The sequence below is a fragment of the Triturus cristatus genome, chromosome 1_1, assembly GCF_964204655.1.
Source record: "Triturus cristatus chromosome 1_1, aTriCri1.1, whole genome shotgun sequence".
Lineage (NCBI taxonomy): Eukaryota > Metazoa > Chordata > Amphibia > Caudata > Salamandridae > Triturus > Triturus cristatus.
The window spans coordinates 794232974-794377152 of NC_140579.1; positions in this window are offsets into that span (position 1 = coordinate 794232974).

Consider the following 144179-nt stretch of genomic DNA (forward strand, 5'->3'; position numbering starts at 1 on the left):
CTGATTTGCATATGGCTATGTCTGAACTGGGGTGGCAGAGTTGGCTAAAGAACGGTGATGGATCAAACTCGGATCTGTTGACTGGGTGTGAGTGTTTGATTGTTTCTGATGCTCCGTCCATCACCACCCACTTTTGTACTGCTTTGTTTGCCATAAGATGGCAGGGTATGCTCAGACGTGAGTCCCTTGCTCATTTTGCCACTGGATTCAAGCAAGCCTGGCTGAAGACGGCTGAAATGCCAGAATCCGGTCCTAGGAAGCTTGTTTCCGGTCCAGGGAAGGCATGGCTTGGCAGTTTGGGCTGGACTGTTCCCATGAGGCACAGGGTCATACTGATTTGCATATGGCCATGTCTGAACTGGGGTGGCAGAGTGGGCCAAAGAACGGTGATGGATCAAACTCCGATCTGTTGACTGGGTGTGAGTGTTTGATTGGTTCTGATGCTCCGTCCATCACCACCCCCTTTTGTACCGCTTTGTTCGCTATAAGTTGGCAGGGTATGCTCAGACGTGAGTCCCTTGCTCACTTTTCCACTGGATTCATGCAAGCCTGGCTGAAGATGGCTGAAATGCCAGAAACCGGTCCTAGGAAGCTTGTTTCCGGTCCAGGGAAGGCATGGCTTGGCAGTTCGGGCTGGACTGTTCCATCAGGCACAGGGTCAGTCTGATTTGCGTATGGCCATGTCTGAACTGGGGTGGCAGAGTGAGCTAAAGAATGTTGATGGATCAAACTCGGATCTGTTGACTGGGTGTGAGTGTTTGATTGGTTCTGATGCTCGGTCCATAACCACCCCCTTTTGTACCTGTTTGTTCGCCATAAGTTGGCAGGGTATGCTCAGACATGAGACCCTTGCTCACTTTGCCACTGGATTCAAGCAAGCCGGGCTGAAGACAGCTGAAATGCCAGAAACCGGTCCTAGGAAGCTTCTTTCCGGACCAGGGAAGGTATGGCTTGGCAGTTCGGGCTGGACTGTTCCCATGAGGCACAGGGTCAGACTGATTTGCATATGGCCATGTCTGAACTGGGGTGGCAGAGTGGGCCAAAGAACGGTGATGGATCAAACTCGGATCTGTTGACTGGTTGTGAGTGTTTGATTGGTTCTGATGCTCCGTCCATCACCACCCCCTTTTGTACCGCTTTGTTCGCCATAAGTTGGCAGGGTATGCTCAGACGTGAGTTCTTGCTCACTTTGCCACTGGATTCAAGCAAGCCTGCCTGAAGACGGCTGAAATGCCAGAAACCGGTCCTAGGAAGCTTGTTTGCGGTCCAGGGAAGGCATGGCTTGGCAGTTCGGGCTGGACTGTTCCCATGAGGCACAGGGTCAGACTGATTTGCATATGGCCATGTCTGAACTGGGGTGGCAGAGTGGGCTAAAGAATGGTGATGGATCAAACTTGGATCTGTTGACAGGGTGTGAGTGTTTGATTGGTTCTGATGCTCCGTCCATCACCACCCCCTTTTGTACTGCTTTGTTCGCCATAAGTTGGCAGTGTATGCTCAGACGTGAGTCCCTTGCTCACTTTGCCACTGGATTCAAGCAAGCCTGGCTGAAGACGGCTGAAATGCCAGAAACCGGTCTTAGGAAGCTTGTTTCCGGTCCAGGGAAGGCATGGCTTGGCAGTTCGGGCTGGACTGTTCCCATGAGGCACAGGGTCAGACTGATTTGCATATGGCCATGTGTAAACTGGGGTGGCAGAGTGGGCTAAAAACTGGTGATGGATCAAGCTCGGATCTGTTGACTGGGTGTGAGTGTTTGATTGGTTCTGATGCTCCGTCCATCACCACCCCCTTTTGTACCGCTTTGTTCACCATAAGTTGGCAGGGTATGCTCAGACGTGAGTCCCTTGCTCACTTTGCCACTGGATTCAAACAAGCCTGGCCGAAGACGGCTGAAACGCCAGAAACCGGTCCTAGGAAGCTTCTTTCCGGTCCAGGGATGGTATGGCTTGGCAGTTCGGGCTGGACTGTTCCCATGAGGCACAGGGTCAGACTGATTTGCATATGGCCATGTCTGAACTGGGGTGGCAGAGTGGGCCAAAGAACGGTGATGGATCAAACTCGGATCTGTTGACTGGGTGTGAGTGTTTGATTGGTTCTGATGCTCCGTCCATCACCACCCCCTTTTGTACCGCTTTGTTCGCCATAAGTTGGCAGGGTATGCTCAGACGTGAGTTCTTGCTCACTTTGCCACTGGATTCAAGCAAGCCTGGCTGAAGACGGCTGAAATGCCAGAAACCGGTCCTAGGAAGCTTGTTTCCAGTCCAGGGAAGGCATGGCTTGGCAGTTCGGGCTGGACTGTTCCCATGAGGCACAGGGTCAGACTGATTTGCATATGGCCATATCTGAACTGGGGTGGCAGAGTGGGCTAAAGAATGGTGATGGATCAAACTCGGATCTGTTGACTGGGTGTGAGTGTTTGATTCGTTCTGATGCTCCGTCCAACACCACCCCCTTTTGTACTGCTTTGTTCGCCATAAGTTGGCAGTGTATGCTCAGACGTGAGTCCCTTGCTCACTTTGCCACTGGATTCAAGCAGGCCTGGCTGAAGACGGCTGAAATGCCAGAAACCGGTCCTAGGAAGCTTGTTTCCGGTCCAGGGAAGGCATGGCTTGGCAGTTCGGGCTGGACTGTTCCCATGAGGCACAGGATCAGACTGATTTGCATATGGCCATGTGTGAACTGGGGTGGCATAGTGGGCTAAACACTGGTGATGGATCAAGCTCGGATCTGTTGACTGGGTGTGAGTGTTTGATTGGTTCTGATGCTCCGTCCATCACCACCCCCTTTTGTACCGCTTTGTTCGCCACAAGTTGGCAAGGTATGCTCAGACGTGAGTCCCTTGCTCACTTTGCCACTGGATTCAAGCAAGCCTGGCTGAAGACGGCTGAAATGCCAGAAACCGGTCCTAGGAAGCTTGTTTCCGGTCCAGGGAAGTCATGGCTTGGAAGTTCGGGCTGGACTGTTCCCATGAGGCACAGGGTCAGACTGATTTGCATATGGCCATGTCTGAACTGCGGTGGCAGAGTGGGTTAAAGAACGGTGATGGATCAAACTTGGATCTGTTGACTGGGTGTGAGTGTTTTATTGGTTCTGATGCTCCGTCCATCACCACCCCCTTTTGTACCGCTTTGTTCGCCATAAGTTGGCAGGGTATGCTCAGACGTGAGTCCCTTGCTCACTTTGCCACTGGATTCAAGCAAGCCTGGCTGAAGACGGCTGAAATGCCAGAAACCGGTCCTAGGAAGCTTGTTTGCGGTCCAGGGAAGGCATGGCTTGGCAGTTCGGGCTGGACTGTTCCCATGAGGCACAGGGTCAGACTGATTTGCATATGGACATGTCTGAACTGGGGTGGCAGAGTGGGCTAAAGCACGGTGATGGATCAAACTCGGATCTGTTGACTGGGTGTGAGTGTTTGATTGGTTCTGATGCTCCGTCCATCACCACCCCCTTTTGTACTGCTTTGTTCGCCATAAGTTGGCAGGGTATGCTCAGACGTGAGTCCCTTGCTCACTTTACCACTGGATTCAAGCCAGCCTGGCTGAAGACGGCTGAAATGCCAGAAACCGGTCCTAGGAAGCTTGTTTCCGGTCAAGGGAAGGCATGGCTTGGCAGTTCGGGCTGGACTGTTCCCATGAGGCACAGGGTCAGACTGATTTGCATATGGCCAGGTCTGAAATGGGGTGGCAGAGAGGGCTAAAGAACGGTGATGGATCAAACTCGGATCTGTTGACTGGGTGTGAGTGTTTGATTGGTTCTGATGCTCCGTCCATCACCACCCCCTTTTGTACCTCTTTGTTCGCCATAAGTAGGCAGGGTATGCTCAGACGTGAGTCCTTTGCTCACTTTGCCACTGGATTCAAGCAGGCCTGGCTGAAGACGGCTGAAACGCCAGAAACCGGTCCTCGGAAGCTTGTTTCCGGTCCAGGGAAGGCATGGCTTGGCAGTTCGGGCTGGACTGTTCCCATGAGGCGCAGGGTCAGCATGATTTGCATATGGTCATGTCTGAACTGGGGTGGCAGAGTGGGCTAAAGAACGGTGATGGATCAAACTCGGATCTGTTGACTGGGTGTGAGTATTTGATTGGTTCTGATGCTCCGTCCATCACCACCCCCTTTTGAACCGCTTTGTTCGCCATAAGTTGGCAGGGTATGCTCAGACATGAGTCCCTTGCTCACATTGCCACTGGATTCAAGCAAGCCTGGCTGAAGACGGCTGAAATGCCAGAAACCGGTCCTAGGAAGCTTGTTTCCGGTCCAGGGAACCTATGGCTTGGCAGTTCGGGCTGTACTGTTCCCATGAGGCACAGGGTCAGACTGATTTGCATATGGCCATGTCTGATCTGGGGTGGCAGAGTGGGCTAAAGAACGGTGCTGGATCAAACTCAGATCTGTTGACTGGGTGTGAGTGTTTGGTTGGTTCTGATGCTCCGTCCATCACCACCCCCTTTTGTACCGCTTTGTTCGCCATAAGTTGGCAGGGTATGCTCAGACGTGAGTCCCTTGCTCACATTGCCACTGGATTCAAGCAAGCCTGGCTGAAGACGGCTGAAATGCCAGAAAGCGGTCCTAGGAAGCTTGTTTCCGGTCCAGGGAAGGCATGGCTTGGCAGTTCAGTCTGGACTGTTCCCATGAGGCACAGGGTCAGACTGATTTGCATATGGCCATGTCTGAACTGGGGTGGCAGAGTGGGCTAAAGAACGGTGATGGATCAAACTCGGATCTGATGACTTGGTGCGAGTGTTTGATTGGTTCTGATGCTCCGTCCATCACCACCCCCTTTTGTACCGCTTTGTTCACCATAAGTTGGCAGTTTATGCTCAGACGTGAGTCCCTTGCTCACTTTGCCACTGGATTCAAGCAAGCCTGGCTGAAGGCGGCTGAAATGCCAGAAACCGGTCCTAGGAAGCTTGTTTCCGGTCCAGGGAAGGCATGGCTTGGCAGTTTGGGCTGAACTGTTCCCATGAGGCACAGGGTCAGACTGATTTGCATATGGCCATGTCTGAACTGGGGCGGCAGAGTGGGCCAAAGAACGGTGATGGATCAAACTCGGATCTGATGATTGGGTGTGAGTGTTTCATTGGTTCTGATGCTCCGTCCATCACCACCCCCTTTTGTACCGCTTTGTTTGCCATAAGTTGGCAGTTTATGCTCAGACGTGAGTCCCTTGCTCACTTTGCCACTGGATTCAAGCAAGCCTGGCTGAAGGCGGGTGAAATGCCAGAAACCGGTCCTAGGAAGCTTGTTTCCGGTCCAGGGAAGGCATGGCTTGGCAGTTTGGGCTGAACTGTTCCCATGAGGCACAGGGTCAGACTGATTTGCATATGGCCATGTCTGAACTGGGGTGGCAGAGTGGGCCAAAGAACGTTGATGGATCAAACTCGGATCTGTAGACTGGGTGTGAGTGTTTTATTGGTTCTGATGCTCCGTCCATCACCACCCCTTTTTGTACCGCTTTGTTCGCCATAAGTTGGCAGGGTATGCTCAGACGTGAGTCCCTTGCTCACTTTGCCACTGGATTCAAGCAAGCCTGGCTGAAGACGGCTGAAATGCCAGAAACCGGTCCTAGGAAGCTTGTTTGCGGTCCAGGGAAGGTATGGCTTGACAGTTCAGGCTGGACTGTTCCCATGAGGCACAGAGTCAGACTGATTTGCATATGGCCATGTCTGAACTGGGGTGGCAGAGTGGGCTAAAGCACGGTGATGGATCAAACTCGGATCTGTTGACTGGGTGTGAGTTTTGATTGGTTCTGATGCTCCGTCCATCACCACCCCCTTTTGTACTGCTTTGTTCGCCATAAGTTGGCAGGGTATGCTCAGACGTGAGTCCTTTGCTCACTTTGCCACTGGATTCAAGCAGGCCTGGCTGAAGACGGCTGAAACGCCAGAAACTGGTCCTCGGAAGCTTGTTTCTGGTCCAGGGAAGGCATGGCTTGGCAGTTCGGGCTGGACTGTTCCCATGAGGCACAGGGTCAGCATGATTTGCATATGGTCATGTCTGAACTGGGGTGGCAGAGTGGGCTAAAGAACGGTGATGGATCAAACTCGGATCTGTAGACTGGGTGTGAGTGTTTTATTGGTTCTGATGCTCCGTCCATCACCACCCCTTTTTGTACCGCTTTGTTCACCATAAGTTGGCAGTTTATGCTCAGACGTGAGTCCCTTGCTCACTTTGCCGCTGGATTCAAGCAAGCCTGGCTGAAGACGGCTGAAATGCCAGAAACCAGTCCTAGGAAGCTTGTTTCCGGTCCAGGGAAGGCATGGCTTGGCAGTTCGGGCTGGACTGTTCCCATTAGGCACAGGGTCAGATTGATTTGCATATGGCCATGTATGAACTGGGGTGGCAGAGTGGGCTAAAGCACGGTGATGGATCAAACTCGGATCTGTTGACTGGGTGTGAGTGTTTGATTGGTTCTGATGCTCCGTCCATCCCCACCCCCTTTTGTACTGCTTTGTTCGCCATAAGTTGGCAGGGTATGCTCAGACGTGAGTCCCTTGCTCACTTTGCCACTGGATTCAAGCCAGCCTGGCTGAAGACGGCTGAAATGCCAGAAACCGGTCCTAGGAAGCTTGTTTCCGGTCCAGGGAAGGCATGGCTTGACAGTTCGGGCTGGACTGTTCCCATGAGGCACAGGGTAAGACTGATTTGCATATGGCCAGGTCTGAAATGGGGTGGCAGAGAGGGCTAAAGAACGGTGATGGATCAAACTCGGATCTGTTGACTGGGTGTGAGTGTTTGATTGGTTCTGATGATCCGTCCATCACCACCCCCTTTTGTACCTCTTTGTTTGCCATAAGTAGGCAGGGTATGCTCAGACGTGAGTCCTTTGCTCACTTTGCCACTGGATTCAAGCAGGCCTGGCTGAAGACGGCTGAAACTCCAGAAACCGGTCCTCGGAAGCTTGTTTCTGGTCCAGGGAAGGCATGGCTTGGCAGTTCGGGCTGGACTGTTCCCATGAGGCACAGGGTCAGCATGATTTGCATATGGTCATGTCTGAACTGGGGTGGCAGAGTGGGCTAAAGAACGGTGATGGATCAAACTCGGATCTGTTGACTGGGTGTGAGTATTTGATTGGTCCTAATGCTCCGTCCATCACCACCCCCTTTTGTACCGCTTTGTTCGCCATAGGTTGGCAGGGTATGCTCAGACATGAGTCCCTTGCTCACATTGCCACTGGATTCAAGCAAGCCTGGCTGAAGACGGCTGAAATGCCAGAAACCGGTCCTAGGAAGCTTGTTTCCGGTCCAGGGAAGGTATGGCTTGGCAGTTCGGGCTGTACTGTTCCCATGAGGCACAGGGTCAGACTGATTTGCATATGGCCATGTCTGATCTGGGGTGGCAGAGTGGGCTAAAGAACGGTGATGGATCAAACTCACATCTGTTGACTGGGTGTGAGTGTTTGGTTGGTTCTGATGCTCCGTCCATCACCACCCCCTTTTGTACCGCTTTGTTCGCCATAAGTTGGCAGGGTATGCTCAGACGTGAGTCCCTTGCTCACATTGCCACTGGATTCAAGCAAGCCTGGCTGAAGATGGCTGAAATGCCAGAAACCGGTCCTAGGAAGCTTGTTTCCGGTCCAGGGAAGGCATGGCTTGGCAGTTCTGTCTAGACTGTTCCCATGAGGCACAGGGTCAGACTGATTTGCATATGGCCATGTCTGAACTGGGGTGGCAGAGTGGGCTAAAGAACGGTGATGGATCAAACTCGGATCTGATGACTGGGTGCGAGTGTTTGATTGGTTCTGATGCTCCGTCCATCACCACCCCCTTTTGTACCGCTTTGTTCACCATAAGTTGGCAGTTTATGCTCAGACGTGAGTCCCTTGCTCACTTTGCCGCTGGATTCAAGCAAGCCTGGCTGAAGACGGCTGTAATGCCAGAAACCAGTCCTAGGAAGCTTGTTTCCGGTCCAGGGAAGGCATGGCTTGGCAGTTCGGGCTGGACTGTTCCCATTAGGCACAGGGTCAGACTGATTTGCATATGGCCATGTATGAACTGGGGTGGCAGAGTGGGCTAAAGCACGGTGATGGATCAAAATCGGATCTGTTGACTGGGTGTGAGTGTTTGATTGGTTCTGATGTTCCGTCCATCACCACCCCCTTTTGTACCGCTTTGTTCGCCATAAGTTGGCAGGGTATGCTCAGATGTGAGTCCCTTGCTCACTTTGAAAAATGCACTAATTTAATCGAGTAGTGTCCCCCTAAGCACAGCCAAATGGCAACGAAGTTGCAGGATGAGCAATATTCCAACTCAAAAGTAAATTAACAATAAGTTCTTCGTTGTTGTATTCCTCGTTTTATTCACAGGAAATGTAGATTGTAGAAGTAGACGAAACAAGGACTCTTAAGTGTACTCAATGCATTTCGGGTTATAAGCAACCCTTCATCAGGAGTAGTCTTATAAAAATACACAAAAAGGAGAGGTGTATCGGCCTGTATTATCATACAAGCAATTAAATTAGTACCTAGTGGATTGTGAACGAGATAAAATAACGGTAAAAAACCTAAAATAACGGAAGTGGTAAGGAAGATAATGGAGTGAAAAGACGGTATATCGTCGAGTGATTGTTACTGTGAAGCGATAGAACATGTTTAAAGCCAACGGTACCCCAAGGGCCAAGTGGAAAGAGTTGATCAGGACAAGGGTATATAAATTAAATAAATGTTTACACCTTATACCACTATGGCAAAAAACGCGCTACCCCCAGTGCGTTATGATAAACCAAGATAGCGTGCGATGTGGCGCGACATACCTGGTTAGTTTGAAAGATGAAAATGACTGAAGTATCAACGCGTGCAGAAAACAGTCAACGTGTAATCGTGCAGTACAACTCCAACGAGTGAAGCGATAAACGAAAAGTAAGGAGAAACCTACTGATGTCCAAAACGGGATGGTAGAAAGTGAAAAAGGGCCGGATTATAACAAAGAGTCTATACGGCAGCCATGTTGTAATGGTGTTCACAAAATAACGATGGTGATATTTATGCAGTAACTAATGGATAATGATAAATAAGACAAATAAAACAAATAAAAATGATAAAAAAGATTAGAATGACTGAAGGATACAGATAGGAAAAGACACAAGAAAAGACCATGTTAGAAACGTGTAAGTCGTTGTGTAGGCGAAAAAAAAGTTGACAGAGTTAAAACGAAATAAAGTTAGATGAAATTCAACGTATTGAGAGAAAAAATAAGTGAATGATAAAGAGCAGAAGAAAAAGATGAATGGAGATAGGTGAGCCTTAATGGTTGAAATGATGTAAGCAATTATGTGAATAACAGTAAAGGTAATCAAAGGAAAAAAGTAAAGAAGGAAGCTCAAAGAGATAGGATGCACAGAGCAATGGTTACAAGAAGCAACTCAGTTCAACGCGGTCATTGAGTCCTTGTGGTGCCAAGGCATTCATTTTGTAAATCCATACAGTTTCTCTCTGAAGAAGGTATTTGCGATTGTCTCTGTGTTCTTTAATCGGTACCATTTCACAAACCAAAAATCTCAATTGGCTGATGTTGTGGCCTTTAGCAAGAAAGTGCGTTGCTACTGTTGATTTAGTGTTCTTATTGCGGATGTTGCTTTTATGTTCTGTTAAGCGAACCTTTATTTTTCTCTCAGTCTTGCCTATGTATACAAGGCCACATGGGCATTTAAGCATGTATACAAGATTCTTGGAGTCACATGTCGCCGTGACATGCAGCTTAATGTTGAAACCTTGTGTTGGATGTTGGGTTGAGTTACCTTTGATAATGCTTTTGCAATGCCCACAGTTCTGACACGGTTTGGTACCTTTGTAAGGAAAAGCCGAATCACTGACGGGTTGAGAACGTAAAAGTTCCATCAAATTCTTGCTCCTTTCATATGCGAAAAGAGGTTTATCCAGAAATATATCCTTGAAATCTGGTTCGATCTGTAGCATTGTCCAGTGTTTCAAAATGATTTTCTTGATACTAAAACTCTCTGTAGAGAATTTGGTAACTATAACTGATCGTGACGTGGGCTTCTTGATGTTACTGGTCTTCAGCAGTTGTGATCTGGATTTGATTTGAACCCTTTCCAAAGAAGTAAGCAGAGCTTCTATGGGATATCCTCGATCAATTAACCGTTTTTCCATGCTTAAATTCTCTTTTATCAATTGCATAGGTTCAGAAATGATTCTTTTGACTCTCAAGAATTGAGAGTACGGTAGGTGCTGCTTCAAAGAGGGCTGATGGAAGCTGGAGAAATGTAGTAGATTGTTCCTGTCTGTACTCTTTCTGTATAAAGTGGTCTCAATCTGATTGTCCTTAATGTACAACAGTACATCCAAATAATTGATTGTATCGCTGTGAATGTTGTAAGTAAACTTCAAACGGTCATTGATCCCATTGAGAACCTCAATCGCTGTTTTGAGTGGTTGTTCAGAACCTTTCCAAATTAAAAAAATATCATCAATGTAACGTAGGAATAATAACAAGTGTGGTTTCCAATCTATGTTATTGAGAATGTAGTCAAGCTCAAATTTGTGCATGAACAGTTGTGCGTAGCTGGGAGCTGCACAATTGCCCATCGATGTACCGTTTGATTGGTTCTGATGCTCCATCCATCACCACCCCCTTTTGTACCGCTTTGTTCGCCATAAGTTGGCAGGGTATGCTCAGACGTGAGTCCCTTGCTCACTTTGCCACTGGATTCAAGCAAGCCTGGCTGAAGACGGCTGAAATGCCAGAAACCGGTCCTAGGAAGCTTGTTTCCGGTCCAGGGAAGCCATGGCTTGGCAGTTCGGGCTGGACTGTTCCCATGAGGCACAGGGTCAGACTGATTTGCATATTGCCATGTCTGAACTGGGGTGGCAGAGTGGGCTAAAGAATGGTGATGGATCAAACTCGGATCTGTTGACTGGGTGTGAGTGTTTGATTGGTTCTGATGCTCCGTCCATCACCACCCCCTTTTGTACCGCTTTGTTCACCATAAGTTGGCAGGGTATGCTCAGACGTGAGTCCCTTGCTCACTTTGCCACTGGATTCAAACAAGCCTGGCCGAAGACGGCTGAAATGCCAGAAACCGGTCCTAGAAAGCTTGTTTCCGGTCCAGGGAAGGCATGGCTTGGCAGTTCGGGCTGGACTGTTCCCATGAGGCACAGGGTCAGACTGATTTGCATATGGCCATGTCTGAAATGGGGTGGCAGAGTGGGCTAAAGAACGGTGATGGATCAAACTCGGATCTGTTGACTGGGTGTGAGTGTTTGATTGGTTCTGATGCTCCATCCATCACCACCCCCTTTTGTACCGCTTTGTTCGCCATAAGTTGGCAGGGTATGCTCAGACGTGAGTCCCTTGCTCACTTTGCCACTGGATTCAAGCAAGCCTGGCTGAAGACGGCTGAAATGCCAGAAACCGGTCCTAGGAAGCTTGTTTCCGGTCCAGGGAAGCCATGGCTTGGCAGTTCGGGCTGGACTGTTCCCATGAGGCACAGGGTCAGACTGATTTGCATATGGCCATGTCTGAACTGGGGTGGCAGAGTGGGCTAACGAACGGTGATGGATCAAACTTGGATCTGTTGACTGGGTGTGAGTGTTTTATTGGTTCTGATGCTCCGTCCATCACCACCCCCTTTTGTACCGCTTTGTTCGCCATAAGTTGGCAGGGTATGCTCAGACGTGAGTCCCTTGCTCACTTTGCCACTGGATTCAAGCAAGCCTGGCTGAAGACGGCTGAAATGCCAGAAACCGGTCCTAGGAAGCTTGTTTGCGGTCCAGGGAAGGCATGGCTTGGCAGTTCGGGCTGGACTGTTCCCATGAGGCACAGGGTCAGACTGATTTGCAAATGGCCATGTCTGAACTGGGGTGGCAGAGTGGGCTAAAGCACGGTGATGGATCAAACTCGGATCTGTTGACTGGGTGTGAGTATTTGATTGGTTCTGATGCTCCGTCCATCACCACCCCCTTTTGTACCGCTTTGTTCGCCATAAGTTGGCAGGGTATGCTCAGACATGAGTCCCTTGCTCACATTGCCACTGGATTCAAGCAAGCCTGGCTGAAGACGGCTGAAATGCCAGAAACCGGTCCTAGGAAGCTTGTTTCCGGTCCAGGGAAGGTATGGCTTGGCAGTTCGGGCTGTAATGTTCCCATGAGGCACAGGGTCAGACTGATTTGCATATGGCCATGTCTGATCTGGGGTGGCAGAGTGGGCTAAAGAACGGTGATGGATCAAACTCACATCTGTTGACTGGGTGTGAGTGTTTGGTTGGTTCTGATGCTCCGTCCATCACCACCCCCTTTTGTACCGCTTTGTTCGCCATAAGTTGGCAGGGTATGCTCAGACGTGAGTCCCTTGCTCACATTGCCACTGGATTCAAGCAAGCCTGGCTGAAGATGGCTGAAATGCCAGAAACCGGTCCTAGGAAGCTTGTTTCCGGTCCAGGGAAGGCATGGCTTGGCAGTTCTGTCTAGACTGTTCCCATGAGGCACAGGGTCAGACTCATTTGCATATGGCCATGTCTGAACTGGGGTGGCAGAGTGGGCTAAAGAACGGTGATGGATCAAACTCGGATCTGATGACTGGGTGCGAGTGTTTGATTGGTTCTGATGCTCCGTCCATCACCACCCCCTTTTGTACCGCTTTGTTCACCATAAGTTGGCAGTTTATGCTCAGACGTGAGTCCCTTGCTCACTTTGCCACTGGATTCAAGCAAGCCTGGCTGAAGGCGGGTGAAATGCCAGAAACCGGTCCTAGGAAGCTTGTTTCCGGTCCAGGGAAGGCATGGCTTGGCAGTTTGGGCTGAACTGTTCCCATGAGGCACAGGGTCAGACTGATTTGCATATGGCCATGTCTGAACTGGGGCGGCAGAGTGGGCTAAAGAACGGTGATGGATCAAACTCGGATCTGATGACTGGGTGTGAGTGTTTGATTGGTTCTGATGCTCCGTCCATCACCACCCCCTTTTGTACCGCTTTGTTCGCCATAAGTTGGCAGTTTATGATCAGACGTGAGTCCCTTGCTCACTTTGCCACTGGATTCAAGCAAGCCTGGCTGAAGGTGGCTGAAATGCCAAAAACCGGTCCTAGGAAGCTTGTTTCCGGTCCAGGGAAGGCATGGCTTGGCAGTTTGGGCTGAACTGTTCCCATTAGGCACAGGGTCAGACTGATTTGCATATGGCCATGTCTGAACTGGGGTGGCAGAGTGGGCCAAAGAACGGTGATGGATCAAACTCGGATCTGTTGACTGGGTGTGAGTGTTTGATTGGTTCTGATGCTCCCTCCATCACCATCCCCTTTTGTACCGCTTTGTTCGCCATAAGTTGGCAGGGTATGCTCAGACGTGAGTCCTTTGCTCACTTTGAAAAATGCACTAATCGAATCGAGTAGTGTCCCCCTAAGCACAGCCAAATGGCAACGAAGTTGCAGGATGAGCAATATTCCAACTCAAAAGTAAATTAACAATAAGTTCTTCGTTGTTGTATTCCTCGTTTTATTCACGGGAAATGTAGATTGTAGAAGTAGACGAAACAAGGACTCTTAAGTGTACTCAATGCATTTCGGGTTATAAGCAACCCTTCATCAGGAGAAGTCCTATAAAAATAGACAAAAAGGAGAGGTGTATCGGCCTGTATTATCATACAAGCAATTAAATTAGTACCTAGTGGATTGTGAACGAGATAAAATAACGGTAAAAAACCTAAAATAACGGAAGTGGTAAGGAAGATAATGGAGTGAAAAGACGGTATATCGTCGAGTGATTGTTACTGTGAAGCGATAGAACATGTTTAAAGCCAACGGTACCCCAAGGGCCAAGTGGAAAGAGTTGATCAGGACAAGGGTATATAAATTAAATAAATGTTTACACCTTACACCACTATGGCAAAAAACGCGCTACCCCCAGTGCGTTATGATAAACCAAGATAGCGTGCGATGTGGCGCGACATACCTGGTTAGTTTGAAAGATGAAAATGACTGAAGTATCAACGCGTGCAGAAAACAGTCAACGTGTAATCGTGCAGTACAACTCCAACGAGTGAAGCGATAAACGAAAAGTAAGGAGAAACCTACTGATGTCCAAAACGGGATGGTAGAAAGTGAAAAAGGGCCGGATTATAACAAAGAGTCTATACGGCAGCCATATTGTAATGGTGTTCACAAAATAACGATGGTGATATTTATGCAGTAACTAATGTATAATGATAAATAAGACAAATAAAACAAATAAAAATGATAAAAAAGATTAGAATGACTGAAGGATACAGATAGGAAAAGACACAAGAAAAGACCATGTTAGAAACGTGTAAGTCGTTGTGTAGGCGAAAAAAAAGTTGACAGAGTTAAAACGAAATAAAGTTAGATAAAATTCAACGTATTGAGAGAAAAAATAAGTGAATGATAAAGAGCAGAAGAAAAAGATGAATGGAGATAGGTGAGCCTTAATGGTTGAAATGATGTAAGCAATTATGTGAATAACAGTAAAGGTAATCAAAGGAAAAAAGTAAAGAAGGAAGCTCAAAGAGATAGGATGCACAGAGCAATGGTTACAAGAAGCAACTCAGTTCAACGCGGTCATTGAGTCTGTGTGGTGCCAAGGCATTCATTTTGTAAATCCATACAGTTTCTCTCTGAAGAAGGTATTTGCGATTGTCTCTGTGTTCTTTAATCGGTACCATTTCACAAACCAAAAATCTCAATTGGCTGATGTTGTGGCCTTTAGCAAGAAAGTGCGTTGCTACTGTTGATTTAGTGTTCTTATTGCGGATGTTGCTTTTATGTTCTGTTAAGCGAACCTTTATTTTTCTCTCAGTCTTGCCTATGTATACAAGGCCACATGGGCATTTAAGCATGTATACAAGATTCTTGGAGTCACATGTCGCCGTGACATGCAGCTTAATGTTGAAACCTTGTGTTGGATGTTGGGTTGAGTTACCTTTGATAATGCTGTTGCAATGCCCACAGTTCTGACACGGTTTGGTACCTTTGTAAGGAAAAGCCGAATCACTGACGGGTTGAGAACGTAAAAGTTCCATCAAATTCTTGCTCCTTTCATATGCGAAAAGAGGTTTATCCAGAAATATATCCTTGAAATCTGGTTCGATCTGTAGCATTGTCCAGTGTTTCAAAATGATTTTCTTGATACTAAAACTCTCTGTAGAGAATTTGGTAACTATAACTGATCGTGACGTGGGCTTCTTGATGTTACTGGTCTTCAGCAGTTGTGATCTGGATTTGATTTGAACCCTTTCCAAAGAAGTAAGCAGAGCTTCTTTGGGATATCCTCGATCAATGAACCGTTTTTCCATGCTTAAATTCTCTTTTATCAATTGCATAGGTTCAGAAATGATTCTTTTGACTCTCAAGAATTGAGAGTACGGTAGGTGCTGCTTCAAAGAGGGCTGATGGAAGCTGGAGAAATGTAGTAGATTGTTCCTGTCTGTACTCTTTCTGTATAAAGTGGTCTCAATCTGATTGTCCTTAATGTACAACAGTACATCCAAATAATTGATTGTATCGCTGTGAATGTTGTAAGTAAACTTCAAACGGTCATTGATCCCATTGAGAACCTCAATCGCTGTTTTGAGTGGTTGTTCAGAACCTTTCCAAATTAAAAAAATATCATCAATGTAACGTAGGAATAATAACAAGCGTGGTTTCCAATCTATGTTATTGAGAATGTAGTCAAGCTCAAATTTGTGCATGAACAGTTGTGCGTAGCTGGGAGCTGCACAATTGCCCATCGATGTACCGTTTGATTGGTTCTGATGCTCCATCCATCACCACCCCCTTTTGTACCGCTTTGTTCGCCATAGGTTGGCAGGGTATGCTCAGACGTGAGTCCCTTGCTCACTTTGCCACTGGATTCAAGCAAGCCTGGCTGAAGACGGCTGAAATGCCAGAAACCGGTCCTAGGAAGCTTGTTTCCGGTCCAGGGAAGCCATGGCTTGGCAGTTCGGGCTGGACTGTTCCCATGAGGCACAGGGTCAGACTGATTTGCATATTGCCATGTCTGAACTGGGGTGGCAGAGTGGGCTAAAGAATGGTGATGGATCAAACTCGGATCTGTTGACTGGGTGTGAGTGTTTGATTGGTTCTGATGCTCCGTCCATCACCACCCCCTTTTGTACCGCTTTGTTCACCATAAGTTGGCAGGGTATGCTCAGACGTGAGTCCCTTGCTCACTTTGCCACTGGATTCAAACAAGCCTGGCCGAAGACGGCTGAAATGCCAGAAACCGGTCCTAGGAAGCTTGTTTCCGGTCCAGGGAAGGCATGGCTTGGCAGTTCGGGCTGGACTGTTCCCATGAGGCACAGGGTCAGACTGATTTGCATATGGCCATGTCTGAAATGGGGTGGCAGAGTGGGCTAAAGAACGGTGATGGATCAAACTCGGATCTGTTGACTGGGTGTGAGTGTTTGATTGGTTCTGATGCTCCATCCATCACCACCCCCTTTTGTACCGCTTTGTTCGCCATAAGTTGGCAGGGTATGCTCAGACGTGAGTCCCTTGCTCACTTTGCCACTGGATTCAAGCAAGCCTGGCTGAAGACGGCTGAAATGCCAGAAACCGGTCCTAGGAAGCTTGTTTCCGGTCCAGGGAAGCCATGGCTTGGCAGTTCGGGCTGGACTGTTCCCATGAGGCACAGGGTCAGACTGATTTGCATATGGCCATGTCTGAACTGGGGTGGCAGAGTGGGCTAAAGAACGGTGATGGATCAAACTTGGATCTGTTGACTGGGTGTGAGTGTTTTATTGGTTCTGATGCTCCGTCCATCACCACCCCCTTTTGTACCGCTTTGTTCGCCATAAGTTGGCAGGGTATGCTCAGACGTGAGTCCCTTGCTCACTTTGCCACTGGATTCAAGCAAGCCTGGCTGAAGACGGCTGAAATGCCAGAAACCGGTCCTAGGAAGCTTGTTTGCGGTCCAGGGAAGGCATGGCTTGGCAGTTCGGGCTGGACTGTTCCCATGAGGCACAGGGTCAGACTGATTTGCAAATGGCCATGTCTGAACTGGGGTGGCAGAGTGAGCTAAAGCACGGTGATGGATCAAACTCGGATCTGTTGACTGGGTGTGAGTGTTTGATTGGTTCTTATGCTCCGTCCATCACCACCCCCTTTTGTACTGCTTTGTTCGCCATAAGTTGGCAGGGTATGCTCAGACGTGAGTCCCTTGCTCACTTTGCCACTGGATTCAAGCCAGCCTGGCTGAAGACGGCTGAAATGCCAGAAACCGGTCCTAGGAAGCTTGTTTCCGGTCAAGTGAAGGCATGGCTTGGCAGTTCGGGCTGGACTGTTCCCATGAGGCACAGGGTCAGACTGATTTGCATATGGCCAGGTCTGAAATGGGGTTGCAGAGAGGGCTAAAGAACGGTGATGGATCAAACTCGGATCTGTTGACTGGGTGTGAGTGTTTGATTGGTTCTGATGCTCCGTCCATCACCACCCCCTTTTGTACCTCTTTGTTCGCCATAAGTAGGCAGGGTATGCTCAGACGTGAGTCCTTTGCTCACTTTGCCACTGGATTCAAGCAGGCCTGGCTGAAGACGGCTGAAACGCCAGAAACCGGTCCTCGGAAGCTTGTTTCCGGTCCAGGGAAGGCATGGCTTGGCAGTTCGGGCTGGACTGTTCCCATGAGGCACAGGGTCAGCATGATTTGCATATGGTGATGTCTGAACTGGGGTGGCAGAGTGGGCTAAAGAACGGTGATGGATCAAACTCGGATCTGTTGACTGGGTGTGAGTATTTGATTGGTTCTGATGCTCCGTCCATCACCACCCCCTTTTGTACCGCTTTGTTCGCCATCAGTTGGCAGGGTATGCTCAGACATGAGTCCCTTGCTCACATTGCCACTGGATTCAAGCAAGCCTGGCTGAAGACGGCTGAAATGCTAGAAACCGGTCCTAGGAAGCTTGTTTCCGGTCCAGGGAACCTATGGCTTGGCAGTTCGGGCTGTACTGTTCCCATGAGGCACAGGGTCATACTGATTTGCATATGGCCATGTCTGATCTGGGGTGGCAGAGTGGGCTAAAGAACGGTGATGGATCAAACTCAGATCTGTTGACTGGGTGTGAGTGTTTGGTTGGTTCTGATGCTCCGTCCATCACCACCCCCTTTTGTACCGCTTTGTTCGCCATAAGTTGGCAGGGTATGCTCAGACGTGAGTCCCTTGCTCACATTGCCACTGGATTCAAGCAAGCCCGGCTGAAGACGGCTGAAATGCCAGAAACCGGTCCTAGGAAGCTTGTTTGCGGTCCAGGGAAGGCATGGCTTGGCAGTTCGGGCTGGACTGTTCCCATGAGGCACAGGGTCAGACTGATTTGCATATGGCCATGTCTGAACTGGGGTGGCAGAGTGGGCTAAAGCACGGTGATGGATCAAACTCGGATCTGTTGACTGGGTGTGAGTGTTTGATTGGTTCTAATGCTCCGTCCATCACCACCCCCTTTTGTACTGCTTTGTTCGCCATAAGTTGGCAGGGTATGCTCAGACGTGAGTCCCTTGCTCACTTTGCCACTGGATTCAAGCAAGCCTGGCTGAAGACGGATAAAATGCCAGAAACCGGTCCTAGGAAGCTTGTTTCCGGTCCAGGGAACCTATGGCTTGGCAGTTCGGGCTGTACTGTTCCCATGAGGCACAGGGTCCGACTGATTTGCATATGGCCATGTCTGATCTGGGGTGGCAGAGTGGGCTAAAGAACGGTGATGGATCAAACTCAGATCTGTTGACTGGGTGTGAGTGTTTGGTTGGTTCTGATGCTCTGTCCATCACCACCCCCTTTTGTACCGCTTTGTTCACCATAAGTTGGCAGGGTATGTTCAGACGTGAGTCCCTTGCTCACATTGCCACTGGATTCAAGCAAGCCTGGCTGAAGACGGCTGAAATGCCAGAAACCGGTCCTAGGAAGCTTGTTTCCGGTCCAGGGAAGGCATGGCTTGGCAGTTCTGTCTGGACTGTTCACAGGAGGCACAGGGTCAGACTGATTTGCATATGGCCATGTCTGAACTGGGGTGGCAGAGTGGGCTAAAGAACGGTGATGGATCAAACTCGGATCTGATGACTGGGTGCGAGTGTTTGATTGGTTCTGATGCTCCGTCCATCACCACCCCCTTTTGTACCGCTTTGTTCACCATAAGTTGGCAGTTTATGCTCAGACGTGAGTCCCTTGCTCACTTTGCCACTGGATTCAAGCAAGCCTGGCTGAAGGTGGCTGAAATGCCAGAAACCGGTCCTAGGAAGCTTGTTTCCGGTCCAGGGAAGGCATGGCTTGGCAGTTTGGGCTGAACTGTTCCCATGAGGCACAGAGTCAGACTGATTTGCATATGGCCATGTCTGAACTGGGGTGGCAGAGTGGGCTAAAGGCCGTTGATGGATCAAACTCGGATCTGTTGACTGGGTGTGAGTGTTTGATTGGTTCTGATGCTCCGTCTATCACCACCCCCTTTTGTACCGCTTTGTTCGCCATAAGTTTGCAGGGTATGCTCAGACGTGAGTCCCTTGCTCACTTTGATACTGGATTTAAGCAAGCCTGGCTGAAGACGGCTGAAATGCCAGAAACCGGTCCTAGGAAGCTTGTTTCCGGTCCAGGGAAGGCATGGCTTGGCAGTTTGGGCTGGACTGTTCCAATGAGGCACAGGGTCAGACTGATTTGCATATGGCCATGTCTGAACTGGGGTGGCAGAGTGGGCTAAAGAATGGTGATGGATCAAACTCGGATCTGTTGACTGGGTGTGAGTGTTTGATTGGTTCTGATGCTCCGTCCATCACTACCCCCTTTTGTACCGCTTTGTTCGCCATAAGTTGGCAGGGTATGCTCAGACATGAGTCCCTTGCTCACTTTGCCACTGGATTCAAGCAAGCCTGGCTGAAGACGGCTGAAACGCCAGAAACCGGTCCTAGGAAGCTTGTTTCCGGTCCACGGAAGGCATGACTTGGCCGTTCCGTCTGGACTGTTCCCATGAGGCACAGGGTCAGACTGATTTGCATATGGCCATGTCTGAACTGGGGTGGCAGAGTGGGCTAAAGAACGGTGATGGATCAAACTCGGATCTGATGACTGGGTGTGAGTGTTTGATTGGTTCTGATGCTCCGTCCATCACCACCCCCTTTTGTACCGCTTTGTTCACCATAAGTTGGCAGTTTATGCTCAGACGTGAGTCCCTTGCTCACTTTGCCACTGGATTCAAGCAAGCCTGGCTGAAGGCGGCTGAAATGCCAGAAACCGGTCCTAGGAAGCTTGTTTCAGTTCCAGGGAAGGCATGGCTTGGCAGTTTGGGCTGAACTGTTCCCATGAGGCACAGGGTCAGACTGATTTGCATATGGCCATGTCTGAACTGGGGTGGCAGAGTGGGCCAAAGAACGTTGATGGATCAAACTCGGATCTGTTGACTGGGTGTGAGTGTTTGATTGGTTCTGATGCTCCGTCCATCACCACCCCCTTTTGTACCGCTTTGTTCGCCATAAGTTTGCAGGGTATGCTCAGACGTGAGTCCCTTGCTCACTTTGCCACTGGATTCAAGCAAGCCTGGCTGAAGACGGCTGAAATGCCAGAAACCGGTCCTAGGAAGCTTGTTTCCGGTCCAGGGAAGGCATGGCTTGGCAGTTCGGGCTGGACTGTTCCAATGAGGCACAGGGTCAGACTGATTTGCATATGGCCATGTCTGAACTGGGGTGGCAGAGTGGGCTAAAGAATGGTGATGGATCAAACTCGGATCTGTTGACTGGGTGTGAGTGTTTGATTGGTTCTGATGCTCCGTCCATCACCACCCCCTTTTGTACCGCTTTCTTCGCCATAAGTTGGCAGGGTATGCTCAGACATGAGTCCCTTGCTCACTTTGCCACTGGATTCAAGCAAGCCTGGCTGAAGACGGCTGAAACGCCAGAAACCGGTCCTAAGAAGCTTGTTTCTGGTCCACGGAAGGCATGGCTTGGCAGTTCCGTCTGGACTGTTCCCATGAGGCACAGGGTCAGACTGATTTGCATATGGCCATGTCTGAACTGGGGTGGCAGAGTGGGATAAAGAACGGTGATGGATCAAACTCGGATCTGATGACTGGGTGTGAGTGTTTGATTGGTTCTGATGCTCCGTCCATCACCACCCCCTTTTGTACCGCTTTGTTCGCCATAAGTTGGCAGTTTATGCTCAGACGTGAGTCCCTTACTCACTTTGCCACTGGATTCAAGCAAGCCTGGCTGAAGGTGGCTGAAATGCCAAAAACCGGTCCTAGGAAGCTTGTTTCCGGTCCAGGGAAGGCATGGCTTGGCAGTTTGGCCTGAACTGTTCCCATGAGGCACAGGGTCAGACTGATTTGCATATGGCCATGTCTGAACTGGGGTGGCAGAGTGGGCCAAAGAACGGTGATGGATCAAACTCGGATTTGATGACTGGGTGTGAGTGTTTCATTGGTTCTGATGCTCCCTCCATCACCACCCCCTTTTGTACCGCTTTGTTTGCCATAAGTTGGCAGTTTATGCTCAGACGTGAGTCCCTTGCTCACTTTGCCACTGGATTCAAGCAAGCCTTGCTGAAGGCGGCTGAAATGCCAGAAACCGGTCCTAGGAAGCTTGTTTCCGGTCCAGGGAAGGCATGGCTTGGCAGTTTGGGCTGAACTGTTCCCATGAGGCACAGGGTCAGACTGATTTGCATATGGCCATGTCTGAACTGGGGTGGCAGAGTGGGCCAAAGAACGGTGATGGATCAAACTCGGATCTGATGACTGGGTGTGAGTGTTTCATTGGTTCTGATGCTCCGTCCATCACCACCCCCTTTTGTACCGCTTTGTTCGCCATAAGTTGGCAGTTTATGCTCAGACGTGAGTCCCTTGCTCACTTTGCCACTGGATTCAAGCAAGCCTGGCTGAAGGTGGCTGAAATGCCAAATACCGGTCCTAGGAAGCTTGTTTCCGGTCCAGGGAAGGCATGGCTTGGCAGTTTGGGCTGAACTGTTCCCATGAGGCACAGGGTCAGACTGATTTGCATATGGCCATGTCTGAACTGGGGTGGCAGAGTGGGCCAAAGAACGGTGATGGATCAAACTCGGATCTGTTGACTGGGTGTGAGTGTTTGATTGGTTCTGATGCTCCGTCCATCACCATCCCCTTTTGTACCGCTTTGTTCGCCATAAGTTGGCAGGGTATGCTCAGACGTGAGTCCCTTGCTCACTTTGAAAAATGCACTAATCGAATCGAGTAGTGTCCCCCTAAGCACAGCCAAATGGCAACGAAGTTGCAGGATGAGCAATATTCCAACTCAAAAGTAAATTAACAATAAGTTCTTCGTTGTTGTATTCCTCGTTTTATTCACGGGAAATGTAGATTGTAGAAGTAGACGAAACAAGGACTCTTAAGTGTACTCAATGCATTTCGGGTTATAAGCAACCCTTCATCAGGAGTAGTCCTATAAAAATACACAAAAAGGAGAGGTGTATCGGCCTGTATTATCATACAAGCAATTAAATTAGTACCTAGTGGATTGTGAACGAGATAAAATAACGGTAAAAAACCTAAAATAACGGAAGTGGTAAGGAAGATAATGGAGTGAAAAGACGGTATATCGTCGAGTGATTGTTACTGTGAAGCGATAGAACATGTTTAAAGCCAACGGTACACCAAGGGCCAAGTGGAAAGAGTTGATCAGGACAAGGGTATATAAATTAAATAAATGTTTACACCTTGCACCACTATGGCAAAAAACGCGCTACTCCCCAGTGCGTTATGATAAACCAAGATAGCGTGCGATGTGGCGCGACATACCTGGTTAGTTTGAAAGATGAAAATGACTGAAGTATCAACGCGTGCAGAAAACAGTCAACGTGTAATCGTGCAGTACAACTCCAACGAGTAAAGCGATAAACGAAAAGTAAGGAGAAACCTACTGATGTCCAAAACGGGATGGTAGAAAGTGAAAAAGGGCCGGATTATAACAAAGAGTCTATACGGCAGCCATATTGTAATGGTGTTCACAAAATAACGATGGTGATATTTATGCAGTAACTAATGGATAATGATAAATAAGACAAATAAAACAAATAAAAATGATAAAAAAGATTAGAATGACTGAAGGATACAGATAGGAAAAGACACAAGAAAAGACCATGTTAGAAACGTGTAAGTCGTTGTGTAGGCGTAAAAAAAGTTGACATAGTTAAAACGAAATAAAGTTAGATGAAATTCAACGTATTGAGAGAAAAAATAAGTGAATGATAAAGAGCAGAAGAAAAAGATGAATGGAGATAGGTGTGCCTTAATGGTTGAAATGATGTAAGCAATTATGTGAATAACAGTAAAGGTAATCAAAGGAAAAAAGTAAAGAAGGAAGCTCAAAGAGATAGGATGCACAGAGCAATGGTTACAAGAAGCAACTCAGTTCAACGCGGTCATTGAGTCCGTGTGGTGCCAAGGCATTCATTTTGTAAATCCATACAGTTTCTCTCTGAAGAAGGTATTTGCGATTGTCTCTGTGTTCTTTAATCGGTACCATTTCACAAACCAAAAATCTCAATTGGCTGATGTTGTGGCCTTTAGCAAGAAAGTGCGTTGCTACTGTTGATTTAGTGTTCTTATTGTGGATGTTGCTTTTATGTTCTGTTAAGCGAACCTTTATTTTTCTCTCAGTCTTGCCTATGTATACAAGGCCACATGGGCATTTAAGCATGTATACAAGATTCTTGGAGTCACATGTCGCCGTGACATGCAGCTTAATGTTGAAACCTTGTGTTGGATGTTGGGTTGAGTTACCTTTGATAATGCTGTTGCAATGCCCACAGTTATGACACGGTTTGGTACCTTTGTAAGGTAAAGCCGAATCACTGACGGGTTGAGAACGTAAAAGTTCCATCAAATTCTTGCTCCTTTCATATGCGAAAAGAGGTTCATCCAGAAATATATCCTTGAAATCTGGTTCGATCTGTAGCATTGTCCAGTGTTTCAAAATGATTTTCTTGATACTAAAACTCTCTGTAGAGAATTTGGTAACTATAACTGATCGTGACGTGGGCTTCTTGATGTTACTGGTCTTCAGCAGTTGTGATCTGGATTTGATTTGAACCCTTTCCAAAGAAGTAAGCAGAGCTTCTTTGGGATATCCTCGATCAATGAACCGTTTTTCCATGCTTAAATTCTCTTTTATCAATTGCATAGGTTCAGAAATGATTCTTTTGACTCTCAAGAATTGAGAGTACGTTAGGTGCTGCTTCAAAGAGGGCTGATGGAAGCTGGAGAAATGTAGTAGATTGTTCCTGTCTGTACTCTTTCTGTATAAAGTGGTCTCAATCCGATCGTCCTTAATGTACAACAGTACATCCAAATAATTGATTGTATCGCTGTGAATGTTGTAAGTAAACTTCAAACGGTCATTGATCCCATTGAGAACCTCAATCGCTGTTTTGAGTGGTTGTTCAGAACCTTTCCAAATTAAAAAAATATCATCAATGTAACGTAGGAATAATAACAAGTGTGGTTTCCAATCTATGTTATTGAGAATGTAGTCAAGCTCAAATTTGTGCATGAACAGTTGTGCGTAGCTGGGAGCTGCACAATTGCCCATCGATGTACCGTTCAATTGAAGGTAATACCTGTTGTTGAAACAAAAATAACTGTGATAGAGTGTAAAATGCAGTAATTCAAGTAAAAATATTTTGTGGTCTTCAGAAATGGAAGATTGTAACAGAAAAAATTCGATGGCTTCCATGCCTAGATCGTGTGGAATGGAGGTGTATAAAGAGGATACATCGATAGTACAGAAAAAAGTGTTGGTGTCCCATTTAATGTTACTTTCCTGGATGATATTCAAAAAATGAGTAGTGTCTCTTAGAGCAGGGTATGCTCAGACGTGAGTCCCTTGCTCACTTTGCCACTGGATTCAAACAAGCCTGGCCGAAGACGGCTGAAATGCCAGAAACCGGTCCTAGGAAGCTTGTTTCCGGTCCAGGGAAGGCATGGCTTGGCAGTTCGGGCTGGACTGTTCCCATGAGGCACAGGGTCAGACTGATTTGCATATGGCCATGTCTGAAATGGGGTGGCAGAGTGGGCTAAAGAACGGTGATGGATCAAACTCGGATCTGTTGACTGGGTGTGAGTGTTTGATTGGTTCTGATGCTCCATCCATCACCACCCCCTTTTGTACCGCTTTGTTCACCATAAGTTGGCAGGGTATGCTCAGACGTGAGTCCCTTGCTCACTTTGCCACTGGATTCAAGCAAGCCTGGCTGAAGACGGCTGAAATGCCAGAAACCGATCCTAGGAAGCTTGTTTCCGGTCCAGGGAAGCCATGGCTTGGCAGTTCGGGCTGGACTGTTCCCATGAGGCACAGGGTCGGACTGATTTGCATATTGCCATGTCTGAACTGGGGTGGCAGAGTGGGCTAAAGAACGGTGATGGATCAAACTTGGATCTGTTGACTGGGTGTGAGTGTTTTATTGGTTCTGATGCTCCGTCCATCACCACCCCTTTTTGTACCGCTTTGTTCGCCATAAGTTGGCAGGGTATGCTCAGACGTGAGTCCCTTGCTCACTTTGCCACTGGATTCAAGCAAGCCTGGCTGAAGACGGCTGAAATGCCAGAAACCGGTCCTAGGAAGCTTGTTTGCGGTCCAGGGAAGGCATGGCTTGACAGTTCAGGCTGGACTGTTCCCATGAGGCACAGAGTCAGACTGATTTGCATATGGCCATGTCTGAACTGGGGTGGCAGAGTGGGCTAAAGCACGGTGATGGATCAAACTCGGATCTGTTGACTGGGTGTGAGTGTTTGATTGGTTCTGATGCTCCGTCCATCACCACCCCCTTTTGTACTGCTTTGTTCGCCATAAGTTGGCAGGGTATGCTCAGACGTGAGTCCCTTGCTCACTTTGCCACTGGATTCAAGCCAGCCTGGCTGAAGACGGCTGAAATGCCAGAAACCGGTCCTAGGAAGCTTGTTTCCGGTCCAGGGAAGGCATGGCTTGACAGTTCGGGCTGGACTGTTCCCATGAGGCACAGGGTCAGACTGATTTGCATATGGCCAGGTCTGAAATGGGGTGGCAGAGAGGGCTAAAGAACGGTGATGGATCAAACTCGGATCTGTTGACTGGGTGTGAGTGTTTGATTGGTTCTGATGCTCCGTCCATCACCACCCCCTTTTGTACCTCTTTGTTTGCCATAAGTAGGCAGGGTATGCTCAGACGTGAGTCCTTTGCTCACTTTGCCACTGGATTCAAGCAGGCCTGGCTGAAGACGGCTGAAACGCCAGAAACCGGTCCTCGGAAGCTTGTTTCTGGTCCAGGGAAGGCATGGCTTGGCAGTTCGGGCTGGACTGTTCCCATGAGGCACAGGGTCAGCATGATTTGCATATGGTCATGTCTGAACTGGGGTGGCAGAGTGGGCTAAAGAACGGTGATGGATCAAACTCGGATCTGTTGACTGGGTGTGAGTATTTGATTGGTTCTGATGCTCCGTCCATCACCACCCCCTTTTGTACCGCTTTGTTCGCCATAAGTTGGCAGGGTATGCTCAGACATGAGTCCCTTGCTCACATTGCCACTGGATTCAAGCAAGCCTGGCTGAAGACGGCTGAAATGCCAGAAACCGGTCCTAGGAAGCTTGTTTCCGGTCCAGGGAAGGTATGGCTTGGCAGTTCGGGCTGTACTGTTCCCATGAGGCACAGGGTCAGACTGATTTGCATATGGCCATGTCTGATCTGGGGTGGCAGAGTGGGCTAAAGAACGGTGATGGATCAAACTCACATCTCTTGACTGGGTGTGAGTGTTTGGTTGGTTCTGATGCTCCGTCCATCACCACCCCCTTTTGTACCGCTTTGTTCGCCATAAGTTGGCAGGGTATGCTCAGACGTGAGTCCCTTGCTCACATTGCCACTGGATTCAAGCAAGCCTGGCTAAAGATGGCTGAAATGCCAGAAACCGGTCCTAGGAAGCTTGTTTCCGGTCCAGGGAAGGCATGGCTTGGCAGTTCTGTCTAGACTGCTCCCATGAGGCACAGGGTCAGACTGATTTGCATATGGCCATGTCTGAACTGGGGTGGCAGAGTGGGCTAAAGAACGGTGATGGATCAAACTCGGATCTGATGACTGGGTGCGAGTGTTTGATTGGTTCTGATGCTCCGTCCATCACCACCCCCTTTTGTACCGCTTTGTTCACCATAAGTTGGCAGTTTATGCTCAGACGTGAGTCCCTTGCTCACTTTGCCACTGGATTCAAGCAAGCCTGGCTGAAGGCGGGTGAAATTCCAGAAACCGGTCCTAGGAAGCTTGTTTCCGGTCCAGGGAAGGCATGGCTTGGCAGTTTGGGCTGAACTGTTCCCATGAGGCACAGGGTCAGACTGATTTGCATATGGCCATGTCTGAACTGGGGCGGCAGAGTGGGCCAAAGAACGGTGATGAATCAAACTCGGATCTGATGACTGGGTGTGAGTGTTTGATTGGTTCTGATGCTCCGTCCATCACCAACCCCTTTTGTACCGCTTTGTTCGCCATAAGTTGGCAGGGCATGCTCAGACGTGAGTCCCTTGCTCACTTTGCCACTGGATTCAAGCAAGCCTGGCTGAAGACGGCTGAAATGCCAGAATCCGGTCTTAGGAAGTTTGTTTCCGGTCCATGGAAGGCATGGCTTGGCAGTTTGGGCTGAACTGTTCCCATGAGGCACAGGGTCAGACTGATTTGCATATGGCCATGTCTGAACTGGGGCGGCAGAGTGGGCCAAAGAACGGTGATGAATCAAACTCGGATCTGATGACTGGGTGTGAGTGTTTGATTGGTTCTGATGCTCCGTCCATCACCACCCCCTTTTGTACCGCTTTGTTCGCCATAAGTTGGCAGTTTATGATCAGACGTGAGTCCCTTGCTCACTTTGCCACTGGATTCAAGCAAGCCTGGCTGAAGGTGGCTGAAATGCCAAAAACCGGTCCTAGGAAGCTTGTTTCCGGTCCAGGGAAGGCATGGCTTGGCAGTTTGGGCTGAACTGTTCCCATGAGGCACAGGGTCAGACTGATTTGCATATGGCCATGTCTGAACTGGGGTGGCAGAGTGGGCCAAAGAACGGTGATGGATCAAACTCGGATCTGTTGACTGGGTGTGAGTGTTTGATTGGTTCTGATGCTCCGTCCATCACCATCCCCTTTTGTACCGCTTTGTTCACCATAAGTTGGCAGGGTATGCTCAGACGTGAGTCCCTTGCTCACTTTGAAAAATGCACTAATCGAATCGAGTAGTGTCCCCCTAAGCACAGCCAAATGGCAACGAAGTTGCAGGATGAGCAATATTCCAACTCAAAAGTAAATTAACAATAAGTTCTTCGTTGTTGTATTCCTCGTTTTATTCACGGGAAATGTAGATTGTAGAAGTAGACGAAACAAGGACTCTTAAGTGTACTCAATGCATTTCGGGTTATAAGCAACCCTTCATCAGGAGTAGTCCTATAAAAATACACAAAAAGGAGAGGTGTATCGGCCTGTATTATCATACAAGCAATTAAATTAGTACCTAGTGGATTGTGAACGAGATAAAATAACGGTAAAAAACCTAAAATAACGGAAGTGGTAAGGAAGATAATGGAGTGAAAAGACGGTATATCGTCGAGTGATTGTTACTGTGAAGCGATAGAACATGTTTAAAGCCAACGGTACACCAAGGGCCAAGTGGAAAGAGTTGATCAGGACAAGGGTATATAAATTAAATAAATGTTTACACCTTGCACCACTATGGCAAAAAACGCGCTACTCCCCAGTGCGTTATGATAAACCAAGATAGCGTGCGATGTGGCGCGACATACCTGGTTAGTTTGAAAGATGAAAATGACTGAAGTATCAACGCGTGCAGAAAACAGTCAACGTGTAATCGTGCAGTACAACTCCAACGAGTAAAGCGATAAACGAAAAGTAAGGAGAAACCTACTGATGTCCAAAACGGGATGGTAGAAAGTGAAAAAGGGCCGGATTATAACAAAGAGTCTACACGGCAGCCATATTGTAATGGTGTTCACAAAATAACGATGGTGATATTTATGCAGTAAATAATGGATAATGATAAATAAGACAAATAAAACAAATAAAAATGATAAAAAAGATTAGAATGACTGAAGGATACAGATAGGAAAAGACACAAGAAAAGACCATGTTAGAAACGTGTAAGTCGTTGTGTAGGCGAAAAAAAAGTTGACAGAGTTAAAACGAAATAAAGTTAGATGAAATTCAACGCATTGAGAGAAAAAATAAGTGAATGATAAAGAGCAGAAGAAAAAGATGAATGGAGATAGGTGTGCCTTAATGGTTGAAATGATGTAAGCAATTATGTGAATAACAGTAAAGGTAATCAAAGGAAAAAAGTAAAGAAGGAAGCTCAAAGAGATAGGATGCACAGAGCAATGGTTACAAGAAGCAACTCAGTTCAACGCGGTCATTGAGTCCGTGTGGTGCCAAGGCATTCATTTTGTAAATCCATTCAGTTTCTCTCTGAAGAAGGTATTTGCGATTGTCTCTGTGTTCTTTAATCGGTACCATTTCACAAACCAAAAATCTCAATTGGCTGATGTTGTGGCCTTTAGCAAGAAAGTGCGTTGCTACTGTTGATTTAGTGTTCTTATTGTGGATGTTGCTTTTATGTTCTGTTAAGCGAACCTTTATTTTTCTCTCAGTCTTGCCTATGTATACAAGGCCACATGGGCATTTAAGCATGTATACAAGATTCTTGGAGTCACATGTCGCCGTGACATGCAGCTTAATGTTGAAACCTTGTGTTGGATGTTGGGTTGAGTTACCTTTGATAATGCTGTTGCAATGCCCACAGTTATGACACGGTTTGGTACCTTTGTAAGGTAAAGCCGAATCACTGACGGGTTGAGAACGTAAAAGTTCCATCAAATTCTTGCTCCTTTCATATGCGAAAAGAGGTTTATCCAGAAATATATCCTTGAAATCTGGTTCGATCTGTAGCATTGTCCAGTGTTTCAAAATGATTTTCTTGATACTAAAACTCTCTGTAGAGAATTTGGTAACTATAACTGATCGTGACGTGGGCTTCTTGATGTTACTGGTCTTCAGCAGTTGTGATCTGGATTTGATTTGAACCCTTTCCAAAGAAGTAAGCAGAGCTTCTTTGGGATATCCTCGATCAATGAACCGTTTTTCCATGCTTAAATTCTCTTTTATCAATTGCATAGGTTCAGAAATGATTCTTTTGACTCTCAAGAATTGAGAGTACGGTAGGTGCTGCTTCAAAGAGGGCTGATGGAAGCTGGAGAAATGTAGTAGATTGTTCCTGTCTGTACTCTTTCTGTATAAAGTGGTCTCAATCCGATCGTCCTTAATGTACAACAGTACATCCAAATAATTGATTGTATCGCTGTGAATGTTGTAAGTAAACTTCAAACGGTCATTGATCCCATTGAGAACCTCAATCGCTGTTTTGAGTGGTTGTTCAGAACCTTTCCAAATTAAAAAAATATCATCAATGTAACGTAGGAATAATAACAAGTGTGGTTTCCAATCTATGTTATTGAGAATGTAGTCAAGCTCAAATTTGTGCATGAACAGTTGTGCGTAGCTGGGAGCTGCACAATTGCCCATCGATGTACCGTTCAATTGAAGGTAATACCTGTTGTTGAAACAAAAATAACTGTGATAGAGTGTAAAATGCAGTAATTCAAGTAAAAATATTTTGTGGTCTTCAGAAATGGAAGATTGTAACAGAAAAAATTCGATGGCTTCCATGCCTAGATCGTGTGGAATGGAGGTGTATAAAGAGGATACATCGATAGTACAGAAAAAAGTGTTGGTGTCCCATTTAATGTTACTTTCCTGGATGATATTCAAAAAATGAGTAGTGTCTCTTAGAGCAGGGTATGCTCAGACGTGAGTCCCTTGCTCACTTTGCCACTGGATTCAAACAAGCCTGGCCGAAGACGGCTGAAATGCCAGAAACCGGTCCTAGGAAAATTGTTTCCGGTCCAGGGAAGGCATGGCTTGGCAGTTCGGGCTGGACTGTTCCCATGAGGCACAGGGTCAGACTGATTTGCATATGGCCATGTCTGAAATGGGGTGGCAGAGTGGGCTAAAGAACGGTGATGGATCAAACTCGGATCTGTTGACTGGGTGTGAGTGTTTGATTGGTTCTGATGCTCCATCCATCACCACCCCCTTTTGTACCGCTTTGTTCACCATAAGTTGGCAGGGTATGCTCAGACGTGAGTCTCTTGCTCACTTTGCCACTGGATTCAAGCAAGCCTGGCTGAAGACGGCTGAAATGCCAGAAACCGATCCTAGGAAGCTTGTTTCCGGTCCAGGGAAGCCATGGCTTGGCAGTTCGGGCTGGACTGTTCCCATGAGGCACAGGGTCGGACTGATTTGCATATTGCCATGTCTGAACTGGGGTGGCAGAGTGGGCTAAAGAACGGTGAAGGATCAAACTTGGATCTGTTGACTGGGTGTGAGTGTTTTATTGGTTCTGATGCTCCGTCCATCACCACCCCTTTTTGTACCGCTTTGTTCGCCATAAGTTGGCAGGGTATGCTCAGACGTGAGTCCCTTGCTCACTTTGCCACTGGATTCAAGCAAGCCTGGCTGAAGACGGCTGAAATGCCAGAAACCGGTCCTAGGAAGCTTGTTTGCGGTCCAGGGAAGGCATGGCTTGACAGTTCAGGCTGGACTGTTCCCATGAGGCACAGAGTCAGACTGATTTGCATATGGCCATGTCTGAACTGGGGTGGCAGAGTGGGCTAAAGCACGGTGATGGATCAAACTCGGATCTGTTGACTGGGTGTGAGTGTTTGATTGGTTCTGATGCTCCGTCCATCACCACCCCCTTTTGTACTGCTTTTTTCGCCATAAGTTGGCAGGGTATGCTCAGACGTGAGTCCCTTGCTCACTTTGCCACTGGATTCAAGCCAGCCTGGCTGAAGACGGCTGAAATGCCAGAAACCGGTCCTAGGAAGCTTGTTTCCGGTCCAGGGAAGGCATGGCTTGACAGTTCGGGCTGGACTGTTCCCATGAGGCACAGGGTCAGACTGATTTGCATATGGCCAGGTCTGAAATGGGGTGGCAGAGAGGGCTAAAGAACGGTGATGGATCAAACTCGGATCTGTTGACTGGGTGTGAGTGTTTGATTGGTTCTGATGCTCCGTCCATCACCACCCCCTTTTGTACCTCTTTGTTTGCCATAAGTAGGCAGGGTATGCTCAGACGTGAGTCCTTTGCTCACTTTGCCACTGGATTCAAGCAGGCCTGGCTGAAGACGGCTGAAACGCCAGAAACCGGTCCTCGGAAGCTTGTTTCTGGTCCAGGGAAGGCATGGCTTGGCAGTTCGGGCTGGACTGTTCCCATGAGGCACAGGGTCAGCATGATTTGCATATGGTCATGTCTGAACTGGGGTGGCAGAGTGGGCTAAAGAACGGTGATGGATCAAACTCGGATCTGTTGACTGGGTGTGAGTATTTGATTGGTTCTGATGCTCCGTCCATCACCACCCCCTTTTGTACCGCTTTGTTCGCCATAAGTTGGCAGGGTATGCTCAGACATGAGTCCCTTGCTCACATTGCCACTGGATTCAAGCAAGCCTGGCTGAAGACGGCTGAAATGCCAGAAACCGGTCCTAGGAAGCTTGTTTCCGGTCCAGGGAAGGTATGGCTTGGCAGTTCGGGCTGTACTGTTCCCATGAGGCACAGGGTCAGACTGATTTGCATATGGCCATGTCTGATCTGGGGTGGCAGAGTGGGCTAAAGAACGGTGATGGATCAAACTCACATCTGTTGACTGGGTGTGAGTGTTTGGTTGGTTCTGATGCTCCGTCCATCACCACCCCCTTTTGTACCGCTTTGTTCGCCATAAGTTGGCAGGGTATGCTCAGACGTGAGTCCCTTGCTCACATTGCCACTGGATTCAAGCAAGCCTGGCTGAAGATGGCTGAAATGCCAGAAACCGGTCCTAGGAAGCTTGTTTCCGGTCCAGGGAAGGCATGGCTTGGCAGTTCTGTCTAGACTGTTCCCATGAGGCACAGGGTCAGACTGATTTGCATATGGCCATGTCTGAACTGGGGTGGCAGAGTGGGCTAAAGAACGGTGATGGATCAAACTCGGATCTGATGACTGGGTGCGAGTGTTTGATTGGTTCTGATGCTCCGTCCATCACCACCCCCTTTTGTACCGCTTTGTTCACCATAAGTTGGCAGTTTATGCTCAGACGTGAGTCCCTTGCTCACTTTGCCACTGGATTCAAGCAAGCCTGGCTGAAGGCGGGTGAAATGCCAGAAACCGGTCCTAGGAAGCTTGTTTCCGGTCCAGGGAAGGCATGGCTTGGCAGTTTGGGCTGAACTGTTCCCATGAGGCACAGGGTCAGACTGATTTGCATATGGCCATGTCTGAACTGGGGCGGCAGAGTGGGCCAAAGAACGGTGATGGATCAAACTCGGATCTGATGACTGGGTGTGAGTGTTTCATTGGTTCTGATGCTCCGTCCATCACCACCCCCTTTTGTACCGCTTTGTTCGCCATAAATTGGCAGTTTATGCTCAGACGTGAGTCCCTTGCTCACTTTGCCACTGGATTCAAGCAAGCCTGGCTGAAGGCGGCTGAAATGCCAGAAACCGGTCCTAGGAAGCTTGTTTCCGGTCCAGGGAAGGCATGGCTTGGCAGTTTGGGCTGAACTGTTCCCATGAGGCACAGGGTCAGACAGATTTGCATATGGCCATGTCTGAACTGGGTTGGCAGAGTGGGCCAAAGAACGGTGATGGATCAAACTCGGATCTGTTGACTGGGTGTGAGTGTTTGATTGGTTCTGATGCTCCGTCCATCACCACCCCCTTTTGTACTGCTTTGTTCGCCATAAGTTGGCAGGGTATGCTCAGACGTGAGTCCCTTGCTCACTTTGCCACTGGATTCAAGCCAGCCTGGCTGAAGACGGCTGAAATGCCAGAAACCGGTCCTAGGAAGCTTGTTTCCGGTCCAGGGAAGGCATGGCTTGACAGTTCGGGCTGGACTGTTCCCATGAGGCACAGGGTCAGACTGATTTGCATATGGCCAGGTCTGAAATGGGGTGGCAGAGAGGGCTAAAGAACGGTGATGGATCAAACTCGGATCTGATGACTGGGTGCGAGTGTTTGATTGGTTCTGATGCTCCGTCCATCACCACCCCCTTTTGTACCGCTTTGTTCACCATAAGTTGGCAGTTTATGCTCAGACGTGAGTCCCTTGCTCACTTTGCCACTGGATTCAAGCAAGCCTGGCTGAAGGCGGGTGAAATGCCAGAAACCGGTCCTAGGAAGCTTGTTTCCGGTCCAGGGAAGGCATGGCTTGGCAGTTTGGGCTGAACTGTTCCCATGAGGCACAGGGTCAGACTGATTTGCATATGGCCATGTCTGAACTGGGGCGGCAGAGTGGGCCAAAGAACGGTGATGGATCAAACTCAGATCTGATGACTGGGTGTGAGTGTTTCATTGGTTCTGATGCTCCGTCCATCACCACCCCCTTTTGTACCGCTTTGTTCGCCATAAATTGGCAGTTTATGCTCAGACGTGAGTCCCTTGCTCACTTTGCCACTGGATTCAAGCAAGCCTGGCTGAAGGCGGCTGAAATGCCAGAAACCGGTCCTAGGAAGCTTGTTTCCGGTCCAGGGAAGGCATGGCTTGGCAGTTTGGGCTGAACTGTTCCCATGAGGCACAGGGTCAGACAGATTTGCATATGGCCATGTCTGAACTGGGGTGGCAGAGTGGGCCAAAGAACGGTGATGGATCAAACTCGGATCTGTTGACTGGGTGTGAGTGTTTGATTGGTTCTGATGCTCCGTCCATCACCACCCCCTTTTGTACCGCTTTGTTCACCATAAGTTGGCAGGGTATGCTCAGACATGAGTCCCTTGCTCACATTGCCACTGGATTCAAGCAAGCCTGGCTGAAGACAGCTGAAATGCCAGAAACCGGTCCTAGGAAGCTTGTTTCCGGTCCAGGGAAGGTATGGCTTGGCAGTTCGGGCTGTACTGTTCCCATGAGGCACAGGGTCAGACTGATTTGCATATGGCCATGTCTGATCTGGGGTGGCAGAGTGGGCTAAAGAACGGTGATGGATCAAACTCACATCTGTTGACTGGGTGTGAGTGTTTGGTTGGTTCTGATGCTCCGTCCATCACCACCCCCTTTTGTACCGCTTTGTTCGCCATAAGTTGGCAGGGTATGCTCAGACGTGAGTCCCTTGCTCACATTGCCACTGGATTCAAGCAAGCCTGGCTGAAGATGGCTGAAATGCCAGAAACCGGTCCTAGGAAGCTTGTTTCCGGTCCAGGGAAGGCATGGCTTGGCAGTTCTGTCTAGACTGTTCCCATGAGGCACAGGGTCAGACTGATTTGCATATGGCCATGTCTGAACTGGGGTGGCAGAGTGGGCTAAAGAACGGTGATGGATCAAACTCGGATCTGATGACTGGGTGCGAGTGTTTGATTGGTTCTGATGCTCCGTCCATCACCACCCCCTTTTGTACCGCTTTGTTCACCATAAGTTGGCAGTTTATGCTCAGACGTGAGTCCCTTGCTCACTTTGCCACTGGATTCAAGCAAGCCTGGCTGAAGGCGGCTGAAATGCCAGAAACCGGTCCTAGGAAGCTTGTTTCAGGTCCAGGGAAGGCATGGCTTGGCAGTTTGGGCTGAACTGTTCCCATGAGGCACAGGGTCAGACAGATTTGCATATGGCCATGTCTGAACTGGGGTGGCAGAGTGGGCCAAAGAACGGTGATGGATCAAACTCGGATCTGTTGACTGGGTGTGAGTGTTTGATTGGTTCTGATGCTCCGTCCATCACCACCCCCTTTTGTACTGCTTTGTTCGCCATAAGTTGGCAGGGTATGCTCAGACGTGAGTCCCTTGCTCACTTTGCCACTGGATTCAAGCCAGCCTGGCTGAAGACGGCTGAAATGCCAGAAACCGGTCCTAGGAAGCTTGTTTCCGGTCCAGGGAAGGCATGGCTTGACAGTTCGGGCTGGACTATTCCCATGAGGCACAGGGTCAGACTGATTTGCATATGGCCAGGTCTGAAATGGGGTGGCAGAGAGGGCTAAAGAACGGTGATGGATCAAACTCGGATCTGTTGACTGGGTGTGAGTGTTTGATTGGTTCTGATGCTCCGTCCATCACCACCCCCTTTTGTACCTCTTTGTTTGCCATAAGTAGGCAGGGTATGCTCAGACGTGAGTCCTTTGCTCACTTTGCCACTGGATTCAAGCAGGCCTGGCTGAAGACGGCTGAAACGCCAGAAACCGGTCCTCGGAAGCTTGTTTCTGGTCCAGGGAAGGCATGGCTTGGCAGTTCGGGCTGGACTGTTCCCATGAGGCACAGGGTCAGCATGATTTGCATATGGTCATGTCTGAACTGGGGTGGCAGAGTGGGCTAAAGAACGGTGATGGATCAAACTCGGATCTGTTGACTGGGTGTGAGTATTTGATTGGTTCTGATGCTCCGTCCATCACCACCCCCTTTTGTACCGCTTTGTTCGCCATAAGTTGGCAGGGTATGCTCAGACATGAGTCCCTTGCTCACATTGCCACTGGATTCAAGCAAGCCTGGCTGAAGACGGCTGAAATGCCAGAAACCGGTCCTAGGAAGCTTGTTTCCGGTCCAGGGAAGGTATGGCTTGGCAGTTCGGGCTGTACTGTTCCCATGAGGCACAGGGTCAGACTGATTTGCATATGGCCATGTCTGATCTGGGGTGGCAGAGTGGGCTAAAGAACGGTGATGGATCAAACTCACATCTGTTGACTGGGTGTGAGTGTTTGGTTGGTTCTGATGCTCCGTCCATCACCACCCCCTTTTGTACCGCTTTGTTCGCCATAAGTTGGCAGGGTATGCTCAGACGTGAGTCCCTTGCTCACATTGCCACTGGATTCAAGCAAGCCTGGCTGAAGATGGCTGAAATGCCAGAAACCGGTCCTAGGAAGCTTGTTTCCGGTCCAGGGAAGGCATGGCTTGGCAGTTCTGTCTAGACTGTTCCCATGAGGCACAGGGTCAGACTGATTTGCATATGGCCATGTCTGAACTGGGGTGGCAGAGTGGGCTAAAGAACGGTGATGGATCAAACTCGGATCTGATGACTGGGTGCGAGTGTTTGATTGGTTCTGATGCTCCGTCCATCACCACCCCCTTTTGTACCGCTTTGTTCACCATAAGTTGGCAGTTTATGCTCAGACGTGAGTCCCTTGCTCACTTTGCCACTGGATTCAAGCAAGCCTGGCTGAAGGCGGGTGAAATGCCATAAACCGGTCCTAGGAAGCTTGTTTCCGGTCCAGGGAAGGCATGGCTTGTCAGTTTGGGCTGAACTGTTCCCATGAGGCACAGGGTCAGACTGATTTGCATATGGCCATGTCTGAACTGGGGCGGCAGAGTGGGCCAAAGAACGGTGATGGATCAAACTCGGATCTGATGACTGGGTGTGAGTGTTTCATTGGTTCTGATGCTCCGTCCATCACCACCCCCTTTTGTACCGCTTTGTTCGCCATAAATTGGCAGTTTATGCTCAGACGTGAGCACCTTGCTCACTTTGCCACTGGATTCAAGCAAGCCTGGCTGAAGGCGGCTGAAATGCCAGAAACCGGTCCTAGGAAGCTTGTTTCCGGTCCAGGGAAGGCATGGCTTGGCAGTTTGGGCTGAACTGTTCCCATGAGGCACAGGGTCAGACAGATTTGCATATGGCCATGTCTGAACTGGGGTGGCAGAGTGGGCCAAAGAACGGTGATGGATCAAACTCGGATCTGTTGACTGGGTGTGAGTGTTTGATTGGTTCTGATGCTCCGTCCATCACCATCCCCTTTTGTACCGCTTTGTTCGCCATAAGTTGGCAGGGTATGCTCAGACGTGAGTCCCTTGCTCACTTTGAAAAATGCACTAATCGAATCGAGTAGTGGCCCCCTAAGCACAGCCAAATGGCAACGAAGTTGCAGGATGAGCAATATCCCAACTCAAAAGTAAATTAACAATAAGTTCTTCGTTGTTGTATTCCTCGTTTTATTCACGGGAAATGTAGATTGTAGAAGTAGACGAAACAAGGACTCTTAAGTGTACTCAATGCATTTTGGGTTATAAGCAACCCTTCATCAGGAGAAGTCCTATAAAAATACACAAAAAGGAGAGGTGTATCGGCCTGTATTATCATACAAGCAATTAAATTAGTACCTAGTGGATTGTGAACGAGATAAAATAACGGTAAAAAACCTAAAATAACGGAAGTGGTAAGGAAGATAATGGAGTGAAAAGACGGTATATCGTCGAGTGATTGTTACTGTGAAGCGATAGAACATGTTTAAAGCCAACGGTACCCCAAGGGCCAAGTGGAAAGAGTTGATCAGGACAAGGGTATATAAATTAAATAAATGTTTACACCTTACACCACTATGGCAAAAAATGCGCTACTCCCCAGTGCGTTATGATAAAACAAGATAGCGTGCGATGTGGCGCGACATACCTGGTTAGTTTGAAAGATGAAAATGACTGAAGTATCAACGCGTGCAGAAAACAGTCAACGTGTAATCGTGCAGTACAACTCCAACGCGTGAAGCGATAAATGAAAAGTAAGGAGAAACCTACTGATGTCCAAAACGGGATGGTAGAAAGTGAAAAAGGGCCGGATTATAACAAAGAGTCTATACGGCAGCCATATTGTAATGGTGTTCACAAAATAACGATGGTGATATTTATGCAGTAACTAATGGATAATGATAAATAAGACAAATAAAACAAATAAAAATGATAAAAAAGATTAGAATGACTGAAGGATACAGATAGGAAAAGACACAAGAAAAGACCATGTTAGAAACGTGTAAGTCGTTGTGTAGGCGAAAAAAAAGTTGACAGAGTTAAAACGAAATAAAGTTAGATGAAATTCAACGTATTGAGAGAAAAAATAAGTGAATGATAAAGAGCAGAAGAAAAATATGAATGGAGATAGGTGAGCCTTAATGGTTGAAATGATGTAAGCAATTATGTGAATAACCGTAAAGGTAATCAAAGAAAAAAAGTAAAGAAGGAAGATCAAAGAGATAGGATGCACAGAGCAATGGTTACAAGAAGCAACTCAGTTCAACGCGGTCATTGAGTCCGTGTGGTGCCAAGGCATTCATTTTGTAAATCCATACAGTTTCTCTCTGAAGAAGGTATTTGCGATTGTCTCTGTGTTCTTTAATCAGTACCATTTCACAAACCAAAAATCTCAATTGGCTGATGTTGTGGCCTTTAGCAAGAAAGTACGTTGCTACTGTTGATTTAGTGTTCTTATTGCGGATGTTGCTTTTATGTTCTGTTAAGCGAACCTTTATTTTTCTCTCAGTCTTGCCTATGTATACAAGGCCACATGGGCATTTAAGCATGTATACAAGATTCTTGGAGTCACATGTCGCCGTGACATGCAGCTTAATGTTGAAACCTTGTGTTGGATGTTGGGTTGAGTTACCTTTGATAATGCTGTTGCAATGCCCACAGTTATGACACGGTTTGGTACCTTTGTAAGGTAAAGCCGAATCACTGACGGGTTGAGAACGTAAAAGTTCCATCAAATTCTTGCTCCTTTCATATGCGAAAAGAGGTTTATCCAGAAATATATCCTTGAAATCTGGTTCGATCTGTAGCATTGTCCAGTGTTTCAAAATGATTTTCTTGATACTAAAACTCTCTGTAGAGAATTTGGTAACTATAACTGATCGTGACGTGGGCTTCTTGATGTTACTGGTCTTCAGCAGTTGTGATCTGGATTTGATTTGAACCCTTTCCAAAGAAGTAAGCAGAGCTTCTTTGGGATATCCTCGATCAATGAACCGTTTTTCCATGCTTAAATTCTCTTTTATCAATTGCATAGGTTCAGAAATGATTCTTTTGACTCTCAAGAATTGAGAGTACGGTAGGTGCTGCTTCAAAGAGGACTGATGGAAGCTGGAGAAATGTAGTAGATTGTTCCTGTCTGTACTCTTTCTGTATAAAGTGGTCTCAATCCGATCGTCCTTAATGTACAACAGTACATCCAAATAATTGATTGTATCGCTGTGAATGTTGTAAGTAAACTTCAAACGGTCATTGATCCCATTGAGAACCTCAATTGCTGTTTTGAGTGGTTGTTCAGAACCTTTCCAAATTAAAAAAATATCATCAATGTAACGTAGGAATAATAACAAGTGTGGTTTCCAATCTATGTTATTGAGAATGTAGTCAAGCTCAAATTTGTGCATGAACAGTTGTGCGTAGCTGGGAGCTGCACAATTGCCCATCGATGTACCGTTCAATTGAAGGAAATACCTGTTGTTGAAACAAAAATAACTGTGATAGAGTGTAAAATGCAGTAATTCAAGTAAAAATATTTTGTGGTCTTCAGAAATGGAAGATTGTAACAGAAAAAATTTGATGGCTTCCATGCCTAGATCATGTGGGATGGAGGTGTATAAAGAGGATACATCGATAGTACAGAAAAAAGTGTTGGTGTCCCATTTAATGTTACTTTCCTGGATGATATTCAAAAAATGTGTAGTGTCTCTTAGAGCAGGGTATGCTCAGACGTGAGTCCCTTGCTCACTTTGCCACTGGATTCAAACAAGCCTGGCCGAAGACGGCTGAAATGCCAGAAACCGGTCCTAGGAAGCTTGTTTCCGGTCCAGGGAAGGCATGGCTTGGCAGTTCGGGCTGGACTGTTCCCATGAGTCACAGGGTCAGACTGATTTGCATATGGCCATGTCTGAAATGGGGTGGCAGAGTGGGCTAAAGAACGGTGATGGATCAAACTCGGATCTGTTGACTGGGTGTGAGTGTTTGATTGGTTCTGATGCTCCATCCATCACCACCCCCTTTTGTATCGCTTTGTTCGCCATAAGTTGGCAGGGTATGCTCAGACGTGAGTCCCTTGCTCACTTTGCCACTGGATTCAAGCAAGCCTGGCTGAAGACGGCTGAAATGCCAGAAACCGGTCCTAGGAAGCTTGTTTCCGGTCCAGGGAAGCCATGGCTTGGCAGTTCGGGCTGGACTGTTCCCATGAGGCACAGGGTCAGACTGATTTGCATATTGCCATGTCTGAACTGGGGTGGCAGAGTGGGCCAAAGAACGGTGATGGATCAAACTTGGATCTGTTGACTGGGTGTGAGTGTTTTATTGGTTCTGATGCTCCGTCCATCACCATCCCCTTTTGTACTGCTTTGTTCGCATAAGTTGGCAGGGTATGCTCAGACGTGAGTCCATTGCTCACTTTGCCACTGGATTCAAGCCTGCCTGGCTGAAGACGGCTGAAATGCCAGAAACCGGTCCTAGGAAGCTTGTTTCCGGTCCAGGGAAGGCATGGCTTGGCAGTTCGGGCTGGACTGTTCCCATGAGGCACAGGGTCAGACTGATTTGCATATGGCCAGGTCTGAAATGGGGTGGCAGAGAGGGCTAAAGAACGGTGATGGATCAAACTCGGATCTGTTAACTGGGTGTGAGTGTTTGATTGGTTCTGATGCCCCGTCCATCACCACCCCCTTTTGTACCTCTTTGTTCGCCATAAGTAGGCAGGGTATGCTCAGACGTGAGTCCTTTGCTCACTTTGCCACTGGATTCAAGCAGGCCTGGCTGAAGACGGCTGAAACGCCAGAAACCGGTCCTCGGAAGCTTGTTTCTGGTCCAGGAAAGGCATGGCTTGGCAGTTCGGGCTGGACTGTTCCCATGAGGCACAGGGTCAGCATGATTTGCATATGGTCACGTCTGAACTGGGGTGGCAGAGTGGGCTAAAGAACGGTGATTGATCAAACTCAGGTCTGTTGACTGGGTGTGAGTATTTGATTGGTTCTGATGCTCCGTCCATCACCACCCCCTTTTGTACCGCTTTGTTCGCCATAAGTTGGCAGGGTATGCTCAGACATGAGTCCCTTGCTCACATTGCCACTGGATTCAAGCAAGCCTGGCTGAAGACGGCTGAAATGCCAGAAACCGGTCCAAGGAAGCTTGTTTCCGGTCCAGGGAAGGCATGGCTTGGCAGTTTGGGCTGAACTGTTCCCATGAGGCACAGGGTCAGACTGATTTGCATATGGCCATGTCTGAACTGGGGTGGCAGAGTGGGCCAAAGAACGTTGATGGATCAAACTCGGATCTGTTGACTGGGTGTGAGTGTTTGATTGGTTCTGATGCTCCGTCCATCACCACCCCCTTTTGTACCGCTTTTTTCGCCATAAGTTTGCAGGGTATGCTCAGACATGAGTCCCTTGCTCACTTTGCCACTGGATTCAAGCAAGCTTGGCTGAAGACGGCTGAAATTCCAGAAACCGGTCCTAGGAAGCTTGTTTCCGGTCCAGGGAAGGCATGGCTTAGCAGTTCGGGCTGGACTGTTCCAATGAGGCACAGGGTCAGACTGATTTGTATATGGCCATGTCTGAACTGGGGTGGCAGAGTGGGCTAAAGAATGGTGATGGATCAAACTCGGATCTGTTGACTGGGTGTGATTGTTTGATTGGTTCTGATGCTCCGTCCATCACCACCCCCTTTTGTACCGCTTTGTTCGCCATAAGTTGGCAGGGTATGCTCAGACATGAGTCCCTTGCTCACTTTGCCACTGGATTCAAGCAAGCCTGGCTGAAGACGGCTGAAACGCCAGAAACCGGTCCTAGGAAGCTTGTTTCCGGTCCACGGAAGGCATGGCTTGGCAGTTCCGTCTGGACTGTTCCCATGAGGCACAGGGTCAGGCTGATTTGCATATGGCCATGTCTGAACTGGGGGGGCAGAGTGGGCTAAAGAACGGTGATGGATCAAACTCGGATCTGATGACCGGGTGTGAGTGTTTGATTGGTTCTGATGCTCCGTCCATCACCACCCCCTTTTGTACCGCTTTGTTCGCCATAAGTTGGCAGGTTATGCTCAGACGTGAGTCCCTTGCTCACTTTGCCACTGGATTCAAGAAAGCCTGGCTGAAGGTGGCTGAAATGCCAAAAACCGGTCCTAGGAAGCTTGTTTCCGGTCCAGGGAAGGCATGGCTTGGCAGTTCGGGCTGAACTGTTCCCATGAGGCACAGGGTCAGACTGATTTGCATATGGCCATGTCTGAACTGGGGTGGCAGAGTGGGCCAAAGAACGGTGATGGATCAAACTCGGATCTGATGACTGGGTGTGAGTGTTTGATTGGTTCTGATGCTCCGTCCATCACCACCCCCTTTTGTACCGCTTTGTTCGCCATAAGTTGGCAGTTTATGCTCAGACGTGAGTCCCTTGCTCACTTTGCCACGGGATTCAAGCAAGCCTGGCTGAAGGCGGCTAAAATGCCAGAAACCGGTGAAGTACTCCAATTTTTGAGACTCCAGAGGTGCTAGGGGTAGCACCCTATGACTTCGAGTACTTCCTGATGTGGTATTATAAAAGTCTGCATGTCTTGATAATATCACAAAGAACTTGGCAACAGAAGCTGAAATATGAAAAGACATCTTTATTAAACTCAAATGAGTGAGACTACGTCGCACAGAAGCCTTAGCAACTGAATGAGGCAGTCTGCAGAACGAAAACCAGTGTTCTCTTTTATAATGCATATTATGCTCCGGGCAACACCGCCCTTCTCTTGCAGTTGGTCATTCACATATTTTACTTCAAAGAACAAGCAGAGTCGTGATTGCAATCTCACATTTCAGTTCAGCCAGCCCGCAATTATTTACCGAGCAAGGCTCAGATCCCACATCTGACCCTAATAAACATGAGCATCTCCTGTTTAGAGAAACAGGCCATAAAGCAGGAACAAGCAGGTGCGAAAGTGATTAGCCGGAGGCTTGTGTGCGATGAAAGGACTTTATGGTGTGTCAAGCCCTGATGCTAATCACAGGTGGCCGGAGGAAGGGGAGCTCGTGAGACCGGACTGACCTGGGGCAGCGGAGACCAGCTGCCCAGGTCATGGAGAAGTCAAGCAGAAAGTACATGTATTCTAAAGGCCCGTACTTGCTTATGTGTTTGTCTATGTGAGGGCAATTTATTAAGATGGCCACCACTCCAAGATGGGACCCACGGAGTCAATGTAGAATAACGTATACATAGTGCATTTGGCAATGGGACGTTATGCAAAGCGCTTGTAAATACCGCATTAACCATTTGCGGTTTGCTAATACATGAATAAACAGGGGTAGGGCCCTGTCTTCTACGTGGTCCCAAATACCAAAGTACGACAGACCCTCCTTTTGCCCTTACATAGGCAATCACTATACTCATACTGATCTTAGTCTAGGTCTATATTCACCAGATCATCAAGATGTCGCTGATGGAGCAAAATCCTAGTACTTGGACTCTCTCTCTGGACAGGTCTCCTTGAACATGAAGAAGCACAAAGGCCACATATGGCAGGCCAAAATAAGGAATACCTCTATCTAGTGATGTTCACTACTAACTAGTGTCGATGCAGAAGCTGTATAGAGGAGTTGCTTACGAATTCTAATCTTTTAACCTGCTCATGTTCAGGAAAAGAGTGCAAAGAAACAGTAGTGGGAAAAAGACATAGATTGAGAAGCGGGTGCAGAAGTCAATTGGGTAGAGAAAAACAATCCCACCCATAAATGACAACGTCATGTTTAAAACCCACTAGAAAACACATTATTAAGAATATTTAGACAACGGGAGAAAGTAGCGACCACTATTACAAATGAAACAATAATTTTTACGTTCAGGTGGAACAGTGGTGACCCTCATCAATGCTCTGAGGTGAAAAGGGGGCACCTTTCCACAGAAAATGGATTTTATTCTGCTTATGCTAGACAATGCCAGCAAAACAAACAGTCTTCTAACACCCAGTCTATACAATCACACGGAAACCTCTTGTGAAACCACCTATGCCCAGAGTCCATTCAAAAAGCCTCTCTGGCAGGCTTCTATTGTCCATCAAATCTTCTTCTGTTGTTTTCTTTTGCATGGGCCTCTTCATTCAAGCCTTTCATGAAAAAAAAGAAAGTACTGCTCAGTTGGAGTGCCCTCCTGGCAAACACTCACAGCTCACGGTGTCAATGTTTCAAGGCAGTGCACCTGTGTCTTTCCTCTGCTGCAGACACTACAAATAATATGCTCTTCATTGGTCATGGGCACAGATCATCTTGTGCAGACCCGGGACCATTCTCAGTCTCCAACACTCATCATTCGGTGTCAGAGGACGCTCAGGCTGCTCTTTCATGGGCACTGAAATGTAGTGCCTTCTGTCAATCTTGGATCCGCCGGTGCACTGCACTTCCATTGAAGCAAAGGAACAGAGGGGGTATGTGTGGCCAAAAACTCAGGCCAAGGGGCTCAAGGGACTGCACACTGTCAGAGGTTACCAGCACATGACAGGCGCTCTTTTGCACTGAAATTCCGGTTCTGTGGCAAAACCAGCTCCTCCATCTTTTCTGATGTTGAACGCCTTATGACGAAGCAAGCGTGATGCTTTAACCAGTTCGTTGTATAACAAGGGGACTGTAAACAGGTGGCCTGCGGTCCTTCAAGGGAGTGGCCACACGCCATGGGACAATTTTGGCCCAGAATACACTGTCTTTCTTAGGAAGCAACACAAATAAAAGGCAGTAGGCAAAACAGTGCCTCTAAGCTTTTCAATTGGGTTTCCGTGTGAGAGCCTCCATCATCTAAGGGTAGATAACTACACGAGAATTCTATCTAAAATGGATGTCTTCACATATGGTGGCATTGTCTAATAGGGCAAACACATTTTTTTTTTTCCTGAATGATTACATATAAGTGTTTCTAAATTCCTTATCTAGGACATTTCAATAGAGAAATCACATGGTACAGATTATCATAGGCATGTAGAAACCTTTCATATCAGGTGCACTAGGCAATACACAGGCTAATAGTCAGATATGAAAACAAAAGACAAGAACTAGAGGGTCCTGATATTTGCATGATTAGAACACATCTGATCCCACCAAAAAATTAAAGCAGCAGGAACAAAAAGGGTAAAAACCACATTAAAAAATAGACATTGAAAATCCGTCATGTTCAAAAGGGTAAACGTAAGATATCTCCTATTGGTATGGAAAACTTGTCTTACTATAATATTGAGTCAGTTAGCCAGTCTATCGCTATCCTGACAGTTAGGCTGGAAAACATTGAAGCAGGCCTAAGGAAAATTCTTAGAAACCAGTCTGGTCATGCAAAAGGGAATTGTACATAATATGGGGGTTCCTGGTGCATCACTGCAGTCTGGAAGTATGTACCTGAACAATACACCTACAATAATAAATGAGCTGACTGGTGAAAGGAATACGGAAAAGGGAATTGGAACTAGGACACAACTAAAATCCCCAATCACTAAGCATAATGCGACATTGGGCAGGGAAGAAACAAAAGCAATAAAAAAATAAAAATCTATAGGAAGGACAAGAATTTAGTAGTCAGGCATGTGACATCACCAAGAGTACGGGTGATACACAAAAGGCCAAAGTCACATACGTTTTAACTCTACCGCTGGCGACTACACCATATACGGTAATCTTAGGTAATGTTCCAGTTCCTTCTGCAGGGAAAAATGAAAACCTAGTTTCCTTTTAAGAAGCAAAGGCCATATGCTACTTAGGAGACAGGACACCATTACCTCATGTAATATAGAAATTAGGCCACCTTGAGTCACAGATCTATAATTTCATCCTTAGGTCCAATCAAGGATACATAAATGTAGGGCTGCCTGTTCCTTTAAGGGAAGGGCAGTATAACGTGACAGGTGACACACTTTGATCCTGTAGATCTCTTTTAGTTTTCTGTAATACCATTATAGCCAATTTAGACATGCACTGGTAAAGTGCTGCCTCTCATGTTCACAGCATGAAAATATCATTAGCTGTGGAATTTAGTAACCAGAACAAGTTCAACCAACTATTGCGTAGCGATGGGCATCGTCATGACTATCCCCATGCAATATAGGTAAACTTGTAATAGCATAAAAAGCAGCAACAAAAACAACGAAAACATGCAAAAAATAATAAAAACGCACAAAACATCAAGCCATCAGATATACTTGCTGTATATCAAGCACAAAAAAGCATAGACAAAACAATAGCATATGTAAAAAGCGGTGACACGCAACACCATGTCATGTACTTTATGCACTGTAAAACTGCAACCCAAAACCCAATATTTGGGCCTGTTTAATTTGTCAGGTTTAAAATACTTACCCTCCTTTTTGACAGTAGATCACCAGGCAATGGAAATCTGCTGTCAAACATAACTCTACTGTTTCTCTTCTAACATACAGGACCAACAAGAACAATTCATGATAGAACCAAATACACAAAAATAAATTGCATTACTTAACTGTTACCCTCTTGTCAGTCCTTTCAACATCCAGCCACCCAAGTTTTACATTTCTAGAAATAAAAAATCGTTACACTGACACTCCATAGTAATTTGGCACCTACAATTTCCACTGTGAAAAAGAAGTTTTAATTGGCAATGCATTCTCACGTAGGCATGTAGCCTTAAAGAAATTTTAGAAAAAGGCTGCATCTTGTTTTCTGTCTAAGACTTAATGCAACACTTCGTTTTCTGTTAAATAAGAGCAACTATAGCAGGCATCATTCTATTTTCTTTTTTTTTTAGAGCACCAATGTATCAGCAAAGCATTTAACATGATGTTTGGACTTTCAAAGAAAACCCCTTTTCCCGGTGGAATTAAGTTCTTTAGTTTTAGTGATGCTATGGAGAAACCAGAAACCCCACCTTTAGAGGCCCGTGTAGCAAGGGCATTCTGCATTCCACAGAGGCAAGGCCCTAATTTAAAAGGTCATAAAAGTCAACGTGGCAGCCTACTCATTGTTTATACTAAAGATAGCATCTCAGCAGCCTGACCGAGTTGCTCTGCAGCTCCCAACCCCCAGCTTCTGACACTCTGAATTCATCAAAGCCAGAAGGCCTTCCTAATCCCTCCTAACTTACAATAATTCGCTCTATGTTGAAAAATAATTTCTTCTTTTTAGGCACTAAAAAAATTATCCCTATTCCCAGATTGTTAAACTACATGCACTCTGAATAATTCACAAAACTTAATAACACACATACCAGTTTTTAGAATAAATGCTTGTTGTAATCCTATGCAATGGTATACATTTCATCAACCTTAAGTGAATTGCATTCACAATGAGTTTTGATATTTTCTTGATCATTTAGTCATTTGCCTTTATTCAAGCTCTGTTCGTCCCTTTCATATTAGCATATGAAACTCAGTGCCTCCCGTTAGGTAATTACAATATTCTCACCCCTACTGCTAGAACCTGCTATCTCATCTTTCCCCTCCTACTTACTCAAACCGGTACCACATTCCTCTTCATTCCCTTTGTCAATACAACCTTCCTCACGCTACTCTTCATGTCTTTATTACTCCCCTTCACCATCTCTCTTCCCTCCACGGCATTGTATTTTCCCAATTGTTCTTCTCCTTCCTACGTATTACCCAGTTCCTATAACCGTAGTTCTACATTTCTCCACCCCTCTATCATTACTCACTTCATCACGTACCTGCTCACAAACATCCTCTTTTTCCTTCATCAAAAAACAATTCTCCATTTCTCTTTCTCTATGTGGGTGCTAACTCCATTAAGGCCGTTTTGTATTAACATCAAATAGTTGCGGGTTGCGACACCATATTTTATTTAATTTCCCCAAGTTTTTAACAAGGTCTTGTTTTTCATAGCATGTTCAGTGGTATCGTGACAGACACAGCTAAAGTTAGAACCTTCAACCCTGATATTGAAACAAGCCTTTGTACTGGCACATTGACTCATTGAATCATAAGAAGGCACAACCTGTAAATATATATCAAAACCTAAACGTATGCATTTACTGAAGCCTGGGACACTTTAAACAGTACTCTGAATGAAAGAAAATGCAATTGAAACAGTCCTTTTTACCCAAATTCGACTTTGATATTTCAAGCATTAAAAAATGAATATCCTACAATTTTCTGGCGTAATATGCATTACCAGAATGTCTATTACATAACCCATGAGTCAGGCATTGGAAATAATAACTTATACTGTATAAAAATGAGCTTGTTTGCGCCTGCGCCAAGGGAAAATTGTACGCGCGAATGCTTGTCATTTTAGTGATGCAACACAACTTAAATCAAATTTTAATGCTAGGAGGTCATAGTATGAGTATTAAGCTTTATAAATATCAAAAAACGATTTTGAAAAGCACTTATTTTTTTAAAATAATTTTTCCCATGATTAATAATTTTCTTTTTTTAAAAATCCCAATTATTCGTTTTTGTGATAATTCCATGTATAAAAAACAAGCTGCATCCCTTGCCTATCATTTTGGACACATTTAACTCACAAGCCTAAGCGCATAAGCCCAATTTGAAACGCGCCACATTTTTGCGCCACTTTCATTTAAAAAGACGGTTCTGCCAAATTCCACCCGTGTTTAACTGGGAAAGTGCTGGCTGAAGGAGCATTCCTATCAAATATACTGCAGCTGAAAAGTTTGCCTGTGAACATTTAATACAATGCATCTAAGGAAAATGATGTAAATTTATTTACTTTTGCAAAAATAGATAATTTCGTTTTTGGGGCCTGATTTATATCTATCAAATGTGTTTCTAATTTTATCCTTTAAGCTTTTAACGGCAGTTTTGTATATAGGCACAATTGCTCATTCTATAAATTAAAGAGCAACACATAGCTATTTTAGCACATCACATTGTTCATTTCTGGATTTTTTTCCTAAGTTTCTACTCGATATTAACTAACCAGCAATTTATTTAACAGACTGAAAACATCAGAAGACCCACAAACACACATTGAGCTCATTTCAGACATAAACAGAAAAGGGTTAAACAGACAATACAGCGCGCTTTAGCCATTTTTCATAAATAGCGCCGTCGCAATTTACTTACGGAAGTTGCACTAATGATAAAAAAACCACAGACATTTAAACACACAGTTGACTTACAAATCAATACGCATGACAGAAAGAAAGAACAGCTCACAGACTATACTTGAAACAAACCATTTGCAAATACTGGTTGTAGGTCATATTTACAAGCAACGCTTTTCAATAGTGTTCCAAAAGGCTGCATAAACAGCCCCACAGACAGATGCATGTCCAAGAAGCAGCGAATGCGCTCAATTCACTAGCTCTGCCTAGCAGAACACCACACCAAATCGTTGTGCATATCCTCATTCATGAAACTGCGCAGAACTAAGGATCTTTGTTTTGTATTATGTCATATTTTAATTCCCTGGGGATACAAAATCACCAAGGAAGAAATATGTTTCTAAATCTAACCTATTTAGGTATTTCCCACACTATGGTACCTTTCAAAACAAAAAGCAACACATATTTCCATGTGAGCTTACAAAACAGGCATGCCAAAAATACTGCTGAAAACGCAAGTATTATAATCAAAACCAAATGGAGAAATATCTCCTCATTACCTGCCTACGCAAATTGCAATTCGCATATCCAAACCTATACAAACCAAAAGCTGGCCAGCACAAATTTCGTAATTCCAAAGCTACATTTCCAAATTTGCTAAGATCAGGCATCTTATAGCTCACTAATCTAGCTTCAAACTTCAAGGGTTTATCTCTACCAATAAACTCGCAAATATGCGAGACCCTCGGTTTTGGTAATTGCAATGACCAAATCAGAAACCAAGAAACCAACCCCTCGGCTTTGGTAATTGCGATAACCAAATTAAAGACCCAAAGAACCAAATTGACTGGGAGCGACCCACTTATACTTAATTCTTATTCTTAATAATCAAAAGGTTATCCAAATTCTAATTGTCAAGTTCTACATGCCCAAACGTCTTTTATAATACTCACGCCAATTGGGTTCTTTTTCTCACCTTTTGAGTGACATCATGTGGAGGATCAAAATCAGGAAGAGCAGAAATATACCGGACTACATAATCAAAGAATCTCCAGAATCCCTGTGCACAGAGTACCTTCTTGGTAGAATCCCGTTCTGTCCTTCCAGTAGATTTCAGTCTCCTGACCAGATCACTCCCACAGAAAGTCACTTCTTTGATGAGGCCCTAACTGGTGGGCGCCAACTGAAGTACTCCAATTTTTGAGACTCCAGAGGTGCTAGGGGTAGCACCCTATGACTTCGAGTACTTCCTGATGTGGTATTATAAAAGTCTGCATGTCTTGATAATATCACAAAGAACTTGGCAACAGAAGCTGAAATATGAAAAGACATCTTTATTAAACTCAAATGAGTGAGACTACGTCGCACAGAAGCCTTAGCAACTGAATGAGGCAGTCTGCAGAACGAAAACCAGTGTTCTCTTTTATAATGCATATTATGCTCCGGGCAACACCGCCCTTCTCTTGCAGTTGGTCATTCACATATTTTACTTCAAAGAACAAGCAGAGTCGTGATTGCAATCTCACATTTCAGTTCAGCCAGCCCGCAATTATTTACCGAGCAAGGCTCAGATCCCACATCTGACCCCAATAAACATGAGCATCTCCTGTTTAGAGAAACAGGCCATAAAGCAGGAACAAGCAGGTGCGAAAGTGATTAGCCGGAGGCTTGTGTGCGATGAAAGGACTTTATGGTGTGTCAAGCCCTGATGCTAATCACAGGTGGCCGGAGGAAGGGGAGCTCGTGAGACCGGACTGACCTGGGGCAGCGGAGACCAGCTGCCCAGGTCATGGAGAAGTCAAGCAGAAAGTACATGTATTCTAAAGGCCCGTACTTGCTTATGTGTTTGTCTATGTGAGGGCAATTTATTAAGATGGCCACCACTCCAAGATGGGACCCACGGAGTCAATGTAGAATAACGTATACATAGTGCATTTGGCAATGGGACGTTATGCAAAGCGCTTGTAAATACCGCATTAACCATTTGCGGTTTGCTAATACATGAATAAACAGGGGTAGGGCCCTGTCTTCTACGTGGTCCCAAATACCAAAGTACGACACCGGTCCTAGGAAGCTTGTTTCCGGTCCAGGGAAGGCATGGCTTGGCAGTTTGGGCTGAACTGTTCCCATGAGGCACAGGGTCAGACTGATTTGCATATGGCCATGTCTGAACTGGGGTGGCAGAGTGGGCCAAAGAACGGTGATGGATCAAACTCGGATCTGTTGACTGGGTGTGAGTGTTTGATTGGTTCTGATGCTCCGTCCATCACCATCCCCTTTTGTACCGCTTTGTTCACCATAAGTTGGCAGGGTATGCTCAGGCGTGAGTTCCTTGCTCACTTTGCCACTGGATTCAAGCAAGCCTGGCTGAAGGCGGCTGAAATGCCAGAAACCGGTCCTAGGAAGCTTATTTCCGGTCCAGGGAAGGCATGGCTTGGCAGTTTGGGCTGAACTGTTCCCATGAGGCACAGGGTCAGACTGATTTGCATATGGCCATGTCTGAACTGGGGTGGCAGAGTGGGCCAAAGAACGGTGATGGATCAAACTCGGATCTGTTGACTGGGTGTGAGTGTTTGATTGGTTCTGATTCTCCGTCCATCACCACCCCCTTTTGTATCGCTTTGTTCGCCATAAGTTGGCAGGGTATGCTCAGACGTGAGTCCCTTGCTCACTTTGAAAAATGCACTAATCGAATCGAGTAGTGTCCCCCTAAGCACAGCCAAATGGCAACGAAGTTGCAGGATGAGCAATATTCCAACTCAAAAGTAAATTAACAATAAGTTCTTCGTTGTTGTATTCCTCGTTTTATTCACGGGAAATGTAGATTGTAGAAGTAGACGAAACAAGGACTCTTAAGTGTACTCAATGCATTTCGGGTTATAAGCAACCCTTCATCAGGAGAAGTCCTATAAAAATACACAAAAAGGAGAGGTGTATCGGCCTGTATTATCATACAAGCAATTAAATTAGTACCTAGTGGATTGTGAACGAGATAAAATAACGGTAAAAAACCTAAAATAACAGAAGTGGTAAGGAAGATAATGGAGTGAAAAGACGGTATATCGTCGAGTGATTGTTACTGTGAAGCGATAGAACATATTTAAAGCCAACGGTACCCCAAGGGCCAAGTGGAAAGAGTTGATCAGGACAAGGGTATATAAATTAAATAAATGTTTACACCTTACACCACTATGGCAAAAAACGCGCTACTCCCCAGTGCGTTATGATAAACCAAGATAGCGTGCGATGTGGCGCGACATACCTGGTTAGTTTGAAAGATGAAAATGACTGAAGTATCAACGCGTGCAAAAATCAGTCAACGTGTAATCGTGCAGTACAACTCCAACGAGTGAAGCGATAAACTAAAAATAAGGAGAAACCTACTGATGTCCAAAACGGGATGGTAGAAAGTGAAAAAGGGCCGGATTATAACAAAGAGTCTATACGGCAGCCATATTGTAATGGTGTTCACAAAATAACGATGGTGATATTTATGCAGTAACTAATGGATAATGATAAATAAGACAAATAAAACAAATAAAAATGATAAAAAAGATTAGAATGACTGAAGGATACAGATAGGAAAAGACACAAGAAAAGACCATGTTAGAAACGTGTAAGTCGTTGTGTAGGCGAAAAAAAAGTTGACAGAGTTAAAACGAAATAAAATTAGATGAAATTCAACGTATTGAGAGAAAAAATAAGTGAATGATAAAGAGCAGAAGAAAAAGATGAATGGAGATAGGTGAGCCTTAATGGTTGAAATGATGTAAGCAATTATGTGAATAACAGTAAGGGTAATCAAAGGAAAAAAGTAAAGAAGGAAGATCAAAGAGATAGGATGCACAGAGCAATGGTTACAAGAAGCAACTCAGTTCAACGCGGTCATTGAGTCCGTGTGGTGCCAAGGCATTCATTTTGTAAATCCATACAGTTTCTCTCTGAAGAAGGTATTTGCGATTGTCTCTGTGTTCTTTAATCGGTACCATTTCACAAACCAAAAATCTCAATTGGCTGATGTTGTGGCCTTTAGCAAGAAAGTGCGTTGCTACTGTTGATTTAGTGTTCTTATTGCGGATGTTGCTTTTATGTTCTGTTAAGCGAACCTTTATTTTTCTCTCAGTCTTGCCTATGTATACAAGGCCACATGGGCATTTAAGCATGCATACAAGATTCTTGGAGTCACATGTCGCCGTGACATGCAGCTTAATGTTGAAACCTTGTGTTGGATGTTGGGTTGAGTTACCTTTGATAATGCTGTTGCAATGCCCACAGTTATGACACGGTTTGGTACCTTTGTAAGGTAAAGCCGAATCACTGACGGGTTGAGAACGTAAAAGTTCCATCAAATTCTTGCTCCTTTCATATGCAAAAAGAGGTTTATCCAGAAATATATCCTTGAAATCTGGTTCGATCTGAAGCATTGTCCAGTGTTTCAAAATGATTTTCTTGATACTAAAACTCTCTGTAGAGAATTTGGTAACTATAACTGATCGTGACGTGGGCTTCTTGATGTTACTGGTGTTCAGCAGTTGTGATCTGGATTTGATTTGAACCCTTTCCAAAGAAGTAAGCAGAGCTTCTTTGGGATATCCTCGATCAATGAACCGTTTTTCCATGCTTAAATTCTCTTTTATCAATTGCATAGGTTCAGAAATGATTCTTTTGACTCTCAAGAATTGAGAGTACGGTAGGTGCTGCTTCAAAGAGGGCTGATGGAAGCTGGAGAAATGTAGTAGATTGTTCCTGTCTGTACTCTTTCTGTATAAAGTGGTCTCAATCCGATCGTCCTTAATGTACAACAGTACATCCAAATAATTGATTGTATCGCTGTGAATGTTGTAAGTAAACTTCAAACGGTCATTGATCCCATTGAGAACCTCAATCGCTGTTTTGAGTGGTTGTTCAGAACCTTTCCAAATTAAAAAAATATCATCAATGTAACGTAGGATTAATAACAAGTGTGGTTTCCAATCTATGTTATTGAGAATGTAGTCAAGCTCAAATTTGTGCATGAACAGTTGTGCGTAGCTGGGAGCTGCACAATTGCCCATCGATGTACCGTTCAATTGAAGGAAATACCTGTTGTTGAAACAAAAATAACTGTGATAGAGTGTAAAATGCAGTAATTCAAGTAAAAATATTTTGTGGTCTTCAGAAATGGAAGATTGTAACAGAAAAAATTCGATGGCTTCCATGCCTAGATCGTGTGGGATGGAGGTGTATAAAGAGGATACATCGATAGTACAGAAAAAAGTGTTGGTGTCCCATTTAATGTTACTTTCCTGGATGATATTCAAAAAATGAGTAGTGTCTCTTAGAGCAGGGTATGCTCAGACGTGAGTCCCTTGCTCACTTTGCCACTGGATTCAAACAAGCCTGGCCGAAGACGGCTGAAATGCCAGAAACCGGTCCTAGGAAGCTTGTTTCCGGTCCACGGAAGGCATGGCTTGGCAGTTCCGTCTGGACTGTTCCCATGAGGCACAGGGTCAGGCTGATTTGCATATGGCCATGTCTGAACTGGGGGGGCAGAGTGGGCTAAAGAACGGTGATGGATCAAACTCGGATCTGATGACTGGGTGTGAGTGTTTGATTGGTTCTGATGCTCCGTCCATCACCACCCCCTTTTGTACCGCTTTGTTCGCCATAAGTTGGCAGGTTATGCTCAGACGTGAGTCCCTTGCTCACTTTGCCACTGGATTCAAGAAAGCCTGGCTGAAGGTGGCTGAAATGCCAAAAACCGGTCCTAGGAAGCTTGTTTCCGGTCCAGGGAAGGCATGGCTTGGCAGTTCGGGCTGAACTGTTCCCATGAGGCACAGGGTCAGACTGATTTGCATATGGCCATGTCTGAACTGGGGTGGCAGAGTGGGCCAAAGAACGGTGATGGATCAAACTCGGATCTGATGACTGGGTGTGAGTGTTTGATTGGTTCTGATGCTCCGTCCATCACCACCCCCTTTTGTACCGCTTTGTTCGCCATAAGTTGGCAGTTTATGCTCAGACGTGAGTCCCTTGCTCACTTTGCCACGGGATTCAAGCAAGCCTGGCTGAAGGCGGCTAAAATGCCAGAAACCGGTCCTAGGAAGCTTGTTTCCGGTCCAGGGAAGGCATGGCTTGGCAGTTTGGGCTGAACTGTTCCCATGAGGCACAGGGTCAGACTGATTTGCATATGGCCATGTCTGAACTGGGGTGGCAGAGTGGGCCAAAGAACGGTGATGGATCAAACTCGGATCTGTTGACTGGGTGTGAGTGTTTGATTGGTTCTGATGCTCCGTCCATCACCATCCCCTTTTGTACCGCTTTGTTCACCATAAGTTGGCAGGGTATGCTCAGGCGTGAGTTCCTTGCTCACTTTGCCACTGGATTCAAGCAAGCCTGGCTGAAGGCGGCTGAAATGCCAGAAACCGGTCCTAGGAAGCTTATTTCCGGTCCAGGGAAGGCATGGCTTGGCAGTTTGGGCTGAACTGTTCCCATGAGGCACAGGGTCAGACTGATTTGCATATGGCCATGTCTGAACTGGGGTGGCAGAGTGGGCCAAAGAACGGTGATGGATCAAACTCGGATCTGTTGACTGGGTGTGAGTGTTTGATTGGTTCTGATGCTCCGTCCATCACCACCCCCTTTTGTATCGCTTTGTTCGCCATAAGTTGGCAGGGTATGCTCAGACGTGAGTCCCTTGCTCACTTTGAAAAATGCACTAATCGAATCGAGTAGTGTCCCCCTAAGCACAGCCAAATGGCAACGAAGTTGCAGGATGAGCAATATTCCAACTCAAAAGTAAATTAACAATAAGTTCTTCGTTGTTGTATTCCTCGTTTTATTCACGGGAAATGTAGATTGTAGAAGTAGACGAAACAAGGACTCTTAAGTGTACTCAATGCATTTCGGGTTATAAGCAACCCTTCATCAGGAGAAGTCCTATAAAAATACACAAAAAGGAGAGGTGTATCGGCCTGTATTATCATACAAGCAATTAAATTAGTACCTAGTGGATTGTGAACGAGATAAAATAACGGTAAAAAACCTAAAATAACAGAAGTGGTAAGGAAGATAATGGAGTGAAAAGACGGTATATCGTCGAGTGATTGTTACTGTGAAGCGATAGAACATATTTAAAGCCAACGGTACCCCAAGGGCCAAGTGGAAAGAGTTGATCAGGACAAGGGTATATAAATTAAATAAATGTTTACACCTTACACCACTATGGCAAAAAACGCGCTACTCCCCAGTGCGTTATGATAAACCAAGATAGCGTGCGATGTGGCGCGACATACCTGGTTAGTTTGAAAGATGAAAATGACTGAAGTATCAACGCGTGCAAAAATCAGTCAACGTGTAATCGTGCAGTACAACTCCAACGAGTGAAGCGATAAACTAAAAATAAGGAGAAACCTACTGATGTCCAAAACGGGATGGTAGAAAGTGAAAAAGGGCCGGATTATAACAAAGAGTCTATACGGCAGCCATATTGTAATGGTGTTCACAAAATAACGATGGTTATATTTATGCAGTAACTAATGGATAATGATAAATAAGACAAATAAAACAAATAAAAATGATAAAAAAGATTAGAATGACTGAAGGATACAGATAGGAAAAGACACAAGAAAAGACCATGTTAGAAACGTGTAAGTCGTTGTGTAGGCGAAAAAAAAGTTGACAGAGTTAAAACGAAATAAAATTAGATGAAATTCAACGTATTGAGAGAAAAAATAAGTGAATGATAAAGAGCAGAAGAAAAAGATGAATGGAGATAGGTGAGCCTTAATGGTTGAAATGATGTAAGCAATTATGTGAATAACAGTAAGGGTAATCAAAGGAAAAAAGTAAAGAAGGAAGATCAAAGAGATAGGATGCACAGAGCAATGGTTACAAGAAGCAACTCAGTTCAACGCGGTCATTGAGTCCGTGTGGTGCCAAGGCATTCATTTTGTAAATCCATACAGTTTCTCTCTGAAGAAGGTATTTGCGATTGTCTCTGTGTTCTTTAATCGGTACCATTTCACAAACCAAAAATCTCAATTGGCTGATGTTGTGGCCTTTAGCAAGAAAGTGCGTTGCTACTGTTGATTTAGTGTTCTTATTGCGGATGTTGCTTTTATGTTCTGTTAAGCGAACCTTTATTTTTCTCTCAGTCTTGCCTATGTATACAAGGCCACATGGGCATTTAAGCATGCATACAAGATTCTTGGAGTCACATGTCGCCGTGACATGCAGCTTAATGTTGAAACCTTGTGTTGGATGTTGGGTTGAGTTACCTTTGATAATGCTGTTGCAATGCCCACAGTTATGACACGGTTTGGTACCTTTGTAAGGTAAAGCCGAATCACTGACGGGTTGAGAACGTAAAAGTTCCATCAAATTCTTGCTCCTTTCATATGCAAAAAGAGGTTTATCCAGAAATATATCCTTGAAATCTGGTTCGATCTGAAGCATTGTCCAGTGTTTCAAAATGATTTTCTTGATACTAAAACTCTCTGTAGAGAATTTGGTAACTATAACTGATCGTGACGTGGGCTTCTTGATGTTACTGGTGTTCAGCAGTTGTGATCTGGATTTGATTTGAACCCTTTCCAAAGAAGTAAGCAGAGCTTCTTTGGGATATCCTCGATCAATGAACCGTTTTTCCATGCTTAAATTCTCTTTTATCAATTGCATAGGTTCAGAAATGATTCTTTTGACTCTCAAGAATTGAGAGTACGGTAGGTGCTGCTTCAAAGAGGGCTGATGGAAGCTGGAGAAATGTAGTAGATTGTTCCTGTCTGTACTCTTTCTGTATAAAGTGGTCTCAATCCGATCGTCCTTAATGTACAACAGTACATCCAAATAATTGATTGTATCGCTGTGAATGTTGTAAGTAAACTTCAAACGGTCATTGATCCCATTGAGAACCTCAATCGCTGTTTTGAGTGGTTGTTCAGAACCTTTCCAAATTAAAAAAATATCATCAATGTAACGTAGGATTAATAACAAGTGTGGTTTCCAATCTATGTTATTGAGAATGTAGTCAAGCTCAAATTTGAGCATGAACAGTTGTGCGTAGCTGGGAGCTGCACAATTGCCCATCGATGTACCGTTCAATTGAAGGAAATACCTGTTGTTGAAACAAAAATAACTGTGATAGAGTGTAAAATGCAGTAATTCAAGTAAAAATATTTTGTGGTCTTCAGAAATGGAAGATTGTAACAGAAAAAATTCGATGGCTTCCATGCCTAGATCGTGTGGGATGGAGGTGTATAAAGATGATACATCGATAGTACAGAAAAAAGTGTTGGTGTCCCATTTAATGTTACTTTCCTGGATGATATTCAAAAAATGAGTAGTGTCTCTTAGAGCAGGGTATGCTCAGACGTGAGTCCCTTGCTCACTTTGCCACTGGATTCAAACAAGCCTGGCCGAAGACGGCTGAAATGCCAGAAACCGGTCCTAGGAAGCTTGTTTCCGGTCCAGGGAAGGCATGGCTTGGCAGTTCGGGCTGGACTGTTCCCATGAGGCACAGGGTCAGACTGATTTGCATATGGCCATGTCTGAAATGGGGTGGCAGAGTGGGCTAAAGAACGGTGATGGATCAAACTTGGATCTGTTGACTGGGTGTGAGTGTTTTATTGGTTCTGATGCTCCGTCCATCACCACCCCCTTTTGTACTGCTTTGTTCACCATAAGTTGGCAGGGTATGCTCAGACGTGAGTCCATTGCTCACTTTGCCACTGGATTCAAGCCAGCCTGGCTGAAGCCGGCTGAAATGCCAGAAACCGGTCCTAGGAAGCTTGTTTCCGGTCCAGGGAAGGCATGGCTTGGCAGTTCGGGCTGGACTGTCCCCATGAGGCACAGGGTCAGACTGAATTGCATATGGCCATGTCTGAACTTGGGTGGCAGAGTGGGCTAAAGAACGGTGATGGATCAAACTCGGATCTGTTGACTGGGTGTGAGTGTTTGATTGTTTCAGATGCTCCGTCCCTTTTGTACCGCTTTGTTCGCCATAAGTTGGCAGGGTATGCTCACACGTGAGTCCCTTGCTCACTTTGCCACTGGATTCAACCAAGCCTGGCTGAAGACGGCTTGTTTCTGGTCCAGGGAAGGCATGGCTTGGCAGTTCGGGCTGGACTGTTCCCATGAGGCACAGGGTCAGCATGATTTGCATATGGCCATGTCTGAACTGGGGTGGCAGAGTGGGCTAAAGAACGGTGATGGATCAAACTCGGATCTGTTGACTGGGTGTGAGTGTTTGATTGGTTCTGATGCTCTGTCCATCACCACCCCCTTTTGTACCGCTTTGTTCGCTTTGTTTGCCATAAGTTGGCAGGGTATGCTCAGACGTGAGTCCCTTGCTCACTTTGCCACTGGATTCAAGCAAGCCTGGCTGAAGACGGCTGAAATGCCAGAAACCGGTCCTAGGAAGCTTGTTTTCGGTCCAGGGAAGGCATGGCTTGGCATTTCGGGCTGGACTGTCCCCATGAGGCACAGGGTCAGACTGAATTGCATATGGCCATGTCTGAACTTGGGTGGCAGAGTGGGCTAAAGAACGGTGATGGATCAAACTCGGATCTGTTGACTGGGTGTGAGTGTTTGATTGTTTTAGATGCTCCGTCCCTTTTGTACCGCTTTGTTCGCCATAAGTTGGCAGGGTATGCTGACACGTGAGTCCCTTGCTCACTTTGCCACTGGATTCAACCAAGCCTGGCTGAAGACGGCTGAAATGCCAGAAACCGGTTCTAGGAATCTTGTTTCCGGTCCAAAGAAGGCATGGCTTGGCAGTTCGGGCTGGACTGTTCCCATGAGGCACAGGGTCAGACTGATTTGCATATGGCCATGTCTGAACTGGGGTGGCAGAGTGGGCTAAAGAATGGTGATGGATCAAACTCGGATCTGTTGACTGGGTGTGAGTGTTTGATTGGTTCTGATACTCCATCCATCACCACCCCCTTTTGTACCGCTTTGTTCGCCATAAGTTGGCAGGGTATGCTCAGACGTGAGTCCCTTGCTCACTTTGCTACTGGATTCAAGCAAGCCTGGCTGAAGACGGCTGAAATGCCAGAAACCGGTCCTAGGACGCTTGTTTCCGGTCCAGGGAAGTCATGGCTTGGCAGTTCGGGCTGGACTGTTCCCATGAGGCACACGGTCAGACTGATTTGCATATGGCCATGTCTGAACTGGGGTGGCAGAGTGGGCCAAAGAACGGTGGTGGATCAAACTCGGATCTGTTGATTGGGTGTGAGTGTTTGATTGGTTCTGATGCTCCGTCCATCACCACCCCCTTTTGTACCGCTTTGTTCGCCATAAGTTGGCAGGGTATGCTCAGACGTGAGTCCCTTGCTCACTTTGCCACTGGATTCAAGCAAGCCTGGCTGAAGACGTCTGAAATGCCAGAAACCTGTCCTAGGAAGCTTGTTTCCGGTGCAGGGAAGGCATGGCTTGGCAGTTCGGGCTGGACTGTTCCCATGAGGCACAGGGTCAGACTGATTTGCACATGGCCATGTCTGAACTGGGGTGGCAGAGTGGGCTAAAGAACGGTGATGGATCAATCTGAGATCTGTTGACTGGGTGTGAGTGTTTGATTGGTTCTGATGATCCATCCATCACCACCCCCTTTTGTACCGCTTTGTTCGCCATAAGTTGGCAGGGTATGCTCAAACGTGATTCCCTTGCTCACTTTGCCACTGGATTCAAGCAAGCCTGGCTGAAGACGGCTGAAATGCCAGAAAACGGTCCTAGGAAGCTTGTTTCCGGTCCAGGGAAGGCATGGCTTGGCAGTTCGGGCTGGACTGTTCCCATGAGGCACAGGGTCAGACTGATTTGCATATGGCCATGTCTGAACTGGGGTGGCAGAGTGGGCTAAAGAACGGTGATGGATCAAACTCGGATCTGTTGACTGGGTGTGAGTGTTTGATTGTTTCTGATGCTCCGTCCATCACCACCCCCTTTTGTACCGCTTTGTTCGCCATAAGTTGGCAGGGTATGCTCAGACGTGAGTCCCTTGCTCACTTTGCCACTGGATTCAAGCAAGCCTGGCTGAAGACGGCTGAAATGCCAGAAACCGGTCCTAGGAAGCTTGTTTCCGGTCCAGGGAAGGCATGGCTTGGCAGTTCGGGCTGGACTGTCCCCATGAGGCACAGGGTCAGACTGAATTGCATATGGCCATGTCTGAACTTGGGTGGCAGAGTGGGCTAAAGAACGGTGATGGATCAAACTCGGATCTGTTGACTGGGTGTGAGTGTTTGATTGTTTCAGATGCTCCGTCCCTTTTGTACCGCTTTGTTCGCCATAAGTTGGCAGGGTATGCTCACACGTGAGTCCCTTGCTCACTTTGCCACTGGATTCAACCAAGCCTGGCTGAAGACGGCTGAAATGCCAGAAACCGGTCCTAGGAATCTTGTTTCCGGTCCAGGGAAGGCATGGCAAGGCAGTTCGGGCTGGACTGTTCCCATGAGGCACAGGGTCAGACTGATTTGCATATGGCCATGTCTGAACTGGGGTGGCAGAGTGGGCTAAAGAACGGTGATGGATCAAACTCGGATCTGTTGACTGGGTGTGAGTGTTTGATTGTTTCTGATGCTCCGTCCATCACCACCCCCTTTTGTACCGCTTTGTTCGCCATAAGTTGGCAGGGTATGCTCAGACGTGAGTCCCTTGCTCACTTTGCCACTGGATTCAACCAAGCCTGGCTGAAGACGGCTGAAATGCCAGAAACCGGTTCTAGGAATCTTGTTTCCGGTCCAAGGAAGGCATGGCTTGGCAGTTCGGGCTGGACTGTTCCCATGAGGCACAGGGTCAGACTGATTTGCATATGGCCATGTCTGAACTGGGGTGGCAGAGTGGGCTAAAGAATGGTGATGGATCAAACTCGGATCTGTTGACTGGGTGTGAGTGTTTGATTGGTTCTGATACTCCATCCATCACCACCCCCTTTTGTACCGCTTTGTTCGCCATAAGTTGGCAGGGTATGCTCAGACGTGAGTCCCTTGCTCACTTTGCTACTGGATTCAAGCAAGCCTGGCTGAAGACGGCTGAAATGCCAGAAACCGGTCCTAGGACGCTTGTTTCCGGTCCAGGGAAGTCATGGCTTGGCAGTTCGGGCTGGACTGTTCCCATGAGGCACACGGTCAGACTGATTTGCATATGGCCATGTCTGAACTGGGGTGGCAGAGTGGGCCAAAGAACGGTGGTGGATCAAACTCGGATCTGTTGATTGGGTGTGAGTGTTTGATTGGTTCTGATGCTCCGTCCATCACCACCCCCTTTTGTACCGCTTTGTTTGCCATAAGTTTGCAGGGTATGCTCAGACGTGAGTCCCTTGCTCACTTTGCCACTGGATTCAAGCAAGCCTGGCTGAAGACGGCTGAAATGCCAGAAACCGGTCCTAGGAAGCTTGTTTCCGGTCCAGGGAAGGCATGGCTTGGCAGTTCGGGCTGGACTGTCCCCATGAGGCACAGGGTCAGACTGAATTGCATATGGCCATGTCTGAACTTGGGTGGCAGAGTGGGCTAAAGAACGGTGATGGATCAAACTCGGATCTGTTGACTGGGTGTGAGTGTTTGATTGTTTCAGATGCTCCGTCCCTTTTGTACCGCTTTGTTCGCCATAAGTTGGCAGGGTATGCTCACACGTGATTCCCTTGCTCACTTTGCCACTGGATTCAACCAAGCCTGGCTGAAGACGGCTGAAATGCCAGAAACCTGTCCTAGGAATCTTGTTTCCGGTCCAGGGAAGGCATGGCTTGGCAGTTTGGGCTGGACTGTTCCCATGAGGCACAGGGTCAGACTAATTTGCATATGGCCATGTCTGAACTGGGGTGGCAGAGTGGGCTAAAGAACGGTGATGGATCAAACTCGGATCTGTTGACTGGGTGTGAGTGTTTGATTGTTTCTGATGCTCCGTCCATCACCACCCCCTTTTGTACCGCTTTGTTCGCCATAAGTTGGCAGGGTATGCTCAGACGTGAGTCCCTTGCTCACTTTGCCACTGGATTCAAGCAAGCCTGGCTGAAGACGGCTGAATTGCCAGAAACCGGTCCTAGGAAGCTTGTTTCCGGTCCAGGGAAGGCATGGCTTGGCAGTTCGCGCTGGACTGTTCCCATGAGGCACAGGGTCAGACTCATTTGCATATGGCCATGTCTGAACTGGGGTGGCAGAGTGGGCTAAAGAACGGTGATGGATCAAACTCGGATCTGTTGACTGGGTGTGAGTGTTTGATTGGTTCTGATGCTCTGTCCATCACCACCCCCTTTTGTACCGCTTTGTTCGCCATAAGTTGGCAGGGTATGCTCAGACATGAGTCCCTTGCTCACTTTCCACTGGATTCAAGCAAGCCTGGCTGAAGATGGCTGAAATGCCAGAAACCGGGCCTAGAAAGCTTGTTTCCGGTCCAGGGAAGGCATGGCTTGGCAGTTCGGGCTGGACTGTTCCCATGAGGCGCAGGGTCAGACTGATTTGCACATGGCCATGTCTGAACTGGGGTGGCAGAGTGGGCTAAAGAACGGTGATGGATCAATCTCAGATCTGTTGACTGGGTGTGAGTGTTTGATTGGTTCTGATGCTCCGTCCATCACCACCCCCTTTTGTACCGCTTTGTTTGCCATAAGTTGGCAGGGTATGCTCAAACGTGAGTCCCTTGCTCACTTTGCCACTGGATTCAAGCAAGCCTGGCTGAAGACGGCTGAAATGCCAGAAACCGGTCCTAGGAAGCTTGTTTCCGGTCCAGGCAAGGCATGGCTTGGCAGTTCGGGCTGGACTGTTCCCATGAGGCACAGGGTCAGACTGATTTAAATATGGCCATGTCTAAACTGGGGTGGCAGAGTGGGCTAAAGAACGGTGATGGATCAAACTTGGATCTGTTGACTGGGTGTGAGTGTTTGATTGGTTCTGATGCTCCGTCCATCACCACCCCCTTTTGTACCGCTTTGTTCGCCATAAGTTGGCAGGTTATGCTCAAACGTGAGTCCCTTGCTCACTTTGCCACTGGATTCAAGCAAGCCTGGCTGAAGACGGCTGAAATGCCAGAAACCGGTCCTAGGAAGCTTGTTTCCGGTCCAGGGAAGGCATGGCTTGGCAGTTCGGGCTGGACTGTTCCCATGAGGCACAGGGTCAGACTGATTTGCATATGGCCATTGTCGTACTTTAATCTCTGTGACCGCGTAGGGAACAGGGCCCTACCCCTGTCTATCTTGGTATTAGCAAACCGCAAATGGTAAATGCGGCATGTACGAGTGCTTTATATATCGTTCTAGCTATGAATGCACTGTGTACATGTTATTCTGCTTCACTACGTGGGTTCCATTTTGGAAGCAGTGGCCATCTTGTCATTGCCCTCACATAGGCTATAATGGAGTAAATACGGGCCTCACAGTACATGGGCTTCTCCTCTGACTTCTCTGTGACCTGGGCAGCTGGCTCTGCTGCCCCAGGTCAAACTGGTCTCACGAGCTCCCCTTCCTCCGTCCACCTGTGATTAGCATCAGGGCTTGACCTGTCATAAAACCCTTTCATTCTACACAATCCTCCGGCTAATCTCTTTCACACCTGCTTGTTCCTGCTTTATGAGTTGTTTCCCAAAACAGGAGATGCTCATGTTTATTGGGGGGTCTATTGACATCCGATGTGGGATCTGAACCTTACTGTGTAAATCATTGTGGGCTGGCCGAACTGGAATGTGGGATGGTCATCATGACTCTGCTTTTTCGTTTGTAATGTATACTTGTAATGGCCATATCATAAACCTAGGAATGTATGCTTGAGGCAGGAAAAAGTGTATTTAAGATGAAGTCCGTTCCTATGATTTTCAGCAGTCTCCTGAGAACATACACGCTGTTGTACTTCTAGGATACCTGTAATTGGTCTGCAGCCAATAAACGAATCTTTGACTTCACCCAGAAGACTCTGTGTTTCTGTAGGTCTGGAACAGGGTGAACCCAGAAGTCATAGGGTGTGTGCCCCTGCACCGCTGGGACTAAAATACCCAGTACTTCAGTTTGGCGCCCAACTCGGGACGATTTCAGCGGTACCAGTCCAAGCCAGAGGTTCGTGAGGAGCTTCGTGTGGAAATTCCGGAGGAAGGCCGCCACTTCATCGACCCCTGCATGTCGACGTGGTCCGAAAGTCTTTTCTGCGAGGTTCTCCGCATCCCGACGGCTACGAAGGACTGCTGCCCTGATTAATCGACCTGTTTTGGACCCTTGACGAGTTTGAGAGAGCGAAACAATCGAGAGAGTCTTCTGGTGACGTCATCGATCGGTAATATTCAGTTAAGTATAAGTGGAGCGTCTCCCATTTGTTTTGGTATCCTTCGGGACCGTTTGATTTGGTAATTTGGTAATTTGGAGTTTGCAAACGCCAAAGCCAGAGGACTCGTGTATTCACGAGACTATCGTAATCGATAATCCTCTGACGTTTGGATCTAGACTAGTGAGCGAAGATGCCTGGTTCTGGAATATTTGGTAGATTATTCTGTTTGGGTTGTGGAAAAGATTTCCAGCTAGAGGAATCATGTCCGGTTCCTCCGGTTGGAACTCCAACTTATGAGCTCTATGTAAAACATGGCGTAGGCCCCATTGCATATAACGAAGTGTGGATCCACTACACCAGGAAAGACGGTGTTTTAAAATGGCCCCAAAATGGTAGTTTCAATACCGATATTTTAGATAATTTGGAAATTAAATTGTTTAAAAAGAAAGCCCTGCCGGCGATGTTTGACTCTTTCCGCTTATGGCGAAAGGAAGCCAAACAAAAGGAAATTAAGTTAGCGAAAAAGAATAAAAGAGAGAGAGGTATGACAGTAATGCAAGCAGCTGTACAATTTAAAGACAATGAGGAGGAACAGATGAATGAGCAATTGCACAGGCAGCGTAAGTTAGGGATTGACAAATGTTACCCAGCTTTACCACATTCTAAGCAGAATGAGTTAGAAGAAAAGGAGAAAGATCCCCTGATGTCGCATTTGTTGAGTTCGCCACCCCCGTATGCTCAAAATGCCATGGCACCCCCCCAGCTTGTGAATATGCCACCTCCAGTGAATATACTGCAAGCCTTGCCGCTACCGCCAGCTGCTGCGCAGCCGGCTCTTATCCATATAGCGCAGCCCTCTCAAGGGTCGCCAGTTGTGTTCCCGACTGCCCCCACTCTTCCTGCGATTTTGCCTAATTCAGCAGCTGCCTCTTCTGACACTCTTCCTTCCACCACTCCAGTACCTGTTTCTACATCCTCTTTTCTTCCCTCTGTTTTCCCCCCTGTTCTCGCTTCAGCTTCTCCTTCAGCGCGACAGCGCTTAGCTAATGTGGTTACTACATTAATGTCGCCTCTCTTTGAGTCATCTGGTGCGACTCCTGGTTTACAGCGTAAGCAATTGCGTAGCCAATTGCCTAACCCTGATGAGAAAAAGGTAATAGACAGCATGGCGCGTAGATGGATTGTTTTCCCTTCATTGTATGATGTGGAATCAGTTGTCAACGTTTTCCATCAGTGGGATGCCCCAAAACAGAGATATGTGTTGGAGAAAATGTGCGAAATTCTCTGTGAAGAATTGGAAGATAGTGGTAAAAATCCGAACCCGCAGGAGTTGTGTAGAGTGAGGTTTGATTTTGGAACTGGTATAATTGTGGACCGCGAAGTAGATAAAGCAGTTGCGGTTGTATTGTCCTTCAGGAATGATGATTGTCAACAGTCATTGTTTGAACAAGATGTCCTTGTGGGGAAAAAGGTAAAAGCGCGACAATACCCCATGAGAGAAGTTCCCCCGGTATGGAAGGAAGCAGTTGCAGCTGATGCCAATGCCGGTATTGCCGCTGCGCCAGCGCATTTCCAGCGTGTTTGGGTGCATGTTCCATGGAAGCGCTCTGAGGTGTTAGCACTTAAGCAGTCATTACCTGATCCCCGTAAAAACCCAGCAGGTTATTATAAAGAGTTGTCACAGACGGCAGGGTCATGCGTTATGAATCTGGCCGACATAGACATGTTGTTTGGTAATGTTGTTCCACAGCCTCTATGGGGATCAATTCGTAATGCAGATCACGATGCAGAACTAGGGGATACATGGGCTAACATCGTTGCTGCTGATGCTAGACAAACTGGTGGCGCGAAACCAGAACCTTTAATAGCTGAACTGCCTGGTAGGATCATCACGTATATGAAGACAATAATGCCCGTGATGCGCGTAAATTGGGACAAGTTATCTGCATGCAAGCAGAAGAAAGATGAGACAGTGTCAGACTTCTTTACTAGGTTTGAAGAAACATTTATTGACCACAGTGGGCAGGATATGAGTACTGAGGGTGGCCAACGGTTATTTGTGGATAAGTTTGTGCAGAATTTACTTCCTGACCTGTGTAAAAAGTTGAAAGACTCAGAGAGTTCTTGGGCTGTTTCTTCTTCAGCGCAAATACTGGCTACTGCACAGTATTATGAAAATAGAGATAAAGACGAGAAAGATAGAACAGAGAAGAAAACGAAGGAATTAAAGACAAAGGTCCTTTTACAGCAGGCTTATCCGCCACGTGGAGGTCAGAATAATCATAGACAACCCCAAGGTGTCTATCACCAACCCCAACAGTTTCAGAACAACCAGCAAATGAATGGGTATTATCAACCACGTGTCCCTGTAGGTCCCAACCAATGTTCATACTGCAAAGAGGAAGGTCATTATAAATATAGTTGCCCTAAATTAATGCAGCGGAACGGTAATGCGTATGGCGCAAGAGGTAGGGGTGGTCAGCAAGCTCCTAGAGGCAGAGGGCGTGGAAGTGTTCCCCAGAACGCGCGTCCTCTTCCGCCCCAAAGCGCCATTAATAGCTTTGATCAGCAAGCTAACGCGACTAGTAATACGGCCCAGTATTATAATAATGATTATTATGCAGAGGATGGCGATGCAGAAAATAATGATTACTAGGACAGCCATAGACAGAGAGAGGGAGTTGTTTCAGTGCCAGTGGATCAGAGTGGACCGTATGTTGAGGTGACTACAGCAAATGTGAAGGAGCCTTTTCTGCTAGACACTGGTGCTGCAAAGAGTTCAATTATGCATTCAAAACTCCCTGGCGCACCTTTGTCTGGCGATATAAATGTTTCAGTAGGTTTTTCTGGCGCCCCAGTTAGGAACCCGATTTCTAGTCCCATGTCACTTTCTGTTGGACCTTGCGAGCTGAAAGCACCCCTGATCCTAACAACAGGTTGTGGTGAGAATTTGCTGGGATTAGATTTGTTGAAAAGATTGCACGCTACACTGTATTGTTCGCCTTCAGGAGTACAACTTACATTAGGCAAGAAAGTGATTTCCCCAATGTACTTGTCTAAAAATACAATGCCGCCTGAATTGTCATCCCTTCCGGATGCCCTTTGGGCTACTGGTCCCAATGATGTGGGCCTCTTGGAGATACCGCCATACGTGGTGACTTTAAAGGCTAATGTCAGACTGCCACGTATTCCCCAGTACAAGATCTCTAATGAAGGCCAGAAAGCATTGTTAGACATTGTCAGCGACTTGATTAATAAAGGTGTGGTTGAAGAGACAAGAGGCAACGTTTGCAATAGTCCGATTTTACCTGTCTTAAAACGAACGGATCCTTCACAGCCACCTGTTTACAGATTTGTGATCGATCTCAGAGAGGTTAATAAGATTGTTGTGCCACAGTTTCCAGTTGTCCCTGATATAACTGCCTTGTTAACGATGATTCCAGCCTCTGCTGCATGGTTTTCAGTGATTGATTTAAAGAATGCTTTCTTTAGCATCCCAATTGCAGAAGAGAGCAGAGATATTTTTGGCTTTAGTCTGGGAGGCCGAAGCTTCCGCTTCAAACGCGCTCCCCAGGGCTACTGTGAAAGTCCATCAATATACAGTCAAGCTTTGAAAGCGCAGCTTGATGCACTTGTTTTACCTAGTGGCGCTATCCTGATTCAGTACGTGGACGATTTACTAATTGCTGCGGATACTGAAAAGATTTGTAAAGAAGCCACATTGTCATTGTTGCGCCATTTATCTGCTTTCCGTCACAAAGTGTCCCTCTCTAAGCTGCAATATTGTCGACAATAAGTGACCTACTTAGGTCATCTCTTATCGAAGGAGGGAAGGAAACTGACCCCAGAAAGAATTCAAGCCATTGCACAGTTGAGTGTGCCGAAAACACAGAGAGAAGTGCGTGCTTTCTTGGGCATCACTTCATACTGTAGGCATTGGATCCCTAGTTTTTCTTTGTTGGCAAAACCTTTGGTAGCCTTAACATGCAAAGACATACCGAATCCTATCCCATGGTCTGAAGAGTGCCAGAGAAGTTTTGTGGAATTGCGTAATGCATTGTGTTCGGCTCCTGTGTTGGGTACCCCTGACTACAGTAAGCCTTTTACATTGTATGTTCACGAGAAAGATGGATGTGCGTTGTCAGTGTTAACACAGCCTTTTGGCGACAGACCGCGCCCATGCGCATATTTTTCATCAACCTTGGACCCTGTTGCGAGGGCATTGCCAAGCTGTCTGAGAGCGTCAGCTGCTGCAGCAATGTCTATCCGACAATCTGCTGGTTTGGTAATGGACAATACATTGATCGTTATGGTTCCACATGCTGTAGACACATTATTAAATAGGACCAAGACACAACACTTGACTAGTGCGCGATTATCAGGCTATGAGCTTACACTGTTAGCAAATCACATACACATAAAGAGATGTAATACGCTGAATCCAGCTACGTTATTGCCAGTTCCAGCAGACTCAGATGAGATTGAGCAACATGACTGTCTGTTCAGAACAGAAGAAGAGACGAAAGGGAGAGTAGATCTAAAAGATACTCCCCTGACTGAGTGTGATGGTACTCTATGGGTGGATGGTTCATGTTTCAAACTCCCTAATGGTGACACGACTGCTGCATATGCTATCACGACTTTACCCACGGTTGTGGAAACTGCACGAGTGCCACATAATTCGGCCCAAGCAGCAGAATTAATCTCCCTCACGAGAGCATGTGTGTTGTCTGAAGGAATGAGAGTAAATATATACACAGATAGCCAGTACGCCTTTGGCGTGGCTCATAATTTTGGGCGATTGTGGAAAGAGCGTGGGTTCCTGACTTCGCATGGAGTTAAAATTCAGAATGGCAAGTTGGTGAATGATCTCCTTGAGTCACTGACCCTACCGTTGCAAGTTGCGATCATGAAATGCAGTGCGCACAGGAAAGTCACAGATGATGTTGGACGTGGGAATGCGTTTGCTGATGAGACCGCGAAAGAAACAGCACAGAATGTGAAGACTAGAATGTATGTTGCAGGCCCCGCAAGATGGGTTGACGATGTTGGGATGTGTGAAAACACAATAGAGAGTGTGAAGTCGCTTCAAGCTGAAGCCACAGAGAAAGAGTTAAGCAAGTGGAGAGAAAGTATGGGTAAGTTGGATGAGAATGGTTGTTGGATTGATCTGACAGAACATAGGCGATGGTTGTTGCCTGACGCATATGTGCTCCCAGTAGTTACTATGGCACATGGAATGGCACACATCAGTACAAAAGGAATTTGTAAGTTGTTGGCCCCAGTATGGCAGAATGCTGGGATTCCCAAGTGTGCAGAGAATGTGGTAAAGAACTGCATGGTATGTCTGAAGTATAACCCTGGTAGGGGAACCCCAACTCCAGCTGGTCACTTTGCACCCCCATCATGTCCATTCGAAGTTTTGCAGCTGGACTTTATTCACATGGAAAGATGCAACAACCTGAAATATGTACTGGTGGTTGTTTGTGCTTTCTCAAAATGGATAGAGGCTTATCCTCTGAAAGATAACACTGCCCTATCCACAGCCAAAGCCCTTGTGAAGGAATTTTTCCCTAGGTTTGGGATGCCAAGAATGGTGTGGTGTGATAATGGAAGTGAGTTTGTGGGTAAAGTGATGAAGAATGTATGTGAAGGGCTAGGGATAAAGCAGAAGTTCCATGCTGCAAATCACCCCCAATCAGCTGGACTAGTAGAACGCTACAATGGAGCCTTAAAGCTCAAGCTGGCCAAAATCCAGGCGAGCACCGGTCTTAAATGGCCTGACGCTCTGCCTTTAGCACTCCTGTCCACCAGAATGACCATACACTCACGCGTGGGACTTAGCCCTTACGAGGTCGTCTTTGGCCGTCCGGCCAACGTATGGGGTGTACCGAGGCCTACGAAGTTTAGTGAGATTGAGCATCCAGTACTACTCGATTACCTGTATGATTTGACTGTTAAACTGCGTGTTTTGCACCAACAGGTACATGATACTCTTCCTCAAGCCTCTGAAACTCCCGGACACCCTATCAACCCTGGCTCGTGGGTCCTGGTCCGAAATTTCCAGCGCAAGAGCAACGACGAGCCTCGCTGGATCGGCCCTCACCTTGTGCTTCTGTCGACAAGATCAGCGGTGCGAGTAAAAGGGAAGAAGCACTGGATCCATGGTACCCACTGCAAAGTAGTCCCCTTGCCTCTGCCATATGACCAGTGGGTCCAGAAGGGTATCGCCGACTCTGAGACAGACACTGTGCATCGTTTTGTACCATTCAGTGACGCAGGCATAAGAGGCACAGTTTCAGACCAAGAGAGTGACAATATTCTGCAAGAAGCTGTGCCACCATCAAATCGACTGGACACCACTCAGCCTGAACTTTTGTTCCAAGACCAAACAGCACCTGGCCGTCTCCGCTATAATTTGAGACCAAGACCCATGGACAAATAAAGATTTCCTTACTATTTCCTTTTTGACATTTTTGCTCTCCCATCTGAAGGACTTTCTTGATTTTTGTTTTTCGAACCACCATCCGGGTTCTGCCGCAGGGTCGCGGTGCCAAGACTTTGGGGTACAGGCCGAAGACGCTAGGTCAACGGTTCTGGTTGGTCTAGGGCGTTTCCCTGGACTGACAGGCGTACTCCTTAGCAGAAGAAACTCATCTGCCGCGAGCGGCCCGATTAGAGGATGGAGTTTTTTAAGATGGAGAGACCCGTTGAGGAAATGAACTTCAAAGCAAGGATGTGTAGAATTGTAAAAACTAAATGTTTTGTATTTTTGTGCTTTTTTATACTGTGTAGTATAATGATGTTTATTGTAGGATTTGTGTTCTTCTCCGCTCAAAAGCCCATTGCACCCACTGAACAGCCTACACCTCTTTCTACTGCCTCCTCTCACTCTTTTCACCCTTTGCCTGAGCACGAACAGACCAGACGATCAGAGTTTGTAAATAACTCGTTTATCCAGCTCTTGCACCAGCACCAACTGGTAATGAATACTGTGAGAAGTTGGCCTGATATGTAGTGCTCACTATTCTAGTGATCACTGTGTATCATTCCAAACGACCCTTATTGATGATTGGTTGTAAGTCAACCTTTTAGACCAGCTATCCTAGTAGCGTGGATACGAGCAGTCTTAGGCTAAACTCTAGAGGGCGTGTTAAGCCAGCTGTTTACCATCACATATACCCCTTGAACACCAAGTGAAAGGACACCACACAAGTTGTTATGAAAATAAAAGGATATTTATTTATAACAGGACTACCCTGGCTCTTTATGAGTCAGGGAGCTAAGCACACTACAAAACTCTTAGGAAAATACTTCAGTTGCACAATTTACACAAATGCCCGAGGGGCACGAGAAACCACCTACACTAACAGTGAAATGCGAATGGTTAGAGTCTGGAGATACGGATCCCGGAGTGATCCGATCAGTGGGACTAAACGAAAAAGGAACTGGACACTTGTAGAGCGAACCTGCGATGGAGCACCGAGATGCTCGAGTTACCTAGCCCGGAGGCTGCGGCTGCGTGAAGTTCGTCAAGATGTCGGGAGTCCTCGTGTAGTCTCAGGAGCCTGAAAGAAGAAGTTGCTGGCAGGCGACCAGTGACGATGTTCAGAGCGATCCAAGCCTGGATCGGTGGTGAAGGAAACCTGAAAGCAGAGGGGACTCAGTTCTCAACCGCTAGCCAGCGATCGTGTGGGTACCAGGAGGGTACCGGCGGAAGTCACCTCGACCAGGTGAGTGGGTGACGTCGGACTCGGCTGTTCCTCGGACCAGGAGGCGCGGTGGCGACCAGGATGGAGGGCGAGCTGTCCCACGAAGGTGTCTACTGTCGATGATGCTGGGCCCAGGAAGGGGCAGCGGATCTTGGCAGTGGCCACCCAAGCGGGGGAGTCAAGATGGCGTCGGGAGTGGACCAGGAGGGTCCGGGGTACTCCTCTGTTGAAGGGGAGCAAGAGCCAGTCTGGAGCAACCAGACTAGTGATGAAACAAAACGTGGTGCGTCGTGAAGCGGGCCACAAGCCGGTCGGCAAGTGGTCGGACAACGCGGTGAACAGCAAGGAGCGGAAGGGCCCCCCACGCAGATCTCGTGGATGCTGGGGAGACAGACTTCGATGCTGGAGCTGCTCAGGGTTTAGGGTTTCTCAAACCCTAGGTGCGCTCACTCGAGGGTCCCTCGGTGGGCGTGCTAGATAAGCGTCGTGCAGGTCCTGAAGATAGCCGGTCCCGCAGGTCTCGTCACACCTACGACTCTCAGCTGAGCTGATGAGGGAGGTAAAAGGTCAGAGATGGCAGGGAACTCGGGTCTCGTCGAGCTGGGCAGTCTTGATCCGTAGGAGAGACTTACAGCAAACCGCAAGCGCTTAGGTGGTGCCTGCTGGTGCAGGGTGGCTACTCCTTAGCCACAAGGGAGAGTCTTCAGAAATAGTCAAGAGTTCCTTTCGTGGAAAGTGGTTCGTGATTCGGAGGTATCCGATTATCTGATTATCCAATTTGGGAAGGGGACTCGCTCCTACCTTTATTCTAAGAAAAGGGGCTGGCCCGTGACTAGGTTCTACCTATGGGTGGAGCCAGGAGGGGGGTGGTTACACCCCTATCCTTTGTCCGGCTTCGCGCCAGCTCAGGGGCCGGTGTGCCCCCGAAACTGGTTTGAGCCGGGCTATGCACAGTGAGCACCGGGGTGCCACTTGCAGTCACCTTCCTTTCAGCCCTGCCCACCTGGGATACACAAACCCTGTCTGGGACGGTGCTAACACCGCCCTCGACAGGAAACCCTTTGTCCAAGCTCCCTTTGCTGGAAGGTCCCCCAGCAGCGGGAGGTCAGACTTGTGTCTGGTGGCAGCATCCATTTTGTGATGCTGAGGCTTGAGTCAACTTTAACCGGGGTTCAAGGTTACTTCCATGTCGTGTCCCTCTAAAAGGGGGGGAATGCCAACCCCGTCACCCGGACTGGCGAGGGGTTCGTATTCCCATTCGTATGACACCTTACTCGACATGTGTAGGTGATGCGAGGCCAAAGTTAGCAAATAACCGCTAGGATTATAAGGCATTAAAAGTAGTTGGCCCGCGTCACCATGGAACGGCTATTAGGACTTGGTTCCACAAGCCGTCGACGGGCTCAGCTCGCGCCAGAGCACCGTCCCACATGATCCCCTGCACTCTGCCTTCAGGATTGATAAGGCCTGCCATAGGAGTGACTGATAGGAACCCATGTGTCCATGTTAGGGTTTAGGTGTAGGAATACTACACCTACAGCAACGGGTGATTACACCACGTGGCCCCAGCTGTCGTGCAGCCAGTTGTGTCAGATTTGGGCGGCCATTCCAGGGGTGGCATAATACATGCTTCAGCCCCTGGTAGGCCCTGGGTACACCGATGCCCTGGATACCTGTGGTATGCTGAGACAGGGACTGACAAGGCGGCCCAGTTCCAATTAGTGGATGCACCTAACGTACATGTGTGTTAATTTCGAGAGAGAACAGCTAGGCTGTGGGTCTGATTGGCAGGCCCACAGCCGGAGAAAGTCGTAAACCAATGAAGCAAAAGCAAAAAAATCTGGGTGATCATAGGATTGCAGACCCTACTCTCCTACATGACCCCCCCCCAAACTTTGGGACAATAAGCTAACCTTGACCAGGTGAGTCTTCTTGCTCTAAGTGGAAATACCTGGAGAGCCCATCTGCATTGCCATGATCAGTGCCAGGTCTATGCTCCACTGTGAAGTCCATCCCCTGTAGGGAAATGGACCACCTAAGTAGTTTGGGGTGTTCACCCTTCATTTGATTTAGCCACAAGAGGGGCTTATGGTCGGTCTGAATCTTGAAGTGAGTGCCAAACAAGTATGGCCTCAACTTCTTCAGGGCCCAAACCACAGCAAAGGCCTCCCTCTCAATAGCTGACCAATTCTTCTCTCTGGGGGTCAGCCTCCTGCTAATAAAAGCTATGGGCTGGTCATGACCATCAAAATTCAGTTGCGATAGAACAGCTCCCACACCCAGCTCCGAAGCGTCTGTTTGGACAATGAATGGTTTGGAGTAGTCTGGACTCTTTAGGATAGGTGCTGTGCACATGGCCTGCTTTAGGTCATCGAATGCCTTCTGACAGCTTGCTGTCCACTGAACTTTTTTTGGCATCTTTTTACTTGTCAGGTCGTTTAGCGGGGTCACAATGGATCCATAATTTCTGACAAATTTCCGGTAATAACCAGTCAGGCCCAAGAAAGCTCGAACCTGAGTCTGGGTGGTTGGAGGAGCCCAGTCCTGGATGGCCTGTATTTTGCTCTCCAATGGTTGAACCTGGCCTCCACCTACAAGGTGGCCCAGGTATACAACCTGTGTCTGCCCTATCTGGCACTTGGTGGCCTTGATAGTGAGGCCTGCCTTCTGCAGGGCCTCTAACACTTTCCTCAGGTGGACCAGGTGATCCTCCCAGGTGGAGCTAAAGACAGCGATATCGTCCAGATACGCCGCACAGAAGTCGTCCAACCCAGTGAGAACTCGATTCACCAGCCTTTGGAAGGTGGCAGGTGCATTTTTCAACCCAAAGGGCATTACCACGAACTGATAGTGCCCACCCGGGGTAGAAAATGCTGTTTTGGGCTTGGCCTCCTCAGCTAACCTGATTTGCCAATACCCAGCTGTCAGGTCAAACGTACTTAAGTAGCTGGCCGAGGCCAACCGGTCGATAAGTTCGTCTGCTCTTGGTATCGGGTGGGCGTCAGTCTTAGTGACTGCATTGAGACCTCTGTAGTCCACGCAGAACCTCATCTCTTTCTTACCGCCCTGGGTGTGAGGTTTCGGCACGAGCACTACGGGACTAGCCCAGGGGCTGTCCGAGGGTTCAATGACTCCCAGCTCCAACATTTTCTGCACCTCTGTCTTGATGCAGTCTCTGACATGATCAGGTTGCCGATAGATTTTACTCTTGACGGGCAGACTGTCCCCAGTGTCGACCTCATGGGTACACCACTTGGTCTGACTGGGTGTCAGAGAGAACATATGTCGAAAGGATTGAAGAACCTGTTTACAATCCTCTTGTTGATGTCCAGAGAGGCTGCCACAAAAGACAACACCATCTACTGATCCATCGTCAGGGTTCTGAGAGAGCAGGTCTGGGAGAGGGTCACTCTCCTCCTCCTGTCCCTCATCTGTGGCCATGAGCAAGCCCATGCCCTCCCTGTCGACATATGCCTTGAGCCTGTTTACATGGAGCACCCTGTGGGGGCTCCGAGGAGTTCCCAGGTCTACCAAGTAGGTGACCTCTCCCTTTTGCTCAATGATCGTGTGGGGCCCAGACCATTTGTCTTTGAGTGCTGCTGGGGCCACTGGCTCCAGCACCCACACCTTCTGTCCAGGCTGGTACACAGTCAGGACAGCCTTTTGGTCGTGCCAAGCTTTCTGTAATTCTTGGCTCGCCTCCAGGTTTTTAGACGCCTTTTCCATGTACTCCGCCATCCGCGAGCGGAGACCGAGCACATAGTCCACAATGTTTGATGCCGGCTTTCTGAGAGGTCTCTCCCATCCTTCCTTTACCAAACAAAGGGGTCCCCTTACAGGATGTCCGAACAGAAGCTCGAAAGGGCTGTAGCCAACCCCCTTCTGTGGGACCTCTCTGTAGGCGAACAAGAGGCAGGGTATCAGAACATCCCATCTCCGCCGAAGCTTTTCAGGTAGTCCGTGAATCATCCCTTTTAGGGTCCGGTTGAATCTCTCAACCAGCCCATTGCATTGTGGGTGATAGGGTGTGGTGAACTTGTAGTTGACACCACATTCCTTCCACATAGCAGTCAGATATCCCGACATGAAGTTTGCACCTCTGTCTGAGACGACCTCCTTAGGGAAGCCCACTCTGGAGAACACTCCAAGTAGGGCCCGTGCCACCACAGGTGCTGTAGTGGTCCTAAGGGGAATAGCTTCAGGATACCTGGTGGCGTGGTCCACCACCACCAGTATGAACTTGTGCCCTGATGCTGTCTGGGGTTCCATTGGTCCGACAATGTCGATCCCCACTCGTTCAAAGGGTACCCCCACCACTGGCAGTGGTATGAGGGGGGCCTTTGTCGTGCCACCTGACTTACCACTGGCTTGGCAAGTGACACAGGAGCGGCAAAACTCCTTCGTATCTTCGGACATGTGGGGCCAGTGAAAGTGTGGAACAAGTCTGTCCCAAGTCTTATTCTGGCCTAAGTGACCTGCAAGGGGAATCTCGTGGGCCAAGGTGAGAAGGAAACCTCTCAGAGACAAGGGGATGACCAACCTCCTGGTCGCACCAGGTTTGGGGTCTCTTGCCTCGGAGTACAGGAGTCCATCGTCCCAGTACACTTTGTGGGTACCTGTGGCGTTCCCTGCAGCCTCAGCAGCGGCCTGCTGTCTGAGGGGTTCAAGGGAGGGGCAGTCTAACTGTGCCTTCCCCAGGTCTTCCCTGGAGGGTCCCCCTGAGCCCAGAAACTCAACCTGACCAGGTTCAAGCTTTTGCGGCTCAGTTTCCCTCAGTTCTTTAAGGTCAGCCTCCTCGGAGACTTGATCCACGACCTGGGGCAAGGGGGAAGGCGAAGCCTTACCCTTACTGCTCCTTTTCTTGGAAGGTGCCTGGTCCGTTCTTCCAGGATCCAGCACCTGTTCAGTGGGGCATCTTTTGGCCTGTGACCTGGTCACAGCAAGGACATGTGCTGGCAAGCCTAACATCTCCATGTGAGTCCTCTGCTCCACCTCTGACCATTGTGACGTTTCCAAATCATTGCCCAACAGACATTCTACGGGGAGGTCTGAACTAACCACAACCTTTTTCGGGCCACTTACCCCTCCCCAGGAGAAATCAACAACTGCCATACTGTGATTGGTAGTGACGTTGCTGGCATTGGTCACTAGGTAACTGGTACCTAGCATGATCTGTCCAGGGTCCACGAAGTTAGGCGTCACCATGGTGACACTGGCACACGTGTCCCTGTAGGCCTGAGCCACTCTTCCATTTATCAAAGGTGTCTGTCTGTATTTGCCCAAAGTATTGGGACTGGCGTCAGGGGACATATCCATATCCCCTGTACAGACAAGGACGGCCTGAGTGAGCGTGCCGACTAAGTCGTCACTCCCCTCGGTTCCCAAGGTTAACCCAACTAATGCCTTGGGAGGCGCACTACCACTGCTGACTGTACTAGGGGGTGCAGGTGCCTTAGGGGCTGCAGTGGCAGGAGTTTGCCCTCCTTTCTTGGTGCACTCACTAAACCAGTGAGTCTTACTTTTACAGTATTGGCACCACCTTTTTGACTGGCCTTCTTGAGTCTTCTTCTTCTGCGAAGCCTGACCCCCACCCTCTTTGGTTTGTTGGGGACCTGTCGAAGACTTCTGGTCATTTTGTTCGTTCTTGTTACCCTTCTGGTCTGCTTTCTTCTGACCACCCTGGTTCTGATTCTGGTTCTGCTTGACCCTTGTTCTGACCCATCTGTCCGCCTTCTTTCCCAATTCTTGGGGAGAGGTCAGATCCGAGTCGACAAGGTGCTGATGCAACAATTGGTTCTGACAGTTGTTTAAAATCTGTTCTCGCATGATAAGATTGTACAATCCTGTGTAATCAGTAACCTTGCTACCCAGCAACCAGCCTTCCAAAGCCTTAGTGGCACAATCGACAAAGTCAGCCCAATCCTGAGACTGAATTTTCTGGGTGTCCCGGAACAGCACCCGGTACTGTTCCGTGGTTAAGCCGAACCCATCAATCAGTGTGTTCTTCAGGACCTGGTAGTTGTTAGCATCCTCAGCTCTTGTAGTGAGGAGCTTGTCCCTTCCTTTACCTTCAAAGGAAAGCCACAGTATAGCTGCCCACTGACTTGGGGGGACGCACTGGACAGTGCAGGCCCTCTCCAAGGCAGTTATCCACTTGTGGATGTCGTCCCCTTGTTTAAAGGGGGGCACGATTTTACTCAGGTGTCTAGTGTCTATACCCCTGTCTTTCTCTCTAAGGAGAATGCTGCCACCAGTGGGATCTAACCCACTTAATTTCTGTTCTCGGGCCAAGGCAAGTCTTTCTTTGGCGAGGGCAAGTTCTTCCCGCTCGATCCTCAGATTGACCTCCCGCATCTTCGCTTCATGCTCCCTCCTCTGAGGGGAAGTCATTCCTCTCTGAGAGGATGCCTGAGAGACATGTGTATGAACCGATCTGCCAGAGCCTCTGGAGAGAGACCTAGCTCGTCCGTTCCCAAGGTTAAGCCTGCTTGAGCGTGGGCCCGGGGCTCCCCCAGTTCCATTCTCATGCCTGCTTAAGTTGGTCCTTGTAAGCCTGCCGACTACCGCTGGACCTTTGTCTGCCTCGTCTCCCGATAACTCGTCCTCGTCCTCCTCCTCTGTGTGAGGGTCGAGGTCCGGGTCACCGAGGGTTCCCTCTAAGGGCGGCATGTTCCCATCTGCACTGGGGGGACCTGTGTTAGAGGACCTCCTAGCATCGTACGCCTCTAAGAGACCTATCAGTATTGCGATGGTAGGGTTAGAACCCTGGTTTAGCTTCCTGGAGGCACACAGTTGTCGCATCTCCTTGAAGCTAAGAGTTGCATATCGTGACACGACCTGTGGAGGGTCACTGACCACTAAGGGAGTCTGCGAAGACTCTCCGTGGATCGACATGCTTTTCTAGTGAGGTGTAAGTGTTGCACCTACCTACACTATGGGTTTACCTACTGATCCCTTGCTAGGAGTTGTAGTCAGGGTGTGCTAAGCCCTGTTACACTACAACAGCCGGTTCAGTAGAACTCGGAGTATTCTAAGTTAAGTTATATGTACCTGGGTACTTATGTGATCTTTCACTGCGATATTCTTAGGATACGTGTGTGGTAAAACAACAGCAAGCTCAAATCCCAACCGCTGCTCACCAATGTGAGAAGTTGGCCTGATATGTAGTGCTCACTATTCTAGTGATCACTGTGTATCATTCCAAACGACCCTTATTGATGATTGGTTGTAAGTCAACCTTTTAGACCAGCTATCCTAGTAGCGTGGATACGAGCAGTCTTAGGCTAAACTCTAGAGGGCGTGTTAAGCCAGCTGTTTACCATCACATATACCCCTTGAACACCAAGTGAAAGGACACCACACAAGTTGTTATGAAAATAAAAGGATATTTATTTATAACAGGACTACCCTGGCTCTTTATGAGTCAGGGAGCTAAGCACACTACAAAACTCTTAGGAAAATACTTCAGTTGCACAATTTACACAAATGCCCGAGGGGCACGAGAAACCACCTACACTAACAGTGAAATGCGAATGGTTAGAGTCTGGAGATACGGATCCTGGAGTGATCCGATCAGTGGGACTAAACGAAAAAGGAACTGGACACTTGTAGAGCGAACCTGCGATGGAGCACCGAGATGCTCGAGTTACCTAGCCCGGAGGCTGCGGCTGCGTGAAGTTCGTCAAGATGTCGGGAGTCCTCGTGTAGTCTCAGGAGCCTGAAAGAAGAAGTTGCTGGCAGGCGACCAGTGACGATGTTCAGAGCGATCCAAGCCTGGATCGGTGGTGAAGGAAACCTGAAAGCAGAGGGGACTCAGTTCTCAACCGCTAGCCAGCGATCGTGTGGGTACCAGGAGGGTACCGGCGGAAGTCACCTCGACCAGGTGAGTGGGTGACGTCGGACTCGGCTGTTCCTCGGACCAGGAGGCGCGGTGGCGACCAGGATGGAGGGCGAGCTGTCCCACGAAGGTGTCTACTGTCGATGATGCTGGGCCCAGGAAGGGGCAGCGGATCTTGGCAGTGGCCACCCAAGCGGGGGAGTCAAGATGGCTTCGGGAGTGGACCAGGAGGGTCCGGGGTACTCCTCTGTTGAAGGGGAGCAAGAGCCAGTCTGGAGCAACCAGACTAGTGATGAAACAAAACGTGGTGCGTCGTGAAGCGGGCCACAAGCCGGTCGGCAAGTGGTCGGACAACGCGGTGAACAGCAAGGAGCGGAAGGGCCCCCCATGCAGATCTCGTGGATGCTGGGGAGACAGACTTCGATGCTGGAGCTGCTCAGGGTTTAGGGTTTCTCAAACCCTAGGTGCGCTCACTCGAGGGTCCCTCGGTGGGCGTGCTAGATAAGCGTCGTGCAGGTCCTGAAGATAGCCGGTCCCGCAGGTCTCGTCACACCTACGACTCTCAGCTGAGCTGATGAGGGAGGTAAAAGGTCAGAGATGGCAGGGAACTCGGGTCTCGTCGAGCTGGGCAGTCTTGATCCGTAGGAGAGACTTACAGCAAACCGCAAGCGCTTAGGTGGTGCCTGCTGGTGCAGGGGGGCTACTCCTTAGCCACAAGGGAGAGTCTTCAGAAATAGTCAAGAGTTCCTTTCGTGGAAAGTGGTTCGTGATTCGGAGGTATCCGATTATCTGATTATCCAATTTGGGAAGGGGACTCGCTCCTACCTTTATTCTAAGAAAAGGGGCTGGCCCGTGACTAGGTTCTACCTATGGGTGGAGCCAGGAGGGGGGTGGTTACACCCCTATCCTTTGTCCGGCTTCGCGCCAGCTCAGGGGCCGGTGTGCCCCCGAAACTGGTTTGAGCCGGGCTATGCACAGTGAGCACCGGGGTGCCACTTGCAGTCACCTTCCTTTCAGCCCTGCCCACCTGGGATACACAAACCCTGTCTGGGACGGTGCTAACACCGCCCTCGACAGGAAACCCTTTGTCCAAGCTCCCTTTGCTGGAAGGTCACCCAGCAGCGGGAGGTCAGACTTGTGTCTGGTGGCAGCATCCATTTTGTGATGCTGAGGCTTGAGTCAACTTTAACCGGGGTTCAAGGTTACTTCCATGTCGTGTCCCTCTAAAAGGGGGGAATGCCAACCCCGTCACCCGGACTGGCGAGGGGTTCGTATTCCCATTCGTATGACACCTTACTCGACATGTGTAGGTGATGCGAGGCCAAAGTTAGCAAATAACCGCTAGGATTATAAGGCATTAAAAGTAGTTGGCCCGCGTCACCATGGAACGGCTATTAGGACTTGGTTCCACAAGCCGTCGACGGGCTCAGCTCGCGCCAGAGCACCGTCCCACATGATCCCCTGCACTCTGCCTTCAGGATTGATAAGGCCTGCCATAGGAGTGACTGATAGGAACCCATGTGTCCATGTTAGGGTTTAGGTGTAGGAATACTACACCTACAGCAACGGGTGATTACACCACGTGGCCCCAGCTGTCGTGCAGCCAGTTGTGTCAGATTTGGGCGGCCATTCCAGGAGTGGCATAATACATGCTTCAGCCCCTGGTAGGCCCTGGGTACACCGATGCCCTGGATACCTGTGGTATGCTGAGACAGGGACTGACAAGGCGGCCCAGTTCCAATTAGTGGATGCACCTAACGTACATGTGTGTTAATTTCGAGAGAGAACAGCTAGGCTGTGGGTCTGATTGGCAGGCCCACAGCCGGAGAAAGTCGTAAACCAATGAAGCAAAAGCAAAAAAATCTGGGTGATCATAGGATTGCAGACCCTACTCTCCTACAAATACGACCAATTGCTGGGTGTGCGGGTTAATGCCACACACCATTAACAAGGGTATTCCTTATTTGGTGCTGCCGTATAGTTACAATGGATCGTCATGGGCATTCCAGACCATGTTTCTCTATGCTCTAGATACATACTCCCCTCGCCAACCGCGTTCCATTAGACCTATCACCAATAATAAGGCTTTGATGAAAGGAGTTGCCGATATGAGTAGGGATATTGATGCATACTCATCCATTCCCAAAGAAGAGATGAGACCTTATGTAGGATGGAACGCGACGGGGTATAGTATTAGTCTGGGTGAAAGACAGCGAAAAATCTCATCTCCAATCTGGGTCGTACCCCACATGGGTCGGTTCTGCTTACAGGGTAATGGTCAGAATCCTAGAGCTCAACTGGGAAGAAGTGACTGTACTGAAACGTACACTTTCCCGTCACAGTTCTCCCCTGCGTTTTTGGCTGCCAAGGGCACATATTTCATCTGTAATGATCGAGCATATACATGGCTGCCCCCTGATTTCTCGGGCACATGTTATATTGCGAACTTGCTACCGCCGACATTTACTGCTGCCTCTGATTATCACAAGACCAGAGTTGTGAGAGGTGTAATTAGTAAGGAGGATACTGCCGGTCAGGAAGCGGGAGACTTCTTCTTGGGTTTCCTGCCGTTTTGGGGACCTATGGTAAATAGTAGGAACCTGAGACAGCTGACACGTGTGGTTGAATCCACTATAAATGTAACGGCTGGTGCCCTTGGTAATCTGACAGCTGAGCTCCAAGCGGATCGCCTTATGACTTTGCAGAACCGCATGGTTCTAGACGTTATTCTTGCAGACCGCGGTGGGGTATGCAAGGTCATCCAATCCAGTTGTTGCATTTTCATACCAGATAACGCTCCAACAGTATATCAGGCCATCTCCAAACTCCATAAAATATCTAAATCCATACACGTGGATAAGGGAGACTGGTCACTGGTGGGGTGGTTCTGGGAATTGATATCTGCCTGGGGTTGGAAAGTTCTAATGGTCATTGGAATGATCTTAGCCATTCTTTTCCTGTTCTGTCTGTGCATACAGTGTGCTCCTACGATATGTAGCCTCTGTGCTACCTTATGTGTAAGGAAACCTGTATCGAGGGACGAGCTAAGTAATAGGATGATGCTGTGAGAAGTTGGCCTGATATGTAGTGCTCACTATTCTAGTGATCACTGTGTATCATTCCAAACGACCCTTATTGATGATTGGTTGTAAGTCAACCTTTTAGACCAGCTATCCTAGTAGCGTGGATACGAGCAGTCTTAGGCTAAACTCTAGAGGGCGTGTTAAGCCAGCTGTTTACCATCACATATACCCCTTGAACACCAAGTGAAAGGACACCACACAAGTTGTTATGAAAATAAAAGGATATTTATTTATGACAAGACTACCCTGACTCTTTATGAGTCAGGGAGCTAAGCACACTACAAAACTCTTAGGAAAATACTTCAGTTGCACAATTTACACAAATGCCCGAGGGGCACGAGAAACCATCTACACTAACAGTGAAATGCGAATGGTTAGAGTCTGGAGATACTGATTCCGGAGTGATCCGATCAGTGGGACTAAACGAAAAAGGAACTGGACACTTGTAGAGCGAACCTGCGATGGAGCACCGAGATGCTCGAGTTACCTAGCCCGGAGGCTGCGGCTGCGTGAAGTTCGTCAAGATGTCGGGAGTCCTCGTGTAGTCTCAGGAGCCTGAAAGAAGAAGTTGCTGGCAGGCGACCAGTGACGATGTTCAGAGCGATCCAAGCCTGGATCGGTGGTGAAGGAAAACCTGAAAGCAGAGGGGACTCAGTTCTCAACCGCTAGCCAGCGATCGTGTGGGTACCAGGAGGGTACCGGCTGAAGTCACCTCGACCAGGTGAGTGGGTGACGTCGGACTCGGCTGTTCCTCGGACCAGGAGGCGCGGCGGCGACCAGGATGGAGGGCGAGCTGTCCCACGAAGGTGTCTGCTGTCGATGATGCTGGGCCCAGGAAGGGGCAGCGGATCTTGGCAGTGGCCACCCAGGCGGGGGAGTCAAGATGGCGTCGGGAGTGGACCAGGAGGGTCCGTGGTACTCCTCTGTTGAAGGGGAGCAAGAGCCAGTCTGGAGAAACCAGACTAGTGATGAAACAATCGTGGTGCGTCGTGAAGAGGGCCACAAGCCGGTCGGCAAGTGGTCGAACAACGCGGTGAACAACAAGGAGCCGAAGGGCCCCCACGCAGATCTCGGGGATGCTGGGGAGGCAGACTTCGATGCTGGAGCTGCTCAGGGTTAGGGCTTCTCAAACCCTAGGTGCACTCACTCGAGGGTCCCTCGGTGGGCGTGCTAGATAAGCGTCGTGCAGGTTCTGAAGATAGCCGGTCCCGCAGGTCTCGTCACACCTACGACTCTCAGCTGAGCTGATGAGGGAGGTAAAAGGTCAGAGATGGCAGGGAACTCGGGTCTCGTCGAGCTAGGCAGTCTTGATCCGTAGGAGAGACTTACAGCAAACCGCAAGCGCTTAGATGGTGCCTGCTGGTGCAGGGTGGCTACTCCTTAGCCACAAGGGAGAGTCTTCAGAAATAGTCAAGAGTTCCTTTCGTGGAAAGTAGTTCGTGATTCGGAGTTATCCGATTATCTGATTATCCGATTATCCAATTTGGGAAGGGGACTCGCTCCTACCTTTATTCTAAGAAAAGGTGGTTGGCCCGTGACTAGGTTCTACCTATGGGTGGAGCCAGGAGGGGGGTGGTTACACCCCTATCCTTTGTCCCGCTTCGCGCCAGCTCAGGGGCTGGTGTGCCCCCGAAACTGGTTTGAGCCGGGCTGTGCACAGTGAGCACCGGGGTGCCACTTGCAGTCACCTTCCTTTCAGCCCTGCCTACCTGGGATACACAAACCCTGTCTGGGACGGTGCTAACACCGCCCTCGACAGGAAACCCTTTGTCCAAGCTCCCCTTGCTGGAAGGTCCCCCAGCAGCAGGAGGTCAGACTTGTGTCTGGTGGCAGCATCCATTTTGTGATGCTGAGGCTTGAGTCAACTTTAACCGGGGTTCAAGGTTACTTCCATGTCGTGTCCCTCTAAAAGGGGGGAATGCTAACCCCGTCACCAGGACTGGCGAGGGGTTCGTATTCCCATTCGTATGACACCTTACTCGACATGTATAGGTGATGCGATGCCAAAGTTAGCAAATAACCGCAAGGATTATAATGCATTAAAAGTAGTTGGCCCGCGTCACCATGGAACGGCTATTAGGGCTTGGTTCCGCAAGCCGTCGACGGGCTCAGCTCGCGCCAGAGCACCGTCCCACATGATTCCCTGCACTCTGCCTTCAGGATTGATAAGGCCTGCTATAGGAGTGACTGATAGGAATCCATGTGTCCATTTTAGGGTTAGGTGTAGGAATACTACACCTACAGCAACGGGTGATTACACCACGTGGCCCCAGCTGTCGTGCAGCCAGTTGTGTCAGATTTGGGCGGCCATTCCAGGGGTGGCATAATACATGCTTCAGCCCCTGGTAGGCCCTGGGTACACCGATGCCCTGGATACCTGTGGTATGCTGAGACAGGGACTGACAAGGTGGCCCAGTTCCAATTAGGGGATGCACCTAACGTACATGTGTGTTAATTTCGAGAGAGAACAGCTAGGCTGTGGGTCTGATTGGCAGGCCCACAGCCGGAGAAAGTCGTAAACCAATGAAGCAAAAGCAAAAAATCTGGGTGATCATAGGATTGCAGACCCTACTCTCCTACAGATGCTACAGCAACATCTCCATGACTTCGTGAACATCGACCTAGACTCGGATTAAGATGAGTATAGTGATTGCCTATGTAAGGGCAAAAGTAGGGTCTGTCGTTTTTTAATCTCTGTGACCACGTAGGGAACAGGGCCCTACCCCTGTCTATCTTGGTATTAGCAAACCGCAAATGGTAAATGCGGCATGTACGAGTGCTTTATATATCGTTCTAGCTATGAATGCACTGTGTACACGTTATTCTGCTTCACTACGCGGGTTCCATTTTGGAAGCAGTGGCCATCTTGTCATTGCCCTCACATAGGCTATAATGGAGTAAATACGGACCTCACAGTACATGGGCTTCTCCTCTGACTTCTCTGTGACCTGGGCAGCTGGCTCTGCTGCCCCAGGTCAAACTGGTCTCACGAGCTCCCCTTCCTCCGTCCACCTGTGATTAGCATCAGGGCTTGACCCGTCATAAAACCCTTTCATTCTACACAATCCTCCGGCTAATCTCTTTCACACCTGCTTGTTCCTGCTTTATGACTTGTTTCCCAAAACAGGAGATGCTCATGTTTATTGGGGGGTCTATTGACATCCGATGTGGGATCTGAACCTTACTGTGTAAATCATTGTGGGCTGGCCGAACTGGAATGTGGGATGGTCATCATGACTCTGCTTTTTCGTTTGTAATGTATACTTGTAATGGCCATATCATAAACCTAGGAATGTATGCTTGAGGCAGGAAAAAGTGTATTTAAGATGAAGTTCGTTCCTATGATTTTCAGCAGTCTCCTGAGAACATACACGCTGTTGTACTTCTAGGATACCTGTAATTGGTCTGCAGTCAATAAACAAATCTTTGACTTCACCCAGAAGACTCTGTGTTTCTGTAGGTCTGGAACAGGGTGAACCCAGAAGTCATAGGGTGTGTGCCCCTGCACCGCTGGGACTAAAATACCCAGTACTTCACCATGTCTGAACTGGGGTGGCAGAGTGGGCTAAAGAACGGTGATGGATCAAACTCGGATCTGTTGACTGGGTGTGAGTGTTTGATTGGTTCTGATGCTCCGTCCATCACCACCCCTTTTGTACCGCTTTGTTCGCCATAAGTTGGCAGGGTAGGCTCAGACGTGAGTCCCTTGCTCACTTTGCCACTGGATTCAAGCAAGCCTGGCTGAAGACGGCTGAACTGCCAGAAACCAGTCCTAGGAAGCTTGTTTCCGGTCCAGGGAAGGCATGGCTTGGCAGTTCGCGCTGGACTGTTCCCATGAGGCACAGGGTGAGACTGATTTGCATATGGCCATGTCTGAACTGGGGTGGCAGAGTGGGCTAAAGAACGGTGATGGATCAAACTCGGATCTGTTGACTGGGTGTGAGTGTTTGATTGGTTCTGATGCTCCGTCCATCACCACCCCCTTTTGTACCGCTTTGTTCGCCATAAGTTGGCAGGTTATGCTCAAACGTGAGTCCCTTGCTCACTTTGCCACTGGATTCAAGCAAGCCTGGCTGAAGACGGCTGAAATGCCAGAAACCGGTCCTAGGAAGCTTGTTTCCGGTCCAGGGAAGGCATGGCTTGGCAGTTCGGGCTGGACAGTTCCCATGAGGCACAGGGTCAGACTGATTTGCATATGGCCATGTCTGAACTGGGGTGGCAGAGTGGGCTAAAGAACGGTGATGGATCAAACTCGGATCTGTTGACTGGGTGTGAGTGTTTGATTGGTTCTGATGCTCCGTCCATCACCACCCCTTTTGTACCGCTTTGTTCGCCATAAGTTGGCAGGGTAGGCTCAGACGTGAGTCCCTTGCTCACTTTGCCACTGGATTCAAGCAAGCCTGGCTGAAGACGGCTGAACTGCCAGAAACCAGTCCTAGGAAGCTTGTTTCCGGTCCAGGGAAGGCATGGCTTGGCAGTTCGCGCTGGACTGTTCCCATGAGGCACAGGGTGAGACTGATTTGCATATGGCCATGTCTGAACTGGGGTGGCAGAGTGGGCTAAAGAACGGTGATGGATCAAACTCAGATCTGTTGACTGGGTGTGAGTGTTTGATTGGTTCTGATGCTCCATCCATCACCACCCCCTTTTGTACCGCTTTGTTTGCCATAAGTTGGCAGGGTATGCTCAAACGTGAGTCTCTTGCTCACTTTGCCACTGGATTCAAGCAAGCCTGGCTGAAGACGGCTGAAATGCCAGAAACCGGTCCTAGGAAGCTTGTTTCCGGTCCAGGCAAGGCATGGCTTGGCAGTTCGGGCTGGACTGTTCCCATGAGGCACAGGGTCAGACTGATTTAAATATGGCCATGTCTAAACTGGGGTGGCAGAGTGGGCTAAAGAACGGTGATGGATCAAACTTGGATCTGTTGACTGGGTGTGAGTGTTTGATTGGTTCTGATGATCTGTCCATCACCACCCCCTTTTGTACCGCTTTGTTCGCCATAAGTTGGCAGGGTATGCTCAGACGTGAGTCCCTTGCTCACTTTGCCACTGGATTCAAGCAAGCCTGGCTGAAGACGGCTGAAATGCCAGAAACCGGTCCTAGGAAGCTTGTTTCCGGTCCAGGGAAGGCATGGCTTGGCAGTTCGGGCTGGACTGTCCCCATGAGGCACAGGGTCAAACTGAATTGCATATGGCCATGTCTGAACTTGGGTGGCAGAGTGGGCTAAAGAACGGTGATGGATCAAACTCGGATCTGTTGACTGGGTGTGAGTGTTTGATTGTTTCAGATGCTCCGGTACTTTTGTACCGCTTTGTTCGCCATAAGTTGGCAGGGTATGCTCACACGTGAGTCCCTTGCTCACTTTGCCACTGGATTCAACCAAGCCTGGCTGAAGACGGCTGAAATGCCAGAAACCGGTCCTAGGAATCTTGTTTCCGGTCCAGGGAAGGCATGGCTTGGCAGTTCGGGCTGGACTGTTCCCATGAGGCACAGGGTCAGACTGATTTGCATATGGCCATGTCTGAACTGGGGTGGCAGAGTGGGCTAAAGAACGGTGATGGATCAAACTCGGATCTGTTGACTGGGTGTGAGTGTTTGATTGGTTCTGATGCTCCGTCCATCACCACCCCCTTTTGTACCGCTTTGTTCGCCATAAGTTGGCAGGGTATGCTCAGACGTGAGTCCCTTGCTCTCTTTACCACTGGATTCAAGCAAGCCTGGCTGAAGACGGCTGAATTGCCAGAAACCGTTCCTAGGAAGCTTGTTTCCGGTCCAGGGAAGGCATGGCTTGGCAGTTCGTGCTGGACTGTTCCCATGAGGCACAGGGTCAGACTCATTTGCATATGGACATGTCTGAACTGGGGTGGCAGAGTGGGCTAAAGAACGGTGATGGATCAAACTCGGATCTGTTGACTGGGTGTGAGTGTTTGATTGGTTCTGATGCTCCGTCCATCACCACCCCCTTTTGTACCGCTTTGTTCGCCATAAGTTGGCAGGGTATGCTCAGACGTGAGTCCCTTGCTCACTTTGCCACTGGATTCAAGCAAGCCTGGCTGAAGACGGCTGAAATGCCAGAAACCGGTCCTAGGAAGCTTGTTTCCGGTCCAGGGAAGGCATGGCTTGGCAGTTCGGGCTGGACTGTTCCAATGAGGCACAGGGTCAGACTGATTTGCATATGGCCATGTCTGAACTGGGGTGGCAGAGTGGGCTAAAGAATGGTGATGGATCAAACTCGGATCTGTTGACTGGGTGTGAGTGTTTGATTGGTTCTGATGCTCCGTCCATCACCACCCCCTTTTTTACTGCTTTGTTCGCCATAAGTTGGCAGGGTATGCTCAGACGTGAGTCCCTTGCTCACTTTGCCACTGGATTCAAGCAAGCCTGGCTGAAGACGGCTGAACTGCCAGAAACCAGTCCTAGGAAGCTTGTTTCCGGTCCAGGGAAGGCATGGCTTGGCAGTTCGCGCTGGACTGTTCCCATGAGGCACAGGGTGAGACTGATTGTCATATGGCCATGTCTGAACTGGGGTGGCAGAGTGGGCTAAAGAACGGTGATGGATCAAACTCGGATCTGTTGTCTGGGTGTGAGTGTTTGATTGGTTCTGATGCTCCGTCCATCACCACCCCCTTTTGTACCGCTTTGTTCGCCATAAGTTGGCAGGGTATGCTCAGACGAGAGTCCCTTGCTCACTTTGCCACTGGATTCAAGCAAGCCTGGCTGAAGATGGCTGAAATGCCAGAAACCGGTCCTAGGAAGCTTGTTTCCGGTCCAGGGAAGGCATGGCTTGGCAGTTCGGGCTGGACTGTTCCCATGAGGCACAGGGTCAGACTGATTTGCATATGGCCATGTCTGAACTGGGGTGGCAGAGTGGGCTAAAGAACGGTGATGGATCAAACTTGGATCTGTTGACTGGGTGTGAGTGTTTGATTGGCTCTGATGCTCCGTCCATCACTACCCCCTTTTGTACTGCTTTGTTCACCATAAGTTGGCAGGGTATGCTCAGACGTGAGTCCCTTGCTCACTTTGCCACTGGATTCAAGCAAGCCTGGCTGAAGACGGCTGAAATGCCAGAAACCGGTCCTAGGAAGCTTGTTTCCGGTCCAGGGAAGGCATGGCTTGGCAGTTCGGGCTGGACTGTCCCCATGAAGCACAGGGTCAGACTGAATTGCATATGGCCATGTCTGAACTGGGGTGGCAGAGTGGGCTAAAGAACGGTGATGGATCAAACTCGGATCTGTTGACTGGGTGTGAGTGTTAGATTGTTTCTGATGCTCCGTCCATCACCACCCCCTTTTGTACCGCTTTGTTCGCCATAAGTTGGCAGGGTATGCTCAGACGTGAGTCCCTTGCTCACTTTGCCACTGGATTCAAGCAAGCCTGGCTGAAAACGGCTGAAATGCCAGAAACCGGTCCCAGGCAGCTTGTTTCCGGTCCAGGGAAGGCATGGCTTGGCAGTTCGGGATGGACTGTTCCCATGAGGCACAGGGTCAGACTGATTTGCATATGGCAATGTCTGACCTGGGGTAGCAGAGTGGGCTAAAGAACGGTGATGGATCAAACTTGGATCTGTTGACTGGGTGTGAGTGTTTGATTGGCTCTGATGCTCCGTCCATCACTACCCCCTTTTGTACTGCTTTGTTTGCCATAAGTTGGCAGGGTATGCTCAGACGTGAGTCCCTTGCTCACTTTGCCACTGGATTCAAGCAAGCCTGGCTGAAGATGGCTAAAATGCCAGAAACCGGTCCTAGGAAGCTTGTTTCCGGTCCAGGGAAGGCATGGCTTGGCAGTTCGGGCTGGACTGTCCCCATGAAGCACAGGGTCAGACTGAATTGCATATGGCCATGTCTGAACTGGGGTGGCAGAGTGGGCTAAAGAACGGTGATGGATCAAACTCGGATCTGTTGACTGGGTGTGAGTGTTTGATTGTTTCTGATGCTCCGTCCATCACCACCCCCTTTTGTACCGCTTTGTTCGCCATAAGTTGGCAGGGTATGCTCAGACGTGAGTCCCTTGCTCTCTTTGCCACTGGATTCAAGTAGGCCTGGGCGGTAAATTCCGTTCCGCTCGCGGAATTTGTGGAATTCGCGTAATTTCGCGTTCCGCGGAGAACGCGAAATTGCTCAAAATTCTGCTTTCCGCGATTTCGCGAAATTTTTGCTTGTTCGCGTTCTCAAAATGCGTGTTCGCGAGATATTTCTCCCCGAGCACGCAAACAGCAATTGTGAACAGGAAAAAAGCATCGCGAACAAGCAATTCCGCGTGTTCGCGGAATTTCTGCGTGTTCGCGGAGATTTTTTACCGTTTCGCGGAGATTTGCGTAACGCAATTCCGCAAATTCCGCCCACCCCTAGATTCAAGCAAGCCTGGCTGAAGACGGCTGAATTGCCAGAAACCGTTCCTAGGAAGCTTGTTTCCGGTCCAGGGAAGGCATGGCTTGGCAGTTCGTGCTGGACTGTTCCCATGAGGCACAGGGTCAGACTCATTTGCATATGGCCATGTCTGAACTGGGGTGGCAGAGTGGGCTAAAGAACGGTGATGGATCAAACTCGGATCTGTTGACTGGGTGTGAGTGTTTGATTGGTTCTGATGCTCCGTCCATCACCACCCCCTTTTGTACCGCTTTGTTCGCCATAAGTTGGCAGGGTATGCTCAGACGTGAGTCCCTTGCTCACTTTGCCACTGGATTCAAGCAAGCCTGGCTGTAGACGGCTGAAATGCCAGAAACCGGTCCTAGGAAGCTTGTTTCCGGTCCAGGGAAGGCATAGCTTGGCAGTTCAGGCTGGACTGTTACCATGAGGCACAGGGTCAGACTGATTTGCATATGTACATGTCTGAACTGTGGTGGCAGAGTGGGTTAAAGAACGGTGATGGATCAAACACGGATCTGTTGACTGGGTGTGAGTGTTTGATTGGTTCTGATGCTCCGTCCATCACCACCCCTTTTGTACCCCTTTGTTCGCCATAAGTTGGCAGGGTAGGCTCAGACGTGAGTCCCTTGCTCACTTTGCCACTGGATTCAAGCAAGCCTGGCTGAAGACGGCTGAACTGCCAGAAACCAGTCCTAGGAAGCTTGTTTCCGGTCCAGGGAAGGCATGGCTTGGCAGTTCGCGCTGGACTGTTCCCATGAGGCACAGGGTGAGACTGATTGTCATATGGCCATGTCTGAACTGGGGTGGCAGAGTGGGCTAAAGAACGGTGATGGATCAAACTCGGATCTGTTGACTGGGTGTGAGTGTTTGATTGGTTCTGATGCTCCGTCCATCACCACCCCCTTTTGTACCGCTTTGTTCGCCATAAGTTGGCAGGGTATGCTCAGACGAGAGTCCCTTGCTCACTTTGCCACTGGATTCAAGCAAGCCTGGCTGAAGATGGCTGAAATGCCAGAAACCGGTCCTAGGAAGCTTGTTTCCGGTCCAGGGAAGGCATGGCTTGGCAGTTCGGGCTGGACTGTTCCCATGAGGCACAGGGTCAGACTGATTTGCATATGGCCATGCCTGAACTGGGGTGGCAGAGTGGGCTAAAGAACGGTGATGGATCAAACTCGGATCTGTTGACTGGGTGTGAGTGTTTGATTGGTTCTGATGCTCCGTCCATCACCACCCCCTTTTGTACCGCTTTGTTCGCCATAATTTGGCAGGGTATGCTCAGACATGAGTCCCTTGCTCACTTTGCCACTGGATTCAAGCAAGCCTGGCTGAAGACGGCTGAAATGCCAGAAACCGGTCCTAGGAAGCTTGTTTCCGGTCCAGGGAAGGCATGGCTTGGCAGTTTGAGCTGGACTGTTCCCATGAGGCACAGGGTCAGACTGATTTGCATATGGCCATGTCGGAACTGGGGTGGCAGAGTGGTCTAAAGAACGGTGATGGATCAAACACGGATCTGTTGACTGGGTGTGAGTATTTGATTGGTTCTGATGCTCCGTCCATCACCACCCCCTTTTGTACCCCTTTGTTCGCCATAAGTTGGCAGGGTAGGCTCAGACGTGAGTCCCTTGCTCACTTTGCCACTGGATTCAAGCAATCCTGGCTGAAGACGGCTGAACTGCCAGAAACCGGTCCTAGGAAGCTTGTTTCCGGTCCAGGGAAGGCATGGCTTGGCAGTTCGGGATGGACTGTTCCCATGAGGCACAGGGTCAGACTGATTTGCATATGGCCATGTCTGACCTGGGGTGGCAGAGTGGGCTAAAGAATGGTGATGGATCAAACTCGGATCTGTTGACTGGGTGTGAGTGTTTGATTGGTTCTGATGCTCCGTCCATCACTACCCCCTTTTGTACTGCTTTGTTCACCATAAGTTTGCAGGGTATGCTCAGACGTGAGTCCCTTGCTCACTTTGCCACTGGATTCAAGCAAGCCTGGCTGAAGACGGCTGAAATGCCAGAAACCAGTCCTAGGAAGCTTGTTTCCGGTCCAGGGAAGGCATGGCTTGGCAGTTCGGGCTGGACTGTCCCCATGAAGCACAGGGTCAGACTGAATTGCATATGGCCATGTCTGAACTGGGGTGGCAGAGTGGGCTAAAGAACGGTGATGGATCAAACTCGGATCTGTTGACTGGGTGTGAGTGTTTGATTGTTTCTGATGCTCCGTCCATCACCACCCCCTTTTGTACCACTTTGTTCACCATAAGTTGGCAGGGTATGCTCAGACGTGAGTCCCTTGCTCACTTTGCCACTGGATTCAACCAAGCCTGGCTGAAGATGGCTGAAATGCCAGAAACCGGTCCTAGGAAGCTTGTTTCCGGTCCAGGGAAGGCATGGCTTGGCAGTTCGGGCTGGACTGTTCCCATGAGGCACAGGGTCAGACTGATTTGCATATGGCCATGTCTGAACTGGGGTGGCAGAGTGGGCGAAAGAACGGTGATGGATCAAAGTCGGATCTGTTGACTGGGTGTGAGTGTTTGATTGGTTCTGATGCTCCGTCCATCACCACCCCCTTTTGTACCGCTTTGTTCGCCATAAGTTGGTAGGGTATGCTCAGACGTGAGTCCCTTGCTCACTTTGCCACTGGATTCAAGCATGCCTGGCTGAAGACTGCTTAAATGCCAGAAACCGGCCCGAGGAAGCTTGTTTTCGGTCCAGGGAAGGCATGGCTTGGCAGTTCGGGCTGGACTGTTCCCATGAGGCACAGGGTCAGACTGATTTGCATATGGCCATGTATGAACTGGGGTGACAGAGTGGGCTAAAGCACGGTGATGGATCAAACTCGGATCTGTTGACTGGGTGTGAGTGTTTGATTGATTCTGATGCTCTGTCCATCACCACCCCCTTTTAAACTGCTTTGTTCGCCATAAGTTGGCAGGATATGCTCACACGTGAGTCCCTTGCTCACTTTGCCACTGGATTCAAGCAAGCCTGGCTGAAGACGGCTGCAATGCCAGAAACCGGTCCTAGGACGCTTGTTTCCGGTCCAGGGAAGGCATGGCTTGGCAGTTCAGGCTGGACTGTTCAAAAGAGGGACAGGGTCAGACTGAATTGCATATGGCCATGTCTGAACTGGGGTGGCAGAGTGGGCTAAAGAACGGTGATGGATCAAACTCGGATCTGTTGACTGGGTGTGAGTGTTTGATTCGTTCTGATGCTCCGTCCATCACCACCCCCTTTTGTACCGCTTTGTTTGCCATAAGTTGGCAGGGTATGCTCAGACGTGAGTCCCTTTTACTTTGCCACTGGATTCAAGGAAGCCTGGCTGAAGACGGCTGAAAGGCCAGAAACCGGTCCTAGGAAGCTTGTTTTCGGTCCAGGGAAGGCATGGCTTGGCAGTTCGGGCTGGACTGTCCTCATGAGGCACAGGGTCAGACTGAATTGCATATGGCCATGTCTGAACTTGGGTGGCAGAGTGGGCTAAAGAACGGTGATGGATCAAACTCGGATCTGTTGACTGGGTGTGAGTGTTTGATTGTTTTAGATGCTCCGTCCCTTTTGTACAGCTTTGTTCGCCATAAGTTGGCAGGGTATGCTCACACGTGAGTCCCTTGCTCACTTTGCCACTGGATTCAACCAAGCCTGGCTGAAGACGGCTGAAATGCCAGAAACCGGTTCTAGGAATCTTGTTTCCGGTCCAGGGAAGGCATGGCTTGGCAGTTCGGGCTGGACTGTTCCCTTGAGGCACAGGGTCAGACTGATTTGCATATGGCCATGTCTGAACTGGGGTGGCAGAGTGGGCTAAAGAATGGTGATGGATCAAACTCGGATCTGTTGACTGGGTGTGAGTGTTTGATTGGTTCTGATACTCCATCCATCACCACCCCCTTTTGTACCGCTTTGTTCACCATAAGTTGGCAGGGTATGCTCAGACGTGAGTCCCTTGCTCACTTTGCTACTGGATTCAAGCAAGCCTGGCTGAAGACGGCTGAAATGCCAGAAACCGGTCCTAGGACGCTTGTTTCCGGTCCAGGGAAGTCATGGCTTGGCAGTTCGGGCTGGACTGTTCCCATGAGGCACAGGGTCAGACTGATTTGCATATGGCCATGTCTGACCTGGGGTGGCAGAGTGGGCTAAAGAACGGTGATGGATCAAACTCGGATCTGTTGACTGGGTGTGAGTGTTTGATTGGTTCTGATGCTCCGTCCATCACTACCCCCTTTTGTACTGCTTTGTTCACCATAAGTTGGCAGGGTATGCTCAGACGTGAGTCCCTTGCTCACTTTGCCACTGGATTCAAGCAAGCCTGGCTGAAGACGGCTGAAATGCCAGAAACCAGTCCTAGGAAGCTTGTTTCCGGTCCAGGGAAGGCATGGCTTGGCAGTTCGGGCTGGACTGTCCCCATGAAGCACAGGGTCAGACTGAATTGCATATGGCCATGTCTGAACTGGGGTGGCAGAGTGGGCTAAAGAACGGTGATGGATCAAACTCGGATCTGTTGACTGGGTGTGAGTGTTTGATTGTTTCTGATGCTCCGTCCATCACCACCCCCTTTTGTACCACTTTGTTCACCATAAGTTGGCAGGGTATGCTCAGACGTGAGTCCCTTGCTCACTTTGCCACTGGATTCAACCAAGCCTGGCTGAAGATGGCTGAAATGCCAGAAACCGGTCCTAGGAAGCTTGTTTCCGGTCCAGGGAAGGCATGGCTTGGCAGTTCGGGCTGGACTGTTCCCATGAGACACAGGGTCAGACTGATTTGCATATGGCCATGTCTGAACTGGGGTGGCAGAGTGGGCGAAAGAACGGTGATGGATCAAACTCGGATCTGTTGACTGGGTGTGAGTGTTTGATTGGTTCTGATGCTCCGTCCATCACCACCCCCTTTTGTACCGCTTTGTTCGCCATAAGTTGGTAGGGTATGCTCAGACGTGAGTCCCTTGCTCACTTTGCCACTGGATTCAAGCATGCCTGGCTGAAGACTGCTTTAATGCCAGAAACCGGCCCGAGGAAGCTTGTTTTCGGTCCAGGGAAGGCATGGCTTGGCATTTCGGGCTGGACTGTTCCCATGAGGCACAGGGTCAGACTGATTTGCATATGGCCATGTATGAACTGGGGTGACAGAGTGGGCTAAAGCACGGTGATGGATCAAACTCGGATCTGTTGACTGGGTGTGAGTGTTTGATTGATTCTGATGCTCTGTCCATCACCACCCCCTTTTGAACTGCTTTGTTCGCCATAAGTTGGCAGGGTATGCTCAGACGTGAGTCCCTTGCTCACTTTGCCACTGGATTCAAGCAAGCCTGGCTGAAGACGGCTGCAATGCCAGAAACCGGTCCTAGGACGCTTGTTTCCGGTCCAGGGAAGGCATGCCTTGGCAGTTCAGGCTGGACTGTTCAAAAGAGGCACAGGGTCAGACTGAATTGCATATGGCCATGTCTGAACTGGCGTGGCAGAGTGGGCTAAAGAACGGTGATGGATCAAACTCGGATCTGTTGACTGGGTGTGAGTGTTTGATTGGTTCTGATGCTCCGTCCATCACCACCCCCTTTTGTACCGCTTTGTTTGCCATAAGTTGGCAGGGTATGCTCAGACGTGAGTCCCTTGCTCACTTTGCCACTGGATTCAAGCAAGCCTAGCTGAAGACGGCTGAAAGGCCAGAAACCGGTCCTAGGAAGCTTGTTTTCGGTCCAGGGAAGGCATGGCTTGGCAGTTCGGGCTGGACTGTCCTCATGAGGCACAGGGTCAGACTGAATTGCATATGGCCATGTCTGAACTTGGGTGGCAGAGTGGGCTAAAGAACGGTGATGGATCAAACTCGGATCTGTTGACTGGGTGTGAGTGTTTGATTGTTTTAGATGCTCCGTCCCTTTTGTACAGCTTTGTTCGCCATAAGTTGGCAGGGTATGCTCACACGTGAGTCCCTTGCTCACTTTGCCACTGGATTCAACCAAGCCTGGCTGAAGACGGCTGAAATGCCAAAAACCGGTTCTAGGAATCTTGTTTCCGGTCCAGGGAAGGCATGGCTTGGCAGTTCGGGCTGGACTGTTCCCATGAGGCACAGGGTCAGACTGATTTGCATATGGCCATGTCTGAACTGGGGTGGCAGAGTGGGCTAAAGAACGGTGATGGATCAAACTCGGATCTGTTGACTGGGTGTGAGTGTTTGATTGTTTTAGATGCTCCGTCCCTTTTGTACAGCTTTGTTCGCCATAAGTTGGCAGGGTATGCTCACACGTGAGTCCCTTGCTCACTTTGCCACTGGATTCAACCAAGCCTGGCTGAAGACGGCTGAAATGCCAGAAACCGGTTCTAGGAATCTTGTTTCCGGTCCAGGGAAGGCATGGCTTGGCAGTTCGGGCTGGACTGTTCCCATGAGGCACAGGGTCAGACTGATTTGCATATGGCCATGTCTGAACTGGGGTGGCAGAGTGGGCTAAAGAATGGTGATGGATCAAACTCGGATCTGTTGACTGGGTGTGAGTGTTTGATTGGTTCTGATACTCCATCCATCACCACCCCCTTTTGTACCGCTTTGTTCACCATAAGTTGGCAGGGTATGCTCAGATTTGAGTCCCTTGCTCACTTTGCTACTGGATTCAAACAAGCCTGGCTGAAGACGGCTGAAATGCCAGAAACCGGTCCTAGGACGCTTGTTTCCGGTCCAGGGAAGTCATGGCTTGGCAGTTCGGGCTGGACTGTTCCCATGAGGCACAGGGTCAGACTGATTTGCATATGGCCATGTCTGAACTGGGGTGGCAGAGTGGGCCAAAGAACGGTGATGGATCAAACTCGGATCTGTTGATTGGGTGTGAGTGTTTGATTGGTTCTGATGCTCCGTCCATCACCACCCCCTTTTGTTCCGCTTTGTTCGCCATAAGTTGGCAGGGTATGCTCAGACGTGAGTCCCTTGCTCACTTTCCACTGGATTCTAGCAAGCCTGGCTGAAGATGGCTGAAATGCCAGAAACCGGTCCTAGAAAGCTTGTTTCCGGTCCAGGGAAGGCATGGCTTGGCAGTTCGGGCTGGACTGTTCCCATGAGGCGCAGGGTCAGACTGATTTGCACATGGCCATGTCTGAACTGGGGTGGCAGAGTGGGCTAAAGAACGGTGATGGATCAATCTCAGATCTGTTGACTGGGTGTGAGTGTTTGATTGGTTCTGATGCTCCGTCCATCACCACCCCCTTTTGTACCGCTTTGTTTGCCATAAGTTGGCAGGGTATGCTCAAACGTGAGTCCCTTGCTCACTTTGCCACTGGATTCAAGCAAGCCTGGCTGAAGACGGCTGAAATGCCAGAAACCGGTCCTAGGAAGCTTGTTTCCGGTCCAGGCAAGGCATGGCTTAGCAGTTCGGGCTGGACTGTTCCCATGAGGCACAGGGTCAGACTGATTTATATATGGCCATGTCTAAACTGGGGTGGCAGAGTGGGCTAAAGAACGGTGATGGATCAAACTTGGATCTGTTGACTGGGTGTGAGTGTTTGATTGGTTCTGATGCTCCGTCCATCACCACCCCCTTTTGTACCGCTTTGTTCGCCATAAGATGGCAGGTTATGCTCAAACGTGAGTCCCTTGCTCACTTTGCCACTGGATTCAAGCAAGCCTGGCTGAAGACGGCTGAAATGCCAGAAACCGGTCCTAGGAAGCTTGTTTCCGGTCCAGGGAAGGCATGGCTTGGCAGTTCGGGCTGGACTGTTCCCAATAGGCACAGGGTCAGACTGATTTGCATATGGCCATGTCTGAACTGGGGTGGCAGAGTGGGCTAAAGAACGGTGATGGATCAAACTCGGATCTGTTGACTGGGTGTGAGTGTTTGATTGGTTCTGATGCTCCGTCCATCACCACCCCTTTTGTACCGCTTTGTTCGCCATAAGTTGGCAGGGTAGGCTCAGACGTGAGTCCCTTGCTCACTTTGCCACTGGATTCAAGCAAGCCTGGCTGAAGGCGGCTGAACTGCCAGAAACCAGTCGTAGGAAGCTTGTTTCCGGTCAGGGAAGGCATGGCTTGGCAGTTCGCGCTGGACTGTTCCCATGAGGCACAGGGTGAGACTGATTTGCATATGGCCATGTCTGAACTGGGGTGGCAGAGTGGGCTAAAGAATGGTGATGGATCAAACTCGGATCTGTTGACTGGGTGTGAGTGTTTGATTGGTTCTGATGCTCCATCCATCACCACCCCCTTTTGTACCGCTTTGTTCGCCATAAGTTGGCAGGGTATGCTCAGACGTGAGTCCCTTGCTCACTTTGCCACTTGATTCAAGCAAGCCTGGCTGAAGACGGCTGAAATGCCAGAAACCGGTCCTAGGAAGCTTGTTTCCGGTCCAGGGAAGGCATGGCTTGGCAGTTCGGGCTGGACTGTCCCCATGAGGCACAGGGTCAGACTGAATTGCATATGGCCATGTCTGAACTTGGGTGGCAGAGTGGGCTAAAAAACGGTGATGGATCAAACTCGGATCTGTTGACTGGGTGTGAGTGTTTGATTGTTTCAGATGCTCCGTCCCTTTTGTACCGCTTTGTTCGCCATAAGTTGGCAGGGTATGCTCACACGTGAGTCCCTTGCTCACTTTGCCACTGGATTCAACCAAGCCTGGCTGAAGACGGCTGAAATGCAAGAAACCGGTCCTAGGAAGCTTGTTTCCGGTCCAGGGAAGGCATGGCTTGGCAGTTCGGGCTGGACTGTTCCCATGAGGCACAGGGTCAGACTGATTTGCATATGGCCATGTCTGAACTGGGGTGGCAGAGTGGGCTAAAGAACGGTGATGGATCAAACTCGGATCTGTTGACTGGGTGTGAGTGTTTGATTGTTTCTGATGCTCCGTCCATCACCACCCCCTTTTGTACCGCTTTGTTCGCCATAAGTTGGCAGGGTATGCTCAGACGTGAGTCACTTGCTCTCTTTGCCACTGGATTCAAGCAAGCCTGGCTGAAGACGGCTGAATTGCCAGAAACCGTTCCTAGGAAGCTTGTTTCCGGTCCAGGGAAGGCATGGCTTGGCAGTTCGCGCTGGACTGTTCCCATGAGGCACAGGGTCAGACTCATTTGCATATGGCCATGTCTGAACTGGGGAGGCAGAGTGGGCTAAAGAACGGTGATGGATCAAACTCGGATCTGTTGACTGGGTGTGAGTGTTTGATTGTTTCTGATGCTCCGTCCATCACCACCCCCTTTTGTACCGCTTTGTTCGCCATAAGTTGGCAGGGTATGCTCAGACGTGAGTCACTTGCTCTCTTTGCCACTGGATTCAAGCAAGCCTGGCTGAAGACGGCTGAATTGCCAGAAACCGTTCCTAGGAAGCTTGTTTCCGGTCCAGGGAAGGCATGGCTTGGCAGTTCGCGCTGGACTGTTCCCATGAGGCACAGGGTCAGACTCATTTGCATATGGCCATGTCTGAACTGGGGTGGCAGAGTGGGCTAAAGAACGGTGATGGATCAAACTCGGATCTGTTGACTGGGTGTGAGTGTTTGATTGGTTCTGATGCTCCTTCCATCACCACCACCTTTTGTACCGCTTTGTTCGCCATAAGTTGGCAGGATATGCTCAGACGTGAGTCCCTTGCTCACTTTCCACTGGATTCAAGCAAGCCTGGCTGAAGATGGCTGAAATGCCAGAAACCGGTCCTAGAAATCTTGTTTCCGGTCCAGGGAAGGCATGGCTTGGCAGTTCGAACTCGGATCTGTTGACTGGGTGTGAGTGTTTGATTGGTTCTGATGCTCCGTCCATCACCACCCCTTTTGTACCGCTTTGTTCGCCATAAGTTGGCAGGGTATGCTCAGACGTGAGTCCCTTGCTCACTTTGCCACTGGATTCAAGCAAGCCTGGCTGAAGACGGCTGAACTGCCAGAAACCGGTCCTAGGAAGCTTGTTTCCGGTCCAGGGAAGGCATGGCTTGGCAGTTCGGGCTGGACTGTCCTCATGAGGCACAGGGTCAGACTGAATTGCATATGGCCATGTCTGAACTTGGGTGGCAGAGTGGGCTAAAGAACGGTGATGGATCAAACTCGGATCTGTTGACTGGGTGTGAGTGTTTGATTGTTTTAGATGCTCCGTCCCTTTTGTACAGCTTTGTTCGCCATAAGTTGGCAGGGTAGGCTCAGACGTGAGTCCCTTGCTCACTTTGCCACTGGATTCAAGCAAGCCTGGCTGAAGACGGCTGAACTGCCAGAAACCAGTCGTAGAAAGCTTGTTTCCGGTCAGGGAAGGCATGGCTTGGCAGTTCGCGCTGGACTGTTCCCATGAGGCACAGGGTGAGACTGATTTGCATATGGCCATGTCTGAACTGGGGTGGCAGAGTGGGCTAAAGAACGGTGATGGATCAAACTCGGATCTGTTGACTGGGTGTGAGTGTTTGATTGGTTCTGATGCTCCATCCATCACCACCCCCTTTTGTACCGCTTTGTTCGCCATAAGTTGGCAGGGTATGCTCAGACGTGAGTCCCTTGCTCACTTTGCCACTGGATTCAAGCAAGCCTGGCTGAAGACGGCTGAAATGCCAGAAACCGGTCCTAGGAAGCTTGTTTCCGGTCCAGGGAAGGCATGGCTTGGCAGTTTGGGCTGGACTGTCCCCATGAGGCACAGGGTCAGACTGAATTGCATATGGCCATGTCTGAACTTGGGTGGCAGAGTGGGCTAAAAAACGGTGATGGATCAAACTCGGATCTGCTGACTGGGTGTGAGTGTTTGATTGTTTCAGATGCTCCGTCCCTTTTGTACCGCTTGGTTCGCCATAAGTTGGCAGGGTATGCTCACACGTGAGTCCCTTGCTCACTTTGCCACTGGATTCAACCAAGCCTGGCTGAAGACGGCTGAAATGCAAGAAACCGGTCCTAGGAATCTTGTTTCCGGTCCAGGGAAGGCATGGCTTGGCAGTTCGGGCTGGACTGTTCCCATGAGGCACAGGGTCAGACTGATTTGCATATGGCCATGTCTGAACTGGGGTGGCAGAGTGGGCTAAAGAACGGTGATGGATCAAACTCGGATCTGTTGACTGGGTGTGAGTGTTTGATTGTTTCTGATGCTCCGTCCATCACCACCCCCTTTTGTACCGCTTTGTTCACCATAAGTTGGCAGGGTATGCTCAGACGTGAGTCACTTGCTCTCTTTGCCACTGGATTCAAGCAAGCCTGGCTGAAGACGGCTGAATTGCCAGAAACCGTTCCTAGGAAGCTTGTTTCCGGTCCAGAGAAGGCATGGCTTGGCAGTTCGCGCTGGACTGTTCCCATGAGGCACAGGGTCAGACTCATTTGCATATGGCCATGTCTGAACTGGGGTGGCAGAGTGGGCTAAAGAACAGTGATGGATCAAACTCGGATCTGTTGACTGGGTGTGAGTGTTTGATTGGTTCTGATGCTCCTTCCATCACCACCACCTTTTGTACCGCTTTGTTCGCCATAAGTTGGCAGGATATGCTCAGACGTGAGTCCCTTGCTCACTTTCCACTGGATTCAAGCAAGCCTGGCTGAAGATGGCTGAAATGCCAGAAACCGGTCCTAGAAATCTTGTTTCCGGTCCAGGGAAGGCATGGCTTGGCAGTTCGAACTCGGATCTGTTGACTGGGTGTGAGTGTTTGATTGGTTCTGATGCTCCGTCCATCACCACCCCTTTTGTACCGCTTTGTTCGCCATAAGTTGGCAGGGTATGCTCAGACGTGAGTCCCTTGCTCACTTTGCCACTGGATTCAAGCAAGCCTGGCTGAAGACGGCTGAACTGCCAGAAACCGGTCCTAGGAAGCTTGTTTCCGGTCCAGGGAAGGCATGGCTTGGCAGTTCGGGATGGACTGTTCCCATGAGGCACAGGGTCAGACTGATTTGCATATGGCAATGTCTGACCTGGGGTGGCAGAGTGGGCTAAAGAACGGTGATGGATCAAACTTGGATCTGTTGACTGGGTGTGAGTGTTTGATTGGCTCTGATGCTCCGTCCATCACTACCCCCTTTTGTACTGCTTTGTTCACCATAAGTTTGCAGGGTATGCTCAGACGTGAGTCCCTTGCTCACTTTGCCACTGGATTCAAGCAAGCCTGGCTGAAGACGGCTGAAATGCCAGAAACCGGTCCTAGGAAGCTTGTTTCCGGTCCAGGGAAGGCATGGCTTGGCAGTTCGGGCTGGACTGTCCCCATGAAGCACAGGGTCAGACTGAATTGCATATGGCCATGTCTAAACTGGGGTGGCAGAGTGGGCTAAAGAACGGTGATGGATCAAACTCGGATCTGTTGACTGGGTGTGAGTGTTTGATTGTTTCTGATGCTCCGTCCATCACCCCCCCCTTTTTGTACCGCTTTGTTCGCCATAAGTTGGCAGGGTATGCTCAGACCTGAGTCCCTTGCTCACTTTGCCACTGGATTCAAGCAAGCCTGGCTGAAAACGGCTGAAATGCCAGAAACCAGTCCTAGGCAGCTTGTTTCCGGTCCAGGGAAGGCATGGCTTGGCAGTTCGGGATGGACTGTTCCCATGAGGCACAGGGTCAGACTGATTTGCATATGGCAATGTCTGACCTGGGGTGGCAGAGTGGGCTAAAGAACGGTGATGGATCAAACTTGGATCTGTTGACTGGGTGTGAGTGTTTGATTGGCTCTGATGCTCCGTCCATCACTACCCCCTTTTGTACTGCTTTGTTCGCCATAAGTTGGCAGGGTATGCTCAGACGTGAGTCCCTTGCTCACTTTGCCACTGGATTCAAGCAAGCCTGGCTGAAGACGGCTAAAATGCCAGAAACCGGTCCTAGGAAGCTTGTTTCCGGTCCAGGGAAGGCATGGCTTGGCAGTTCGGGCTGGACTGTCCCCATGAAGCACAGGGTCAGACTGAATTGCATATGGCCATGTCTGAACTGGGGTGGCAGAGTGGGCTAAAGAACGGTGATGGATCAAACTCGGATCTGTTGACTGGGTGTGAGTGTTTGATTGTTTCTGATGCTCCGTCCATCACCACCCCCTTTTGTACCGCTTTGTTCGCCATAAGTTGGCAGGGTATGCTCAGACGTGAGTCCCTTGCTCACTTTGCCACTGGATTCAAGCAAGCCTGGCTGAAAACGGCTGAAATGCCAGAAACCGGTCCTAGGAAGCTTGTTTCCGGTCCAGGGAAGGCATGGCTTGGCAGTTCGGGCTGGACTGTTCCCATGAGGCACAGGGTCAGACTGATTTGCATATGGCCACGTCTAAACTGGGGTGGCAGAGTGGGCTAAAGAACGGTGATGGATCAAACTCGGATCTGTTGACTGGGTGTGAGTGTTTGATTGGTTCTGATGCTCCGTCCATCACCACCCCCTTTTGTACCGCTTTGTTCGCCATAAGTTGGCAGGGTATGCTCAGACGTGAGTCCCTTGCTCACTTTGCCACTGGATTCAAGCAAGCCTGGCTGAAGACGTCTGAAATGCCAGAAACCTGTCCTAGGAAGCTTGTTTCCGGTCCAGGGAAGGCATGGCTTGGCAGTTCAGGCTGGACTGTTCCCATGAGGCACAGGGTCAGACTGATTTGCACATGGCCATGTCTGAACTGGGGTGGCAGAGTGGGCTAAAGAACAGTGATGGATCAATCTGAGATCTGTTGACTGGGTGTGAGTGTTTGATTGGTTCTGATGCTCCGTCCATCACCACCCCCTTTTGTACCGCTTTGTTCGCCATAAGTTGGCAGGGTATGCTAAAACGTGATTCCCTTGCTCACTTTGCCACTGGATTCAAGCAAGCCTGGCTGAAGACGGCTGAAATGCCAGAAAACGGTCCTAGGAAGCTTGTTTCCGGTCCAGGGAAGGCATGGCTTGGCAGTTCGGGCTGGACTGTTCCCATGAGGCACAGGGTCAGACTGATTTGCATATGGCCATGCCTGAACTGGGGTGGCAGAGTGGGCTAAAAAACGGTGATGGATCAAACTCGGATCTGTTGACTGGGTGTGAGTGTTTGATTGGTTCTGATGCTCCATCCATCACCACCCCCTTTTGTACCCCTTTGTTCGCCATAAGTTGGCAGGGTAGGCTCAGACGTGAGTCCCTTGCTCACTTTGCCACTGGATTCAAGCAATCCTGGCTGAAGACGGCTGAACTGCCAGAAACCGGTCCTAGGAAGCTTGTTTCCGGTCCAGGGAAGGCATGGCTTGGCAGTTCGGGATGGACTGTTCCCATGAGGCACAGGGTCAGACTGATTTGCATATGGCCATGTCTGACCTGGGGTGGCAGAGTGGGCTAAAGAACGGTGATGGATCAAACTCGGATCTGTTGACTGGGTGTGAGTGTTTGATTGGTTCTGATGCTCCGTCCATCACTACCCCCTTTTGTACTGCTTTGTTCACCATAAGTTGGCAGGGTATGGTCAGACGTGAGTCCCTTGCTCACTTTGCCACTGGATTCAAGCAAGCCTGGCTGAAGACGGCTGAAATGCCAGAAACCAGTCCTAGGAAGCTTGTTTCTGGTCCAGGGAAGGCATGGCTTGGCAGTTCGGGCTGGACTGTCCCCATGAAGCACAGGGTCAGACTGAATTGCATATGGCCATGTCCTAACTGGGGTGGCAGAGTGGGCTAAGGAACGGTGATGGATCAAACTCGGATCTGTTGACTGGGTGTGAGTGTTTGATTGTTTCTGATGCTCCGTCCATCACCACCCCCTTTTGTACCACTTTGTTCGCCATAAGTTGGCAGGGTATGCTCACACGTGAGTCCCTTGCTCACTTTGCCACTGGATTCAACCAAGCCTGGCTGAAGATGGCTGAAATGCCAGAAACCGGTCCTAGGAAGCTTGTTTCCGGTCCAGGGAAGGCATGGCTTGGCAGTTCGGGCTGGACTGATCCCATGAGGCACAGGGTCAGACTGATTTGCATATGGCCATGTCTGAACTGGGGTGGCAGAGTGGGCGAAAGAACGGTGATGGATCAAACTCGGATCTGTTGACTGGGTGTGAGTGTTTGATTGTTTCTGATGCTCCTTCCATCACCACCCCCTTTTGTACCACTTTGTTCGCCATAAGTTGGCAGGGTATGCTCACACGTGAGTCCCTTGCTCACTTTGCCACTGGATTCAACCAAGCCTGGCTGAAGATGGCTGAAATGCCAGAAACCGGTCCTAGGAAGCTTGTTTCCGGTCCAGGGAAGGCATGGCTTGGCAGTTCGGGCTGGACTGTTCCCATGAGGCACAGGGTCAGACTGATTTGCATATGGCCATGTCTGAACTGGGGTGGCAGAGTGGGCGAAAGAACGGTGATGGATCAAACTCGGATCTGTTGACTGGGTGTGAGTGTTTGATTGGTTCTGATGCTCCGTCCATCACCACCCCCTTTTTTACCGCTTTGTTCGCCATAAGTTGGCAGGGTATGCTCAAACGTGATTCCCTTGCTCACTTTGCCACTGGATTCAAGCAAGCCTGGCTGAAGACGGCTGAAATGCAAGAAAACGGTCCTAGAAAGCTTGTTTCCGGTCCAGGGAAGGCATGGCTTGGCAGTTCGGGCTGGACTGTTCCCATGAGGCACAGGGTCAGACTGATTTGCATATGGCCAAGCCTGAACTGGAGTGGCAGAGTGGGCTAAAGAACGGTGATGGATCAAACTCGGATCTGTTGACTGGGTGTGAGTGTTTGATTGGTTCTGATGCTCCGTCCATCACCACCCCCTTTTGTACCGCTTTGTTCGCCATAATTTGGCAGGGTATGCTCAGACGTGAGTCCCTTGCTCACTTTGCCACTGGATTCAAGCAAGCCGGGCTGAAGACGGCTGAATTGCCAGAAACCGTTCCTAGGAAGCTTGTTTCCGGTCCAGGGAAGGCATGGCTTGGCAGTTCGCGCTGGACTGTTCCCATGAAGCACAGGGTCAGACTCAGTTGCATATGGCCATGTCTGAACTGGGGTGGCAGAGTGGGCTAAAGAACGGTGATGGATCAAACTCGGATCTGTTGACTGGGTGTGAGTGTTTGATTGGTTCTGATGCTCCTTCCATCAACACCACCTTTTGTACCGCTTTGTTCGCCATAAGTTGGCAGGATATGCTCAGACGTGAGTCCCTTGCTCACTTTCCACTGGATTCAAGCAAGCCTGGCTGAAGATGGCTGAAATGCCAGAAACCGGTCCTAGAAATCTTGTTTCCGGTCCAGGGAAGGCATGGCTTGGCAGTTCGGGCTGGACTGTTCCCATGAGGCACAGGGTCAGACTGATTTGCATATGGCCATGTCTGAACTGGGGTGGCAGAGTGGGCTAAAGAACGGTGATGGATCAAACTCGGATCTGTTGACTGGGTGTGAGTGTTTGATTGGTTCTGATGCTCCGTCCATCCCCACCCCCTTTTGTACCGCTTTGTTCGCCATAAGTTGGCAGGGTATGCTCAGACGTGAGTCCCTTGCTCACTTTGCCACTGGATTCAAGCAAGCCTGGCTGTAGACGGCTGAAATGCCACAAACCGGTCCTAGGAAGCTTGTTTCCGGTCCAGGGAAGGCATGGCTTGGCAGTTCAGGCTGGACTGTTCCCATGAGGCACAGGGTCAGACTGATTTGCATATGTCCATGTCTGAACTGTGGTGGCAGAGTGGGTTAAAGAACGGTGATGGATCAAACACGGATCTGTTGACTGGGTGTGAGTGTTTGATTGGTTCTGATGCTCCGTCCATCACCACCCCTTTTGTACCCCTTTGTTCGCCATAAGTTGGCAGGGTAGGCTCAGACGTGAGTCCCTTGCTCACTTTGCCACTGGATTCAAGCAAGCCTGGCTGAAGACGGCTGAACTGCCAGAAACCAGTCCTAGGAAGCTTGTTTCCGGTCCAGGGAAGGCATGGCTTGGCAGTTCGCGCTGGATTGTTCCCATGAGGCACAGGGTGAGACTGATTGTCATATGGCCATGTCTGAACTGGGGTGGCAGAGTGGGCTAAAGAACGGTGATGGATCAAACTCGGATCTGTTGACTGGGTGTGAGTGTTTGATTGGTTCTGATGCTCCGTCCATCACCACCCCCTTTTGTACCGCTTTGTTCGCCATAAGTTGGCAGGGTATGCTCAGACGAGAGTCCCTTGCTCACTTTGCCACTGGATTCAAGCAAGCCTGGCTGAAGATGGCTGAAATGCCAGAAACCGGTCCAAGGAAGCTTGTTTCCGGTCCAGGGAAGGCATGGCTTGGCAGTTCGGGCTGGACTGTTCCCATGAGGCACAGGGTCAGACTGATTTGCATATGGCCATGTCTGAACTGGGGTGGCAGAGTGGGCTAAAGAACGGTGATGGATCAAACTCGGATCTGTTGACTGGGTGTGAGTGTTTGATTGGTTCTGATGCTCCGTCCATCACCACCCCTTTTGTACCGCTTTGTTCGCCATAAGTTGGCAGGGTATGCTCAGACGTGAGTCCCTTGCTCACTTTGCCACTGGATTCAAGCAAGCCTGGCTGAAGACGGCTGAACTGCCAGAAACCGGTCCTAGGAAGCTTGTTTCCGGTCCAGGGAAGGCATGGCTTGGCAGTTCGGGATGGACTGTTCCCATGAGGCACAGGGTCAGACTGATTTGCATATGGCAATGTCTGACCTGGGGTGGCAGAGTGGGCTAAAGAACGGTGATGGATCAAACTTGGATCTGTTGACTGGGTGTGAGTGTTTGATTGGCTCTGATGCTCCGTCCATCACTACCCCCTTTTGTACTGCTTTGTTCACCATAAGTTGGCAGGGTATGCTCAGACGTGAGTCCCTTGCTCACTTTGCCACTGGATTCAAGCAAGCCTGGCTGAAGACGGCTGAAATGCCAGAAACCGGTCCTAGGAAGCTTGTTTCCGGTCCAGGGAAGGCATGGCTTGGCAGTTCGGGCTGGACTGTCCCCATGAAGCACAGGGTCAGACTGAATTGCAGATGGCCATGTCTGAACTGGGGTGGCAGAGTGGGCTAAAGAACGGTGATGGATCAAACTCGGATCTGTTGACTGGGTGTGAGTGTTTGATTGTTTCTGATGCTCCGTCCATCACCACCCCCTTTTGTACCACTTTGTTCGCCATAAGTTGGCAGGGTATGCTCACACGTGAGTCCCTTGCTCACTTTGCCACTGGATTCAACCAAGCCTGGCTGAAGATGGCTGAAATGCCAGAAACCGGTCCTAGGAAGCTTGTTTCCGGTCCAGGGAAGGCATGGCTTGGCAGTTCGGGCTGGACTGTTCCCATGAGGCACAGGGTCAGACTGATTTGCATATGGCCATGTCTGAACTGGGGTGGCAGAGTGGGCCAAAGAACGGTGATGGATCAAACTCGGATCTGTTGACTGGGTGTGAGTGTTTGATTGTTTCTGATGCTCCGTCCATCACCACCCCCTTTTGTACCACTTTGTTCGCCATAAGTTGGCAGGGTATGCTCACACGTGAGTCCCTTGCTCACTTTGCCACTGGATTCAACCAAGCCTGGCTGAAGATGGCTGAAATGCCAGAAACCGGTCCTAGGAAGCTTGTTTCCGGTCCAGGGAAGGCATGGCTTGGCAGTTCGGGCTGGACTGTTCCCATGAGGCACAGGGTCAGACTGATTTGCATATGGCCATGCCTAAACTGGGGTGGCAGAGTGGGCTAAAGAACGGTGATGGATCAAACTCGGATCTGTTGACTGGGTGTGAGTGTTTGATTGGTTCTGATGCTCCTTCCATCACCACCACCTTTTGTACCGCTTTGTTCGCCATAAGTTGGCAGGATATGCTCAGACGTGAGTCCCTTGCTCACTTTGCACTGGATTCAAGCAAGCCTGGCTGAAGATGGCTGAAATGCCATAAACCGGTCCTAGAAATCTTGTTTCCGGTCCAGGGAAGGCATGGCTTGGCAGTTCGGGCTGGACTGTTCCCATGAGGCACAGGGTCAGACTGATTTGCATATGTCCATGTCTGAACTGGGGTGGCAGAGTGGGCTAAAGAACGGTGATGGATCAAACTCGGATCTGTTGACTGGGTGTGAGTGTTTGATTGGTTCTGATGCTCCGTCCATCACCACCCCCTTTTGTACCGCTTTGTTCGCCATAAGTTGGCAGGGTATGCTCAGACGTGAGTCCCTTGCTCACTTTGCCACTGGATTCAAGCAAGCCTGGCTGTAGACGGCTGAAATGCCAGAAACCGGTCCTAGGAAGCTTGTTTCCGGTCCAGGGAAGGCATGGCTTGGCAGTTCAGGCTGGACTGTTCCCATGAGGCACAGGGTCAGACTGATTTGCATATGTCCATGTCTGAACTGTGGTGGCAGAGTGGGTTAAAGAACGGTGATGGATCAAACACGGATCTGTTGACTGGGTGTGAGTGTTTGATTGGTTCTGATGCTCCGTCCATCACCACCTCTTTTGTACCCCTTTGTTCGCCATAAGTTGGCAGGGTAGGCTCAGACGTGAGTCCCTTGCTCACTTTGCCACTGGATTCAAGCAAGCCTGGCTGAAGACGGCTGAACTGCCAGAAACCAGTCCTAGGAAGCTTGTTTCCGGTCCAGGGAAGGCATGGCTTGGCAGTTCGCGCTGGATTGTTCCCATGAGGCACAGGGTGAGACTGATTGTCATATGGCCATGTCTGAACTGGGGTGGCAGAGTGGGCTAAAGAACGGTGATGGATCAAACTCGGATCTGTTGACTGGGTGTGAGTGTTTGATTGGTTCTGATGCTCCATCCATCACCACCCCCTTTTGTACCGCTTTGTTCGCCATAAGTTGGCAGGGTATGCTCAGACGAGAGTCCCTTGCTCACTTTGCCACTGGATTCAAGCAAGCCTGGCTGAAGATGGCTGAAATGCCAGAAACCGGTCCTAGGAAGCTTGTTTCCGGTCCAGGGAAGGCATGGCTTGGCAGTTCGGGCTGGACTGTTCCCATGAGGCACAGGGTCAGACTGATTGGCATATGGCCATGTCTGAACTGGGGTGGCAGAGTGGGCTAAAGAACGGTGATGGATCAAACTCGGATCTGTTGACTGGGTGTGAGTGTTTGATTGGTTCTGATGCTCCGTCCATCACCACCCCTTTTGTACCGCTTTGTTCGCCATAAGTTGGCAGGGTATGCTCAGACGTGAGTCCCTTGCTCACTTTGCCACTGGATTCAAGCAAGCCTGGCTGAAGACGGCTGAACTGCCAGAAACCGGTCCTAGGAAGCTTGTTTCCGGTCCAGGGAAGGCATGGCTTGGCAGTTCTGGATGGACTGTTCCCATGAGGCACAGGGTCAGACTGATTTGCATATGGCAATGTCTGACCTGGGGTGGCAGAGTGGGCTAAAGAACGGTGATGGATCAAACTTGGATCTGTTGACTGGGTGTGAGTGTTTGATTGGCTCTGATGCTCCGTCCATCACTACCCCCTTTTGTACTGCTTTGTTCACCATAAGTTGGCAGGGTATGCTCAGACGTGAGTCCCTTGCTCACTTTGCCACTGGATTCAAGCAAGCCTGGCTGAAGATGGCTGAAATGCCAGAAACCGGTCCTAGGAAGCTTGTTTCCGGTCCAGGGAAGGCATGGCTTGGCAGTTCGGGCTGGACTGTCCCCATGAAGCACAGGGTCAGACTGAATTGCATATGGCCATGTCTGAACTGGGGTGGCAGAGTGGGCTCAAGAACGGTGATGGATCAAACTCGGATCTGTTGACTGGGTGTGAGTGTTTGATTGTTTCTGATGCTCCGTCCATCACCACCCCCTTTTGTACCGCTTTGTTCGCCATAAGTTGGCAGGGTATGCTCAGACGTGAGTCCCTTGCTCACTTTGCCACTGGATTCAAGCAAGCCTGGCTGAAAACGGCTGAAATGCCAGAAACCGGTCCTAGGCAGCTTGTTTCCGGTCCAGGGAAGGCATGGCTTGGCAGTTCGGGATGGACTGTTCCCATGAGGCACAGGGTCAGACTGATTTGCATATGGCAATGTCTGACCTGGGGTGGCAGAGTGGGCTAAAGAACGGTGATGGATCAAACTTGGATCTGTTGACTGGGTGTGAGTGTTTGATTGGCTCTGATGCTCCGTCCATCACTATCCCCTTTTGTACTGCTTTGTTCGCCATAAGTTGGCAGGGTATGCTCAGACTTGAGTCCCTTGCTCACTTTGCCACTGGATTCAAGCAATCCTGGCTGAAGACGGCTGAAATGCCAGAAACCGGTCCTAGGAAGCTTGTTTCCGGTCCAGGGAAGGCATGGCTTGGCAGTTCGGGCTGGACTGTCCCCATGAAGCACAGGGTCAGACTGAATTGCATATGGCCATGTCTGAACTGGGGTGGCAGAGTGGGCTCAAGAACGGTGATGGATCAAACTCGGATCTGTTGACTGGGTGTGAGTGTTTGATTGTTTCTGATGCTCCGTCCATCACCACCCCCTTTTGTACCGCTTTGTTCGCCATAAGTTGGCAGGGTATGCTCAGACGTGAGTCCCTTGCTCACTTTGCCACTGGATTCAAGCAAGCCTGGCTGAAAACGGCTGAAATGCCAGAAACCGGTCCTAGGCAGCTTGTTTCCGGTCCAGGGAAGGCATGGCTTGGCAGTTCGGGATGGACTGTTCCCATGAGGCACAGGGTCAGACTGATTTGCATATGGCAATGTCTGACCTGGGGTGGCAGAGTGGGCTAAAGAACGGTGATGGATCAAACTTGGATCTGTTGACTGGGTGTGAGTGTTTGATTGGCTCTGATGCTCCGTCCATCACTACCCCCTTTTGTACTGCTTTGTTCGCCATAAGTTGGCAGGGTATGCTCAGACGTGAGTCCCTTGCTCACTTTGCCACTGGATTCAAGCAAGCCTGGCTGAAGACGGCTAAAATGCCAGAAACCGGTCCTAGGAAGCTTGTTTCCGGTCCAGGGAAGGCATGGCTTGGCAGTTCGGGCTGGACTGTCCCCATGAAGCACAGGGTCAGACTGAATTGCATATGGCCATGTCTGAACTGGGGTGGCAGAGTGGGCTAAAGAACGGTGATGGATCAAACTCGGATCTGTTGACTGGGTGTGAGTGTTTGATTGGTTCTGATGCTCCGTCCATCACCACCCCCTTTTGTACCGCTTTGTTCGCCATAAGTTGGCAGGGTATGCTCAGACGTGAGTCCCTTGCTCACTTTGCCACTGGATTCAAGCAAGCCTGGCTGAAAATGGCTGAAATGCCAGAAACCGGTCCTAGGAAGCTTGTTTCCGGTCCAGGGAAGGCATGGCTTGGCAGTTCGGGCTGGACTGTTCCCATGAGGCACAGGGTCAGACTGATTTGCATATGGCCATGTCTGAACTGGGGTGGCAGAGTGGGCTAAAGAACGGTGATGGATCAATCTGAGATCTGTTGACTGGGTGTGAGTGTTTGATTGGTTCTGATGCTCCGTCCATCACCACCCCCTTTTGTACCGCTTTGTTCGCCATAAGTTGGCAGGGTATACTCAAACGTGATTCCCTTGCTCACTTTGCCACTGGATTCAAGCAAGCCTGGCTGAAGACGGCTGAAATGCCAGAAAACGGTCCTAGGAAGCTTGTTTCCGGTCCAGGGAAGGCATGGCTTGGCAGTTCGGGCTGCACTGTTCCCATGAGGCACAGGGTCAGACTGATTTGCATATGGCCATGCCTGAACTGGGGTGGCAGAGTGGGCTAAAGAACAGTGATGGATCAAACTCGGATCTGTTGACTGGGTGTGAGTGTTTGATTGGTTCTGATGCTCCGTCCATCACCACCCCCTTTTGTACCGCTTTGTTCGCCATAATTTGGCAGGGTATGCTCAGACGTGAGTCCCTTGCTCACTTTGCCACTGGATTCAAGCAAGCCTGGCTGAAGACGGCTGAAATGCCAGAAACCGGTCCTAGGAAGCTTGTTTCCGGTCCAGGGAAGGCATGGCTTGGCAGTTTGAGCTGGACTGTTCCCATGAGGCACAGGGTCAGACTGATTTGCATATGGCCATGTCTGAACTGGGGTGGCAGAGTGGTCTAAAGAACGGTGATGGATCAAACACGGATCTGTTGACTGGGTGTGAGTATTTGATTGGTTCTGATGCTCCGTCCATCACCACCCCCTTTTGTACCCCTTTGTTCGCCATAAGTTGGCAGGGTAGGCTCAGACGTGAGTCCCTTGCTCACTTTGCCACTGGATTCAAGGAATCCTGGCTGAAGACGGCTGAACTGCCAGAAACCGGTCCTAGGAAGCTTGTTTCCGGTCCAGGGAAGGCATGGCTTGGCAGTTCGGGATGGACTGTTCCCATGAGGCACAGGGTCAGACTGATTTGCATATGGCCATGTCTGACCTGGGGTGGCAGAGTGGGCTAAAGAACGGTGATGGATCAAACTCGGATCTGTTGACTGGGTGTGAGTGTTTGATTGGTTCTGATGCTCCGTCCATCACTACCCCCTTTTGTACTGCTTTGTTCACCATAAGTTGGCAGGGTATGCTCAGATGTGAGTCCCTTGCTCACTTTGCCACTGGATTCAAGCAAGCCTGGCTGAAGACGGCTGAAATGCCAGAAACCAGTCCTAGGAAGCTTGTTTCCGGTCCAGGGAAGGCATGGCTTGGCAGTTCGGGCTGGACTCTCCCCATGAAGCACAGGGTCAGACTGAATTGCATATGGCCATGTCTGAACTGGGGTGGCAGAGTGGGCTAAAGAACGGTGATGGATCAAACTCGTATTTGTTGACTGGGTGTGAGTGTTTGATTGTTTCTGATGCTCCGTCCATCACCACCCCCTTTTGTACCACTTTGTTCACCATAAGTTGGCAGGGTATGCTCACACGTGAGTCCCTTGCTCACTTTGCCACTGGATTCAACCAAGCCTGGCTGAAGATGGCTGAAATGCCAGAAACCGGTCCTAGGAAGCTTGTTTCCGGTCCAGGGAAGGCATGGCTTGGCAGTTCGGGCTGGACTGTTCCCATGAGGCACAGGGTCAGACTGATTTGCATATGGCCATGTCTGAACTGGGGTGGCAGAGTGGGCGAAAGAACGGTGATGGATCAAACTCGGATCTGTTGACTGGGTGTGAGTGTTTGATTGTTTCTGATGCTACGTCCATCACCACCCCCTTTTGTACCACTTTGTTCGCCATAAGTTGGCAGGGTATGCTCACACGTGAGTCCCTTGCTCACTTTGCCACTGGATTCAACCAAGCCTGGCTGAAGATGGCTGAAATGCCAGAAACCGGTCCTAGGAAGCTTGTTTCTGGTCCAGGGAAGGCATGGCTTGGCAGTTCGGGCTGGACTGTTCCCATGAGGCACAGGGTCAGACTGATTTGCATATGGCCATGTCTGAACTGGGGTGGCAGAGTGGGCGAAAGAACGGTGATGGATCAAACTCGGATCTGTTGACTGGGTGTGAGTGTTTGATTGGTTCTGACGCTCCGTCTATCACCACCCCCTTTTGTACCGCTTTGTTCGCCATAAGTTGGCAGGGTATGCTCAAACGTGATTCCCTTGCTCACTTTGCCACTGGATTCAAGCAAGCCTGGCTGAAGACGGCTGAAATGCAAGAAAACGGTCCTAGGAAGCTTGTTTCCGGTCCAGGGAAGGCATGGCTTGGCAGTTCGGGCTGGACTGTTCCCATGAGGCACAGGGTCAGACTGATTTGCATATGGCCATGCCTGAACTGGGGTGGCAGAGTGGGCTAAAGAACGGTGATGGATCAAACTCGGATCTGTTGACTTGGTGTGAGTGTTTGATTGGTTCTGATGCTCCGTTCATCACCACCCCCTTTTGTACCGCTTTGTTCGCCATAATTTGGCAGGGTATGCTCAGACGTGAGTCCCTTGCTCACTTTGCCACTGGATTCAAGCAAGCCTGGCTGAAGACGGCTGAATTGCCAGAAACCGTTCCTAGGAAGCTTGTTTCCGGTCCAGGGAAGGCATGGCTTGGCAGTTCGCGCTGGACTGTTCCCATGAGGCACAGGGTCAGACTCATTTGCATATTGAAGTACTGGGTATTTTAGACCCAGCGGTGCAGGGGCACACACCCTATGACTTCTGGGTTTCACCCTGTTCCGGACCTACAGAAACACAGAGTCTTCTGGGTGAAGTCAAAGAATCGTTTATTGGCTGCAGACCAATGACAGGTATCCTAGAAGTACAACAGCGTGTATGTTCTCAGGAGACTGCTGAAAATCATAGGAACGGACTTCTCCTTAAGTACAAAATATCATGCTCCAGGCGCACATTCCTTGGTTTACGATATGGCCATATAAAGGTATACATTACAAACGAAAAAGCAGAGTCATGATGACCATCCCACATTCCAATTCGGCCAGCCCACAATGATTTACACAGTAAGGTTCAGATCCCACGTTTGATGTAAAGAGACCCCCCAATAAACATGAGCATCTCCTGTTTTGGGAAACAAGTCATAAAGCAGGAACAAGCAGGTGTGGAAGAGATTAGCCGGGGGATTGTGTAGAATGAAAGGGCTTTATGACGGGTCAAACCCTGATGCTAATCACAGGTGGACGGAGGAAGGGGAGCTCGTGAGACCGGTTTGACCCAGGGCAGCAGAGCCAGCTGCCCAGGTCACAGAGAAGTCAGAGGGGAAGCCCATGTACTGTGAGGCCCGTATTTACTCCATTATAGCCTATGTGAGGGCAATGACAAGATGGCCACTGTTTCCAAAATGGAACCCGCGTAGTGGAGCAGAAGAACGTGTACACAGTGCATTCATAGCTAGAACGATATATAAAGCACTCGTACATGCCGCATTTACCATTTGCGGTTCGCTAATACCAAGATAGACAGGGGTAAGGCCCTGTCCCCTACGCGGTCCCGAATATTAAAGTACGACAGACCCTCCTTTTGCCCTTACATAGGCAATCACTATACTCATCTTAATCCGAGTCTAGGTCAATGTTCACGAAGTCATGGAGATGTTGCTGTAGCATCATCCTATTACTTAGCTCGTCCCTTGATACAGGTTTCCTTACACATAAGGTAGTACAGAGGCCACATATCGCAGGAGCACACTGTATGCACAGACAGAACAGGAAAAGAATGGCTAAGATCATTCCAACGACCATCAGAACTTTCCAACCCCAGGCAGATATCAATTCCCAGAACCACCCCACCAGTGACCAATCTCCCTTATCCACGTGTATGGCTTCAGATATTTTATGGAGTTTGGAGATGGCTTGATACACTGTTGGAGCATTATCTGGTATGAAAATGCAGCAACTGGATTGGATGACCTTGCACACCCCACCGCGGTCTGCAAGAATAACGTCTAGAACCATGCGGTTCTGCAGAGTCATAAGGCGATCCGCTTGGAGCTCAGCTGTCAGATTACTAAGGGCACCAGCCGTTACATTGACAGTGGATTCAACCACACGTGTCAGCTGTCTCAGGTTCCTACTATTGACCATAGGTCCCCAAAACGGCAGGAAACCCAAGAAGAAGTCTCCCGCTTCCTGACCGGCAGTATCCTCCTTACTAATCACACCTCTCACAACTCTGGTCTTGTGATAGTCAGAGGCGGCAGTAAATGTCGGCGATAGCAAGTTCGCAATATAACATGTGCCCGAGAAATCAGGGGGCAGCCATGTATATGCTCGGTCATTACAGATGAAATATGTGCCCTTGGCAGCTAGAAACGCAGGGGAAAACTGTGACGGGAAGGTGTACGTTTCAGTACAGTCACTTCTTCCCAGTTGAGCTCTAGGATTCTGACCATTACCCTGTAAGCAGAACCGACCCATGTGGGGTACGACCCAGATTGGAGATGAGATTTTTCGCTGTCTTTCACCCAGACTAATACTATACCCCGTCGCGTTCCATCCTACATAAGGTCTCAGCTCTTCTTTGGGAATGGATGAGTATGCATCAATATCTCTACTCATATCGGCAACTCCTTTCATTAAAGCCTTATTATTGGTTATAGGTCTGATGGAACGTGGTTGGCGAGGGGAGTATGTATCTAGGGCATAGAGAAACATGGTTTGGAATGCCCATGACGATCCATTGTAACTGTACGGTAGCACCAGGTAGGGAATACCTTTGTTAATGGTATGTGGCATTAACCCACACACCCAGCAATTGGTCGTATTCATTACTAGTTGGTGCTGGTGCAAGAGTTGGATAAACGAGTTATTTACAAACTCTGATCGTCTGGTCTGTTCGTGCTCAGGCAAAGGGTGAAAAGAGTGAGAGGAGGCAGTAGAAAGAGATATAGGCTGTTGAGTGGGTTCAATGGGCTTTTGAGCGGAGAAGAACACAAATCCTACAATAAACATTATGATACTACATAGTGTAAAAAGGCACAAAAAGACAAAACATTTACTTTTCACAATTCTACACATTCTTGCATTAGAGTTCATTTCCTCAATCGGTCTCTCCATCTTAAAAAACTCCATCCTCTACTCGGGCCGCTCGCGGTGGATGAGTTTCTTCTGCTAAGGAGTACGCCTGTCAGTCCAGGGAAACGCCCTAGACTAACCAGAACCGTTGACCTAGCGTCTTCGGCCTGTACCCCAAAGTCTTGGCACCGCGACCCTGCGGCAGAACCCGGATGGTGGTTCGAAAAACAAAAATCAAGAAAGTCCTTCAGATGGGAGAGCAAAAAATGTCAAAAGGGAAATAGTGAGGAAAATCTTTATTTGTCCATGGGCCTTGGTCTCAAATTATAGCGAAGGCGGCCAGGTGCTGTTTGGTCTTGAAACAAAAGTTCAGGCTCAGTGGTGTCCAGTCGATTTGATGGTGGCACAGTTTCTTGCAGAATATTGTCACTCTCTTGGTCTGAAACTGTGTCTCTTAAGCGTGCGTCACTGAATGGTACAAAACGAGGTACAGTGTCTGTCTCTGAGTCGGCGATACCCTCCTTGACCCACTGGTCATATGGCAGAGGCAAGGGGACTATTTTGCAGTGGGTACCATGGATCCAGTGCTTCTTCCCTTTCACTCGCACTGCTGATCTCGTCGACAGAAGAACAAGATGAGGGCCGATCCAGCGAGGCTCGTCGTTGCCCTTATGCTGGAAATTCCGGACCAGGACCCACGAGCCAGGGTTGATAGGGTGTCCAGGAGGTTCAGAGGCTTGGGGAAGAGTATCATGTACCTGTTGGTGCAAAACACGCAGTTTAACAGTCAAATCATACAGGTAATCGAGTAGTACTGGATGCTCTATCTCACTGAACTTCGTAGGCCTCGGTACACCCCATACGTTGGCGGGACGGCCAAAAACGACCTCGTAAGGACTAAGTCCCACTCGTGAGTGTATGGTCATTCTAGTGGACAGGAGTGCTAAGGGCAGAGCGTCAGGCCATTTAAGACCGGTGCTCGCCTGAATTTTGGCCAGCTTGAGCTTTAAGGCTCCATTGTAGCGTTCTACTAGTCCAGCTGATTGGGGGTGATTTGCAGCGTGGAACTTCTGCTTTATCCCTAGCCCTTCACATACATTCTTCATCACTTTACCCACAAACTCACTTCCGTTATCACACCACACCATTCTTGGCATCCCAAACCTAGGGAAAAATTCCTTTACAAGGGCTTTGGCTGTGGATAGGGCAGTGTTATCTTTCAGAGGATAAGCCTCTATCCATTTTGAGAAAGCACAAACAACCACCAGTACATATTTCAGGTTGTTGCATCTTTCCATGTGAATAAAGTCCAGCTGCAAAACTTCGAATGGACATGATGGGGGTGCAAAGTGACCAGCCGGAGTTGGGGTTCCCCTACCAGGGTTGTACTTCAAGCATACTATGCAATTCTTGACCACATTCTCTGCACACTTGGGAATCCCAGCATTCTGCCATACTGGAGCCAACAACTTGCATATACCTTTCGTACTGATATGTGCCATTCCATGTGCCATAGTAACCACTGGAAGCACATATGCATCAGGCAACAACCATCGCCTATGTTCTGTCAGATCAGTCCAACAACCATTCTCATCCAACTTACCCATACTTTCTCTCCACTTGCTTAACTCTTCCTCTGTGGCTTCAGCCTGAAGCGACTTCACACTCTCTATTGTGTTCTCACACATCCCAACATCATTAACCCATCTAGCGGGGCCTGCAACATACATTCTAGTCTTCACATTCTGTGCCGTTTCTTTCGCGGTCTCATCAGCAAACGCATTCCCACGTCCAACATCATCTGTGACTTTCCTGTGCGCACTGCATTTCATGATCGCAACTTGCAACGGTAGGGTCAGTGACTCAAGGAGATCATTCACCAACTTGCCATTCTGAATTTTAGCTCCATGCGACGTCAGGAACCCACGCTCTTTCCACAAACGCCCAAAATTATGAGCCACGCCAAAGGCGTACTGGCTATCTGTGTATATGTTCACTCTCATTCCTTCAGACAACACACATGGTCTCGTGAGGGCGATTAATTCTGCTGCTTGGGCCGAATTATGTGGCACTCGTGCAGTTTCCACGACCGTGTGCAAAGTCGTGATAGCATATGCAGCAGTCGTGTCACCATTAGGGAGCTTGAAGCATGAACCATCTACCCATAAAGTGCCATCACACTCAGTCAGGGGAGTATCTTTTAGATCTACTCTCCCTTTCGTCTCTTCTTCTGTTCTGAACAGACAATCATGTTGCTCAATCTCATCTGAGTCTGCTGGAATTGGCAACAATGTAGCTGGATTCAGCGTATTACATCTTTTTATGTGTATGTGATTCGCTAACAGTGTGAGCTCATAACCTGATAATCGCGCACTAGTCAAGTGTTGTGTCTTGGTCCTATTTAATAATGTGTCTACAGCATGTGGAACCATAACAATCAATGTATTGTCCATTACCAAACCAGCAGATTGTCGGATAGACATCGCTGCAGCAGCTGTCGCTCTCAGACAGCTTGGCAATGCCCTCGCTGCAGGGTCCAAGGTTGATGAAAAATATGCGCATGGGCACGGTCTGTCGCCAAAAGGCTGTGTTAACACTGATAATGCGCATCCATCTTTCTCATGAACATACAATGTAAAAGGCTTGCTGTAGTCAGGAGTGCCCAACACAGGAGCTGAACATAACGCATTACGCAATTCCACAAAACTTTTCTGGCACTCTTCAGACCATGGGATAGGATTCGGCGTGTCTTTGCATGTTAAGGCTAATAAAGGCTTTGCCAACAAAGAAAAACTAGGGATCCAATGCCTACAGTATGAAGTGATGCCCAAGAAAGCACGCACTTCTCTCTGTGTCTTTGGCACACTCAACTGTGCAATGGCTTGAATTCTTTCTGGGGTCAGTTTCCTTCCCTCCTTCGATAAGAGATGACCTAAGTAGGTCACTTCTTGTCGACAATATTGCAGCTTAGAGAGAGACACCTTGTGATGGAAAGCGGATAAATGGCGCAACAGTGACAATGTGGCTTCTTTACAGATCTTCTCAGTATCCGCAGCGATTAGTAAATCGTCCACGTACTGAATCAGGATAGCGCCACTAGGTAGAATAAGTGCATCAAGCTGCGCTTTCAAAGCTTGACTGTATATGGATGGACTCTCACAGTAGCCCTGGGGAGTGCGTTTGAAGCGGAAGCTTCGGCCTCCCAGACTAAAACCAAAAATGTCTCTGCTCTTTTCTGCAATTGGGATGCTAAAGAAAGCATTCTTTAAATCGATCACTGAAAACCATACAGCAGAGGCTGGAATCATCGTTAACAAGGCAGTTATATCAGGGACAACTGGAAACTGTGGCACAACAATCTTATTAACCTCTCTAAGATCAATCACAAATCTGTAAACAGGTGGCTGTGAAGGATCCGTCCGTTTTAAGACAGGTAAAATCGGACTATTGCAAACGTTGCCTCTTGTCTCTTCAATCACACCTTTATTAATCAGGTCGCTGACAATGTCTAACAATGCTTTCTGGCCTTCATTAGAGATTTTGTACTGGGGAATACGTGGCAGTCTGACATTAGCCTTTAAAGTTACCACGTATGGCGGTATCTCCAAGAGGCCCACATCATTGGGACCAGTAGCCCAAAGGGCATCCGGAAGGGATGACAATTCAGGCGGCATTGTATTTTTAGACAAGTACATCGGGGAAATCACTTTCTTGCCTAATGTAAGTTGTACTCCTGAAGGAGAACAATACAGTGTAGCGTGCAATCTTTTCAACAAATCTAATCCCAGCAAATTCTCACCACAACCCGTTGTTAGGATCAGGGGTGCTTTCAGCTCACAAGGTCCAACAGAAAGTGACATGGGACTAGAAATCGGGTTCCTTACTGGGGCGCCAGAAAAACCTACTGAAACATTTATCCCGCCAGACAAAGGTGCGCCAGGAAGTTTTGAATGCATGATTGAACTCTTTGCAGCACCAGTATCTAGCAGAAAAGGCTCCGTTACATTTGCTGTAGTCACCTCAACATACGGTCCACTCTGATCCACTGGCACTGAAACAACTCCCTCTCTTTGTCTATGGCTGTCCTAGTAATCATTATTCTCTGCATCACCGTCCTCTGCATAATAATCATTATTATAATACTGGGCCGTATTACTAGTCGCGTTAGCTTGCTGATCAAAACTATTGATGGTATTTTGAGGCGGCAGAGGACGCGCGTTCTGGGGAGCATTTCCACGCCCTCTGCCTCTAGGAGCTTGCTGACCACCCCTACCTCTTGCGCCATACGCATTACCGTTCCGCTGCATTAATTTAGGGCAACTATATTTATAATGACCTTCCTCTTTGCAGTATGAACATTGGTTGGGACCTACAGGGACACGTGGTTGATAATACCCATTCATTTGCTGGTTTGTCTGAAACTGTTGGGGTTGGTGATAGACACCTTGGGGTTGCCTATAATTATTACCACCTCCACGTGGCGGGTAGGCCTGCTGTAAAAGGACCTTTGTCTTCAGTTCCTTCGTTTTCTTTTCTGTTCTATCTTTCTCGTCCTTATCTCTATTTTCATAATACTGTGCAGTAGCCAGTATTTGCGCTGAAGAAGAAACAGCCCAGGAACTCTCTGAATCTTTTAACTTTTTACACAGGTCAGGAAGTAGATTCTGCACAAACTTATCCACAAATAACCGTTGGCCACCCTCAGTACTCATATCCTGCCCACTGTGGTCAATAAACGTTTCTTCAAACCTAGTAAAGAAGTCTGACACTGTCTCATCTTTCTTCTGCTTGCATGCAGATAACTTGTCCCAATTTACGCGCATCGCAGGCATTATTGTCTTCATATACGTGATGATTCTACCAGGCAATTCAGCTACTAAAGGTTCTGGTTTCGCACCACCAGTTTGTCTAGCATCAGCAGCAACAATGTTGGCCCATGTATCCCCTAGTTCTGCATTGTGATCTACATTACGAATTGATCCCCATAGAGGCTGTGGAACAACATTGCCAAACAACATGTCTATATCGGCCAGATTCATAATGCATGACCCTGCCGTCTGTGACAACTCTTTATAATAACCTGCTGGGTTCTTACGGGGATCAGGTAAGGACTGCTTAAGCGCTAACACTTCAGAGCGCTTCCATGGAACATGCACCCAAACACGCTGGAAATGCGCTGCCACAGCGGGGTTACCACCGACAGCTGCAACCGCTTCCTTCCATACCGGGGGAACTTCTCTCATAGGGTATTGTCGCGCTTTTGCCTTTTTCCCCACAAGGACCTCTTGTTCAAACAATGACTGTTGGCAATCGTCATTCCTAAGTGACAATACAACCGCAACTGCTTTATCTACTTCGCGGTCCACAATTATACCAGTTCCAAAATCGAACCTCACTCTACACAACTCCTGCGGGTTCGGATTTTTACCACTATCCTCCAATTCTTCACAGAGAATTTCGCACATTTTCTCAAACACATATCTCTGTTTAGGGGCATCCCATTGATGGAAAGTGTTGACAACTGATTCCACATCATAAAGTGAAGGAAAAACGATCCATCTACGCGCCATGTGATCTATTACCTTTTTCTCATCGGGGTTAGGCAATTGGCTGCGCAACTGCTTACGCTGTACACCAGGAGTTGCACCAGATGACCCAAAGAGAGGAGACATTAATGTAGTAACCACATTAGCTAAGCGCTGTCGCGCTGAAGGAGAAGCTGAGGCGAGAACAGGGGGAAAAACAGAGGGAAGAAAAGAGGATGTAGAGACAGGTACTGGAGTGGTGGAAGGAAGAGTGTTAGGGGAGGCAGTTACTGGATTAGGCAAAGTCGCAGGAAGTGCGGGGGCAGTTGGAAGCACAACTGGCGGCGCTTGAGAGGGCTGCGCTACAGGAATAGGAACTGGCTGCAAAGCAACTGGCGGTTGCGGCAAGGCTTGCAGTATATGCACTGGAGGCGGCATATTTACAAGCTGGGGAGGCGCCGTGGCAGTTTGAGCATACGGGGGTGGCGAACTCAACAAATGTGACATCAAGGGATCTTTCTCCTTTTCTTCTGACTCATCCTGCTTAGAATGTGGCAAAGCTGGGTAACATTTGTCAATCCCTAACTTACGCTGCCTGTGCAATTGCTCATTCATTTGCTCCTCCTCATTGTCTTTAAATTGTACAGCTGCTTGCATTACTGACATACCTCTCTCTCTCTTATTCTTTTTCGCTAACTTAATTTCCTTCTGTTTGGCTTCCTTTCGCCATAAGCGGAAAGAGTCAAACATCGCCGGCCGGGCTTTCTTCTTAAACAATTTAATTTCCAGATTATCTAAAATATCAGTATCGAAACTACCATTTTGGGGCCATTTTAAAACACCATCTTTCCTGGTGTAGTGGATCCACACTTCGTTATATGCAATGGGGCCTACGCCATGTTTCACATAGAGCTCATAAGTTGGAGTTCCAACCGGAGGAACCGGACATGATTCCTCTAGCTGGAAATCTTTTCCACAACCCAAACAGAATAATCTACCAAATAGTCCAGAACCAGGCATCTTCGCTCACTAGTCTAGATCCAAACGTCAAAGGATTATCGATTACGATAGCCTCGTGAATACACGAGTCCTCTGGTTTTGGCGTTTGCAAACTCCAAAGTACCAATTCAAATGATCCCGAAGGATACCAAAACAAATGGGAGACGCTCCACTTATACTTAACTGAATATTGCTGATCGATGGCGTCACCAGAAGACTCTCTCGATTGTTTCGCTCTCTCAAACTCGTCAAGGGTCCAAAACAGGTCGATTAATCAGGGCAGCAGTCCTTCGTAGCCGTCGGGACGCGGAGAACCTCGCAGAAAAGACTTTCGGACCACGTCGACATGCAGGGGTCGATGAAGTGGCGGCCTTCCTCCGGAATTTCCACACGAAGCTCCTCACGAACCTCTGGCTTGGACTGGTACCGCTGAAATCGTCCCGAGTTGGGCGCCAAACTGAAGTACTGGGTATTTTAGACCCAGCGGTGCAGGGGCACACACCCTATGACTTCTGGGTTTCACCCTGTTCCGGACCTACAGAAACACAGAGTCTTCTGGGTGAAGTCAAAGAATCGTTTATTGGCTGCAGACCAATGACAGGTATCCTAGAAGTACAACAGCGTGTATGTTCTCAGGAGACTGCTGAAAATCATAGGAACGGACTTCTCCTTAAGTACAAAATATCATGCTCCAGGCGCACATTCCTTGGTTTACGATATGGCCATATAAAGGTATACATTACAAACGAAAAAGCAGAGTCATGATGACCATCCCACATTCCAATTCGGCCAGCCCACAATGATTTACACAGTAAGGTTCAGATCCCACGTTTGATGTAAAGAGACCCCCCAATAAACATGAGCATCTCCTGTTTTGGGAAACAAGTCATAAAGCAGGAACAAGCAGGTGTGGAAGAGATTAGCCGGGGGATTGTGTAGAATGAAAGGGCTTTATGACGGGTCAAACCCTGATGCTAATCACAGGTGGACGGAGGAAGGGGAGCTCGTGAGACCGGTTTGACCCAGGGCAGCAGAGCCAGCTGCCCAGGTCACAGAGAAGTCAGAGGGGAAGCCCATGTACTGTGAGGCCCGTATTTACTCCATTATAGCCTATGTGAGGGCAATGACAAGATGGCCACTGTTTCCAAAATGGAACCCGCGTAGTGGAGCAGAAGAACGTGTACACAGTGCATTCATAGCTAGAACGATATATAAAGCACTCGTACATGCCGCATTTACCATTTGCGGTTCGCTAATACCAAGATAGACAGGGGTAAGGCCCTGTCCCCTACGCGGTCCCGAATATTAAAGTACGACAATATGGCCATGTCTGAACTGGGGTGGCAGAGTGGGCTAAAGAACGGTGATGGATCAAACTCGGATCTGTTGACTGGGTGTGAGTGTTTGATTGGTTCTGATGCTCCTTCCATCACCACCACCTTTTGTACCGCTTTGTTCGCCATAAGTTGGCAGGATATGCTCAGACGTGAGTCCCTTGCTCACTTTCCACTGGATTCAAGCAAGCCTGGCTGAAGATGGCTGAAATGCCAGAAACCGGTCCTAGAAATCTTGTTTCCGGTCCAGGGAAGGCATGGCTTGGCAGTTCGGGCTGGACTGTTCCCATGAGGCACAGGGTCAGACTGATTTGCATATGGCCATGTCTGAACTGGGGTGGCAGAGTGGGCTAAAGAACGGTGATGGATCAAACTCGGATCTGTTGACTGGGTGTGAGTGTTTGATTGGTTCTGATGCTCCGTCCATCACCACCCCCTTTTGTACCGCTTTGTTCGCCATAAGTTGGCAGGGTATGCTCAGACGTGAGTCCCTTGCTCACTTTGCCACTGGATTCAAGCAAGCCTGGCTGTAGACGGCTGAAATGCCAGAAACCGGTCCTAGGAAGCTTGTTTCCGGTCCAGGGAAGGCATGGCTTGGCAGTTCAGGCTGGACTGTTCCCATGAGGCACAGGGTCAGACTGATTTGCATATGTCCATGTCTGAACTGTGGTGGCAGAGTGGGTTAAAGAACGGTGATGGATCAAACACGGATCTGTTGACTGGGTTTGAGTGTTTGATTGGTTCTGATGCTCCGTCCATCACCACCCCTTTTGTACCCCTTTGTTCGCCATAAGTTGGCAGGGTAGGCTCAGACGTGAGTCCCTTGCTCACTTTGCCACTGGATTCAAGCAAGCCTGGCTGAAGACTGCTGAACTGCCAGAAACCAGTCCTAGGAAGCTTGTTTCCGGTCCAGGGAAGGCATGGCTTGGCAGTTCGCGCTGGATTGTTCCCATGAGGCACAGGGTGAGACTGATTGTCATATGGCCATGTCTGAACTGGGGTGGCAGAGTGGGCTAAAGAACGGTGATGGATCAAACTCGGATCTGTTGACTGGGTGTGAGTGTTTGATTGGTTCTGATGCTCCGTCCATCACCACCCCCTTTTGTACCGCTTTGTTCGCCATAAGTTGGCAGGGTATGCTCAGACGAGAGTCCCTTGCTCACTTTGCCACTGGATTCAAGCAAACCTGGCTGAAGATGGCTGAAATGCCAGAAACCGGTCCTAGGAAGCTTGTTTCCGGTCCAGGGAAGGCATGGCTTGGCAGTTCGGGCTGGACTGTTCCCATGAGGCACAGGGTCAGACTGATTTGCATATGGCCATGTCTGAACTGGGGTGGCAGAGTGGGCTAAAGAACGGTGATGGATCAAACTCGGATCTGTTGACTGGGTGTGAGTGTTTGATTGGTTCTGATGCTCCGTCCATCACCACCCCTTTTGTACCGCTTTGTTCGCCATAAGTTGGCAGGGTATGCTCAGACGTGAGTCCCTTGCTCACTTTGCCACTGGATTCAAGCAAGCCTGGCTGAAGACGGCTGAACTGCCAGAAACCGGTCCTAGGAAGCTTGTTTCCGGTCCAGGGAAGGCATGGCTTGGCAGTTCGGGATGGACTGTTCCCATGAGGCACAGGGTCAGACTGATTTGCATATGGCAATGTCTGACCTGGGGTGGCAGAGTGGGCTAAAGAACGGTGATGGATCAAACTTGGATCTGTTGACTGGGTGTGAGTGTTTGATTGGCTCTGATGCTCCTTCCATCACTACCCCCTTTTGTACTGCTTTGTTCACCATAAGTTGGCAGGGTATGCTCAGACGTGAGTCCCTTGCTCACTTTGCCACTGGATTCAAGCAAGCCTGGCTGAAGACGGCTGAAATGCCAGAAACCGGTCCTAGGAAGCTTGTTTCCGGTCCAGGGAAGGCATGGCTTGGCAGTTCGGGCTGGACTGTCCCCATGAAGCACAGGGTCAGACTGAATTGCATATGGCCATGTCTGAACTGGGGTGGCAGAGTGGGCTAAAGAACGGTGATGGATCAAACTCGGATCTGTTGACTGGGTGTGAGTGTTTGATTGTTTCTGATGCTCCGTCCATCACCACCCCCTTTTGTACCGCTTTGTTCGCCATAAGTTGGCAGGGTATGCTCAGACGTGAGTCCCTTGCTCACTTTGCCACTGGATTCAAGCAAGCCTGGCTGAATACGTCTGAAATGCCAGAAACCTGTCCTAGAAAGCTTGTTTCCGGTCCAGGGAAGGCATGGCTTGGCAGTTCGGGCTGGACTGTTCCCATGAGGCACAGGGTCAGACTGATTTGCACATGGCCATGTCTGAACTGGGGTGGCAGAGTGGGCTAAAGAACGGTGATGGATCAATCTGAGATCTGTTGACTGGGTGTGAGTGTTTGATTGGTTCTGATGCTCCGTCCATCACCACCCCCTTTTGTACCGCTTTGTTCGCCATAAGTTGGCAGGGTATGCTCAAACGTGATTCCCTTGCTCACTTTGCCACTGGATTCAAGCAAGCCTGGCTGAAGACGGCTGAAATGCCAGAAAACGGTCCTAGGAAGCTTGTTTCCGGTCCAGGGAAGGCATGGCTTGGCTGTTCGGGCTGGACTGTTCCCATGAGGCACAGGGTCAGACTGATTTGCATATGGCCATGCCTGAACTGGGGTGGCAGAGTGGGCTAAAGAACGGTGATGGATCAAACTCGGATCTGTTGACTGGGTGTGAGTGTTTGATTGGTTCTGATGCTCCGTCCATCACCACCCCCTTTTGTACCGCTTTGTTCGCCATAATTTGGCAGGGTATGCTCAGACGTGAGTCCCTTGCTCACTTTGCCACTGGATTCAAGCAAGCCTGGCTGAAGACGGCTGAAATGCCAGAAACCGGTCCTAGGAAGCTTGTTTCCAGTCCAGGGAAGGCAAGGCTTGGCAGTTTGAGCTGGACTGTTCCCATGAGGCACAGGGTCAGACTGATTTGCATATGGCCATGTCTGAACTGGGGTGGCAGAGTGGTCTAAAGAACGGTGATGGATCAAACACGGATCTGTTGACTGGGTGTGAGTATTTGATTGGTTCTGATGCTCCGTCCATCACCACCTCCTTTTGTACCCCTTTGTTCGCCATAAGTTGGCAGGGTAGGCTCAGACGTGAGTCCCTTGCTCACTTTGCCACTGGATTCAAGCAATCCTGGCTGAAGACGGCTGAACTGCCAGAAACTGGTCCTAGGAAGCTTGTTTCCGGTCCAGGGAAGGCATGGCTTGGCAGTTCGGGATGGACTGTTCCATTGAGGCACAGGGTCAGACTGATTTGCATATGGCCATGTCTGACCTGGGGTGGCAGATTGGGCTAAAGAACGGTGATGGATCAAACTCGGATCTGTTGACTGGGTGTGAGTGTTTGATTGGTTCTGATGCTCCGTCCATCACTACCCCCTTTTGTACTGCTTTGTTCACCATAAGTTGGCAGGGTATGCTCAGACGTGAGTCCCTTGCTCACTTTGCCACTGGATTCAAGCAAGCCTGGCTGAAGACGGCTGAAATGCCAGAAACCAGTCCTAGGAAGCTTGTTTCCGGTCCAGGGAAGGCATGGCTTGGCAGTTCGGGCTGGACTGTCCCCATGAAGCACAGGGTCAGACTGAATTGCATATGGCCATGTCTGAACTGGGGTGGCAGAGTGGGCTAAAGAACGGTGATGGATCAAACTCGGATCTGTTGACTGGGTGTGAGTGTTTGATTGTTTCTGATGCTCCGTCCATCACCACCCCCTTTTGTACCACTTTGTTCGCCATAAGTTGGCAGGGTATGCTCACACGTGAGTCCCTTGCTCACTTTGCCACTGGATTCAACCAAGCCTGGCTGAAGATGGCTGAAATGCCAGAAACCGGTCCTAGGAAGCTTGTTTCCGGTCCAGGGAAGGCATGGCTTGGCAGTTCGGGCTGGACTGTTCCCATGAGGCACAGGGTCAGACTTATTTGCATATGGCCATGTCTGAACCTGGGTGGCAGAGTGGGCGAAAGAACGGTGATGGATCAAACTCGGATCTGTTGACTGGGTGTGAGTGTTTGATTGTTTCTGATGCTCCGTCCATCACCACCCCCTTTTGTACCACTTTGTTCGCCATAAGTTGGCAGGGTATGCTCACACGTGAGTCCCTTGCTCACTTTGCCACTGGATTCAACCAAGCCTGGCTGAAGATGGCTGAAATGCCAGAAACCGGTCCTAGGAAGCTTGTTTCCGGTCCAGGGAAGGCATGGCTTGGCAGTTCGGGCTGGACTGTTCCCATGAGGCACAGGGTCAGACTGATTTGCATATGGCCATGTCTGAACTGGGGTGGCAGAGTGGGCGAAAGAACGGTGATGGATCAAACTCGGATCTGTTGACTGGGTGTGAGTGTTTGATTGGTTCTGATGCTCCGTCCATCACCACCCCCTTTTGTACCGCTTTGTTCGCCATAATTTGGCAGGGTATGCTCAGACGTGAGTCCCTTGCTCACTTTGCCACTGGATTCAAGCAAGCCTGGCTGAAGACGGCTGAAATGCCAGAAACCGGTCCTAGGAAGCTTGTTTCCGGTCCAGGGAAGGCATGGCTTGGCAGTTTGAGCTGGACTGTTCCCATGAGGCACAGGGTCAGACTGATTTGCATATGGCCATGTCTGACCTCGGGTGGCAGAGTGGGCTGAAGAACGGTGATGGATCAAACTCGGATCTGTTGACTGGGTGTGAGTGTTTGATTGGTTCTGATGCTCCGTCCATCACTACCCCCTTTTGTACTGCTTTGTTCACCATAAGTTGGCAGGGTATGCTCAGACGTGAGTCCCTTGCTCACTTTGCCACTGGATTCAAGCAAGCCTGGCTGAAGACGGCTGAAATGCCAGAAACCAGTCCTAGGAAGCTTGTTTCCGGTCCAGGGAAGGCATGGCTTGGCAGTTCGAGCTGGACTGTCCCCATGAAGCACAGGGTCAGACTGAATTGCATATGGCCATGTCTGAACTGGGGTGGCAGAGTGGGCTAAAGAACGGTGATGGATCAAACTCGGATCTGTTGACTGGGTGTGAGTGTTTGATTGTTTCTGATGCTCCATCCATCACCAACCCCCTTTTGTACCACTTTGTTCGCCATAAGTTGGCAGGGTATGCTCACACGTGAGTCCCTTGCTCACTTTGCCACTGGATTCAACCAAGCCTGGCTGAAGATGGCTGAAATGCCAGAAACCGGTCCTAGGAAGCTTGTTTCCGGTCCAGGGAAGGCATGGCTTGGCAGTTCGGGCTGGACTGTTCCCATGAGGCACAGGGTCAGACTGATTTGCATATGGCCATGTCTGAACTGGGGTGGCAGAGTGGGCGAAAGAACGGTGATGGATCAAACTCGGATCTGTTGACTGGGTGTGAGTGTTTGATTGGTTCTGATGCTCCGTCCATCACCACCCCCTTTTGTACCGCTTTGTTCGCCATAAGTTGGCAGGGTATGCTCAGACGTGAGTCCCTTGCTCACTTTGCCACTGGATTCAAGCATGCCTGGCTGATGACTGCTTAAATGCCAGAAACCGGCCCGAGGAAGCTTGTTTTCGGTCCAGGGAAGGCATGGCTTGGCAGTTCGGGCTGGACTGTTCCCATGAGGCACAGGGTCAGACTGATTTGCGTATGGCCATGTATGAACTGGGGTGACAGAGTGGGCTAAAGCACGGTGATGGATCAAACTCGGATCTGTTGACTGGGTGTGAGTGTTTGATTGATTCTGATGCTCTGTCCATCACCACCCCCTTTTGTACCGCTTTGTTCGCCATAAGTTGGCAGGGTATGCTCAGACGTGAGTCCCTTGCTCACTTTGCCACTGGATTCAAGCAAGCCTGGCTGAAGACGGCTGCAATGCCAGAAACCGGTCCTAGGACGCTTGTTTCCGGTCCAGGGAAGGAATGGCTTGGCAGTTCAGGCTGGACTGTTCCCATGAGGCACAGGGTCAGACTGATTTGCATATGGCCATGTCTGAACTGGGGTGGCAGAGTGGGCTAAAGAATGGTGATGGATCAAACTCGGATCTGTTGACTGGGTGTGAGTGTTTGATTGGTTCTGATGCTCCGTCCATCACCACCCCCTTTTGTACCGCTTTGTTTGCCATAAGTTGGCAGGGTATGCTCAGACGTGAGTCCCTTGCTCACTTTGCCACTGGATTCAAGCAAGCCTGGCTGAAGATGGCTGAATTGGCAGAAACCGGTCCTAGGAAGCTTGTTTCCGGTCCAGGGAAGGCATGGCTTGGCAGTTCGCGCTGGACTGTTCCCATGAGGCACAGGGTCAGACTCATTTGCATATGGCCATGTCTGAACTGGGGTGGCAGAGTGGGATAAAGAACGGTGATGGATCAAACTCGGATCTGTTGACTGGGTGTGAGTGTTTGATTGGTTCTGATGCTCCGTCCATCACCACCCCCTTTTGTACCGCTTTGTTCGCCATAAGTTGGCAGGGTATGCTCAGACGTGAGTCCCTTGCTCACTTTCCACTGGATTTTAAGCAAGCCTGGCTGAAGATGGCTGAAATGCCAGAAACCGGTCCTAGAAAGCTTGTTTCCGGTCCAGGGAAGGCATGGCTTGGCAGTTCGGGCTGGACTGTCCCCATGAGGCACAGGGTCAGACTGATTTGCACATGGCCATGTCTGAACTGGGGTGGCAGAGTGGGCTAAAGAACGGTGATGGATCAATCTCAGATCTGTTGACTGGGTGTGAGTGTTTGATTGGTTCTGATGCTCCGTCCATCACCACCCCCTTTTGTACCGCTTTGTTCGCCATAAGTTGGCAGGGTATGCTCAAACGTGAGTCCCTTGCTCACTTTGCCACTGGATTCAAGCAAGCCTGGCTGAAGACGGCTGAAATGCCAGAAACCGGTCCTAGGAAGCTTGTTTCCGGTCCAGGGAAGGCATGGCTTGGCAGTTCGGGCTGGACTGTCCCCATGAAGCACAGGGTCAGACTGAATTGCATATGGCCATGTCTGAACTGGGGTGGCAGAGTGGGCTAAAGAACGGTGATGGATCACACTCGGATCTGTTGACTGGGTGTGAGTGTTTGATTGTTTCTGATGCTCCGTCCATCACCACCCCCTTTTGTACCGCTTTGTTCGCCATAAGTTGGCAGGGTATGCTCAGACGTGAGTCCCTTGCTCACTTTGCCACTGGATTCAAGCAAGCCTGGCTGAAAACGGCTGAAATGCCAGAAACCGGTCCTAGGAAGCTTGTTTCCGGTCCAGGGAAGGCATGGCTTGGCAGTTCGGGATGGACTGTTCCCATGAGGCACAGGGTCAGACTGATTTGCATATGGCAATGTCTGACCTGGGGTGGCAGAGTGGGCTAAAGAACGGTGATGGATCAAACTTGGATCTGTTGACTGGGTGTGAGTGTTTGATTGGCTCTGATGCTCCGTCCATCACTACCCCCTTTTGTACTGCTTTGTTCGCCATAAGTTGGCAGGGTATGCTCAGACGTGAGTCCCTTGCTCACTTTGCCACTGGATTCAAGCAAGCCTGGCTGAAGACGGCTAAAATGCCAGAAACCGGTCCTAGGAAGCTTGTTTCCGGTCCAGGGAAGGCATGGCTTGGCAGTTCGGGCTGGACTGTCCCCATGAAGCACAGGGTCAGACTGAATTGCATAAGGCCATGTCTGAACTGGGGTGGCAGAGTGGGCTAAAGAACGGTGATGGATCAAACTCAGATCTGTTGACTGGGTGTGAGTGTTTGATTGGCTCTGATGCTCCGTCCATCACTACCCCTTTTTGTACTGCTTTGTTCACCATAAGTTGGCAGGGTATGCTCAGACGTGAGTCCCTTGCTCACTTTGCCACTGGATTCAAGCAAGCCTGGCTGAAGACGGCTGAAATGCCAGAAACCGGTCCTAGGAAGCTTGTTTCCGGTCCAGGGAAGGCATGGCTTGGCAGTTCGGGCTGGACTGTCCCCATGAAGCACAGGGTCAGACTGAATTGCATATGGCCATGTCTGAACTGGGGTGGCAGAGTGGGCTCAAGAACGGTGATGGATCAAACTCGGATCTGTTGACTGGGTGTGAGTGTTTGATTGTTTCTGATGCTCCGTCCATCACCACCCCCTTTTGTACCGCTTTGTTCGCCATAAGTTGGCAGGGTATGCTCAGACGTGAGTCCCTTGCTCACTTTGCCACTGGATTCAAGCAAGCCTGGCTGAAGACGGCTAAAATGCCAGAAACCGGTCCTAGGAAGCTTGTTTCCGGTCCAGGGAAGGCATGGCTTGGCAGTTCGGGCTGGACTGTCCCCATGAAGCACAGGGTCAGACTGAATTGCATAAGGCCATGTCTGAACTGGGGTGGCAGAGTGGGCTAAAGAACGGTGATGGATCAAACTCGGATCTGTTGACTGGGTGTGAGTGTTTGATTGTTTCTGATGCTCCGTCCATCACCACCCCCTTTTGTACCGCTTTGTTCGCCATAAGTTGGCAGGGTATGCTCAGACGTGAGTCCCTTGCTCACTTTGCCACTGGATTCAAGCAAGCCTGGCTGAAAACGGCTGAAATGCCAGAAACCGGTCCTAGGAAGCTTGTTTCCGGTCCAGGGAAGGCATGGCTTGGCAGTTCGGGCTGGACTGTTCCCATGAGGCACAGGGTCAGACTGATTTGCATATGGCCATGTCTAAACTGGGGTGGCAGAGTGGGCTAAAGAACGGTGATGGATCAAACTCGGATCTGTTGACTGGGTGTGAGTGTTTGATTGGTTCTGATGCTCCGTCCATCACCACCCCCTTTTGTACCGCTTTGTTCGCCATAAGTTGGCAGGGTATGCTCAGACGTGAGTCCCTTGCTCACTTTGCCACTGGATTCAAGCAAGCCTGGCTGAAGACGTCTGAAATGCCAGAAACCTGTCCTAGGAAGCTTGTTTCCGGTCCAGGGAAGGCATGGCTTGGCAGTTCGGGCTGGACTGTTCCCATGAGGCACAGGGTCAGACTGATTTGCACATGGCCATGTCTGAACTGGGGTGGCAGAGTGGGCTAAAGAACGGTGATGGATCAATCTGAGATCTGTTGACTGGGTGTGAGTGTTTGATTGGTTCTGATGCTCCGTCCATCACCACCCCCTTTTGTACCGCTTTGTTCGCCATAAGTTGGCAGGGTATGCTCAAACGTGATTCCCTTGCTCACTTTGCCACTGGATTCAAGCAAGCCTGGCTGAAGACGGCTGAAATGCCAGAAACCAGTCCTAGGAAGCTTGTTTCCGGTCCAGGGAAGGCATGGCTTGGCAGTTCGGGCTGGACTGTCCCCATGAAGCACAGGGTCAGACTGAATTGCATATGGCCATGTCTGAACTGGGGTGGCAGAGTAGGCTAAAGAACGGTGATGGATCAAACTCGGATCTGTTGACTGGGTGTGAGTGTTTGATTGTTTCTGATGCTCCGTCCATCACCACCACCTTTTGTACCACTTTGTTCGCCATAAGTTGGCAGGGTATGCTCACACGTGAGTCCCTTGCTCACTTTGCCACTGGATTCAACCAAGCCTGGCTGAAGATGGCTGAAATGCCAGAAACCGGTCCTAGGAAGCTTGTTTCCGGTCCAGGGAAGGCATGGCTTGGCAGTTCGGGCTGGACTGTTCCCATGAGGCACAGGGTCAGACTGATTTGCATATGGCCATGTCTGAACTGGGGTGGCAGAGTGGGCGAAAGAACGGTGATGGATCAAACTCGGATCTGTTGACTGGGTGTGAGTGTTTGATTGGTTCTGATGCTCCGTCCATCACCACCCCATTTTGTACCGCTTTGTTCGCCATAAGTTGGCAGGGTATGCTCAGACGTGAGTCCCTTGCTCACTTTGCCACTGGATTCAAGCATGCTTGGCTGAAGACTGCTTAAATGCCAGAAAGCGGCCCGAGGAAGCTTGTTTCGGTCCAGGGAAGGCATGGCTTGGCAGTTCTGGCTGGACTGTTCCCATGAGGCACAGGGTCAGACTGATTTGCATATGGCCATGTATGAACTGGGGTGACAGAGTGGGCTAAAGCACGGTGATGGATCAAACTCGGATCTGTTGACTGGGTGTGAGTGTTTGATTGTTTCAGATGCTCCGTCCCTTTTGTACCGCTTTGTTCGCCATAAGTTGGCAGGGTATGCTCAGACGTGAGTCCCTTGCTCACTTTGCCACTGGATTCAAGCAAGCCTGGCTGAAGACGGCTGAATTGCCAGAAACCGGTCCTAGGAAGCTTGTTTCCGGTCCAGGGAAGGCATGGCTTGGCAGTTCGCGCTGGACTGTTCCCATGAGGCACAGGGTCAGACTCATTTGCATATGGCCATGTCTGAACTGGGGTGGCAGAGTGGGATAAAGAACGGTGATGGATCAAACTCGGATCTGTTGACTGGGTGTGAGTGTTTGATTGGTTCTGATGCTCCGTCCATCACCACCCCCTTTTGTACCGCTTTGTTCGCCATAAGTTGGCAGGGTATGCTCAGACGTGAGTCCCTTGCTCACTTTCCACTTGATTCAAGCAAGCCTGGCTGAAGATGGCTGAAATGCCAGAAACCTGTCCTAGAAAGCTTGTTTCCGGTCCGGGGAAGGCATGGCTTGGCAGTTCGGGCTAGACTGTTCCCATGAGGCACAGGGTCAGACTGATTTGCACATGGCCATGTCTAAACTGGGGTGGCAGAGTGGGCTAAAGAACGGTGATGGATCAATCTCAGATCTGTTGACTGGGTGTGAGTGTTTGATTGGTTCTGATGCTCCGTCCATCACCACCCCCTTTTGTACCGCTTTGTTCGCCATAAGTTGGCAGGGTATGCTCAAACGTGAGTCCCTTGCTCACTTTGCCACTGGATTCAAGCAAGCCTGGCTGAAGACGGCTGAAATGCCAGAAACCGGTCCTAGGAAGCTTGTTTCCGGTCCAGGGAAGGCATGGCTTGGCAGTTCGGGCTGGACTGTTCCCATGAGGCACAGGGTCAGACTGATTTGCATATGGCCATGTCTAAACTGGGGTGGCAGAGTGGGCTAAAGAACGGTGATGGATCAAACTTGGATCTGTTGACTGGGTGTGAATGCTTGATTGGTTCTGATGCTCGGTCCATCACCACCCCCTTTTGTACCGCTTTGTTCGCCATAAGTTGGCAGGTTATGCTCAAACGTGAGTCCCTTGCTCACTTTGCCACTGGATTCAAGCAAGCCTGGCTGAAGACGGCTGAAATGCCAGAAACCGGTCCTAGGAAGCTTGTTTCCGGTCCAGGGAAGGCATGGCTTGGCAGTTCGGTCTGGACTGTTCCCATGAGGCACAGGGTCAGACTGATTTGCATATGGCCATGTCTGAACTGGGGTGGCAGAGTGGGCTAAAGAACGGTGATGGATCAAACTCGGATCTGTTGACTGGGTGTGAGTGTTTGATTGGTTCTGATGCTCCGTCCATCACCACCCCCTTTTGTACCGCTTTGTTCGCCATAAGTTGGCAGGGTATGCTCAGACGTGAGTCCCTTGCTCACTTTGCCACTGGATTCAAGCAAGCCTGGCTGAAGACGGCTGAACTGACAGAAACCAGTCCTAGGAAGCTTGTTTCCGGTCCAGGGAAGGCATGGCTTGGCAGTTCGCGCTGGACTGTTCCCATGAGGCACAGGGTGAGACTGATTTGCATATGGCCATGTCTGAACTGGGGTGGCAGAGTGGGCTAAAGAACAATGATGAATCAAACTCGGATCTGTTGACTGGGTATGAGTGTTTGATTGGTTCTGATGCTCCGTCCATCACCACCCCCTTTTGTACCGCTTTGTTCGCCATAAGTTGGCAGGGTATGCTCAGACGTGAGTCCCTTGCTCACTTTGCCAGTGGATTTAAGCAAGTCTGGCTGAAGACGGCTAAAATGCCAGAAACCGGTCCTAGGAAGCTTGTTTCTGGTCCAGGGAAGGCATGGCTTGGCAGTTCAGGCTGGACTGTTCCCATGAGGCACAGGGTCAGACTGATTTGCATATGGCCATGTCTGAAATAGGGTGGCAGAGTGGGCTAAAGAACGGTGATGGATCAAACTCGGATCTGTTGACTGGGTGTGTGTGTTTGATTGGTTCTGATGCTCCGTCCATCACCACCCCCTTTTGCACCGCTTTGATCGCCATAAGTTGGCAGGGTATGCTCAGACGAGAGTCCCTTGCTCACTTTGCCACTGGATTCAAGCAAGCCTGGCTGAAGACGGCTGAAATGCCAGAAACCGGTCCTAGGAAGCTTGTTTCCGGTCCAGGGAAGGCATGGCTTGGCAGTTCGGGCTGGACTGTTCCCATGAGGCACAGGGTCAGACTGATTTGCATATGGCCATGTCTGAACTGGGGTGGCAGAGTGGGCTAAAGAACGGTGATGGATCAAACTCGGATCTGTTGACTGGGTGTGAGTGTTTGATTGGTTCTGATTCTCCGTCCATCACCACCCCCTTTTGTACCGCTTTGTTCGCCATAAGTTGGCAGGGTATGCTCAGACGTGAGTCCCTTGCTCACTTTGCCACTGGATTCAAGCAAGCCTGGCTGAAGACAGCTGAAATGCCAGAAACCGGTCCGAGGAAGCTTGTTTCCGGTCCAGGGAAGGCATGGCTTGGCAGTTCGGGCTGGACTGTTCCCATGAGGCACAGGGTCAGACTGATTTGCATATGGCCATGTCTGAACTGGGGTGGCAGAGTGGGCTAAAGAACGGTGATGGATCAAACTCGGATCTGTTGACTGGGTGTGAGTGTTTGATTGGTTCTGATGCTCCGTCCATCACCACCCCCTTTTGTATCGCTTTGTTCGCCATAAGTTGGCAGGGTATGCTCAGACGTGAGTCCCTTGCTCACTTTGCCACTGGATTCAAGCAAGCCTGGCTGAAGACGGCTGAAATGCCAGAAACCGGTCCTAGGAAGCTTGTTTCCGGTCCAGGGAAGGCATGGCTTGGCAATTCGGGCTGGGCTGTTCCCATGAGGCACAGGGTCAGACTGATTTGCATATGGCCATGTCTGAACTGGGGTGGCAGAGTGGGCTAAAGAATGGTGATGGATCAAACTCGGATCTGTTGACTGGGTGTGAGTGTTTGATTGGTTCTGATACTCCATCCATCACCACCCCCTTTTGTACCGCTTTGTTCGCCATAAGTTGGCAGGGTATGCTCAGACGTGAGTCCCTTTCTCACTTTGCTACTGGATTCAAGCAAGCCTGGCTGAAGACGGCTGAAATGCCAGAAACCGGACCTAGGACGCTTGTTTCCGGTCCAGGGAAGTCGTGGCTTGGCAGTTCGGGCTGGACTGTTCCCATGAGGCACACGGTCAGACTGATTTGCATATGGCCATGTCTGAACTGGGGTGGCAGAGTGGGCCAAAGAACGGTGATGGATCAAACTCGGATCTGTTGTTTGGGTGTGAGTGTTTGATTGGTTTTGATGCTCCGTCCATCACCACCCCCTTTTGTACCGCTTTGTTTGCCATAAGTTGGCAGGGTATGCTCAGACGTGAGTCCCTTGCTCACTTTGCCACTGGATTCAAGCAAGCCTGGCTGAAGACGGCTGAAATGCCAGAAACCGGTCCTAGGAAGCTTGTTTCCGGTCTAGGGAAGGCATGGCTTGGCAGTTCGGGCTGGCCTGTCCCCATGAGGCACAGGGTCAGACTGAATTGCATATGGCCATGTCTGAACTTGGGTGGCAGAGTGGGCTAAAGAACGGTGATGGATCAAACTCGGATCTGTTGACTGGGTGTGAGTGTTTGATTGTGTCAGATGCTCCATCCCTTGTGTACCGCTTTGTTCGCCATAAGTTGGCAGGGTATGCTCACACGTGAGTCCCTTGCTCACTTTGACACTGGATTCAACCAAGCCTGGCTGAAGACGGCTGAAATGCCAGAAACCGGTCCTAGGGAGCTTGTTTCCGGTCCAGGGAAGGCATGGCTTGGCAGTTCACGCTGGACTGTTCCCATGAGGCAAAGGGTCAGACTCATTTGCATATGGCCATGTCTGAACTGGGGTGGCCGAGTGGGCTAAAGAACGGTGATAGATCAAACTCGGATCTGTTGACTGGGTGTGAGTGTTTGATTGGTTCTGATGCTCCGTCCATCACCACTCCCTTTTGTACCGCTTTGTTCGCCATAAGTTGGCAGGGTATGCTCAGACGTGAGTCCCTTGCTCACTTTGCCACTGGATTCAAGCAAGCCTGGCTGAAGACGGCTGAAATGCCAGAAAACCATCCTAGGAAACTTGTTTCCTGTCCAGGGAAGGCATGGCTTGGCAATTCGGGCTGGGCTGTTCCCATGAGGCACAGGGTCAGACTGATTTTCATTTGGCCACGTCTGAACTGGGGTGGCAGAGTGGGCTAAAGAATGGTGATGGATCAAACTCGGATCTGTTGACTGGGTGTGAATGTTTGATTGGTTCTGATACTCCATCCATCACCACCCCCTTTTGTACCGCTTTGTACGCCATAAGTTGGCAGGGTATGCTCAGACGTGAGTCCCTTGCTCACTTTGCTACTGGATTCAAGCAAGCCTGGCTGAAGACGGCTGAAATGCCAGAAACTGGTCCTAGGAAGCTTGTTTCCGGTCCAGGGACGGCATGGCTTGGCTTGGCAGTTCGGGCTGGACTGTTCCCATGAGGCACAGGGTCAGACTGATTTGCATATGGCCATGTCTGAACTGGGGTGGCAGAGTGGGCTAAAGAACGGTGATGGATCAAACTCGGATCTGTTGACTGGGTGTGAGTGTTTGATTGGTTCTGATGCTCCGTCCATCACCACCCCCTTTTGTATCGCTTTGTTCGCCATAAGTTGGCAGGGTATGCTCAGACGTGAGTCCCTTGCTCACTTTGCCACTGGATTCAAGCAAGCCTGGCTGAAGACGGCTGAAATGCCAGAAACCGGTCCTAGGAAGCTTGTTTCCGGTCCAGGGAAGGCATGGCTTGGCAATTCGGGCTGGGCTGTTCCCATGAGGCACAGGGTCAGACTGATTTGCATATGGCCATGTCTGAACTGGGGTGGCAGAGTGGGCTAAAGAATGGTGATGGATCAAACTCGGATCTGTTGACTGGGTGTGAGTGTTTGATTGGTTCTGATACTCCATCCATCACCACCCCCTTTTGTACCGCTTTGTTCGCCATAAGTTGGCAGGGTATGCTCAGACGTGAGTCCCTTTCTCACTTTGCTACTGGATTCAAGCAAGCCTGGCTGAAGACGGCTGAAATGCCAGAAACCGGACCTAGGACGCTTGTTTCCGGTCCAGGGAAGTCGTGGCTTGGCAGTTCGGGCTGGACTGTTCCCATGAGGCACACGGTCAGACTGATTTGCATATGGCCATGTCTGAACTGGGGTGGCAGAGTGGGCCAAAGAACGGTGATGGATCAAACTCGGATCTGTTGTTTGGGTGTGAGTGTTTGATTGGTTTTGATGCTCCGTCCATCACCACCCCCTTTTGTACCGCTTTGTTTGCCATAAGTTGGCAGGGTATGCTCAGACGTGAGTCCCTTGCTCACTTTGCCACTGGATTCAAGCAAGCCTGGCTGAAGACGGCTGAAATGCCAGAAACCGGTCCTAGGAAGCTTGTTTCCGGTCTAGGGAAGGCATGGCTTGGCAGTTCGGGCTGGCCTGTCCCCATGAGGCACAGGGTCAGACTGAATTGCATATGGCCATGTCTGAACTTGGGTGGCAGAGTGGGCTAAAGAACGGTGATGGATCAAACTCGGATCTGTTGACTGGGTGTGAGTGTTTGATTGTGTCAGATGCTCCATCCCTTGTGTACCGCTTTGTTCGCCATAAGTTGGCAGGGTATGCTCACACGTGAGTCCCTTGCTCACTTTGACACTGGATTCAACCAAGCCTGGCTGAAGACGGCTGAAATGCCAGAAACCGGTCCTAGGGAGCTTGTTTCCGGTCCAGGGAAGGCATGGCTTGGCAGTTCACGCTGGACTGTTCCCATGAGGCAAAGGGTCAGACTCATTTGCATATGGCCATGTCTGAACTGGGGTGGCCGAGTGGGCTAAAGAACGGTGATAGATCAAACTCGGATCTGTTGACTGGGTGTGAGTGTTTGATTGGTTCTGATGCTCCGTCCATCACCACTCCCTTTTGTACCGCTTTGTTCGCCATAAGTTGGCAGGGTATGCTCAGACGTGAGTCCCTTGCTCACTTTGCCACTGGATTCAAGCAAGCCTGGCTGAAGACGGCTGAAATGCCAGAAAACCATCCTAGGAAACTTGTTTCCTGTCCAGGGAAGGCATGGCTTGGCAATTCGGGCTGGGCTGTTCCCATGAGGCACAGGGTCAGACTGATTTTCATTTGGCCACGTCTGAACTGGGGTGGCAGAGTGGGCTAAAGAATGGTGATGGATCAAACT